The 144,179-nt window shown below is 37.0% G+C and overlaps 7 protein-coding genes and 1 long non-coding RNA gene across 11 annotated transcripts; 3 read left to right on the top strand and 5 right to left on the bottom strand.

Moving 5' to 3' along the window:
- Positions 1-14,494: 14,494 nt before the first annotated feature.
- Positions 14,495-17,919, bottom strand: LOC107792765 (uncharacterized). Its single transcript, XM_016614994.2, has 2 exons — positions 17,721-17,919; positions 14,495-15,606 (listed from the first exon to the last, which is right to left on the bottom strand). Exons 1-2 carry the CDS (start codon positions 17,917-17,919, stop codon positions 14,636-14,638), a joined length of 1,170 nt encoding a protein of 389 aa, XP_016470480.1. The 3' UTR covers positions 14,495-14,635.
- LOC107792764 (uncharacterized) lies at positions 17,811-27,929 on the top strand. Of its 2 annotated transcripts, XR_012701548.1 has the most exons (3): positions 17,811-17,947; positions 25,967-26,137; positions 26,857-27,929. It is a non-coding gene; the product is annotated as an uncharacterized LOC107792764 (long non-coding RNA). The 2 variants fall into 2 exon arrangements; XR_012701547.1 differs by lacking the exon at positions 17,811-17,947 and having other exon boundaries at positions 25,404-26,137.
- A 22,144-nt stretch (positions 27,930-50,073) lies between these two features.
- Positions 50,074-50,643, top strand: LOC142161920 (uncharacterized). Its single transcript, XM_075218019.1, has one exon. The coding sequence runs from the start codon at positions 50,074-50,076 to the stop codon at positions 50,641-50,643; it is 570 nt and encodes a 189-aa protein (XP_075074120.1).
- Positions 50,644-68,138: 17,495 nt separating this feature from the next.
- LOC142178416 (uncharacterized) lies at positions 68,139-70,017 on the bottom strand. The gene is made up of 2 exons (XM_075247914.1): positions 69,778-70,017; positions 68,139-69,160 (listed from the first exon to the last, which is right to left on the bottom strand). The coding sequence occupies exons 1-2, from the start codon at positions 69,905-69,907 to the stop codon at positions 68,298-68,300; spliced, it is 993 nt and encodes a 330-aa protein (XP_075104015.1). The 5' UTR covers positions 69,908-70,017; the 3' UTR covers positions 68,139-68,297.
- Positions 70,018-71,549: 1,532 nt separating this feature from the next.
- LOC107763178 (lysine-specific demethylase JMJ17-like) lies at positions 71,550-92,417 on the bottom strand. 2 transcript variants are annotated; one of them, XM_075235509.1, is made up of 25 exons: positions 92,201-92,417; positions 90,708-92,087; positions 88,773-88,830; positions 87,771-87,893; positions 85,921-85,978; positions 85,656-85,792; positions 85,160-85,318; positions 84,984-85,070; positions 84,253-84,429; positions 83,167-83,319; positions 82,886-83,077; positions 82,723-82,794; positions 82,030-82,125; positions 81,279-81,362; positions 81,071-81,187; positions 80,780-80,987; positions 80,632-80,696; positions 80,320-80,378; positions 80,102-80,233; positions 79,843-79,996; positions 79,438-79,770; positions 74,856-75,035; positions 74,663-74,730; positions 73,833-73,911; positions 71,550-72,993 (listed from the first exon to the last, which is right to left on the bottom strand). In XM_075235509.1, the coding sequence occupies exons 2-25, from the start codon at positions 92,030-92,032 to the stop codon at positions 71,602-71,604; spliced, it is 5,508 nt and encodes a 1,835-aa protein (XP_075091610.1). In that variant the 5' UTR covers positions 92,033-92,087; positions 92,201-92,417; the 3' UTR covers positions 71,550-71,601. The 2 variants fall into 2 exon arrangements, with proteins under 2 accessions (XP_075091610.1, XP_075091642.1); XM_075235541.1 differs by having other exon boundaries at positions 74,663-74,724.
- Positions 92,418-95,135: 2,718 nt separating this feature from the next.
- On the bottom strand, positions 95,136-103,036 carry LOC107799938 (glutamate--cysteine ligase, chloroplastic). The gene is given in 16 exon segments (NM_001325681.1): positions 95,136-95,506; positions 95,684-95,753; positions 95,836-95,916; positions 96,132-96,224; positions 96,728-96,808; positions 96,898-96,987; positions 97,058-97,151; positions 98,189-98,257; positions 98,341-98,411; positions 98,487-98,555; positions 98,757-98,840; positions 99,717-99,809; positions 100,115-100,222; positions 100,432-100,582; positions 101,167-101,501; positions 102,807-103,036. Coding segments are annotated over 15 exon segments (1,569 nt in total). The 5' UTR covers positions 101,493-101,501; positions 102,807-103,036; the 3' UTR covers positions 95,136-95,417.
- Positions 103,037-122,097: 19,061 nt separating this feature from the next.
- On the bottom strand, positions 122,098-124,099 carry LOC107818467 (5-amino-6-(5-phospho-D-ribitylamino)uracil phosphatase, chloroplastic-like). The gene has a single exon (XM_016644491.2). It carries the CDS (start codon positions 123,399-123,401, stop codon positions 122,259-122,261), a length of 1,143 nt encoding a protein of 380 aa, XP_016499977.1. The 5' UTR covers positions 123,402-124,099; the 3' UTR covers positions 122,098-122,258.
- A 7,219-nt stretch (positions 124,100-131,318) lies between these two features.
- On the top strand, positions 131,319-142,949 carry LOC107824277 (uncharacterized). Of its 2 annotated transcripts, XM_075235409.1 has the most exons (3): positions 131,656-131,795; positions 141,737-141,869; positions 142,134-142,949. In XM_075235409.1, exons 2-3 carry the CDS (start codon positions 141,856-141,858, stop codon positions 142,873-142,875), a joined length of 756 nt encoding a protein of 251 aa, XP_075091510.1. In that variant the 5' UTR covers positions 131,656-131,795; positions 141,737-141,855; the 3' UTR covers positions 142,876-142,949. The 2 variants fall into 2 exon arrangements, with proteins under 2 accessions (XP_075091478.1, XP_075091510.1); XM_075235377.1 differs by lacking the exon at positions 141,737-141,869 and having other exon boundaries at positions 131,319-131,795.
- The last annotated feature ends 1,230 nt before the right edge of the window (positions 142,950-144,179 follow it).

Genomic DNA, 144,179 nt, shown 5'->3' with positions numbered 1-144,179 from the left:
TCTAAAAGTGATGACCTTTTGGGTCATCACACTATCTCGACCAAAGAATGAAATCGGGTGGCCCCAATTTCTATTGTATCCACAAATGTAAATAGTTTCTGACGCAGATTAAAAGTGATAATCCCAAAATAAAATCTAGTAGAGAGAAAGATAAAGATATTTAATACGCACTTCTAAAAGTTCTTCAAATGTATCAAACTTTAGTCTTCCCTTTACCTGTTGTACTAATCACCGTGCACTAATTTATATTTTAACTGTATGGAATGAATTTTAAGATGCAAAGTGTACTTGTTTTTCTAACAACATCACCAACTTCTTGGTTAGGATTCTAATTTTTTATATTGAAAAGATTACATAAAACATGGAAATACTAAAAAATTTATATAAATAAAAAATAATTTAATAGGATAAAGGAACAATTACACTTTATATCACCCGACCCAGTTCTATAACCATAAAGAGCCCATATTTTGGGATTTTACACGCTGAGACCCATATTGTATATAGGGATAATTGCACAAAAGTACAGTCAGCGTAGGTGCTTTTTATTCGCATAGCCATCATTTTAAGTTTTCATCCGTATAGCCCATGAAAGTCTTACAATATGACATCATCGTCTGGATATAACTTTACATATCTATATGTGATTTTTTATTCTTTGCACACAACCAACTTAAATCGATCATATACATTCTTATTGCAATTACAACAATGCAAACCAACTATAATGCAACTTGAAAAAAATTTAAATTTTCTTCTATCCCAAGTTCTAAATAGCAAAAACAAAAGAAATAAAAAATAAAAATTGAAAAACATTCCTACAAATTCGCAATTTGGAGAGAAATCAACAAAAAATTGACTTTATCCATCGATTGTTCGAGAAAAAGTAAGAACAAATTTAATATCAGTTTTAAGTCCACATATATCGTACATCTATACTATATTTAAAACACGAAGACCTTTAGCAAAATATCGTTTGTCTTTTTTACCCTTTAGAAATAGATCTCATACTAGACAAAATAGTCATTTGATTATTTCTCTAATATTAGTAATAGTCATTTAATATTTTTCTAAATATTTAGGAATTCGGGATTAACTAGATTTTGTGTATAATATTCTTCCTTATTTAAACTATGTAACATAGTAAACTTGTAAAAGAAAGATCTAAATATTTTGTAAAATGTTCCAAAAAAGTCGTTTACATAAACTTTGAAGCACTCTTACGTATTGGGGATACTTTTGTTTGTCACATTTCAGCAATTAATTCTTTAATTTTTTTTTAGGTAATCTAGGTAAGAGTTTTGAGTAATTTCAGTTTCTTTTAGGTTTAAGAGTTTTTTTCCTTTCGTTATAAGTTATTAAAAATTGAGGGTTTGACGTAGGTTTAGGAATATATTTTTTTTTAGAAAAAACTAACCAATTAATTCTTTAGAAGAAAAAGATTAATTCTTTGTAATTATGTTAGGTAAAAGAATTATCAATACTTTATAAATATTTTAGGTAAACTTTTTGTGCACTTGGACCTCCTTTTAGGTTTAGGAATTAATTTTTTTTGGTAAAATTCTCAAGCACTTGTACCTCCTTTTAAGTTTAGGAGTATGTGTTTATGTATAATTCTTAATATTAAGGACTATAATTTCTTACATCTTTTGTTCATAATTCTTTTCTTTTTGGTACTTACGAGATACAAAAGAATTGTGATTGAATCCTAGAGGCATACCCTTCCCTGTTTTTAGGATTTGTTTTTCTTTTTAAAGGAATTTATCTTTCTTCATTAAATTTTTGAGATCTTTATTTGTATTGTGTAAACACAGAAAGTAAATTAATATTCAAGCTTCTTTTTTTTCAACAGATTCAAGCTTAAATTTTACAACTTATAAAAACTTGTCTTTTGGGTAGAAAATTGAATTTGGGCATGAATCAAGACTGTACAAGAAGTATTATTCATAAAAATAACTGCAATTTCTCCTCTTTGTTAATGGAAAGGAATCTCTCCCTCTCTCTTCTTGTTAATCTCACATTCATAAATTCATGCTAAAAAAAATTGTAATATGAAATGTTGTGTACTTTGCCTAATAGAGGAGTTAGAAATCAATTAAAATTTTAATGATTTGTTGGATAAACTTTGTCCTTTTTTTATTGCATTCAGACTATATGAATTATATTTATTCCCGGATCACTATTTGTAGGCTCAAAACCAATGATTGTGGTAAGTTATGCTAGAGTGCAACTTTGTCTTTCAGGTTTGCTTTGTTAAGCGTGCATACTGTGTTCGACAATTCTGAAAAAAGTTTGATCTTTCTTATGTTTCTAAATTCTAATATTCAAACTAATGTTTGAATTAACTAAATGTATATATTGTTTTTATTTTATATTTTCTATTAATATTTTGTTCTTGAATTTTATACTATTAGTATTTGCATTATATGCCTACATGTTCACAAGTTTGATTGCATATAGTTCATTGAAGTTAGTATGTTCTTCATTCAGATTTTTTATTTTCGATAAATTTACTCTTTTGAATCTTTTGTTCTATTTACAACTTTAAATCGATTGTTATAATTAAATACGTTGATTAACTTAAGAAATAGTTTTCACGGTTTTTTTAATTAAATGTTTTACTTAGTAAGTTGTTATTATTATTCTAAAGTAAATGCATCAATGATTAAATGATAGAGAATCATTTTTTTGTTTTAAATGATTTGGCTTTTTAGGACCAACAATATCGTCTATGAAAGAGAAGTTAGATTAGATCCTTTGATATACTAACATATTATTATCTCATACAATAAAATATCTATAATTAACTTAACTGAATTATTTATTTTTGTAAGCTCAAAAAAATCTAATTACTACATTTATGTAATCACATTTATTTTTGTTGTTAAATGATTCTTATTTTAATGACATTTGCTATTTTACATAATCAATTGTTCTTGTATACAAGTTTTAATTGATTGACGTTGTATACACGTACAACGCACGTACACTAAAACTAGTGTATAAAAATGTATAACTTAGTATAAACTCGTATATGGAATGTATAATAATGTATTCTAGTATTTCAGCAACAATAGAAAAGCAAAATTAGCTTTAGCTGCACATGTGAAAGAGAAACTTACTTCAAAGAGAAAGACCACTGCACCAAAGTCGAATAGAAATCGCGAATAGAAAGAGTAATGTTGTATAACACTATTTACACACCTAATATGCAATATTATATAATATTATACACTTATTATAATTTTGTATAATGCTGTATAATATTGTATAATGATGTATAATGTTGTGTACGAAAACTGAATTTCACCTTCAATTTCCTTTTTCAACTGATATGATTCTCAAAACCAATGTTAATCATGCTTAATCAACCCAGTACTCTAGATTCAAGTTACTAAAAGCTTTTTCAATATTTTTAGCTTCACCCAAATAATTTCACCGATATTAATCAACACCCATTTGATTTTTCCACCAAAATACATCTTCCTCAGGTCTATTAAAAAAACTCATAAATTGGAATAGGCTTAAAATCTCAGTCTAGAACTTCGATCTTGAAGAAATTTCAACAAAAATCAAGAACCCAGATCGGCTTTTTCAGTCCAGAATTTCAAATCTTGAAGAAATTTCAACAAAAATCAAGAATCCGGTTCTTTTCCCAATTTTACCTCACCAAATTTCTTGGAATTTTGCAACTAATAAAATTGTCAAATAGATTATGTTATTTGTCATGTTGAGTTTAAGCGTCATATATACGAGTCCCATATCTTATATTTTAAATTAAAAGTTTAATCCCACCAAATATTTGTGAAAAGAAAATTCAAGACCCCAAAACAAAAGACAATTACATGTTGTAAAAGAGGAGAAAACTGTGCATTTGAAATATCAAATAAAAAAGCTAGCTAATAGAACGTATGTTAACAAGCAAATGCTGCGTTTTACTCCTAATAAGCTTTCAGAAATTTGCAATTTTTTTTTGTGTGCGTAACCATCATATCTGATACCAATATAACCAACTAATTCGGATTCGCGTCAGCCATCAAGTATGATTTATTGAGCGGGTAGTGCTCCCTATTAGAAGTTTCTCTATTTACAAAGCTTGAATCCTAATATTTTGCTAACTTTAAACCAAGCATGCTTTTGGTGATGTATAAAAAGAGCACCATTGAATCTCAAATTATTAGCGTGGAAAATCATACTTTCTCTTTTTCAATTTATGTGACATATTCCGTGCATTTAGACATAAAATTTTTAAATTTTTGAAAATAAAATTTACATATTTAAATACTATATAAAAAAACACTACAAGTGACAATATAATTCAAAATATTTAAAAGACATAAAAACTTTACAGTCAAAATATAATCCGTATGACTCTTCAAATCCGAATATCATCACATAAATTGAGAATGTAATTTTATAACTGTAATTTTATATAGCTTCGAGTAAGATGGACAAGTAAATTCCAACAGTTGAAACTTTTTTTTAAAAAGGGTCTGCAGGTTTCTACTTTTTGTGATAATTAAATGAAGAAAACTACAACACTAAATTATGAAATTGTTTGACAACTTGCATTCTTCTCAGTCTTTTCAAGCTGGCCATGCTAGAAAAGTACACCATTTTTTTTTACTTTGATAGATATGGGTAATCATAGAATCTTCTACTTGATTCCTTTAGCTTGCCCCGTACTAAATTAATCTTATTTTGAAAAAGCGAACCGAAATAAACAAAGAAAAAAGAATAACTAACTAGGTGATTTCTATTCAACCATTTAAACTTTAAAAATTATACTTGTTTCGGTGTGACGCATGAGGTACCCGATGAAATATTTAAAGTGCGTACATGCTCACTCGAATACTGTCATAAAAACGAGTAAACGACAACAACAAAAAAAAAAAGAAGAAGAAGAGAAGATACACTTGAAATCAAATGGCAGAAAGTTGTAGTAAATGACCTGCAATCTCTTAGAATCAATTACAAAATACTAGTATTTAGCTAAGAACAAAACAAAATGGAAGAAGGACTTCATTTTGTTTTGGCACTTGGTTGTTTATTTTTTGGATAGGTTAATCTAATTTTGGACCCTACCTAATTTTGCACCTCCTCCTCCTCCAATTTTCACACCTCCTTCTCCTCTCAATATGAAGCTTTATTGGTGAAAGGATCCAGAAGTATGTGCACTTGTGAGTGCAGTCATACATTGTTACAAGCCTAGGTCTATTGTCTTGGTTGTAGATAAAGGATGTTCTCTTATTTGTCTTATATTATTTTGCAATTCAACATTTAATTTAGTTTTATGTGACTTCGCAAATTGGGAATATGTATGTGCACCTCGAAAATACTAGTAACAATTAAATTTGATTTGTAGTTTTAAAGATATGTCATTTAGTTCAATACCAATTAATAATCAAGAAATATAAAATAGAAATGAATGAGACAAGTGAATCAAACCAGTGTTACTCAATAGCAGTGACCTCGAGCTTAGTGACCTCGAGGTGAGCTTAGAACAGTAAGAATAATTAAGTAAGAAAATAAAGCAAGAACAGTAGAGCTAAGGACAATTCTGATGAACAATAGGCAAAAAGTAGAGAGTATATTCTTTGCTCAATGATTAGATCCTCTTATAAAATAGTTGGGGTCCCCTTTATATAATAGGGGAACCCTAAATAAGACATATTTCTATTTACAGTAAGGAATATTCTTGATACAACTGTCTAACCGCCTAGTACGGAATCGTACAATCCTATTCCGGAATTTGCGCCATGTTCTTGGGGACGTGGCAGGAATCTAGCTCATTCTGTTATAAATCCGCATCGGTACTATTTCGGGGTCGAGGATACTCGGCTTCGATATTCCTCATACTCCTATCTCCGGGCATCGCATTCTGTATTCGAGCTCGAGTATGGTCCATCGGGCTCGAACTCGCCCTCGCCCTCGAGCCTATAAATCGGGTAGCTCCGATTTTTCCCTTATACAGATAGTCCCTATAAATCGGGTAGCTCCGATTTCTACCTTATACAGATAGTCTCTGTGTTTCTTAGAGTGTAACGACAAGAAACGAATTGAGTCCTTGATTTTTATCCCGATTTGCCACGGCATCATCATCGTGACGCAAACGACTGAAACAAAAGCTTGGAAGCTGGCTTTTTCGAGGAAAACTTCAAGAACCTTCAGCGAGTCCGACGGCGGGAAGATTCTGAGGTCAAAGGCACTTCTGCCAACAAGGACCGTGCTACTTAGGTTTCATTCTTCTTAGTAATTTGAGGTTGATCGGCCCTTGCAAGAAACTTTCGATTGTGACCTATAACTTCTTGTAAAGAGGTTTATACAAAGCCTTCTTTTCCTTCCATGGCTTCCGAATCTGTTACCCTTTTGAGCGAGTAAAAACGCCTTAGCACAAAACTCTCTTTGAATGTCCAAAGTTTAAGATGGTAATGACCGATAATAAGTTTTGCCCTCGAACGTTTCTGATCAATGGTCCCTGAGTGACCTTTCGAACTTGAACTTAAGTAGCTCTTAGGCTCAACAGAATGTGATGCCCGGAGATAGGAGCATAAGAAATATCGAAGCCGAGTTTTCTCGACCCCGAAATAGTAACGTTGCGTATTTGTAACAGAATGAGCTAGATTCCTGCCACGTTCCCAAGATCATGGCGCAAATTCCGGAATAGGATTGTACAATTCCGTACTAGTCGGTTAGACAGCTGTATCAAGAATATTCCTTACTGTTAATAGAAATATGCCTTATTTAAGGTTCCCCTATTATATAAAGAGGACCTCAACTATTTTGTAAGAGGATCTAATCATTGAGCAAAGAATATACTCTCGAAAATGAAATGAAAATAGCCCTTAGACCTTATGGCCAGTTGAGGATTTGCTCGAACTCGAAGTAAAGTTAGCCCATAGGCTTTATGGATAGTCCCCGAGTTAGGGTTTGCTCGAACTCGGGTTAAGATAGCCCTTGGGCTTTTATGATCGAGTGAGGACTTGCTCGAACTTGAAATAATGTTAGCCCTTAGGCTTCATAGATAGTCCCCGAGTGAGAATTTTCTCAAACTCGGGTAGCCCTCGGGCTTAGTAGTCGAGTGAGGATTTGCTCGAACTCGAAGTAAAGTTAGCCCTTAGGCTTTTTTACATTGGCCCTTAGGCTCTTTTATATTGGCCCTTAGGCTCTTTTAGGTGGGCGCTCTTTAAGTCGGGCCAATTCTACCTCTAAGACGACTATAATTTTTCCCTCTTTTTGGCTAAAAGACTTAGTGACTTTTTATGCCTTAGCATGTGTTTTTTGTATCCATTGGGTTTTTTGAAGGTTCAATCAACCAGGACCCATTTGTGTTAATTCCTTTTGAGGCTTTTTTCGAAGGCTGATGTTATCGAAGCCTTTAAATTATTCAAGGACTGATTTTATCAAAGCCCTTTTTGCTTTTGCCTAGGGTAGCCGGGTTTAATCGTTTTTTCGAAGTATTTGAAGGCCTTTTAATTTATGGCAGAAGTCGGACGTCTCCGAGCCGCATTATTTTGGCCGTAGCCTTTTACATGACCGTAGTCTTTAATATGGCCGTAGCCTTCGGGTATGTCTCTTGGAATTGTTTCCCGATAGCCTCCCGAACTTATTTGAAAGGTTAGTCCCCGAATATGATGGCCTTGGCCTATATATCCGGGGTGGGGGTGGGGGTGGGGTGGGGTGGGGTGTGTGTGTGCCTCTTTGAGGTCTTATAATTTCGAACTTGGATAACTCGAGTAGGTATATCCCCGAGTGTTCGAGGTATGCTCGCACTTGGGTTAAGATAGCCCGTGGGCTTTTATGATCGAGTGAGGATTTGCTCGAACTCGAAGTAAAGTTAGTCCTTAGGCTTCGTAGATAGTCCTCGAATGAGAATTGCTCGAACTCGGGTTAAGATGTCCCTTGGGCTTTTGTATTCGTTACGGATTTCGGACGCCCCCGATTCGCATTAACTTGGTCATAGCCTTTGTAGTTTGGAACTTGCCTTTTGGGCTTATCTTCTGTTTCACTTCGAGCTTGACCGAAGAGTCAGTCCCTGAGTGGGGTGGTCCTGGCCCGTAAAATCGAGGATCGCCCTTAAGGTCTTATGGTCTCGAAATGTTGGCAATTTGAACTTCTGTTGTGATCGTCCCTTAAGCCTATTTACATAATAAATCAAGGGTATGAAATAGAAATTTTTTCTAGAAGCATGAGATATCGGCAAGGAAAAATACTACTCTCAATGGACGATTATATATGCGCATATGTTTGACGTTATGGCTCGAGTAACCTATATGGGCACGCCTCAACTGACCGTTTGACCCTTACAATATTTTCCTATCGAGGCCCTGTTTTCATGGAGTAATTTCCTTGCAACAAAGTGGACATTCAAGGGTAATGCCTCCCAGATCTCGAGGCTTATCTCAGGGAACATCGGGTACCTTTGAACTGTCCTAAGCCAGCACGAACAATGGTTGCCTCATTAAAAACCTTGTCGAAAAAACTCATTTGGGACAAAAACCGGTCCAAGGGAAAAAGAGTGCAACGCGTGCTCTAAGATTCAAAGCTTGCGGATCCTTGTCAATAGCCTACAAGTGTTAGTCGAAAAAATAGAGAGAATCGGAATGCTGTCTTACCTTTATTCGAATTTTGGAGGTTTAATGTGATCAGGCCCTCGTGAATTTTGACCTCAACCATTTCTCTTCTCACTTTGTGCGAAACCCAGACCCGTTGCATCCATGGTCCCCATTGTACGGTTGATATTGATCTCTATTCGACCTTGGCTCTCGATCGACGTCCCCTTTGATCCTACCCATAGGCATGGTAGGATAAACGGACCCTGAAGGAGTCCCTAGTTGATCATCTTCGATTCTAATCTTTGACTGGTACCGATTAAGTACGTCGGCCCAAGTAACAGCCGAGTACTCGAGCAAATTTTGCTTCAGCTGACGTGAAGCTATAGAACTCCGAGTGTTGAGACCTTGAGCGAAATCTTGAACGGCCCAGTCATAGGTGACCGGAGGCAAATCCGTTCTCTCTACTTGGAACCGAGATACAAATTCCCTGAGCATCTCGTTTTCTTTCTGCCTTACCTTAAAAAGGTTTGACTTCCTCATTGCAATTTTAATGGCTCCGACGTGTGCTTTTACAAAAGAATCTGCAAGCATAGCAAACGAATCAATAGAATTAGGGGGTAAGTTATGATACCATATCAAGACACCCTTGGACAGAGTCTCCCCGAACTTCTTCAGTAGTACGGATTCAATTTCGTCATCTTCCAAGTCGTTTCCTTTGATAGCGCACGTATACGAGGTAACGTGTTCATTTGGATCGGTCATCCCGTTATATTTGGGAATCTCGGGCATCTAGAACTTCTTGGGAATTGGCTTCGGAGCCGCACTAGAGGGGAATGGTCTTTGCACGAACCTTTTAGAGTCTAGTCCTTCTAAGATCGGGGGTGCCCCCGATATTTGATCAACACGGGTGTTATAAGTCTCCATTTTTTTGTCATTATCATCGATCTTCTTCTCCCCGGACTCGATTCTCTTGATGAGTTCCTCGAGCATCCTCATAATCGTGGGGTCAGTCCCCGAGCCACTTTCACCTGGCTTTTCTAGCGGCGGTTCAGTACGCCGAGTATTTACTAGTTCAGCTGTATTTGGAGTCTTATTCTGACTCTAAAATTGAGCGATGACGATTTGCTAAGCTTGTATCATCTTGAATATCACTTGGAGGCTGACTCCCCTATCTCCTATTCCTGGTGCTCTTTGGCCACCAGATCGGGGCTTCCTTGCATGCATTCCCCCGGGGTCTGTGCCTAAATCCGTGTTTACAGAAATGTGTGAACTAACATCAACTGGTTCCATAATTGGCACTTCCCCTGGGTTCATCGGTGGTACACCAACCCCTGCATTGCCGTTTTCTCCAAGATCTTCATTGTCATGAACAAGTATATTTTGTGAGCTAGACATGTTTCAGCTTGAGAATCAAAAAATCTTGACAAGAAAAAGTGTAAAAACTACATGTGTAATGAGAATTGGTAAAGAATAATCACTATTATCTTTAGCCCCACGGTGGGCACCAAACTATTTACCTCGAAAATATGAGTAACAATTAAACTTGATTTGTGGTTTTAAAGATATGTGATTTAGTTCAATACCAATTAATAATCAAGAAATATGAAGTAGAAATGAATGAGATAGGTGAATCAAACCAGTATTACTCAAAAGCAGTGACCTCGAGCTTAGTAACCTCGAAGCGGGCTTGGAACAGTAAGAACAATTAAGTAAGAAAATAAAGTAAGAACAATTGAGCTAAAGACAATTCTGACAAACAATAGACCAAAAAGTAGAGAGTATATTCTTTGCTCAGTGATTAGATCCTCTTACAAAATGGTTGGGGTCCTATTTATATAATAGGGGAACCCTAAATAAGGTATATTTCTATTTACAGTAAGGAATATTCTTGATACAACTATCTAACCACCTAGTACAGAATCGTACAATCCTATTCTGGGATTTGCACCATGATTTTGGGGACGTGGCAGGAATCTAGCTCATTCTGTTACAAATACGCAACGTTACTATTTCGGGGTCGAGGAAACTCGGCTTCGATATTCCTCATGCTCCTATATCCGGGCATCACATTCTGTCTTTGAGCTCGAGTCTGGTCCATCGGGCTCGACCTCGACCTCGCCCTCGCCCTCGAGCCTATAAATCGGGTAGCCCCGTTTTCTACCGTATACAATGTGAGTAGATGCCGATTTGGTATTCCAAATTCGATTGTGGCCGAATTTTGCGGATAAAGAAATGGAGTTCTTCAATATATTGAGGTTGTAGAGGGAGTAATGGCATTTGGCTTCGTTAGTGAAGAAGACGACGGATAACAACGCCCAGAAAAACCAAAACTTGGTTTCTACAATGAAGAAGATGATATTGAGGATTGTTGATATTTTCAAATTTATTGCTCAAAAACTTGTTTTGAATACAAAAATGTGAACAAGAAAGAAGGAACAAAATTAGAAATAAACGGTGGAGAATGAAAAAAAGATTTTATTTTGAGTTGAAAAGTTTCTGTCAATTAGTATGAGAAGATATTAAACCTTTAAAGCTTTAGGATTCCTCCATCGCTGCTGCTGTGTTGCAATTTCAGGTGAAGAATAAGGGAAGTTAGGTTGGGCGAGCGTGCGGGGAAGGGTTCAGATGTTTTTTTGTGTTTTAATCAAAATGATACGTGTCACTTTTTAATTGGTTCATTAGGTAAGTTTAATTCGCGCATATGGTATGCTGCACTAGGTTATTTACTTGATATAATTAATAGTTACTTGAAGTGCCAAAATGATAAATTGGCCAGTTGAGGTATAGCCGTCAAAATGGCTTGGCTCGTGAGGCCAACCCAACCCTGCCCGCTACTTAGGTAGGATTGGGCTAGGAATTTTTGAGCCCATATAAGACTGAGGCTTATAAGCTCGGCCCAAGTCAGCCCGCTGGCTCTTGAGGCATGACCGAGGCTGGGCCTGAGCCGGCCCGTGGGCTAAAAATTAATTAAATTCAAATTAATTGGTTATTAAATATTTAATATTTTAAAAAAGTAAAAACTAAAAAAAACTATTAACTATAATCCTCGTTCCCCATCTTTAGACTAGAATTTAGATTTTTGACATGTATATGATATGACAAAATTAATTTTTCTTTTGCTTAATTAATAACGAACTCAAAAAGTTTTAGTTGGCCAATAATTATATTTTTTCGAAAGCAAATATTACTTTAAGTGGCCAATGATCAGTTTGTACTTTAATATATTATTAATATTTAAACTGCTCTTCAGTATAGAAAAAGATAAATTTTAAATACACATTAAAAAAATTAACCACTAGCAAATTTCAGGAATTTTAAAAAATTTATGGACTATAATGATGAAATCAACAAATGATATTAATCCTATATTAAAAAACCTCAGTATAGGGGTGTTCATGGTTCGGTTTGGATCGGTTTTTCCCTTAAAAGAAACCAAACCAAGTAAGTCTGTTTTTCAAATATTAAAACCAAACCAAACCAATTAAGTCGGTTTTTTCTCGATTCGGTTTATGTCGGTTTTTCGGTTTTTTCGGTTATTTGTTGGGTTTTTGTTAAATATAAGACATGCACTACCAAACACATATTTCAGCGACCACATTTCAACGTAACACTATCAAATCAATTGCCCTTTAAGAAATCTGTTATTTACCAAGATATATTGATGATAATTGAATTAAATAGTGATGAATAATTTAAAGACTTAATTAAAAATATATTATTTTTAACACGAAATGGATTCTTACACTTAACAAAAAATAATTATCAATCAAATTAGAATATATATATATATATATATATATATATATATATATATATATATATATATATATATATATATATATATATATATATATATATATATATATATATATATATATATATATATATATATATATATATATATATATATATATATATATATATGTGTGTGTGTGTGTGTGTGTGTGTGTGTGTGTGTGTGTGTGTGTGTGTGTGTGTGTGTGTGTGTGTGTGTGTAGCTACTCTTATAGTCGGTTTGGTTCGGATTTTTTTTTCGGTTTTTTTCTGATTAAAACCAAAACCAAACCAAATTTGATCGATTTTTAAAATTCAAAACCAAAACCAAACTAAACCAAAAAATATCATTTTTTTTGGTCGGTTTTGGTTTTCGGTTTGGTTCGACTTTTCGGGTTTTTATGAACACCCCTATATGGCGAGATGAAGCAATTTCTGAATTTGAAAATATTAAGAAAATATTCATGTAACTTTAAAAAAGAAGAGCTAGAAATATAAAGAATTTGCATTTCAATTACGAGATTCCTCGTCAAATATCAAACTTTTTTTACGCTCTAAGCAAACAGAAGTTGTTTATATGATTAATCAACTATGTCACAAAAAAAATATTTAAGGATTTAAAGAAATTCTTTTTTCTAAAAAAAATTAAAGGGTCGGCCCGTCCTAGCCCGCGACCCTCTTACGGCTGTGTTGGGCCGGACATTTTAAGGCCTATTCATATGGCGGGCTAGCCCATCCTAGCCTACCAAATTTAAAAGCCCGCGAGGCTTGGGCTGGGCTGGGTAAGCCCGTTTTGACACTTGTTGAGGTGTTTAGTTGATCGTTGAGGACAAATTAAAGGGGTGCTTTATGTATTTCGCCTTTTTTTTTTTGGTAAAACATGAAACATGATTTATATCCACAAATTCTAAAAACTATCACAAATACCCAACAATACCTTTATCAATAATACTCATTATATTATCGCAAATCATAATCCTGAATATAAATAAATTTGGTACAAAATTATCATTTTTATAATGAACTACATAATACACTATCAGATGACCAAGAAGACGAAGCAGCATTACAAAATAATAAAGGTCGGGCTCTTTTATAAGATATAAAAGTTTAGGACAATTTTAAAAAAATGCAATAGTGATATTTTGGACCATAACCAGCTTTTGGGATTTGGATTTTAGGTTTGGGAATTTACCAAAATATAGATAAAATCTATGACCAAACATGTATTTGCAAAAAAAACCAAATATATTTTGCTAAAATCTATGGCCAAACGAGTCCAAAGTGTTGGCATCATCCTGTTGTACCACAGACAACTCCTATGTCTTCCTTTAAGCTCAAACATTTCAAAAGGAAGTAGCCACACCATTTCATGAGACACAGAAAGCCAATAAAAATTGCAGTTCCGCTCATAAAAAGTTGAATTAGTAACCTTGAAAATAATGCCAAGTATCTGTTGCATGTGAAAATATACTGATCAAGCGAAAATTCTCTATACCGTTAATGGTTAAAAATTAACAATCAACAAGATACTAATTATCTCCACCCCCCCCCCCCCCCCCAAAGCCCCGCCAATGAGGACAAATGGAGTATTGACGAAGATGCTTGAGACCAAACACATCCCCTTTACTTAGTAGGGCTTTGGAACGATGTTGACAAATAATTGTTGAATATAGTTACTAGCCTCACAACCCAATTTCCTCGGTGCGGTGTATATCGGCACTTATCAAAATGTGCTAATACCACTTATCAAAAAATATTTACTGCTAAGGCATGCGTATGCAGCATGACAGCCATAATACCATTAGTCAGAGAAGAAAAAGAGGAATTTGAAAGCACGTGGTAGCAAAAATGCTTATATTTCCCCGTTGGACATTTTGCTGTATCCGACACAAAATTCTCGCACCAACTAATGAGATGTGAGAGTTGAATTCGATGAGCTATTTGAACCATAACAACAACAATAATTACCCTCAGTCCTTATTTCCAAACAAGTTGGGGAGATATCTGAACCATAACTAAAAATAAAAAAAATCACCCTTAACATGTAGGTATGAATGAGCTAGAGGGGAAATCTAAGAGCCTAAGAATAGACAGGGGTGGAGGGAGAGCATTAGCGGCAGGCAAACCCAGTAACTTTTACTTAAAACTTGTATTTGTATTAGAAAATTCATAAAATATGTATAAATATTAAATTGTAAATCCAGTAACTAAGATAAACTATGAGTTCGACATGAATTCAGAATCCATAAACTTCAAACTTTACATCCGCTTCTGAGAGTAGAGAACATTTTGACACATTAGAACTATTGAAATGCCTCCATCAAGGGCATGTTTTGAAGCTGCTGAATTTCGAGTGCCCGATTACTAATCATACCGCTTAGCTCTTGATTCACCAGTGTTTCCACATTAAGCTGACTTTCCTTTGTTGCAATTTCAACCTTAAGGTTCTCCAATTCAGTTTTCATAAATACCAGATTCCTTTTCTCATTTTCAATCAGTTCCGCAAGCCTATTCTTCTCATCGTTGAGATTTTTTGTCTCGACAATAGAATTTACTGCATCTTTAATCTCATCAAGCCGAGCTCGTAACCAGTTGACATTCACCTTCATTTTCTCAGCATCCTTGACTACCAAGTAATAGGAGTTCAAGAGATTACAATCAACATCAGTCAAATGTTTCTTTTGGAGTTCTTGGACAACTTTACATATAACTGCTAAAACAGAACTCAGCATTTGGCCTGACTCCAGAGGACAATCCTTTGTAATGTCACCGTGTTTTTCTCGGATGGCAAGAAAAGTTGGTTCAAGACTTGGATTCAAGCTAATTGTTTCTTTCACCAATGTTGTGCTTTCTTCTTGGTTTGCTTTTACTTCTTTAAAAGCAACCACTACTTGTTGAAGGAAATTCACATCAATGCTGCAGGTTGGCTGATTACTTAAATCAGCTTCTTTCTTTGTTTTGTGATCCAACTGAGCACCATTAGTCGTGCGCAGTTCTTCTTGTATCGAGGGACTAACAATTGTCCCTTGAATGCCAGTAGTACGAGGAGGAGGACCTTCACCATTACCGCCTTGAATACTATCAGGTGCAACATCTTCAATTTCCGCCTTTACTTCTGTCGTTAATCCTGGTTGTGGCTGCATAGCTGGTGAAGTATTAATTTGCCCCGACTGACTTTTTTCCACCGGACTTCTCTTGCATACTTTGGCTTTGGTTGATGTTTCGGGCTGATGAATTGATGATCTTAATGATGTTGGATGATCTTGAACACCAGCTGCATGAGGTTAACACATGTAAAGGACCAAATTAAGAGTAACCTAATCACTAAACAAACGAGTTGAAACAAGAACAGCGGACTCGTTAAAAGAGGAGGTCCTCATACGAAGTAACATCGCAAATTATACCCATACCAACATATATCTTTGATTATGCGCATTAGTTATATGTGGATCTACCTCCTCTAAATACTTCAAAAGAATGTATCTACATACACGCCACTAGATGTACATGCTTGATTGTGCTTGGGGTGACAAATAGCAGCAGGACTCAGAGCCCCGAACGGAATCCATATTATAGTTTCAGCTGAGGAAGCTTATTATACCATGTTCTATGATTGGTGATGCAGAAAACAAGGAACTTACAAAACTGCAACACCAAATGTTACTTTCTTCTTTTTGGTTCTTTCTTTCTTTCTTACACCAAGTGTTACTTGACAAGGAAATTATATACTGCCAAATTTCAGGCAATACAAGAAAGAACTAGCAAAATAATTCTGTAACACACAGTTAAAAGTTTACAAAACAACTAGCGCGACTGATACTTAAAAGCTATTGCAATGAACTAAAGCAGAATATGATTGTTCTTTCAAGTTCTTTAGTTTCAAGTTTATAGTTTTCTTTCTTACAGGCTTGGTTACAAAGAACGGGTAATCCAGGATTTCGAGGTAACAAGTGCAACCATTGCTTTAGCGACCGGTCACATAGTTTAAGTAACGTATATATCCAGTTGAATCCACGATATGGGATAATACTGAGTATATTGTTGTTGTTGTATATATCCAGTCGAATGTGGATTTAAACAGTTCAATTTTCCATTAGTAACTAGACAAAATGAACTCCAACAAAGTATTCTTAAGAATCTGTTATTAGAGTAAGTGATAACATAGATTGATAATTTCAGAGCTTAAATCATACTTAAACATCATATTACATTCTCTCTCATCTCATCTTCTATATTTTTTTTTCAGTATTATTTCACAATTTCATACTCTTTTCAACTAAGATCTCCACCCCTGCTCTTCTCTTCCACGAGTGGCTTTACATGCTAACCAGTTTTTTATGGCATTACTTTTAATATTATTTTGTACAATAAAAGAAAATCCAGCCTCCATGCCCTGTATTAAGGGTGTTCAAATTGATTAAAAAGCCTGATTAGGTTTGGTATTGAGTAAAAAAATTCGAACCAAACCGACATATAAATATATAATTATTATACATACTTTTAAGACTTTATATAAAAAAAAATTTAAAAAAATATCTAGAAATATTTGTGATCCTCTCATGGATGTAATATTTAATAAAACTATGAAGTGAATCTATTTTTGTTTACTTTAAATAATGATTTGGATGATCACTTTCTCATTAAGTGTTATTGAAATGAGTCACTCCTTTGTTCTTCTATATTTATATTTCAAGATCTATTAAACTCTTGTATCTTTTGCGAATTTGAGATGATATCTTATCGGTAATTTTAAAATTAAACATAATATATCATTATTTAGGTTTCATATATTCGAATAACCTTGAAAGCGTATATCAACAAATAATTATTGTTAGACGACTAAGAAAATAATTACCATGTGTTACTAAAAAAATTCTCCAATAAGAATATTTTAATAGATCATATGTTTGTCAGTTTTTTTTTATTTTACTAAACATATATTCACTCATCAAAACTTTATCTATAATTTTAACAAAGTAAGACTGAAATAATATTGATATCACAAAAAATCCGGGAAACCCGAAAAACCCGACAAAATCGAACCAATTCAAATCGATATAATTAATTTTGTTTGATTTTAATAAAACCGAATTAACTCGGCTCATGTCTTTATAACCTTCCAACCCTGTCAAATGATGTCAAATAGTAATAAACAAAATGAAGTCATGAAGTCAAACTTTGACTAAAACATTGTCATTTTGAAAATAAAACTTTTTTTTTTATAAGGGTGGTGTTCGAGTCAGATTATTTTGCCAGATACCAAGTCATATTAAAATACTTCAGTAGACATTAAATAGTAAAAAATAATTAAAAGAACTAAAACCTTTAAATGGTAAAAAGTGGGATGGGGGTGGCGTGGGGGGGGGGGGGGGTTAAAGGGTTGCTCACCCGATGCTGAAGTTGGTCTCGGTTTCTGTGAAGAACCACGATGAGGAACATGGGTCGGGTCGGGTGAAGGTCTTTTCCTTGACCCACCACCCGGAAGTTCAGCAGAGGTGACAGAAGACATTGGAGGTGACGAAGTGGTGGTGGCGGCGATAGCGGCGGCGCGTGAGATACTTTGAGGAGTCTTTGGAGGTATCCTCATGATGAACAAAAGGCGTAAAACTCAGTTGGTAAATGCAGTGTTTGTATTCTTAGACACTTTTCATTTCTGAAAGTTCTAACGTAATTTATAGCAAAATTTCTTACACAATTTTCACTTTCACTTACTAAGGTACTAAAATGCTTACCATAAATCAAAATTTTGACACAATCTCTATCAAATTACTTTTTCAACCAGTAATTCATTATTTTAATATTCTTATTATATTATCATTCAAAAACAGGATATCTGAAGATCACATCCTAAGAGTATAATCAAGGTTATGACCTGGATCACCTTCTACGTGGGATAAGTAATACTAAGATTTTTGGTATAAAAATAATAATATTAATTTTAGCTAATACCTCCAACCAAACACGGGAAATAAATATAATTCTAAATTTTATACCGAGATAATCTACTTAATCTCTTGAACCGATGGCCCATGATGATATATAGTGTTATAAAAGGCATGGGCAAGAGGCAAGGCGTTTATCCAACACGGGCGGCGCAAAAACCATGAGGCGCAAGGCGTAACATGGGTATTTAATTTTAAACATTTTATAAATTAAAAAATAAATATTTAAATTAAAATATACATTAAAAGTGTAATACATTCAAGAAAATTATAAAATTGGTAGAAAAAAATGTATATATCTATTTTAAACATGCTAAGATGTGCATGGACCATATAAAAGATTTTTTTTTTACTTAAAAAGGTGAAAGACGTAAAGATGCTTTACACCTATAATTAACATGACAATGATAGGACATACTAATTAGAGTTATAAAAATGATATTCTAGTTCCTAATAATTCAAAGAATAAAAATAAAAATAATATAAAGTTATTGTTTAAAAATCTAAAACTAGATAATAAATCACAAATCATTGAATAATATAAATAGCCATAATAGAGTCATCAAAATAATATATAAACTAGAACGATACCAAAAGAAACTCTTATTTAAAACTAACATGAAAAAAATAAATTTAAAAAAAAAAACTTAAAGAAAATGAAGCATAAAGAAGAAAAATTCAAGCGTGAAAGCAAAATAAGAATTGGAGAACAAAACTTGTTGCTTTTTAGCATGCACTTTGCCAACAAAGGTTTAAAGTGTATTTATTACTCCGTTGTAAACGATAAAGATAAAGATTATGAAATTGGGATAAACAATTAGAAAAAACCTTTCGCTTTTGAGAATTTTAGTTTGAAAATTTAGTATGAGTTAATTTTTGGTTGTTTAAGTTAAACAAAAAAGATTTATTAAGCAACTTTCGCTCAAATTTGGAAAAGTTCTCGGGGCTTACGCCCCAAATGAATGCCTAGAACGTTGGGGTTTACGCCTAGGCGACACCCAAAATGTCAGGGCTTACACACCACTATATGGGTCAAAATCGGACTGAAATCAGGCGTGGGAAGGTCGTTAAGTGAGAAGAGGTCGACTTTGGGCGGCAAAGCCGAGGTTGATCGAAACCCAACAACGAGCAATCACTGAGCAAGCCGTTGAAGCTGAGGTCGAATAGCGAGGAATAGGAATTACGGCTAGTGCTGTCTCGGGACTAGATATGGGAATATTCCCTTTGTTGTACTTTTTAGGGTTTTTAGAGAACATCCCATGTAAATAGAAAAAAAGAGAGAGGAAGGAGGCACGTGAGATTCATTCTGAAAAAACCATTGTAAGAAGTTGACCCTTGAAAGAAAATACAAAGTTCACCTTTCCATAGTGATTGATTTTATCGATTATTCTTCCTTTCCACTCACATAATCCAAGAAAGCATTGTTCATATTCTTGTTTACTGTCACATTTCGTTATCAGAAGGAAGAATTTTCCACATCATTTGATATTTTGGTGAATTGTTCTTCCTATTTACATTTATTGTCATTTCCCATATTTATTGCTCATCATTCATTCTTCATTTATTCTCCAAAGTGCGCATTTAATGATTGAATAGACAACTCTGAGCACTAGGTAAACGCTATCACTTAAACTCTTAGCTAGATCTAAGAATTATTGGTCACGACCTAATCAAGAAAGACATTAGCCTTACGTCAGAGGCACTCTCGTGCCGCCTCCACGTCACGACGAAGGTCCATCCAGGCCACGAACGGGAATCCACCGAAATGAAAGAGGTATGCCCCCTTATTATCAGTTCACATTTTTTGTGTTTCCCCTTCAAAAATAGTCTAAGCATTGGAAAAACTCGGCCCAAAGGTAAAATGGCCATAGAAGATGAAGTCCAACCCAAGCACTAGAAAGTCAAACGCCCTTTGCAAATTTCACCAGGAACAGGGTCACAAGACCGAGGACAGCATCACCCTTAGACAGGAGGTCGTGAACATGCTTCACTAAGGGCACCTAAAAGAGTTGATGAGCGATCGAGGGAGGGCCAACTTTGCCCGAGGGCGAGAACAGCATCAGGGGCCCCCCAAACCACCTTCCCCGGTTCGGACCATTCAAATGATTATTGGAGGAGGCGACGACGCATCCATCAACAACGTGAAGTTCACCACTACTCACAAGCTCAAGCGGTCAATCACCCACGACCGGTATGACGAACTCAAAGAAAGTATCATCTTCGATAAGCCGGATACCCACGGTTTGGTATTTCCTCACTATGACTCCCTTGTCATTACTTTACGTATTCTTGATACTGATGTAAGACGTATCAGGGTCGATGATGGAAGCGGCGCAAACATCATCCATCCTTAAGTTCTCACCTAAATGAAGCTCGAGGACAGGATAATGCCACGTTGCATCACACTAACAGGTTTTAACAATGCAGTTGAGCGGACATCTGGAGAAATCACACTATCTGTCTTGGCCGGCGACGTCACCTTGGAGAACACATTCCACATCATGGACCAGGATACAATATACAACCCCATCATAGGCCGACCATGGATACACGCCATGAAAGCCATCCCTTCTAGCTTGTACCAGATCATTAAATTTCCCACCCTTTGGGGAAAATTCTGTATTCGAGGAGAGCAATGCACGGCCCGAGAATGCTACCGCATCGCCCAAGACTGCATGTACACCCAACTGTTGAAAGGATAAGTCGAGGAAGCATATCAATTAACAAAATCGAGGTCGGACGGATATGAAAAGGACGTCATCAGCGACCCTGAAATCATAGAAGCCACGGGGTCAACCGTAGAGGACCTTGACCTCGTCCAATTAGACTGATGACCACAACAAGAAAGCTTTCATTGACCATAAACTCCAAGATCCAGGTAAATTTCATCAATTCTTAAAAAATAACGTAGACCTATTTGCTTTTTCACATGCAGACATGCCAGGTATCCCGAAGGAAATAGCAACTCACAAGTTCAACGTCAACCCGTTTTACCCACAATAAGGCAAATCAGACGAAAGCTCAACTCTGCAATAAACGACACAGTTCGTAAAGAGGTTAAGAAATTGTTAGTGAACGGTTCTATTAGAGAATCGAAATACCCTCAGTGGGTCGCCAATGTAGTCATGGTGAAAAAGAAGAACGATAAGTGGAGAATGTGCGTGGACTTCACAGATCTGAACAAAGCCTGCCCAAAAGACTCATTCCCACTACCCCATATCGACCAATTCATCGACGCCACAACCGGGAACGAACTACTGAGTTTCTTTGATGCCTAATCAGGCTACAACCAAATCCTCATGGAGGAGGAGGATCAGGAAAAAACCACTTTCATAACCCATTAGGGGACGTAGTGCTACAGAGTGATACCGTTCGGGTTAAAAATGCGGGGGCAACATACCAGAGGCTGGTGACCAAAATGTTCAAAGATCAACTCGGTAAGATCATGGAAGTATATATAAACGACATGTTGGTCAAGTCAAAGAGAAAGGAAGACTATATCGACCACATGAGGGAAGCCTTCGACATACTCAGAAGGTACAACATGAAATTAAACCCCGGGAAATGTGCTTTCGGCATGACATCGGGAAAATTCCTCAACTTCTTGGTATCACAACGAGGCATCGAGGTCAATCCTGACCAAATCAAGGCCATAGAAGGGATCCCAAAAAAACTGACCAGCAAAAAGCAAGTGCAAAAGCTGACCGACCGGATAGCCTCCCTATCGAGATTCATCTCGCGATCCTCCGGTAGATGCCACAAATTTTTTGGCGTACTCAAAAAGGATAACAGACTCCAATGGAATTCCGAATGCGTCAACGCCCTAAAAGAATTAAAGGCCTACCTGTCTTCGCCGTTGTTGCTAGCTAAGGCAGAACCCGAAGAGCGCCTCCTCGTCTACCTTGTTGTGTCCGACATCGCAGTAAGTGCCGTCCTAGTACGAGAAAATAAAGGTACGCAATCTTCGATCTATTACATTAGCAAAACTTTGGTCGACGCTGAAATGAGGTACCCCCACCTCTACAAGTTAGCTCTGACCATGGTCGTAGCTTCGCGGAAGCTTAGACCTTATTTTTAATGCCACCCCATCTCGGTGGTCACGACTTTTCCTTTAAGGAGTATCTTGCACAAACCCGAATTGTCGGGTAGATTGGCCAAGTGGGCCATAGAGCTGAGCGAACACGAGTCGCGAACAACGATAAAGCCGCAAGTTCTTGCTGACTTCGTTGCCGACTTCAGTGCGAAGATAATGTCCGCGGTCGAAAGGGAAACCGCCATCACCTTTACCAAAGTACACGACCAATGGGTTTTATACACCGATAACGCTTCTAACGCATCAGGATTTGGACTGGGACTCGTAGTCGAGGTCCCAACAGGCGAAATGGTTCGCCAATCCATACGATGCCCTGATATGACTAACAACGAGGCTGAGTATGAGACCTTGATTACAGGGTTAAAATTAGCACTCAAGTACGAAGCAAGGTGAGTCATCCTTCGATGCGACTCGCAACTCTTCGTCAATCAGGTCACAAGGAATTTCCAAATTAAGGATCCATGGTTACAGATATATCAGGCCGAAGTTTGCAAACTATTACCCGAGTTCGACGAATGCCAGCTCGATCAAATACCCCCGAGCGTAGAACATCGAAGCAGACAGCCTCGCCAAACTTGAAGCGGCCACCAAAAGCATAACCGGAGAGGGAGACATGGTCACTCTCCTCCATTCACCACTAGACCAAATCGAGGTACGATCTATAAATCTAACTTGGGACTGACGCAATTGTATTACCTCATACTTGCAGGACGAAGTGCTCCTACTTGACAAAAAAGAAGCCAAGAAACTTCGAATGCAGGCGACCAGGTACAACATCGTTGATAACAACTTGTGCAAAATAATATTTGGTGGTCCCCTAGAAAAGTGCTTAGGACCAAATCAAACACGGCGCGTCCTCGAAGAAGTACACGAGGGCCACTGCGGAGCTCATACCAGCAACTGAGCTCTCTTCAGATGCCTCATACGAGCAGACTACTATTGGCCCACGATGAAAAAGGAAGTCGCCGACTTCGTCAAAAGGTGCGAGCAATGCCAAATATACGCCCCCATAATTCACCAAGCGGTTTAACACCTTCATTCAGTCACCTCGCACTGGCCTTGCATCAAATAGAGAATGGACATTTTCGGACCCCTCCCGGCGGGACGAGGTAATGTACGATTTCTTTTAGTTTTAATTGACTATTTATCTAAGTGGGTAGAAGCAGGTGCATTCACCCAAATACGCGAGCATGAAGTAATCACCTTCATATAAAGAAATATCATATGCTGCTTCGACATCCCCAAAGAAATCAGCTGCGACAACAGTCCCCAGTTCACCGGGAAAAAGACCGCCGAGTTCTTCGAAAAATGGCACATCAAAGAATACTCTCCACGCCATATCACCCCGTAGGTAACGGTCAGGCGGAATCCTCTAACAAAACAATATTGAACATCGTGAAAAATAAGCTCGAGAACGCCAAGGGACTGTGGCCGGAACTACTGCCGAAAGTGCTATGGGCATATCGCACTACGGCAAAAACGAGCACAGGAGAAACACCATATTCATTAGTCTATGAGAGTGATGCAGTAATACCGGTTGAAGTCGGGGAACCAAGCCTAAGGTACTCAAACGAGAGCGGGCCAAGCAACGATGAAAAATGAAGTCAAGACCTCGACGAAGCCGAAGAGCGGAGAGACATGGCCTACATAAAAATGATAGCCCAAAAACAACAAGCAGAATGATACTGCAACAAAAAAGCCAAAATCAGGCCACTCAAAGTCGGGGACTACATACTTAAAACCAAAACACAAGCGTGTAAAGGCCCACGAGAAGGCAAACTAGGAACGAATTGGGATGTCACATACAAAATCACGGCGGCAGTAAGCAAAGGGTCATTCCAACTGGAAACAATGGAAGGAAAATTACTAGCAAACAATTGGAACGTCGCCCACCTCAAATACTTCAACTTCTAAGGACAGTCGTCCCCCGAATCGTACTCTTTTTTCCCTTACCCGAGTTTTGTCCTAATTGGGTTTTCTTAGGGAGGTTTTTAACGAGGCGACGAAGGGAGCGTCTCGAAGTTTTAGGTAAAAGTTCATCGCTCAACCTATCAACTACTTTTCCAGGCCGACCAATGAAGGGACTAGATGGACTGAGACTTTTGTAAACTTGTCCAATGTATGCATGAACAGAGCAAAAACATGTAAACTTCCCCAATGAATGTATAGACAAAGCAAAAATCGCAAACACATGAGTTTTTTAATCTCTGCCAAGTTCATACATTACGCCAAGTTAAGAGTCAAACATTCGACCTCGCTCGAATCGACCCATATTCGAACTCGCTCGAATTTATTTACATTTGACCTCGTTCGAATCACTTGAGTCAAATATTCGACGGCGCTCGAATCGACTCACATTCGACCTCGCTCGAATTTATTCACATTTGACCTCGCTCGAATTTATTTACATTCGACCTCGTTCAAATCACTTAAGAGTCAAACATTCGACCTCGCTCGAATCGACTCACATTCGACCTCGTTCGAATCACTTAAGAGTCAAACATTCGACCTTGCTTGAATCGACTCACATTCGACCTCGCTCAAATAGATTCATGTGAACATGATTGTAACTTCACTCATTTGCATGAGATCTTTTAGGTGCATTAGTTAAATGATTATGGGGCTGATAATTTTTGGTGAAAGATTGTTCTACATATAAAGTAGATGAAAATGGGGAGCCCATGGGCAAGGGCTCGGAGTGCACAGATGCCGAAGCACGCCAGAGGTGCGCGCTGCCTACCACAATCAAGGAGATGGCATTTCACGAGCGTATCAAAGCCTGGGCTTTGGACGCCTCCTAGTCTATGCTAGTTCATGCCCTAAGTCTATCGATGTACCGGCTCAACACCGTTCCACATCCAATCGGGGCGCATCGTCGATCCCCATCCACCTCCCTTGGTGACGTAGTGGAATAGTAAAAAAAAAGGCTGTAACATTGTATAGACTAGGGGTGTACATGGATCGGGTTGGTTCGATTTTCATCAACTCAATATCAAACCACATCAAACCAAACCTACTTGAGTTTTTAATCGGTTTGGTGCAATTTTTTGGTTTGGTCTGTACACACCCCTAGTATAGACCACAACTCGGGGGTCTTTTTGAAGAATCTTATGACGTCTTGAGCACATTTTATTTTCAGCTACTTACAAATGTAGCTACCATTTCTAGTTTCAGTTCAATCTCCTTATAGCTTTTCTGTAGAGCTCAATTGAGGAAATATGAAAACTTACCACTTGATATGATCACAGCCGTTGAATAAATCCTTACAAGGCTAAAGAAAAATCAGATATGAAAGCTCTGAGAATTTCCATTTGTTTTGTATCATTATCCAAAGGAATTCAGTACACGCACGCTGACACAAGCTTCTTTCTGAAATATGAACAAAACAAATTCTATGTTATATGAAGTACATTTTCCAATTCGAGCTTTAGGCCTTGTTTGTCCACAATTTATTTTTTTATTTTTTTCAAAAATGTTTTTGTCCATGAAATTTTGTAAGTTCTTGAAAAAAAATTCAAAAATGAGTTTTTCAAAAATCAAAAAGTGTTTCAAAATCCACTACTTATTTCTGAGATAATATACTAAATTTTTTTCTCTAGGAAGAAAGAGAGAATTAGAGGTTTGAAGAAGTGGTTGAAAAATGGTGGTGACAAGGTTAAGCTTGGCTCGAAGAAGGTCTCTCCAAAATAGTAGCACTAGCTCATCATCTCCAAAACTCAAACGTTGTTACAAGAAAAAAAGGATTTCCATGAAAGTCTGTGGGCTTAGCAGTAAGTTTTCTTTACTTACTTTTATGTTTTTCAGTTTTCTTGAAGAGTGTATTTAGCTTTTTGTACTAGCTGTTATAGCACAAACCTTAGGTGCCCTTTTCTTTCTTGTTTCTTCAGTAAAACATAAAAATTGGTTCTTTATCCTTCGTTAATTTCACAGACTACTGAGAACTTAGGAGTTAAGTTTTCTTTCTTAGATAAAGTGTTGGATGAAGAAAATTAATTATCCTAAGATTTAAGCAAATTCTTGGTTGTAATAGGCAGGACAATGATAAGCTGATATTTGGAAAAGGAAATTCTTGGTTGAGGCGATAACTTTTCCTCTTTGTTGTTGACAGTATACTCATGTCCACTACTTAATCTAAATACATTGTAAATTTGTAACAGAAATGGAGATCCATAAAACTTTGGGAACAATAATGAACAAGAAAGAGACTTCACATAGCAAAATATTGTGATACTTTGGAATAAATTTTGCAGAAACAGGTCATGAAAATCTGAATAAAGTTAAATATTGAAGCACAATATTTACTGCTAAAGCAAAATATTATCTTGTTAGTGCAAACTAATCAAGAGATTCATCCCTGCATACATTTCTTTGAAATCATCAACCTGCATACACAAATTCTGTGTCTTGCATTTTTTGTATTATTACTACAGTCTCATCTGATTCATTATTTCTTTCAATATCTTAAACTAAACTTTTCTTAATGTTAAAGCGCCCAGGAAAACTCTAGCAGTTGCCTCACCTCATGTCCCACCAGTGGGATCAAATGGAGATACTCCTTTGCAGAAACTTTCGCCGCGCATTCATATTGCTCCAAAGATAGTTCCCTCACTTCCTGTGCCACCATTGGGTTCAAATGGAGATCATACTCCTTTGCAAAAAGTTTCGACGAGCTCTATTGGGCTCAACCATAGATGCCCCTGTGCCAATTCCTTGTGATGAAGAGGACGAACAAAGAGAGACAAATTTAAAGCTGAATCCTTTATCGAGACTGAAGAAACCGCCAAAGACAAATTATACAGCCCAGATCATTGATGAAGAATGTAATTATCAAAGTCGAGTCTTTGTTAGTGAACGAGCTGCTTACTTCTTGGAATGTTGATCACATACCTTTACCTATTTGAATGGGCTTCGTGTTGATTATGTCTCTTGTTATAGAGATATCACTGGATATATTTCGTCTCGCTACAATATGCAAATTGCAGAAAGAGAAGAAAGCATGCTGTCTTTATCAATATTAGTGAAAAATCATGAAAATGCTGTACTTAATGCAATTGATCGTGTCAAATATATTGGTCACGCTAAAAAAGAACCCGAGAAGGCTAAGGAGAAAAAGGAAAGTTTGGACAGGTAAATAGAAGATCTGAAGCTAGAACTAGCATATATCAAACATGACGTTCTACGTCTGAAACAGATTGAAATAAAATGTAAAGAAGCTCATGAAGTTGCAAAAGCCAAGGAGCAAGAACTTGGAATTCAGTTGGAGGCAGCTCAAGCAAAGCAAAAGAGAATTGAGGAGCGCAAGAATGAAGCTCGTCGAGGAATTAAATCACCAGCCTAAGCCTACAAGTCTATAAATCTTGATGATTTCTGTTAGTTGGATTTTTGGAATTTCATTTTTTTCTAACAGCAAACAGGTTGTTTCTTTGTTCAGTTATTGCATGTTGTATATCCTCCTCAAGTTTTCAGGGACTTTAATTATCTTTAGATTCTCCTTGGGGTTCGTTTGGTATGATGGATGAACAAAATTTCGGGATAAAAATTTAGTACTACTGCCTTATATCTTGTTTGGTTTCTAATCCAGGGATAAGTTATCCCAGAATTAAAAAAAATACCTCAGGATAAGTCCTCCCAGGATAAAATAATAAAATTGATAATCTCACAATTAATACAACATACCAAACAATCAATAAGAAATAATACAAGAATACCTAATCTCAGTATAATGAATCTGATGGGTTTTCAATGTCTTCGTCTTATGTTTTGATGATCTAACAAACTTACTGTCAAGAACCAGATGGGGAACCTGACACACTTGGTACACATTACAAATGAACGGATTCCAGCCAGGACTCCAGCTAATGTGAACTGCTGCAAGTGTAGAAAATAGAGAAACAAGTCAAAGACCTGATCCCTTGTGTTTGCCTGACAACAGTACGAAAGTCAACTGTGCACCGCTGGAAAGTGACTGCCATAGAAACAGTGCACACAGTGCAACAGTTCTGCAGTCACTTTCCCTTGGCCTACCAAGTGCTTACATCATTCAAGTGATGTCATCAAGGGTGCATTAACAAGAGCATTATAACAAAACATCACTTGAACATTTGAGAATTCACTTCAAGCTTTCAAGTCTTTGGCAAACAATGAACTTAATTCTCAAGAGCTTGAAGAACAAAGTTAAACGCGACTGCGGACCAATTCCTAAATCGAGTATCTGTTGTCCTTAGTTGAGTTGTAACTTTGTGATTGTTCTTATTGTAATTCCTAAATTGCTTAGCTAGAAGCGCTACTTAGGAACTCCTTTGTAAAATCATAAACTTTCTGAGTTTGTGTTGTGACTAGAGTTAGTCATAAGTTAAAGTATTTGTAACTAGTGAGTGACAAAGTGGCTTGTGGTAAGTGTATCACAAGTTAGTTGAGTTGAAATCTTTGTAATAGGGTTATTACAAAGTGGCTTGTAATAGAGTATTTACAAGTTAGTGAAGTTGAAAGCCTACAAGTATAGGTCGTGGTTTTTGTCTCCTTGAGTGAGATTTTTTCACGTAAAAATCTCGTGTCTTATTTACTTACTATTTCATTAGTATTCTCAGTTGAAACTCATAGAGGAACAAGTATTCTATAGTTTGGTGGACTCATATAAACTAACAATTGGTATCAGAGCGGGTTCCTCCTATCAAGTTAACACCTATGAAGGATCTGTATGGCTGCTCCACCAAATTTCGAAGGAGGTCAATCTACGTATAGACCACCCAGGTTCAATGGGCAATACTATGGGTGGTGGAAGATAAGAATGCATGATTTTATTATGGCTGAAGATTCTGAATTGTGGGATGTCATATGTGACGGTCCTTACATCCCAACAAAGGCTCTTACAGAACTTCCATTCTCAATGCCAAAAACCAGAAAAGAATACACCGACGCAGATAGGAAAGCTGTGGAGAAATATTTTTGTGCCAAGAAAATTTTGGTATGTAGAATAGGACCTGATAAATACAATAAAATTTCTAGTTGTGATACTGCAAAGGAGATATGGGAAGCTCTGCAAACAGCACATGAGGGAACCACGCAAGTAAAGAAATCCAAGATTGATATGCTCACCACCGAGTATGAACTATTTAAGATGAAGGATGATGAATCTATTCAAGATATGCACACAAGATTCACCTCTATCATAAATGAGTTACACTCACTTGGTGAAATTATTCCCAGAAACAAGCTAGTGAGAAAAATTCTCAGTATCCTGCCCAATTCCTGGGAAAGCAAGGTGAATGCTATTACTGAAGCAAGGGACCTGCAGGAGCTGACCATAGACGAGCTGGTTGGAAATCTGAAGACCTACGAGATGAAGATGAAGATAGACAATGCAAGAAGAGAACCAAAGAAAGAAAAGAACCTAATACTCAAAGCTGAAAGTAATGACTCGAGTGAGGAAGACAGTGACATGGCTTACTTAACCAAAATATTTCAGAAGATGATCAAAAGGAATGGAGGAATACTAAGAAGGGGCAACTCCAGCAAACCAAAGAACTATAATCTCTACCATAAGTGTGGAAAGTCTGGACACTTCATCAAAGACTTTCCTTTCCTGAAGCAAGAGTACTCCAAGTACAACCCCGAGAAAGTAGACAAGAGGAACCCGGTTCCTGACAAGGACTTCAAGAGGAAGAGATCTGCTGACAATGTGGTGAAATAGGCTCTTGCAGCATGAGGACACTCCTCTAGTGAGTCTGAAGATGAAACTGATGCATGTGATAACTCCATGATGGTAGTTGAAAGTGAGAAAAATGAATATGATTCAATATTTTCTTTGATGGTCCAATCAGATGATGATGAAGACGATGACAAAAGTGAGGTAAATTTCAAGGATATTCAGAGAAATTTGAAATCCTACTCTCGTAAGAAACTCATGTCTTTAGCTAGTGTATTGATTGATGCCTATCATAGTCTTGTGGAGGATAAGGATGCCTTGACCTTAGAGCTAGGAGAAGCTGAACAAATTATAGATGATCTGGTAGTGTGCGTAGTTGATCTAAAGGAAACTATTTGTGAGCTGGAGAAAGAAAAACTTATTTTAACCAAAAAAATTGCTAACATAGACATGAAAGAGATGACTTAGTGGTTGTAGTTGTTGACCATAAGGAAACCATTGAAAACTTCAGAAAAGAAAGAGAAGCCTTTATGAAGAGAGTGACTTAGATTGAGGAAGAAAGAGATGATCTCTTGGTAGTATTTGCAGACCTAAGGGAAACAATAGAGGGACTAGGGACTGAGTCAAAACCTGGAAACTTTGGAAAAGGAAAAGAGGTAGCCAGTGAGGAACACATTAGGCTTGAAAATGAGTTGAAGGCTGTGAGAACTAGTCTCTGTGTTGAATCTAAGAAAAACAAGCATCTCCAGACTAAATTGGAAAGAGTAAAAAATGATCTTGAAAAGTCCCTAAAGTGGACCTGGTCCTTAGAAGCTATCACTGCCATATACGTTAATAATGGTGGAAACAGGCAGGGAATAGGGTTCCAAAGGGAGAAAACCCCTTACAACCTCCATAGCAAGTACATTACTGTACCAGATAACTGGCTGTGTACCCACTGTGGGAACAATGGGCATTTCAAGAAAAATTGCCAAGCAAAGGTTCAGTCCGTTCAGAAAAACAAAGTGTTTGCTGAAAATGTAACTACTAAAAGGGACCAGGTTCCACCCACAAAAAACACATATTACCTGCATGGACTAAGAGAGCTCTTATTCATCCTCTTGTCTACTACAAAGGACCCAAACTTACTTGGGTTACTAAAACTAACTCTTGATCTCATTGTGTAGGGAACAGTGAAAAGAAGCAGTCAACAATGGTTCATGGATAGTGGATGTTCAAAACACATGACTGGGAACACAATGGACTTTCTTTCACTAAAATCCCTGCAAGGAGGGAGTGTATCCTTTGGAAATGAGAAAAAGGGGTACATTCTTGGAGCTAGAAAAGTCGGGAAATCACTCACTCACTCTATTGAGAATATGTACTATGTCAATGGTCTTAAGTACAGTCTCTTGAGTGTCTCTCAAATTTATGATAAAGGAAACAAGGTAAAGTCCTTGTCCAAGATATGTATAGTTACTAATCTAGTAACTGGTGAAGTGGTACTTGTGGCCAAGAGATACAAGAACATCTATGTCACTGATTTCGAGTTCATACAAAGTGGTGATCTGAGTTGTCTGAAAGTTGTTGATGATGATGCTGAACTCTGGCACAGAAGATTGGGGCACACAAGCTTCTCTCTTCTGAACAAACTAATTCAGAAGGACCTGGTCCATGGTCTGCCCATGTCAAAGTTCAAAGTACAGAAAGTATGTGATGCATGTGCTAGAGGAAAGCATGTAAAGTCCTCTTTTAAGTCTACAAAGGATGTAATCACCTCAAAGCCTCTTGATCTTCTGCATATGGATTTATGTGGCCCTATAAGAGTGCAAAGCAGGGGAGGAAAAAGATACATTTTTGTGATAGCGGATGGCTACTCCAGATTCACATGGACTCTGTTTCTTAGAACAAAAGATGAAACCTTTGAAGTGTTTGTGGCTTTTGTGAAGAAAATCCAAGTGGAGATGAAGTCTAGAGTCGCATGTATTAGATCAGATCATGGAACAGAATATGACAATGCCAAATTTGATGGGTTCTACAATGAAAATAGCATTACTCACAACTTATCAGCTCCAAGAACTCCCCAGCAAAATGGAGTAGTGGAAAGGAAGAATAGAACTCTTGAAGAAATGGCAAGAACAATGTTGATCGACAGTGGGATTGCAAAGAACTTATAGGCTGAAAATGTCAACACTGCATGCTACTTGGTGAACAGGTGCATGATCAGATCTCTCCTGAACAAAACCCCCTATGAGTTGCTGAATGGAAGGAAACTCAAGCTGTCTCACCTAAGAACATTTGGGTGCAAATGCTATGTTCTCAACAATGGAAAGGATCAGCTTGGCAAATTTGATGCCAAAAGTGATGAAGGAATCTTTCTGGGATATTTTTTTCCAAGCAAAGCTTACAAGATATACAACAAGCAGACTCAATGTGTTGAGGAAAGTGTTCATGTTATCTTTGATGAGTCATATCCTTTTTGTGAGAAAAATGCTAAAGATGATTAAGATGGAGAGCCCTTACTGGTTCCTGGTGAAGTCATTGGCATGACAAATGGAAAGGCAGATATGATGAGCCAAGTGAATGAGCTAAGTGGAGAGAATGTTGCATCTTCTTCAATGGAACCATGTACCTCAATTACCACCACTGAAGCTGAAGAAAGAGTGGTTGATGCCGTACAGAGTACTCCACCAGTACCTGAGAGAAGAACACAAGAGAACCAGTTGAATATACCCAGATCCTCTACAAATGATCCTCAAATGCCCAACTGGAAACACAAAAGCTCTCATCCTCTTGACAACATAATTACTCCTCTAGATTCTGGAGTACGAACCAGGTCAAAAGCCAGAAATTCACTTGCTTTCTCAGCCTTTCTCTCTCAAATAGAACCCAAAAATATCAAGGAAGCCCTAAAAGATGCAGATTGGATTACAGCCATGCAAGATGAGCTGCATCAGTTTGAAAGGAACAATGTCTGGCACCTGGTACCTAGACCCCCAGATCGAACTATTATAGGAACCAGGTGGGTATTCAGGAACAAGCTTGATGAACATGGAAATACTACAATAAACAAGGTCAGACTAGTGGTTCAAGGCTACAATCAGGAGGAAAGGATTGATTATGATGAAACATTTGCTACGGTCGCTCACGTGGAAGCTATTAGAATCCTAATCGCTTTTGCATCTCATATGGAATTCACCTTGTTCCAAATGGATGTTAAAAGTGCATTTTTGAATGGACTTCTTAAGGAAGAAGTCTATGTGAAGCAACCTCCAGGATTTGAATGTCATGAATACCCTGAATATGTGTTTAAACTGGACAAAACATTTTATGGGTTGAAGCAGGCTCCTCGAGCTTACTATGAAAGGCTGTCAAAGTTCCTTCTAGAAAATGGTTTTACAAAAGGAAAAATTGACAACACCTTGTTCCTAAAGAAATGGGGAAGGAACCTGCTCATTGTTCAGGTCTATGTTGATGATATCATTTTTGGGGCAACAACTGATTCTCTGTGTGAAGAATTTGCAAAACTAATGGGAAGTGAGTTTGAAATGAGCATGATGGAGGAGCTGAATTTCTTCTTGGGTCTTCAAGTAAAACGGTCCACAAAGGGTACATTCATTTGTCAGCAGAAATACATCAAGAAGCTCTTGAAAAGGTTTGATATGGAAGCATCAAAAGTGATAGACACTCTCATTGCAACGGCCACTCGACTGGACATGGATGAAATCGGATCTTCTGTGAATCAAACTATGTATAGAGGCATTATTGGGTCTCTTCTCTATCTTACTGCCAGCAGACCCGATATTGTTTTCAGTATGGGGCTATGTGCCAGGTTTCAATCAAATTCCAAGGAATCTCATTTGAAGGCTGCCAAAAGAATTTTGAGATACCTTAAGGGAACACATGACCTGGTCCTGTATTACCCCTCAGGAGATAGTTTTAATCTCATTGGGTATGCTAATGCTGATTATGCAGGCTATCTTGTGGATAGGAAAAGCACTTCTAGAATGGCTCACTTTCTAGGATCATGTCTCATCTCTTAGGGCACAAGAAAGCAAAACTCAATGGCTCTTTCAACAGCTGAAGCAGAATATGTAGTTGTAGCATCCTGCTGTGATCAACTCCTATGGATTAAGCAGTAACTAGAAGACTTTAGGGTAGTTAATGGGTGTGTGTGTCTTCTATGTGATAACACCAGTGCACTCAACATGGCTAAGAATCCAGTTCAACACAAAAGAACCAAGCACATTGATGTGAGACATTATTTTCTGAGGGACAATGTGGAGAAAAGGCTGATCTATATGAAGTTCTGCAGTACAGAAGACCAAATTGCAGATATCTTCACCAAAGCATTGAGTGGGGAACATTTTGAAAGAAACAGAGTGAAACTGGGGCTATTGAAGCCCAATTAAGAACCTGATTCCTCTTCAATTGGCTATGAAAATCATCTTCAGGTAAAACTAGCTAAAGTATTTTCTGGCCAAGTCTAACTCACTTCAATACCGTTAGAGGTAAATACGCATGATGAGTATAGAAGCTGCAGATGCATTGCATGGATAATAAAAGAAGATTGAAATTTTCAATAACAGGTCAAAAACTTGGTCCTTGTACCAAAGGTTAGTAGTTTTGTACATTCTTTAATACACGTCTTGAAAATATACAAATATCAACTGCTATGTCATCTACCTTTTCAGACCCTGCTGTTACGTCCCTTCACTTCAAATCGTTCCATCTCCCTCTGTAACGTTGCATCTCTCCAATGCACAACCGCCGTTTCAGAACCAGTTCATATCTCTCTCTTCATAATTATCCTCTCTCATTAAAAACCCTTCTCCCCTCTTCGCATACCATAGTCCTCCATTAGAACCTCTCCAAAACCTTTCTTTCTATCTCTTCAATGACTGACACCAACTCCAAAACTCCTATCTCAGTCGTCTTTAACACTGAAGAACTTATTGAGCCCTCCGCCCTCAATGAGTCTTTTGTGACCATTCCTGTTCTCATCACTAAAATTAATCCTAACCCATATTTCTCGTTTCCCTCCAATTCTAAGACAACTATCTCCGAAACCCCTAAAATTGTTGATCCTTCTTTTCTATCTTCTGAGGTTCCCATTGATCAAGGGGAAAGTGGAGAACTGGGTAAGAATCCTGAGGTCGCAAAGGTTTCCGCCATTATTGTTTCAGATTATGTGGTGGACACGGAGCCTATTGAGGAAGAAAAGGTTGTGACTATCTTTGTGGTATCTGCTGACGGTGTCCTACATTAGATAATCTCTTAGAAGAATGAGATACAGGGTATGAGGGGAAAAAGAGCCATGGTAACTGTTGAGGGGTCTGCACTAGCAGAAACTACTGGGCCCTCTTGTGAGGAATCTAAACCCTCTCAGGAGGAAACAGGTCAGGGTTCTCACTCCCAGTCCAGTTCTGCTCCTGCATTTGCTGTTGCACCCTTGGATATTTAAGTCCCTGGGATGAGGTCTAGTGATGAGGAGGATCTAGACAACCTTGCTCTTGACGCTTTCATAGTCAAGCGAAGGGTGGTGTCCACTCCTGAGTCTTCTACTAAGCGACCTAATACCAAGTTGCAAGCAAAGGTAGCCTATGACTCTTCCCTTCAAAAGAGCAGGAAAAGTAGTAAGAAGAAAAAGAGGATATTGGTGAAAGACAATATTGTCGTGTATGATAAGGATGTTCCAGTGGTGGAGGTTGAAGAAGAAACAACTGAGGAACCCAGTTCCCTAGTGAGAAGGTCCCAGAAGAAGAAGAAGGAATCTCCTTCCATGGAGAATGTTACAAACCCTAGTTCCAAGTTGAAAGATGTTGTGAGTGAGCTCTGCGCTTCTGATGAGGATGAGTTAGTCAAGTATAAGGGAAAAGCAAAATCAAGTGGAGTGAAGTCTGGCAAACGAAAGTCTGAAACCGTTAAGGAACCTGGTTCTGTGAAAAAGTTGAGGAGTGAAAGTAGTTCTGCTTCAGAACGTCTAAGGCACCAAAAGGTTCTGTTGGGTCGTACTTTTGACCCAACAATCTTTGATATGGCTAGTATGCGTCAAGTTCTTGCAATGGTTGAGTTTCAACAATGAGGGCATCTGTTTCACATGGATGTACCCAAAGTGTATGAGGATGAGATTCAAAGCTTTTATGCCAGCCTCTTTCCCGTTGATACCGACTATATCAGTGCCTTGGTGAATAATGTGGACATTGAATTTGATGTAAGTTTGCTTGGGGATATTCTAAAAGTCCCTACGGAAGGTGTGTCTAGTGTGAAAGATACGTGTTAGTATAATTTTCGGAATGTTGTGGTAAAGGATAATGAGAACCAAAAGAGGGACCAGATCCATAAGAAGGCATTACTCCCTATTTATCAACTGCTCTTCGAGTTGGTGAACAAAGTTTTGTTGCCTCGTGCTGAGAGGAGGTCCATGACCTCTAAAGCTGATCTATTTTTAATGGAGAAACTAGATGGTTTTAACCATGTCAACCTGCCTGCTATCATGATCGAACACATGCAAAAAGTGGAAACCTTCAAGGACGGTAATCATGGTCTTCCATATAGGTTTCTGCTTACGCAAGTGTTTAAGTTCTTTAAGGTGTTGCTGGGTCAAGGCAAGGTGGGAACTAAGAAACAGACCTTCTCACACACAACATTGGAAGAATGTATATGCATAGAGAAGAACGGGGGGTTAGATATTACATCAACCATCTCACAACTCATTAATGCTCAAAATAGTGCAACTAAGGAGATTCGAAGTTTGAAGGATAGGAATGCTATCCTGGAAGGTCAGCAGGCCCAAGGGGCTCCGGAGTCAAATGAGGAAGTGGCTCGTTTGACAAAAGAGAATGCTGATCTCAGGGCACACGTGGAGAACCTAAAAGCAGAACTGCTCGATGAGCAAAAGTCGGCCAATGCCCGAATAGACCTAGTTCTCCAAACTCTTGCTGCAGCTTCCAAGCCCTCTACTCCTAGTGCCCCCTAAGTAACCCTTTCAGTGACCAATTTCTGGATTGTTTTTTTGTTTTATGACTTGGCAGATGTTTTTGTTTTTTTGCTATGATGTGGTTGAGATGTATCATTACTGCTCCCATTTTTAACAGTCTAATTTTGCCTTTGCTTTTTTAAGCAAAGGCATATGTTTAATATATATAATCAATCCTCTTTTGTTATCTAAATGCTTGTGTTCTCTGTTTTCTCTTCTCTATCATGTTGTGTGCACATAAGTGGCATGAGTTAGCTAGGCAATACTTCTTTATCTTGTTTGACTGCTTGTGTATTTCTAATGATGCCAAAAAGGGGAAGTCTAATTGAAAACATGGATCTGATTAAGGGGGAAGCATCAAGCCAGGGGGAACTTGTGAAGTTCCTGTTACTCCATCTTGTTATTTCTGCTTTAAATACATGTTCTCAATGTCTAAGTTTGTCATCATCAAAAAGGGAAAAATTGATGGGTTTTCAATGTCTTCGTTTGCAATCACTTTCCCTTTGACCTACCAAGTGCTTACATCATTCAAGTGATGTCATCAAGGGTGCATTAACAAGAGCATTATAACAAAACATCACTTGAACATTTGAGAATTCACTTCAAGCTTTCAAGTCTTTGGCAAATAGTGAATTTAATTCTCAAGAGCTTGAAGAACAAAGTTAAATGCGACTGCGGACCAGTTCCTAAATCGAGTATTTTGTTGTCCTTAGTTGAGTTGTAACTTTGTGATTGTTCTTATTGTAATTCCTAAATTGCTTAGCTAGAAGCGCTACTTAGGAACCCCTTTGTAAAACCATAAACTTTCTGATGAGTATCCTTCCAATTATGCATTGAATGATTTTCTTTCCGTGTCTGACAACTTGAGTTGAATAGTGTAAGAATCTTGATTACAATTGCTTCCTTAATTCTTTTTATAACTTTGGACATTATGCCTTCCAAGTCTCCGGTGCATAATCACGTTCCTTTGCTTAAAGATTCTTCCACAAAATATTCCTCAATTTCTTCCAATAAGTCATTGTAAAAGTTCTTCCTTTTTATATGGGAAATATTCCTTGATCTTGGAAAATAATCTCTTTCCATAAGATAGATTTTACTACACCATAATATATTTTCTTTCCATAGAAAATATATTCTTCATTGGCCTTGTAATATCTTTCTTCTATAAAATAATAGATCTTCTCCATAATTTTAGCAACTTTCCTTTCAGGATATTGAAAAACTTTTCTTCCATAATTTCCGTAGATTCTTCTTCCAATATTGTAATAAGTCATTCAATATTTGAAACTTGACTTTCAAATATTATTCCTTCAATGATGCTTGGAGATTAACTCTCTCAAAATAATCTTCCTTGATAAATTCTTCACAACTCTTTCCCGTATTTGTCTGGATCTTTACCAGCATCTTCTTTTATGAATAAACCTGTGCAAAAATAAGATTACCACAAGTAAGTGTTCTTTGATTAATAATTATATTGGGTTGTTATCATCAAAATTAATACATGAAACCTTGAAGCTAACCGTTCTTGTTCAGTTATTCAATCTTCAGTAGGTACAATTTGGACTTGTAGAATCAGATTGCTATCTTTTACTTTATCAACTTTTTATTCTAGCATGATTATGATTCTCTTAAAATGTCTTTTGTTTCAAGGACATATTCTGAACTTGAATGAACTATCAGTAAACTGTATTTCAGTATAAAGTTTTTTTGTTGTTGCTTTATTTTTTTTGATTTTCCACCCGGTGTCCGGTACCCACATTGGAGCCCGACTATATCTGGATTCACGCCGCGTAGGGCCCCATTTGGGGAACTGTTGTTGCTTTGTTAATCAACCTTTTCTTCATAATTTTTAGGTTGTTCTTTAGAGAAAGCTTTTTAAATTGTTGATGTAAAAGAAAAAAGAGATTAAAAAAAGAAAAGAAATGATGGTAAGACTTGGAGCTCAGTTGCAATACTTTTTGGTGTTAACAATAATCTTGACCAAATTTTTGAAAATGGAGTTAACAATGATTGCTTTGTTTTGAATGGAAAAATGATCAAATCAGTTTTGCTAGGTTTGTTTTGTTGCTAATGAGATTATAATATAAGATTAATGAAAGATATTAATTGATAAGTTTAAATCATCTTGTGTTATTGAGAATCATGTTAATAAGATACTAGTATGGGTCTTTACTAGTACTTCATTCTTTATGGCCTAATATATATGAAAAGTTAATTTTTAGAAAATTTACGAACTAAGAAATTCTAAGATTTAATTTTAAAAAAATATTGTATATTTTTATCTAACAGAAGTGTTATATACTTGTATAAACTTGCTATTAAGGTAATGTGGAGTCCACATGTCAGAAATTCTTCGAGAAAAAAAAAATTTGAATTTACCTTTCAGCTTTTGATGATGATTTAAAATTATCCTCAAGTTGAGTTGCATTAGAGCTCAAAATCAAAATAAAAGGAAAAAAAAATCGAACGAGGGGGATAAGTTATACCAAAAATCTAACGGAGGACAAAATTGCTTAATTTTCAATGACATAGGAGCAAATTTGACCATTTTTCCAATATAAGTGTAGGCATATATATTTTATTGGAATTAAAGTCGTAAAGTAATTTGGACAATATATTAAATTCAAGATATATTAGTTCAAATAAATTTATTGGACTAATATAACTGGATTAGTAATAAGTCCAACATATATGAATAAGGCTTAATCCATTGGGCTTGTCCATTTAGTTGGGCTACACATAATGAGCCCACTTTATTAGGCCCAATATGCCATCTTCTTAGAGGCCCAAGTTTGGTGCCACGTGTCAAATGACGTGGCACGCCAAGTCAAATGAAAGAGCTAATAAGACCATGTCACGTGTCAAAATGACAAGGCATGCCAAGTCACATTAAAAGGCTAATGAAATCGCGCCACGTGTGCAAGTGACATGTTCTGGCAAATCAAATGCAGTCATGTCACACTTCAATTTGATTTGTCGGAAAGAGTTTGTTTTTATCACAACTTCTCCCTTCCACGACTATAAATAGGGGTCTTAATAACTCAGAAAAGACACCAGAAGTTATAACAAGAAGCAAGAGAAAACTCGTGGATCAAACGCCACAAATTTTTCTACAAGTTTCAAGCTTCAAGCAACCAAGTTCAAGTTCAAGAACGAAGAACGAATCAAGTATTCAAGATCAAGAATGAAGAACGAATCAAATTCAAGCTCAAGAACGAAGAACAATTCAAGTATTCAAGATCAAGAACGAAGTCAAATCAAATACAAGGCGTTCAAGATCAAGGCTACTTGTTCGTGATAAAATTCGTGGCAACAATCGAAGTGTTCGCGACGGTTAAATCAAATTCAAATTTCAAGATCAAGCTGAAAGGCCCTTGAATTTATACTAGAAAAGTAGAATCAGAGGAATCATAGAGATTGTAACACTCAAATATTCAGAATAATATACTATAATTGTTGCGATATTTTTCGGTCTTGTTTTTATTTTCTTGACGCAATTTATTGTCTACAATAATATCACATGTGATTTGATGTGGGTGTCCAAAATAAATAAGATATGGATGGACTATAGATGGGATTAGGGAGTTGTAAGATTATATTTTGTTTAGCTGGGAAATTTGTAGAATTTGAGAAGTTGTAGTTTGTATTATTGAGTGATAAATTGGGTTTTTCACTTCGTTCACTCCATGAGCAGTCAATCATTATATCATACTATATTATAAGCATTAAGATCAAAAGTTGAATATGAAAGGCCAAAATAATCCAAGAAACTTAAGTGACTATGATACCCTTCAAAAAATTATACCTTCGTAAATAAGTACAAAACCTTTTGGTTCCCTCACCCTTTTGCAATTAATATTTCAAAATTCTTGTATAATTTTGCATAACTATGGGGGAAAAAATTCTTTTTGTTATATTTCTATTATGGTCAGTCGCTTCTTACTTAACCGTACACAAAATTTTACAAACATTTAATTCTTCCATTCTTTAAAAAAGCAGATAAGTATTAGTTTCTCTTTTTATTTATTGTACAGATCATTTCACTGAAACAGTAAAATGGAACAACTTCAAGAACAATATCTACAAAGAAATACTAGGTGGTGACATATACGGTCATATTATATGTTTGTAACTCATAACAACTAAGTTTATGTAATTATAAAATACACTTGTCTCATTAAATATAATTATTGATCTTCGCAAAGCTATCTAGTCAATTTGAGTTCAACAGTATATCTCTAAAACTTTATTATTTTTAGCTTGTATTTTTATTTTATTTTTTTGAAATTTTGGTGTAATATTTCACATGTAACATATGCAGCGCACGTATCAAGACACTATAAAAGCTAAAGATGTTCCTTCAATTTCCTTCCCAATTTTGAATATACTTCCTCTGCACCTTTAATTGGTCTGTCTCTGTCCTTTTCACACTTTTATTTACTCTTTGCTGCTGCATATTTCTTGTATTTCTGCACTACCAAAATGATCAATTGAAACAAATTGTTTTCATTATCTCCACCTGTCTACTATCTTTCTATCTTGAGGCATTTTGCAGTCCAAAACTCATTTTCAGTAATTCTTTGTCTTTATTTACCAACTTTTACTCCATATTTTCCCTCCACAAAGAACCATTTTAAGCCATATTTAAATCTAGGGACGATAATAATTCTATTAATGACTCATGCAGTTTTTCAATTTGTCAAAATACAAATTATTAAATTATTCGTAGCATTTCAGAAAGATAAGGATCAATTAGTTTTGTGGCTCTTTAGAAATTTATTTTTAGTTTTTTGACCCTACCTCACATATATAGAAACTAGAACATTATTGAAGTTTTTGAAGTTCACTCTCCCCCTCTTCACACATACAATAACAACAATAACAGACTCAGCTTAATCTTATACGTGGGGTCGTAGTGTGTACGCAACTTTGCCCCTATCCTATAAAGGCAGAGAGACTGTTTCTGATAGACCTTCCGCTAAAGAAACAGTAAAAATAAAGCAACAAGCAATAACAACAGTAATATAATCAGTAATGGAAGCGAGTAACGTAATAAAGTAATAAAGAACTAAGAATAAATGAACACAAGAATAGTACAACTAGTATACTGGTAAACTCACAACTAGGGGTGTTCACAAAAATTCGAAAACTCGAACCAAACCGAAAACCAAATCGAACCGACCAAAAAAACCGATACGTTTTGGTTTGGTTTAGTTTTGGTTTTGAAATTTAAAAACCGATCAAATTTGGTTTGGTTTTAATAAAAAAATAAAACCAAACCAAACCAAATATAGGATTAGCTATTTTAAATTTATTATTATACCTATATATATGTATACTTTTATACAAAGTTTCAAAATTTTTATAGTAAATGTTAATCGTTTGCACTTTTAGTACAGTTCTTTACCTTTACATTCTAGTTTGATTGGTACTTTTCTTTTGTTAAGTGTAAGAATCTATTTCATGTTAAAAATAATATATTTTTAATTGAGTCCTTAAATTATTCATCAATATTCGATTCAATTATCATCAATATATCTTGGTAAATAATAGATTTCTCAAAGGGCAATTGATTTGATAGTATTACATTGAAAATATGGTCGCCAAAATATGTGTTTGGTAATGTATGTCTTATATTTACGAAAAAAATCGACAAATAAACGAAAAAACAGAAAAACCGACATAAACCAAATCGAGAAAAAACTGACTTAATTGGTTTGGTTTGGTTCTAATATATAAAAAAACCAACTTACTTGGTTTGGTTCTAATATATAAAAACCAACTTACTTGGTTTGGTTTCTTTTTAGGAAAAACTCGATCCAAACCGAACCATGAACACTTCTACTCACAACTACGTGTCAACCCACCACCCCTTTTCACACATAGAATTAAGAAAGAAAGAAGGCATTAGAGTTTTTTTTTCTTTATTTTTTTTTAAGAAAAAAGAACTTCTATGAAAGCCTGTGGTCTTTGCACTAAGTTTTCTTTGCTACTACTTCCAATGTAGTATATATGCAAAAGTATGAACTTTCAATTTTAGTGGAAGTATTTTTAATTCATTTTGAGAAAGAAACTGAAAAAAAAAGGGAACCACAATTGGTTCTTTATCCTTCAATTCATAGATTACTGAGAACTCAGGAAAAAAAAAGCTTAAAACCCAGAAAAAGAAAAAGATATATTTGGAGGATTAGGACCCTAAAAAAAAGCAAAATTTCACCTAAAAACTTTAGAGAAACAACAATAAACTAGACCCCAAAAGAATAAAAATATAACAGCCTAACCCACTAGTGATATTGTTCTTTGGCCCTAGGCTGAGGTTTGCCCCCACCATCATTCAAGATTGTACGCGGAGTGACTTTCATACCATATGTAACAGCCCAGCCTACTAATGATATTGTCTGTTTTAGGCCTAGGCCCGCACGGCTTTAAAACGCATCGCTAGAGTCTAAGGCTTGTCTACTTATATACCCAGCATCTCTCCCGTATTTTGTCGATGTGAGATTTGCCTAGGGTGTCATAAAGAATTAGTAACTCTTCAACAGAGGCAGACCCAGGATTTGAGCGCGACGGGGACACCACTGTATGCTAATCACCAGCGATAAAATTCTAAAGAAGAAAAAAATACCATATATATATATGAGTAACAGAGATTTCTTCGCAACTATTGTGTATTAGTACTAAACTATAAATGAAATAAAAAAAAGAAGAAGATAAAAGTAAAAAAAATAATTTACTATTAAATATAAATTATATTATAATCAAAGAACTAAAATATTAATAAAGTTAACTATTATATATTAGTACTAAATTATAATTGAATTAAAAAAAAAAAGATAAAAGTAAAAGATAAAGCAATTTGCTATTAAATATAAATTATATTGTACTCGATTCTCAGAAAATGTCATAATAGAATCTTGCCTTAATTGGCAAAAGACAGCCTTTTCTCCAGCAGCTTTGTTTCAGTCCTCACATATATAGAAACCATAACATTATTGAAGTTTTTGAAGTTCACTCTCCCCCTCTTCACACATGCAATAACAACAATAACAAATCCAGCTTAATCCCATACGTGGGGTCTGGGAGGGTAGTGTGTACGCAACCTTACCCCTACCCTATAAAGGCAGAGAGGTTATTTCCGATAGACCCTCCGCTAAAAAACGGTAAGAATAAAGCAATAACAGCAGTAATATAATCAGTAATGGAAATGTTGTACTTAATGCAGTTGATCGTGTCAAGGATATTGGTCGCACTAAAAAAGAATGCGAGAAGGCTAAGGGGAAAAAGGAAAGTTTGGAGAGGCAAATAGAAGATCTGAAGCAAAAGCTAGCATATATCAAACATGACGTTCTACGTCTGAAATAGATTGAAATAAAATGTAAAGAAGATTATGAAGTTGCAAAAGCCAAGGAGCAAGAACTTGGATTTCAGTTGGAGTCAGCCCAAGCAAAGCAAAAGAGAATTGAGCAGCGCAAGAATGAAGCTCGTCGAGGAATTAATCCACCAGCCTACGCCTACAAGTCTATAAATCTTGATGATTTCAGTTAGTTGGATTTTTGGAATTTTGGTTTTTTCTAGCAGCAAACAGGTTGTTTCTTGGCCCTTTCCCGGACCCCGTATAGGGAGAGTGTTATTTGTGGCTTGAATTATTTCCTTGTATTTTTAGAAAACCTATAGTCCCTATAGGTTTAGGAAAACCCATTGTCCTAATAGATTTGGAAAAGAAAAACCTATAGTCCTTGTCAAATTGGGAAACCTTTCTCATATATGTTTGGGACCTTTTGGGATCTATATATAGGGGTTGTAATTGGAGATTCTATAGATTGTATTGTGCTTCTTTTCTCATTCATAGTGGAAAACTCTCTCTGCTTTTGCCCCGAGGATTAGGCTTGGCCGAACCTCGTTAAATCCTTGTGTTGATTTTTCTTCTCTATTTGCTTTGTGTGTGATTGTGTGCTAGTTAACCCAGGATATTCCGCAACAATTGGTATCAGAGCAAGGTTCGGATTTCTACACATAATTTAGGGTTAAGATGTCTTCATCATCTTCAACAAAGTACGAAGTAGAGAAATTTGACGGAGGTTCTAGTTTCAGTCTATGGAAGATTATGATGAAATCGTCTCTGGTGTTACATGGATTATGGAAAGCAATTGATGAGGATTTTCCTGAAGATATGAAAGAGACAGAGAAGGAAGACCTGAAGGAGAGGGCTTTGAGTGCGATCTTCATGAGCGTTACAGATAGCGTTCTTCGGGAAATTGCTGAAGAAACTTCTGCAGCAACGGCATGGAAGAAGCTGGAAGATCTGTATTCTAAGAAATCGATGACAAACCGCCTCTACCTGAAAAATAGGTTATACAATCTCCGTATGAACGAAGGTACACCTGTTAAAACTCACCTTGATGAGTTTAATTCAATTATAATGGACCTGAAGAATGTGGATATCAAAATTGAGAGTGAGGATCAGGCCTTGATTGTGTTATGTTCTTTACCATAATCTTATGATACTTTTGCCGATACACTGCTATATGGGAAAGATAGCATTTCACTAGAAGATGTTAGTAAAGCACTAAAATCTAAAGAGTTGAAAAAGAGCTTTCCAGACAACAGAATTGAAGGCGAGGGTCTTGTGATTATAGGAAGAACACAACAAAAGGACTTTAACAGGAAAAAGTCAACCGCAAGATCAAAATCTAGAGCAAGGAAGCAAAACTGTTATGAGTGCGGGGAGCAAGGTCACTACAAGAGAGATTGTCCTAAGCTGAAGGAGAAAAGAGGGAAGCAGAAAATAGATAATTCGGCAAATATTGTTGACACTGGCAATAATTCTGATGATAGTGATTATGTAGGGAAAGTTTGTGCTGTGAGTTCTAGTCATGGGCAAAATTCTTGGGTTCTTGATTCTGGTGCTACTTTCCACATGAGTCCACACAAGAATTGGTTTGCAACTTACAAACAAATGAGTGGGACTGTCTATATGGGAGATGATAATCCATTACCAGTAGAGGGGGTTGGTAACATCAAATTGAGAATGTTCGACGGAATCATCAGAAACATTGAGTGTTGGCATGTTCCTCGGATAAAGAGAAATTTGATTTCTCTTTCGACTTTGGATGATCAAGGGTATAAATTTCACTCCGAGAATGGAATACTTAAAGTGTGTAAAGGCTCCATGGTACTCATGAAGGGTAAACTACATTCTAAATTGTATCATCTTCAGGCCAGTGTAGTTGAAGGGGAAGCTACTGTAGATTCTGGGAAAAGTGATCTAAATCAGTCTCAATTGTGGCACTTGCGACTTGGCCATATGAGTAATAATGGATTGTCTTTGTTGAGTAAGCAGAATTTGCTGAATGGAACCAAAAATCAAGTTTTGAATTTTTGTGAGCATTGTGTGTTTGGTAAACAGACAAGGGTAAAGTTCATCAAGAAGGCCGAGCACAAGACCAGAGACAAGTTAGATTATATACACTCTGACTTGTGGGGTCCAAATAGAGTTCCCTCCAAGAGTGGTGCCAGGTATTTTATGACTTTGATTGAAGATTACTCAAGGATGGTGTGGGTGTATTTTCTAAAAACAAAAGATGAGGCATTTTCGACATTTGTTAAATGGAAGACGATGGTTGAGAGGCAGACGGAAAGAAAAGTTAAGCGTCTTCGAACTGACAATGGGTTGGAATTCTGCAATTCTGAGTTCGATAATTTCTGCAGCAGGGAGGGCATAGTGAGACACCGCACTTGTGTCGGAATACCACAATAAAATGGTGTTGCAGAACGTATGAATAGAATGTTTTGTGATAGGGCACGAAGCATGCTTTCACACTCATGTGTTAGCAAAGATTTTTGGGCTGAAGCAATCAATACAGCTTGTTATTTGGTCAATAGATCTCCATCCACAGCTATTGAGTTCAAAACTCCTTTTGAGGTATGGTCCGGTTCGCCTGCTGATTATTCAAATTTAAGTATATTTGGTTGTCCTGCTTATGCTCATGTGAGGGATGGAAAACTTGAGCTGAGGGCAAAGAAGTGCATATTTCTAGGGTATGCAACTAGAGTGAAAGGTTATAAGTTGTGGTGCACAGATCAAAAGATTCCAGGGCTAATTATCAGTAGGGATGTAACATTCAATGAATCTGCCTCACTGGACTGTCAGAGGGAGAAGGCAATAGCAGAAATAGATCATGGTGTCAGTGACCGCATAGAGCTAGAAATTGAATCTCCACAAGCTCAGCCCAGTAGTTCTAAAGTAGAGAAAGTGGATGAGGTGCAAAATATTGATCAAGACGATAATGTTGATGCACCTGCGCAACAACAACCATATAGCATTGCAACAGACAGGGAGAAGAGAGTGATCAACCGATCTCAAAGGTTTGCAAACGTAGTTGATGGGAATCTTCTTGGATATACGAATCCAGTGGGATTTGCTTTGGCAGTTGCAGAGATCGTTGATGCATTTGAGTGTTATAGCTATCTAGAAGCTATTCCGAGTATAGAACCAAATCGACGGATCAGTGCTATGAGTAAAGAGATTGAGTCTTAACAAGTTTAGGTGTTTCCTAGACTTGGTTGATACGTGCGAAAATGGATAGAGCCCTTGCAAGGGCTGAGGGCAAGGTAGAGAGACGTTGTTCCTGTTGATGAAGAGAATTCAAGCCAAGGGAAAGATTTGTTATTTGTGGCTTGAATTATTTCCTTGTATTTTTAGGAAACCCATATTCCCTATAGGTTTAGGAAAACTCATTGTCCTTATAGATTTGGGAAAGGAAAACTTTTAGTCCTTGTCAAATTGAAAAACCTTTCTCATATATGTTTGGGACCTTTTGGGATCTATATAATGGGGTTGTAGTTGGGGATTCTACAGATTGTATTGTGCTTTTCTTCTCATTCATAGTGGAAAACTCTCTCTGCTTTTGCCCCGAGGATTAGGCTTGGCCGAACCTCGTTAAATCCTTGTGTTGATTTTTCTTCTCTATTTGCTTTGTGTGAATCTGTGCTAGTTAACCCACGATATTCCGCAACAGTAATATTAACTCCCCACTCCCACTCCCACCAACAAGAAAAGAATACAGAAAACAAACTCCGAACCAAAACAGAATGTAAACTAAAAGAAGGCAGTGGGTGAAGAGGAAGCTCACCTTCTACTGAAACTGGTGTTTGTTTCCGAGGGCGACCTACCACTTCAACACCAATTTCTGGTCAAAGTGAGAAATGCAATATGCATGATCATTGCCAAGGTGATACTACTTTTTCTGTTTCCGAGGACGACCAGGGTTCACAGAAAAAATAGTTTCACCTTGGCACTGATCAGAGGCGGACCCAGAATTTGGAGGTGACAGGGCACTATTATTTTTGTCATAATCCTGATTCATGCGAATTATTAGCTACAAAGTTTGACGTGCAACTCTCTTAAGACTTTGATGATTATGATAAGTTCTAAGCTTCAATTTTTAATATAGAGAAGAGTTTGGGATTTTTTGAGGGAGAGGTTTAATCATAAGAAAGGGGGGTTTGGGCGAAAACTAAAGAAAAAATAAAAAAAGAACCTGAAACAAAAAAAATAAAAAAGGACCTAAAACTAAAGGAAAAAAGACAAAAAAAGAAATCTGGGCTTATAGATCCTTCAAGTGATAAAATCGAAGTAACTGTAACCCGAGTCATCCACGCATAAGAGCAACAATAAGTTGCAGATGCGACCAGTGCCCCACACTGGCTTTTGAGACTGAGGGTGCCTAATAAAATATACAACCGTTTCTCAAGGTATACAGCCTACATATACATATAGATACAGGTTTTCTCCCAAGCTTAACGGGTGCCGATGACCCCTCTACCTTCCACGTAGGTCCGCCCCTGACACTGATCATGCATATTGCATTTCTCACTCTGACCAGAAATTGGTGTTGAAGTGGTAGCAGCAGTAGTAACTACAGTTGCAGTACCTTTGAAACAAGGAGGATTAATATTTCTAGGCACAGTCTTGGCCAAAGGTGTAGCAAAACCAGGTGGGAGTTTTGAATCAGAGTTTTTTCCCATCATTTTTTATTTCCATAGCTGCAAAGATTACTTAAAAGGGTTCTTTTTAAGAACAAAAAAGTACTAAAAATGAATTTTTTTTTTCTTGGTAGAAAAGATGATGGAAATGACAAGAATGGTAAAATTTATTCTACTGTTCTTTGTGCAAGAAAACTATAAATAGCCAGGGAAGTAATTAAGTGTGGGAAAAGGACAGGAAACAGACCAAGAAAAAAGAAGAGGTGTGATTATTTTTTAGTGCAAGACATTTGACTGCTCCTAATTTCTACCGCAGAAAATTAAAAAGAAAAGAGAAAAAGAAGAGGTGTGATTATTTTTTACTGTAAGACATTTGACTGCTCCTAATTCCTACCTTAGAAAAATTAAAAAAAAAAAGTGTTATGAATAGAATTCTATTTAGAGTGAATATCTATATTGTAGAGAGTTTTACTTTGTGGCTAAGTCATTTTTCCCCTATAAATAGAGGGGTCTTACCCCATTGTAAATCATCCCAAAATTCAATAAGAATTTTCTCTCTCTTTCTCTGCAATATTGTTCTTCTACTTTTATTGTTTTATAACACGTTATCAGCACGAGACTCTACCATCTCAAGAAGATTAAGGTACAACTTTTCTCCTCTTTTAATTATGACTGATATTATGAAAAGAAAGTTCGTTGCCCTTGAAATTTCGAGCAAGTACTATATGACATGGGTGTTGGATGTTGAAATCCATTTAGATGCAATGGGTCTTGGAGACGTCATTAAAGACAAAACTAAAGCATCCACCCAAGACTATGCTAAGGCCTTGATTTTCTTGCGCCATCACCTTGATGAAGGGTTGAAAATAGAATATCTCACAGTCAAAGATCCACTTATTTTGTGGAATGGTTTAAAGGAAAGATATGACAACTTAAAGTTGGTCACTCTTCCACAAGCACAATATGATTGGGCTCATCTGTGGCTCCAAGACTTTAAGTCTGTTTCTGAATATAATTCTGCGATGTTCAGAATTACTTCTAAATTGAAACTCTGTGGAGATACTATCACTGATTATGATATGCTTGAAAAAACGTTTACAACGTTTCATGCCTCCAATATGGTCCTGCAACAGCAGTACAAAGAGAAACGTTTCAAGAAGTACTCTGAGTTGATTTCTCTTCTCCTTGTGGCTGAACGAAACAACGAATTGCTCATGAGAAATCACGAAAATCGACCCACTGGGTCTGCACCATTGCCTGAAGTGGATGAGATGTATTCTCATTATGCTAAGCGTGGAAAAGGCCGTGGCCCTATTCGTGGTCGTGGTCGTGGTCATGGCCGTGGCCGTGGCAGTGGACAAGGAAGAAATTCTCCTAGTGTTAATCACCCCCCAAAGAAAAATAACCACCAAAAGTGGAAAGGGAAAGATGAGAAAGCAAAAGCAAATGGTTCAGAAACTGAATGCTATCGTTGTGGTGGAAAAGGGCATTGGGCAAATATTTGTCGTATACCAAGACATTTGATTGAGTTTTATCAAGCATCTCTAAAGAATAAAGGCCCTGAAGCTAATCTTGTCTATGACAATAAATTTGACATCATCCACTTGGATGTGGCAGATTTTTTTGAGCACCCCGATGGAAAAATAGACCACTTGATCGGTGATGGATCCGTGGTTAAAGATGATTGAGTAGTTTAATTTTTATTTTTCCTATTCGTAGTAACTAGTGAATAAATATCATGTAATCATAATTTTTTTTTACATGAGTAGTAGTCATTAGTATTATTTATTTTATAAAATAGTGTTAGTTCATTTTGATTAAATATAATTTTATGGGATAGTATTAGTTCGCTTTAAAATAATGTTTCGGCTTGCTTAGTCTTCTCAAAACAAAGTATCCAAATTGATCAGTTTGCTTAATATCCGTTTTAAAATAATGTATGTTAAATCACGTTACATGTAAAACTTACATTATTCATACTTCATTACATAATCTGTTATGATCCCTTGTTACTTTATCCTTACGTGTTCGTACTTCCGAGAACATACAGTTATGGTTTACGAATGTTTATATTTTATACATTTATTATAACAACAAAATGATACTTCAAGTTACTATTTTGTACCAACAATTAAAGAAAAAAATGTATTGCTATTCGTACTAATGTTTATCATACATTTTTTTTTGTATGTCAAACAATGGGAAGCAAATATGGATATCTCACAAAACAAACTTGGATCAAAGTTCAACTGTAAAAATATTTGTTTAATTGATTCATGTACGACACATACAATATTCAAAGAGAAGAAATATTTCTCTCATTTAAATATGTGTAAGGCAGATGTTACTACAATTTCTGGAAGTAGTAAATTAATTGAAGGCTCTGGAAGAGCTACTATAACTCTGCCTAAGGGAACAATACTTATCATAGAGAATGTAATGTTCTCCTCCAAGTCCAAGAGGAACTTGTTGAGTTTTAAAGATATCCGTCGAAATGGATATCATATTGAGACAATAGATGAGAATAATCTTGAATATCTCATCATTACCAAGAATGTCTCTGCTCAAAAGAGGGTTATTGAGAAGTTCCCATCTTTATCTTGTGGCCTGTATTGGACAAGAATTAGTGCAATTGAGGCACATTCTACCGTAAACCAAAAGGTTACTGATTCCAATACTTTTGTACTTTGGCATGATCGATTGGGACACCCTGGATCAATTATGATGAGACGAATTATAGAAAACTCAAATGGGCATCCATTAAAGAATTTAAAGATTCTTTTAAATGATGAATTTTCTTGCACTTCTTGTTATCAAGGCAAGTTAATTATTAGACCATCACCAACAAAGGTTGGAATTGAGTCCCCTGCGTTTTTGGAACGTATACAAGGGGACATTTGTGGACCTATTCACCCACCTAGTGGGTCGTTTAGATATTTTATGGTCTTAATAGATGCATCTTCTAGATGGTCTCATGTGTGCCTATTGTCATCTCGCAACCTCGCGTTTGCAAAATTAATGGCACAAATAGTTTGATTACGGGCACAATTTTTCGATAATCCAATTAAGTCTATTAGACTTTATAATGCTGTTGAGTTTTCATCCCAAGCATTTAATGATTATTGCTTATCAATTGGGATAAAAGTGGAACATCTTGTAGCTCATGTTCACACTCAAAATGGTGTTGCAGAGTCTTTAATTAAACGTCTGCAATTGATAGCAAGACCGTTACTCATGAAAATGAGGTTGCCCACTTCTGTTTGGGGTCATGCCATTTTGCATGCAGCAATGCTAGTTCGTCTCAGACCGACAAATTATCATAAATATTCCCCGTTGCAACTAGTTTTGGGTCATGAACCTAATATATCCCATTTAAGAATTTTTGGATGCGCAGTATATGTGCCTGTAGCACCGCCATATCGAATCAAAATGGGTCCGCAAAGAAGGTTAGGAATATATGTTGGGTTTGAATCTCCCTCCATCATTCGCTACCTAGAAACATTGATGGGGGATTTGTTTACTGCACGATTTGCAGACTGTCGATTCGATGAGACACTTTTCCCAAAATTAGGGGGAGACGTTGGTGAAACCAAACGGAAAATTTTGTGGAAAAATTCATCATTATCTCATCTTGATCCACGTGCCTCTATTTGTGAAAAAAAGGTGCAAAAGATTATCCATTTGCAAAGAATCGCAAATCAAATGCCAGACGCATTTAGGGATTTGAAAAGGATAACAAAATCACATATCCCTACAGAGAATGTTCCAATCTGTAATGATGTCCCTGTTGGACAATCTTCTAGTGTCATAGCTAATGAGTCAAAAGCACGCCTAAAACGTGGTAGACCATTAGGTTCTAAGGATCGAAATCCTAGAAAAAGGAAAACAAATGATCAAAATGACACTACGAAAGAATCTCATGAAGAAATCCACAATTTAATAAATTCTGAGATTCATGAGGAATCCACTGAGCCCGAGACTCAAGAAAATAAGGAAATATCAATAAATCCAATCGATATTGAGACAAAGTTGAATCGAGTGGATATAGTGGTGGATTATGTCTTTGCATATAATGTTGCATCTAGCATTATGCAAGAAAGTGAGGATCTTGAACCTCAATCTATTGGAGAATGTCGACAAAGACTTGATTGGCCAAAATGGCAAGAAGCAATCCAATCAGAGTTGGACTCACTTGCAAAACGTGAAGTTTTTGGGCATGTAGTCCAAACACCTAATGGTGTTAAGCCTGTTGGCTATAAATGGGTCTTTGTACGTAAGAGAAATGAGAAAAACGAGGTACAAAGATATAAGGCATGCCTTGTTGCACAAGGATTTTCACAAAAGTCTGGTGTCGATTATGAAAAGACATATTCACCTGTTATGGATGTTATAACTTTCCGTTATCTCATTAGTTTTGTTGTCCATGAAAAGCTTGACATGCATTTAATGGATGTGGTTACCGCCTACCTTTATGGCTCACTTGATAATGGGATATACATGAAAATTTTCAATGGATTTTAAAATACCAAACGCAAATAATTCAAAGTCCTGGGAAATATTTTCAATCAAATTGCAAAGATCATTGTATGGTCTAAAGCAATCAGGACGAATGTGGTATAATCATCTTAGTGAGTATTTATTAAAGGAAGGCTATATAAATGATGTCATTTGCCCATGTGTTTTTATAAAGAAAACAACATCGGAATTTGTTGTACTTGCCGTATATGTTGATGACATAAACCTTATTGGAACTCCTATAGAACTCCAAAAGGCAATTGATTATTTAAAGAAGAAATTCGAGATGAAAGATCTCGGAAAGACAAAATTATGTCTTGGTTTGCAAATTGAACATTTGGCAAACAGAACTTTTGTTCATCAATCTACCTACATAGAAAAGGTATTGAAACGGTTTTACATGGATGGAGCACATCCATTAAGTACTCCGATGGTTGTTCGATCACTTGATGTGAATAAGGATCCATTCCGGCCTCAAGAAGAGAATGAAGAGCTACTTGGTCCTGAAGTACCATATCTTAGTGCAATTGGTGCACTAATGTATCTTGCTAATACTACAAGGCCTGACATAACTTTTTCAGTTAATGTCTTAGCAAGATATAGCTCTGCTCCTACAAGGAGACATTGGAATGGAATCAAACACATATTGCGGTATCTAAAAAGGACTACCGATATGGGCTTATTTTATGACAATAATTACAGTCCCGATCTGGTTGGTTATGCTGATGCTGGGTATTTATCTGACCCACACAAGGCTCGATCTCAAACAGGTTATGTGTTTACCTGTGGAGGCACTGTCATATCTTGGCGATCGACTAAGCAATCAATTGTGGCTACTTCATCTAATTATGCTGAGATAATTGCTATTCATGAAGCAAGTCGAGAGTGTGTGTGGTTGAGGTCTATAATACATCTTATTCGAGACAAATGTGGTTTGAAATGTGACAAGTTACCCACAATTTTGTATGAAGATAATGCAGCATGCATAGCTCAATTGAAGGGAGGATTCATAAAAGGAGATAGAACAAAGCACATTTCACCAAAGTTATTTTTCACACATGATCTTTAAAAGAATGGTGATATCAATGTGCAACAGATTCGTTCAAGTGATAATATGGCTGATTTATTCACAAAATCTCTACCGACATCAACCTTCAAGAAACTAGTGCACAAGATTGGGATGCGAAGGCTCAAGGATGTGAATTAATGCTCTCATCAGGGGGAGTTAATGCGCGTTGCACTCTTTTTTCCTTACAAGGTTTTGTCCCACTGGGTTTTCCTTGCAAGGTTTTTAACGAGACAATCAAAAGGCGTATTGTTAGATATGTGTACTCTTTTTCCTTTACTAGATTTTTTTCCCATTGGGTCTTATTTTAGTTAAGGTTTTAACGAGACACATTACTTATCGAGTAGACATTCAAGGGGAAGTGTTATGAATAGAATTCTATTTAGAGTGAATGTCTATCTTGTAGAGAGTTTTACTTTGTGGCTAAGTCATTTTTCCCCTAAAAATAGAGGGGTCTTACCCCATTGTAAATCATCCCAAAATTCAATAAGAATTTTCTCTTTCTTTCTCTGCAATATTGTTCTTCTGCTTTTATTGTTTTATAACAAAAAAAAAAGAGGTGTGATTATTTTTTAGTGTAAGACATTTGACTGCTCCTAATTCCTACCGCAGAAAAGTTAAAAAAAAACAAATAGCAAATGTAGCAAATATTGTCAAAATTTCTCAATGTTATTATATAATTTTATTATAGTTTTACACGAGCTATGTAAAAAAAAAAGGGGGGGGGGGGGTGGGGGGAAGATACAAATCTGCATTACAGTACACAGTATCAAAATGTAGCTCAAATTGGAAAAGAAAAAGTTAAAACTCAGACTGTGACAAATGATAAAACAGGAAATTATCAGAATAATTATCAACAACTGTGATCATAGCAATGGTCAAGTTTTCAGATTTCGTCAACTGAGCTCTGTAGAAAGCTGTAAGAAGATTTGAACTGAAACTAAAAATGGTAGCTACATTTTGTTTGGTTATAGGGGCTAGAAAAATAATTCGGATATAAAATTAGAGATTATTTTATCCGGCATTTGAATAGGATTTCATTTTCGAAAACATAACAAAGACCCATTTGTCCATAAAATTTTATCCTTTTTTTCCGTCCGATTTTAAGGAATTCATTGGATCCTGAAGTTGCTTCACACCGGGCTGCTGGCCATATCGAGGGAATGAAAATGAACTTGTCCCTAAAAAAAAAGAGAAAAAGCCTGGAATGGGAGAGGATGTTCATTGAGAAAGATGCCTTAACAGGTTGGTCATCTGTCAGGACGAGAATGTGAGTTCTTCTTATTATAAGTGAGCCGCTGCCCCTCATACTCTTCTTTCCGTTTTTGGGGTCGCTCTTCTTATCTGCCGTACCCCCAATCCTCCTTCATACGAAGGCATCGTAACATATACATCAAATCAAGATCAAATAAAAGATTCTCCATCCCTTCTTTATACTCGTCTATCCCTCGATCAACTATTATTGATTGTTTGGTATGTTGTATTGATCCTGAGATTATCAATTTTATTGTTTTATCATGGGATAACTTATCCTGAGATTATTATTTCACCCTCTGACAGGTATAAGTTATCTCGATACTATTTTTCTGGGATAAATTATCCCAAGATTAGTAACCAAACAAGAGATAAGGCAATACTAAATTTTTGTCCTGAAATTTTGTTTATCCATCATACCAAATGACCCCTAAGGAGAATCTAAAGATAAAGTCCCTGAAAACTTGGGGAGGATATACAACATGCCAATAACTGAAGAAGAAACAACCTGTTTAAAAAAAATATTCTGATGCACTAAGCTTCCTGTGGGCTTTTGAGGAGCGGGAGAAATTGGTTGAATCGTGTAAAACCATTTCATAGAAGTTCATTGATAGTTTCTTTTTATAAAGCAAATCGACTTCGATTCTTGAATAATCCACATCACTTCTGCTTCTATTGGAACACAAGATTCCTATTTTCCCTTTGATTCCAGATCAAAGATTAATTTCATCATTAATTTCTATCTAGATTATATATCTTTATGAAGATCTCATTCTATTCCGGAAGCTCGTAGCATTGGTCCCGATAAGCCCCAACTTAATGCTTCGTCTCCCCCAATAATGCCTGCACATTCAACTTGTTCCAAAAAAAAAAAGGATTCCTGGTAAAATAATTAATTTTCTTCATCCAACACTTCATCTGAGAAAGAAAGCTTAACTCCTCCTAGTAACATGATTTCAAAATGAGATCTTTTTGCAATCAGTCTAAATCTTTTGCATCACTAAGTGAACGTTTTATTACTAATGAATTTTTGTTCCCTTACTTTCAGAGTTTCCCTTCAGAAGTTCAAATAGCTTATTACTAATTCTTTATGACACCCTAGGCAAATCTCACTTCGACAAAATACGGGAGAGATGTTGGGTATATAAGTAGACAGACCTTAGATTCTAGTGATGCGTTTTAAAGTCGTGCAGGCCTAGGCCCAAAGCAGACAATATCATTAGTGGGTTGGGCTGTTACATATGGTATCAGAGTCACTCCGTGTGCAACCTTAAATGATGGTGGGACAAACCTCATCCTAGGGCTAAAGCGGACAATATTACTAGTGGGTTGGGCTGTTATATTTTTATTCTTTTGGGATCTAGTTTATTGTTGTTTCTCTAAAGTTTTTAGGTGAAATCTTGGTTTTTTTTAAGGTCCTAATCCTCCAACTATATCTTGTTCTTTTTCTGGGTTTTAAGCTTTTTTTTCCTGAGTTGTCGGTAATCTACGAAATGAAGGATAAAGAACCAATTTTGGTTCCCTTTTTTTTCAGTTTCTTTCTCAAAATGAATTACAAAGAACTGATTTTTACTTCCACTAAAATTGAAAGTTCATACTTTTGCTTATATACTACAATGGAAGTAGTAGCAAAGAAAACTTAGTGCAAAGACCACAAAGCTTTCATAGAAGTCCTTTTTTCTTCAAAAAAAAAAACTCTAATGCCTTCTTTCTTTCTTAATTCTATGTATAAAAAGGGGTGGTGGGTTGACACGTAGTTGTGAGTTTACCGGTATACTAGTAGTACTATTCTTGTATTCTTAGTTCTTTATTATTTTATTATATTATTCGCTTCCATTACTGATTATATTATACTAATAAAAAATATTTGTTTACCGACGCAACAGTACCGACAAACTTTTTTCCGTCGGTATTCCGAAGGACTTTCTGACGGAGTCTCTCGGTACTTTTGAACTTTTTAATTTAAACGATATCAATGTATCGTACTCAATTGTAAGTGGCAACTTAACATAAGATTGTGGAAATAAACTATAGCTTACTGAGTTATTCGTCACCACAACCTCACCCCCAATATAATGAAACCTTAATTCTTCGCTCTTTAGACATTATGACAAAATGCAAAACAACTTAACAAAGAAAATTTTCACAAGACTTGAGAATATTTCTGAAAAGATTTTTACAAAATCCTTAACGTCTTTAAATAAGGCAAAAACCAGTCCAGGAGGTCAATTATTTGAGGTATAGTGTCTTAGCTTAACACGCGATGCCTAGTTAAATTATTGTTATGTTAGTAAAGCCCAGAAGAATTATTTGTGGGCCCACTGAAAATGAGTTTTGGACTGCAAAATGCCTCAAGATAGAAAGATAGTAGACAGGTGGAGATAATGAAAACAATTTGTTTCAATTGATCATTTTGGTAGTGCAGAAATACAAGAAATATGCAGCAGCAAAGAGTAAATAAAAGTGTGAAAAGGACAGAGACAGACCAATTAAAGGTGCAGAGGAAGTATATTCAAAATTGGGAAGGAAATTGAAGGAACATCTTTAGCTTTTATAGTGTCTTGATACGTGCGCTGCATATGTTACATGTGAAATATTACACCAAAATTTTCCCTATTTTTAAGTGTGTCAAGTAGTTGAAAATAATTGAATTTGTTCGTGATATTTATTTCTTGATCAAGTAGTTCACAATATAAACTTAATCAGTTAACTAGAATTTGGATATCAAGTACCAACTAGGAGATACTGAACTGAATTTGCCTCTAGCCATAGATTTTGTCAAAATAAATTTAGGTTTTATTTGGCAAACACATATTTGGCTATAGATTTTGCCTATATTTTGGCAAAACACCAAATCCCAAAACCAGTTCAATAGCTGGTTATGGGCCAAATCTCTAATAATACACATATTTTTCCAAAATAAATTTGGAAAATATGTTTTGAAAACGTACGTCCAAACGTATTTTCATCTTCAAACCAAATTTCACCCAAATATGATTTTTCAAAATAAATTTGGGAATATATGGCCAAACGCTAGCTAACCACCGGTTAACCATTACAAGAAATCTTCAATCTAATTAGAGCAAAAACAAATCTACCAGAACAGACTTGATCAGGTCCTTTTTTTTTTCATTTTAACAGAGCAAACATTATAATCTCAATTTTTAAGAACTTGATCAAGATTTTCATAAACCAGGAAAAGTACTGCAAGTGAGTTTCATTTCATTTTTTTCATCAAACTAGTTATAAATTTCTACAGTTTAAAATAAATCCCAAAAGCTTCATAATAGTCTCTAATTTGATCAACATGCATCAATGAGGACTTTCCTCTCTACTCCATCGGGTAGGAGTAAAGTCTATATACACACTATCCTCCTCAAATCCCACTATTAGAATTTTACTGGATCGTTGTTGTTGAGAATTGAGATCATCAATCATAAAAGGTACATCCAAAATGCTATTAACATTAGAGTATGGCGCGTCGAGTGGTCAAATAAGTCAAAAGCTCTTTTGCATCAAATGTCACAAGTGGAAAAAACTAAAAATAAAATAAAAAGAATGTTGCTCACACCGAACATTTCTAAGATGACTAATTGATTTCTTAATCAGATTGATCGTTCAGAGCATCATTTGACCTAAACATATGATATTTTGATAAATGATGGTAAAAACTTTATTGAATTAAGAATCCAAATTAACTCATTTGATCACTAAAAGGCTGAACCAATTAGAATAGTTTGACGTATTAGAAAACTGTTTGTTTCAATTAAAATGGAAGTCCATCAGGAAAAACCCTCAAGCACCCTCTGCTCTTTTGGTACATAGTGCAAAAGCTCTGCAACCGAACACCTTCAGATGCGAGTAAGACACCTTCTTGTTGGTCCAAACTCTCTCTGGGATGTCAAACGCCAACGGAACTGATGGACTCCTATTGATCAGGTAACAGGCTGTCTGAATTGCTTCACCCCATAATGACTTAGGCAGTTTAGCCATTCTAAGCATGTTTCTCACCTTCTCCACAATGGTGCGGTTCATCCTCTCGGCTACGCCATTGTGCTGTGGAGTTCCAGGAACTGTCTTTTCATGTCTGATCTCATGACTTAAACAATACTCTTCAAATTCCCTTGAAGTGTACTCACCTCCATTGTCACTTCGGAGACGCTTTAGCTTTCGACCCGTCCCCCTTTCTACTAGAACATGAAACTTCTGGAAAACTTGAAACACTGATCTTTGGTTTTCAAAATATAAACCCATAATTTTCGTGAAGCATCATCAATAAAAGTAACAAAATATTTGTTACCACCCATTGATTCAATTTCCATTGGGCCACAAACATCAGAATATACTAAATCAAGTATATTCAATTTTCTTTTAGACGATGTCTAAAATGAGACTCTATGTTGCTTACCAAATAAACAGTAGTCACAAGGTTTTACCGTTGTACCTTTGGCATAAGAAATGAGTGATCTCTTGGCAAGAATATGCAATCCCTTCTCGCTCATATGACCCATTCTTTTGTGCTACAAATCTGCAGAAATCTCATCTTGTGCCGTGTTCAATTCACCTTGGCATATTTCTGCATTTGTCCTGTACAACGTGCCACGAGCAATTCCCTTTGCAATCACCAACAATCCCTTTGTGAATCTCCATTTTTGATTTGCAAAATAGTTCTCGTATCCATCTCGGTCTAAAGTAATTCCCGAGATCAAGTTCATCCGCAAATCAGGTACATGCCGCACATCCTTTAGAACCAATGTGCATCCGACATTTGTCTTGATACAAATGTCACCAATCCCCGCAATCTTTAAGTAACTTGTGTTATTCATTCTCACTGTATCGAAATCACCTACTACATATCTGCAAAAAATATCTCTTACATGTGTGGCATGGTAAGATGTCGTTGTGTCAACCACCTATTCCGACTCTGGACCTGATAGGTGCATGCATTCCTCTTCCTCATTTATAAAGAGGACAACATTATCATTATTTTGCACCATGGCGGTTGTGTTCTCGTCATTCTTCTGGCCACTGGTTTCACCTTTGCCCTTCCTTAGATTTGGGCAATCTCTTTTGAAGTGACCTGGTTGATCACAGTTGTAGAAATTTCTGGCTCTTGATTTGAATCGGTTCTTTGACTTTCCATGAGCTCCGGATCTATCATAGTTGCTCAAACTCCTTTGATAACTCCTGCCTCTACCTTCTTTGATGAGAGTCTATCCTTGATTTTCAAACTTCTTTCTCATCTTCTCATTGAGCAGAAGAGCCGATGTGACATCTTTCAACTCAATAGTAGTCTTACCGTGCAGAATGGTTGTTGCTAAATTATCGTACGAAGATGGCAATGAGTTCAATAACAAGATGACTTTATCTTCTTCCTCGATTCTCACTTTGAGGTTGGCAAGCTGTGTGATTAGTCCGTTAAACACATTTAAATGTGACAAAAAATCCGTACCTTCACCCATGTGTATGGCGTATAACTCAGGTATAATTTATTTGTCAGCATTTTGGACATGTATAGGCTTTCCAACCTTGTCCAAATTCTACGTGCAGTGTCTTCATCAATGATGTTATTTATCACATCATCTAATAAGTGCAACATGATTGCACTAGCAGCTCTTTCATCTAAGTCAACCCAATCCTCAGCTTCCATGGTATCGGGCTTTTTGGCATCAGCATCTAGTACCTTGTGCAATCCTTGTTGGATAAGTAGATCTCCCATCCTTCTTTGCCATGTTGAGAAATTGTTATCTCCGTTGAATTTTTCTACCTCGTACTTTACTCCGGACATTTTTATTTTTTACCGAGTATAGTACTACCGACAGTGAATAGTATTTCAATGGACGAGCAGAACCTGTGCTCTGATACCAGTTGTTGGGAATAAACCCCCTACAAAAATAGTATTCACGGTAATAAAAGCGGAATAAGAACGTAGCACCGATATACGATAATTAACAAGAATAAAAGAGTAACAACGACACCAAGATTTTTACGTGGAAAACCCTTTTGAATATGAGAAAAACCACGGCCCTGAGAAGAGCAACTGATATCACTATAGCAAGGAATTTTACACTTTGTAAGTCCGAGTAAAATACTCAAAAGACCACTAAAACACTCAAAAGAAATAACCCTCTTTTGATATTGTCACCTCACTACAATATAACTCACTCTCTGTTTTTCTCACAAACTATTTTCTTATACTCTATCTGTGAAACCTCACTCTTTCTTTCTAACTCTCAGATATATTTTTCCTCTGAGATTGGTGTGTCAAAAATGAGAGTCGAAACTCTCCTTTAATAGGCAGAGCCTCACCTACTACATTTAACATTTCCTTCTGCACGCCTACCGAATTTGACACAAAAAAAGAAAGAAACGTGGGCTGCTAATCAAGGAAGAAAATTTTCTTCCTTGATTTATGGGATGGACCCCACAGTCTATAGATAGAACAATTGAAATCACAAAAGCTTCATAATAGTCTCTAATTTGATCAACATGCCTCAATGAGGACTTTCCTCTGTACTCTCTCGGGGTAAGGGTAAGGTCTGCGTACACATTACCCTTCCCAAATCCCATTAGTGGAATTTTACTAGGTCGTCGTTATTACTTGAACGAGAACTTTCTCCAACTAATTGAGATCATCAATCATAAAAGGTACACCCAAAATGCTATTAAGATTAGCGTATGGTGCGTCGAGTGGTCGACTCAATCCCTGTGAGAGTTGCATTCTTGAGATGCTCAATGTCCATCTGCACTACTTTAACTACATCCATTTGGGCACCAAGTTTTCTCACCTCATCTTCTGCTATCTCATGTGTTGCTTTTGATATGGTGTTCATCTCATTCAAATGATTTGGTAGTCAATCTTATTGACTTGGTTTGGTTTGGTAGTCAACCTTGTTGAATTAGTATAATTTGGTAGCCAATTTTATTGACTTGGTTTGGTTTGGTAGCCAACCTTGTTGAAATTTTGAAAAGGGTGTATAAATTGTCAAATATTGTAGGCTTTAGAGAGTGAGTTTTTGGCTATTAAAGGAGAGTTTCAACTCTCATTTCATTACACCAACAAAGAGAGATAAGAGAGAAAGAGAGCAAGGTATTCCATAGACTATAAGAAAATAGTCTGTGAAGAAAAATAGAGTGTGAGATATTGTAGTGAGGTGAAAAAAAGAAGCAAAAGAGTGTTTATTTCTTTTGAGGGTGTAGTGGTCTTAGGAGTATTTTTACTCGTTACTACACAGTGTAAAATTCCTCGCTATAGTGATATCAGTTGCTCTTCTTGTCCGTGGTTTTCCCCTTATTCAGAAGGGTTTCCACGTAAAATCTTGGTGTTATTATTGCTGCATTTCTATTTTTGCTAATTTAACCATAACTTAGTGTTCTGTATTTATCACTAATACCGTGAATATTATTTGTACGGGATTTTTTTCCAACAAGTGGTATCAGAGCCAAGGTTCTGTCTGAGTATGCTCTGTGGTTGCAGCACAGTCTGAACTTCCACAACAGAAAAGAATTACTTTGGTCTTCTAATAAATAGTATTTATATTTGTGATAAACGATGGAAGCCAACACTAGTAGAATGGTTACTTTAAATGGCACAAATTATGTCATTTGGAAGGGCAAAATGGAAGATTTGTTCTATGTCAAGAATTTCATCAGCCTGTCTTCACCACTATAAATCCTGATAATAAATCAGATGAAGAGTGGAATTTATTAAATAGGCAGGTTTACGGCTTTATTAGACAGTGGGTTGACGATAATGTTTTGAACCATATTTTTGGGGAGACATATACTCGGACCCTATGGGAGTACCTTGAAAGTCTGTATGCTCGGAAAACTAGAAACAACAAGATGTTTCTGATAAAGCAGATGTTGGGTTTAAAATACCACGATGGTTCCGCGATGACAGATCATCTGAATAATTTTCAGGGGATCATGAACCAGTTATCTGCTATGGGCATTAAATTTGTTGAAGAAATTCAAGGCTTGTTTCTACTTGGTTCCCTACCAGATTCTTGAAAAATTCTTAGAACTTCATTATCAAATTCTGCTCCGGATGGTGTGATCTCTATAGATCTTGCCAAGAGCAGCCTTCTAAATGAAGAGATGAGAAGAAAATCTCAGGGTTCCTCCTCATCAGATGTCTTGGTGACTGACTCTAGGGGAGAAGCAAGAATCGGGGTTCTCAAAATAGAGAACATAATAGAAGCAAATCCAGAAGCAGACTTAAAGATATTGAGTGCTATCATTGCGAGAAGAAAGGGCACGCAAAGAAGTTCTGCCGGATTTTGAAAAAGGAGAATAGAGACAAGGAAGAACAAAAAGAAGATGGCAATCGTGTAGCCACCGTCACTATAGAAGATCTTGTTACTATCCTTGATGCGGATCTGATAAATATTGCTTGTGATGAGTCAAGCTGGGTTGTGGACAGTGGTGCCGCATCTCATGTGACATCAAGGAAGGAATTTTTCTCATCCTATACTCAGGGTGACTTTGGAACTTTGAGTATGGGTAATGAGACTGTATCTAGGGTTGCTGGTGTTGGAACGATTTGTTTGGAAACTAGTATTGGAACTAAACTAGTTTTAAACAATGTAAAGCATGCACTTGATGTTCGTTTGCACTTGATCTCTATTCATGTTTTGGATGATGAGGGATATGTCAGTACCAATGGTGCTAGAAAGTGGAAGCTCACTAAGGGTTCCATGATTGTAGCTCGTGGGGAAAAGCGTCATGGTCTATACTGGAGCCTCTACCAATGTTGATATGGTGAATGCCGTTGAGAGCAATAGCTCTTCAACGTTATGGCATAAGAGGCTTAGCCACATTAGCGACAAAGGACTAAATGTTCTGGCCAAGATGAAACTGTTGTCAAATTTTGAAAGTGCAAAATTAGAAAAATGTGAGAACTACTTTGCTGGAAAACAAAAAAGAGTTTCTTTCCAATCTCATCCTCCTTCAAGAAAGACAGAGTTGCTTGAGTTAGTGCATTCAGATTTATGTGGTCCAATGAAGACAAGAACTTTGGGTGGTGCACTTTATTTTGCTACTTTTATTGATGATTGTTCAAGAAAACTTTGGGTCTACATCTTGAAGACTAAAGACCAAGTGTTGGGTGTCTTTAAGCAGTTTCAGGCTTCAGTTGAAAGAGAAACTGGAAAGAAGCTAAAGTGTATTCGTACTGATAATGTGGTGAATATTGTGGACCGTTTGACGAATATTGCAAACAACAGGGTATCAGACACCAGAAGACTCCTCCTAAGACTCCTCAGCTTAATGGTTTAGTAGAAAGGATGGATAGGACCTTGATGGAAAGAGTCAGACTTTGCTTTCTGAAGCAAAGTTGCTGAATTCCTTTTGGGGTGAGGCTTTATTGACCGTCGCACATGTTATTAATCTATCCCCTGCGATTGATTTGCAAGGTGATGTTCCAAACAAAGTTTGGTATGGCAAGGATGTTTCTTATGACCAATTGAAAGTGTTTGGTTGCAAAGCTTTTGTACATGTGCCTAAAGATGAGAGATCAAAATTAACTGCCAGGACAAGGCAGTGCATCTTCATTGGTTATGGCATTGATGAGTTTGATTACAGGCTACATGATCCCATTGAGAAGAAGGTCGTGAGAAACCGTGATGTTATCTTCATGGAGGATCAAACCATTGAATATATTAACAAAGCGGAGAAGCTAAAATCTCCAAGTTCTGAAGGTTTAGTTAATCTTGATGAAGTTCCTTATACAAATGCGGATAGCGTTGGTGGGATCAATAATGATGGTGATGCCCAGAACCATATTCCAGGTCAACATATTGATGTTGATGGTGATAACAATGCTAATGTTGATGAGGTAGATGCTCATACTCACGAAGTTGTGGACGAGTTAGATATTCCACTCAGGATGTCTTCTAGACCTCGTACTCCTTCCTCCCGTTATTCACCCAATGAGTATGTATTACTCACTGATGGGGGAGAACCTGAATGTTATACGGAGGCCATAGAAGATGAGCACAAGGATCAATGGATTGAAGCCAGGCAAGATGAGATGAAATCTCTACATGAGAACCATACTTATGAGTTTGTGAAATTGCCTAAGGGCATGAGAGCTTTGAAGAACACGTGGGTGTTCAAAGTTAAAGCTGAAGAACATAGTTTGAAGCCCAGATACAAAGCTAGATTGGTTGTCAAGGGATTTGGTCAAAGGAAATGTATTGACTTTGACAAAATATTTTCTCCTGTCGTGAAAATGTCCTCCATTCGGACAGTTCTTGGTTTGACTACCAGTCTTGATTTGGAGATTGAGCAGATGGATGTGAAGACTGATTTTCTTTACGGTGACTTAGAAGAGGAGATTTATATGGAACAACCTGAAGGCTTCAAGGCAAAAGGTAAAGAAAATCTTGTATGCAAACTTAAGAAGAGTCTATATGGATTGAAGCAAGCTCCCAGACAGTGGTACAAGAAGTTTGAGTCTGTTATGGGGGAGCTAGGCTACAAGAAGACTTCTTCAGATCATTGTATGTTTGTACAAAGATTTTCTGATGACGATTTTATCATCCTCTTGCTATATGTGGATAATATGTTGATTGTAGGCAGGAATGCTTCCAAGATTGACAAGTTGAAGAAACAGTTCAATAAGTTTTTTGTAATGAAAGACTTGGGTCATGCTAAGAAGATTTTGGGCATGAGAATTACTCATTTGAGAAACGAAAGGAAGCTTTACTTGTCATAGGAGAAGTACATAGAACATGTACTGGAGCGTTTCAATATGAAAAGTGCTAAATTGGTTCGCACACCCCTTCCTGGTCATCTGAATTTGAGCAAGAAGATGTGTCCAACAACAACGGAGGAAAAAGAGAGAATGGCCAAGATTCCTTATTCCTCTGCCGTCGGAAGTTTGATGTATGCAATGGTATGCACTCGACCAGATATTGCTCATGCAGTCGGTGTTGTTAGCAGATTTTTCGAAAATCCAGGAAAAGAGCATTGGGAAGCTCTAAAGTGGATACTCAGGTATCTAAGAGGAAGCTCACATGAATGCTTATGTTTTGGAGGATCAAATCCAATTTTGAAGGGCTATACAGTTTCTGATATGGCAGGTGACCTTGATAACAAAAAATCCACTTTTTCAGGGGGATACTGGATATTTGTTTACTTTTTCAGGGGGAGCTATATCATGGCAGTCGAAGTTGCAGTAGTGTGTCGCACTATCTACAACTGAAGCGGAGTATATTGCGGCTACTGAAGCTGGCAAAGAGATGATATGTCTCAAGAGATTTCTTCAAGAACTTGGATTGCGACAGATGGAGTATGTTGTCTATTGCGACAGTCACAGTGCAATAGACCTGAGCAAAAACTCCATGTACCATGCAAGAACAAAATACATTGACGTCAGATATCATTGGATTCGTGAGCAAGTGGAGAACGAATCACTTCAAGTCAAAAAAATTCACACGAGTGAAAATCCTGCAGATATGTTGACCAAGGTGGTACCAAGAGACAAGTTCGAGCTATGCAAAGAACTTGTCGGCATGCACTCAAACTAGAAGATAGTGTTACCTCCTCTAGATGAATGAGACTGGATGGGGAGATTGATATGGTGTCCATCTCATTCAAATGATTTGGTAGCCAATCTTGTTGACTTGGTTTGGTTTGGTAGCCAACCTTGTTGAATTAGTATAATTTGGTAGCCAATTTTATTGACTTGGTTTGGTTTGGTTTGGTAGCCAACCTTGTTGAAATTGTGAAAAGGGTGTGTAAATTGTCAAATATTGTAGGCTTTAGAGAGTGAGTTTTTGGCTATAAAAGGAGAGTTTCAACTCTCATTTCATCACACCAACAAAAAGAGAAAAGAGAGAGAGCAAGGTATTCCATAGACTATAAGAAAATAGTCTGTGAAGAAAAATAGAGTGTGAGAGATATTGTAGTGAGGTGAAAAAAAAAGCAAAAGAGTGTTTATTTCTTTTGAGGGTGTAGTGGTCTTAGGAGTATTTTTACTCGTTACTACACAGTGTAAAATTCCTCGCTATAGTGATATCAGTTGCTCTTCTTGGCCGTGGTTTTTCCCTTATTCAGAAGGGTTTCCACGTAAAATCTTGGTGTCATTATTGCTACATTTCTATTCTTGTTGATTTAACCATAACTTAGTATTCTGCGTTTATTACTAATACCGTGAATATTATTTTTACTGGGTTTATTCCCAACAGCTTTTTCACAATTTTTTGAACTTCTAATCTTATATCAGTATCTTAACAAATACTAACATTATTATCAATCTTTAATAAGTTTCATTAAAATACTAATCCATTTACATAAATACTGAAGAACTGAACAAGAAATTTAAATAGAATCCTACTACATACAGATAGTTATATGAACACACAATCTGACTGTTGCCAGTGCAACTGAAATCTTAAAACAATTCAAAATAGTCTTTACTTTGATCAACAGATATGAATCAGAACTTTCTCCAACTAATGGAAATCATCAATCATAAAAGGTATATAAATCCTATTAAGATCAGTTCATACACTGTAGGCGTCGAGTGATGGATTCAATCTGTTTGCGAGCTGCATCCTTGCGCCGCTCAACTTCCTTCTTCACTGCTTTAGCTGCCTCTACTTGTGTACCAAGTTTTTCTACCTCAGCCTGTGCAGCTTCATGCTCTTTTTTATATTTTTGTTCGTCGCATTTCAAATGCTCTACACGATCTTTAATTTCAGCAACCATTTGTTTCAATCTCTGGATCAGTTCTTCTGCCTTCTCGATTCCTCTCTTCACATGTTCCGTTTCCTCGTTAGCCATTTTCAACTTTGCTTGAGTATTAATAATCGCCTCTGCAATATCATCAGCACGAATAACTACCTCTTCATATGTCCTCTCCAATTCCAAAAAAGTCAAGATATTGCCTTTCTTCTCTTCAATTTGCAATTCATATTTATTAGAAATCAATTCCTTCACATCTCTGTAGAAACAATCATAATCAGCACCGAGCCAATTCAACGTGTTGAAAACACCGTTGGCAAAATCAACCATGTCCTCGACATTAGTAATCGTCACAGAAGTAAGCTCGGACACCAACATAGACTTGACTTGAGCGATCATCATCTTCGATTTCTCAAGCATCTCGGGTTTATGATTAGTTCTTGGAGGTTGCTTCAGTCTTGATAAAGGATTTAGCTTAAACTTTGTCTCTCTCAGTTCTTGCTCTTGATCACAAGGAATTAGCAAAGGCCTATCACTGGTTGATCTCAATGGTACCATAGGAGGTGAAGGAACTTGTTTCGGAGCAATTGTGCTCGTCGAAAATTGGAGAAGAGTATTGCCATTTGACTCCTTTGGTGGCACAGGAGGTGAAGGAACTGCTGGAGCTTTTCTGGGAGCTGTCACATAAACAACATAGGCACTTTAAAGATAATGAAAAAACCAAACAAGGAATATCAATATAATGTATTTGAAGAAAAACTTACTTTAAAAGTTTCTGGAACAAGGTATAAAAATAAAGAAGAATTAATATAAATAGTTTCCCACCCAATCGCTTAATTTAAAAGTAATCAGCAGATGTATAACACTTGTATAATATATGTATAACCAGTGTATAATCTATGTATACCGACTATGAAAAGTAAACAGTGAACCCAACCGGCTATTTGTATAAAGATCCATACATAAACACTAGACAATTCTCCTATTTTCTATGACTTATGGCAATAAACATTATTGGTTTAAGGCTGAATGTGCTAGGGAAAACTGTGTTAATAATATTCTGAAATGGAATGAACTTTGTCCTTTTGCAATCTAACACTTGTTGTTAGCTAGAAATGGTAATACTTTCAACAGAATAAATGGACATGCTTCTTTAGGTGTAGTATTACTAGGGCCATTGAATTAAAATACTTTTAATATAGTATCTTTTCTACCAAAAAAAAAAAAAATTACTGCAAGTTATAGAGACTTTCAAACAGGGGACAAAGATGTATGTATTGGAAGGAAAACTTACTGCAAATCACACTGACTTTCTTGTTGTACTTCCTTTTTTTCTTATTATAACCTTTGACTGTTGAAAATGAGGTAGCTGCTAGTTGTTGTGGGAGAATTCTTGGAGCTAAACTTGATCTTGTTGCCACCATGTTTCTTCTTTTTCTTCAAATTGAGATAAAGTTGTAGGGTGGTGGCTGGAGAAAAAGTTTTGTTTAATTTGCCAATTAAGGCAAGATATATAGTAACTCAGAAAGTTGGATGAGAATCAAGAAATGTTAGCACACAATTTGTGTTTTATGTACAATTCCTCAGATATATAACTTGTGAGTTTGGAACTTTTAATAGCAGTTTAGCACCCTTTTCATGCATGGGAAGTACAAAGAAGAAAAGGATGACAGAAATGAAAAGGAAAAACAAGGTGGCATGACAAATTATAGGTACTAAAAAAGTTTATTAGTTGAAGAAAATATTTTATGAAATTTATCTCATTCAGTGTAAAATATTCATAAGGTGGAGGTCGAGAATTAGGGTGGAAGGTTAGTAGGCAGTTGAGCATTTTCCTTTTCTTTCCTAGATCGGTAGTATTAGTGTTAGCATGGTATCTCTTTATTCTTGGATAGCTGGTACTTCTTACGGTTTGAGTACTTTTTTCGCTTTGGTTTTCTTAATATATTTGCTATTGTTATAAATTTTGTCGCTGCTTCTTCATCTTGTCTTAGTCGAGGGTCTATCGGAAATAGTCCCTCTGCCCTCTTAGGGGAGGGGTAAGGTCTGCGTACACACTATCCTCCTCATACCACACTTGTGGGAACTCACTGAATTTGTTGTCATTGTTGTTGAAGTGTCCCGCATAGTTGAATTAATTATAATACATCATTTTGTGATATTTGGTTTTGACAAGTATTTCAAAGTTTAGATATAAGCTCAATAAGTAAACAATAAAATGTGCAAATACAACAACAACATACCCAATAAAATCTCATTAGTGGGGTCTGGAGAGGGTAGAATGTACGCAGACCTTACCCCTGCCCAGTAAAACGTGCAAATGCAAATGTGTTAAAATAAGAAAATACACAAGGATATTAGAGTCATTAATTTTGTCGGGTGTACAATGTTTACGAACCATTTCTTTGTTCTGTCTCTATTTTCTTTTTATTTCACTTAATAATGCAGAGAAATTAAGATATAGAATTTGTTATATGAAACAGGAAATAAAGGATAATTTCTTAACGAATTATTATCATTAAATACAATCTTCCAGTCCTCCTTTTTCTTCTCACTACGATTTATACACCATAGTTTTTGTTTATTGTGTTATGTAACAATTTTTCCTCATTCATTTATTGAGAGAATAGTTTAATTTATATTTGATAATTAAACTGCATGAGCAATTAAATAGTTAATATCACTCCCTTGTTGAAAGGAAAGATTACACTTAATGATATATTAGACATTTCTTAGACGACAAACTAGAGAACTAACGTGGCCATCAAACAATAAAATTTATCCGCACTCTGTATTTATACTAATCCAATGAATACATGACACGTGTTTTCACACTTTTATCGCTAAACCATAGTAGTAAAATACACATTTTCACCTTTATGCTTAACCTTTAGTATGATTTGATGTAAACATAGTGTTGCGCGAACTCTCCAATGTTGTCGCACCTGTGTCGGATCTTCCAAAAATACATTACTTTTGGAAAAATCCAGCATGCATCCGACAATATTTTAAAAAAGTCCGAGCAACATAGCCGATAAGTATTTAAGTGAGGGGAAAAGCTCAAAATTGAGAATCAATTGAATAAATAAAATAGAGGGAAAAGAGTATCTACACATAATCAAGTATTTTGTACAAAAATGAAGGGAGACAAGCTATCATAATGTTCTCGCCTACGAGCTACTCGTCTGTAAGGTTTCCTATTTTCCCAAAACAAGTGTTCAATGTTACAATTTCTTGATATATCCACAGCTACCACTCTCTCCCATTTGTGTTTTCTTGATTTCCTTCTTCCTTCTCTGTGTCGCGGAGAAGGCGTTTGAGGTATCTCGTGTTTGCCACCAACAACCTTCTCTTCGCCGCTTGTTGATATTGATGCACAATCCTCTCCTTCCATGCAACATGCAGGGCAGATGTAGATCTTCGGCAGTGAGGATAACTTGATACAATCAAAATGATACCATTCATCGCATTTATCACAAGCGATCATCGGTCTCTGATCATAGGGTCTCCGACAAATGCAATAAAGCATACTTCGATCCCTTAGCAACTTAAGCTCCTTTTCACACGATACAGGTAAATTTTCACCCTCGGTAATGAGCTCGAAGACCTTTTCCAATCCAAGCGCGCCCCCATCTGTTGAAACCTTCTTTGCCATATCAGCCCACTGCAAACCTATGTGCTTCGTTTCTGCTAGCCTCTGTCTAAAATAATCTTCTGAAGGAATGCCGACAGCTAGTCCCTCTTTTAAATGCCGTTGAAGCACTTGAATCAAGGGTTTTTGAGAACCGTCTAATAATCTCTGAGCTCTGATTTTCCAAGAAGTTCTTGCTAATGCCAACTCAAGTTTGCTGTTTGCCTCACAATCATATGCACCAACAATATGTACAGCCTTCAAAGCAACACACAACTCTTTAGCAATTATGCTAAGGTCTTTATCTGGATAAGCTAAAACAAACTCGACAATTTCTTCTATCCGAGCTTTGAAATCAAGAGCTTTCTGAGCAATTTGATGAAGTACAGCTCTTTCCTGAATCCATAAACATAGATCTTCAGCATCTGATAAGAGCTCAACGAGCTTGTGCAACTTGAGATTCTTCCGTCCAATATTCAGAGGATCACTTCCATTTCTTGATATTTTTCCACTGTTCATAAATTGACAATAAGGGCAAACAAAAATTTCTGAATCGTTGGCACCCCCGGTTGACAATCCAATGCACTGCAAGTGGAAGCAGTCCTTGCAAGTAGAACACGTTAAAAGCTTCTGGTTCGCACCATCAAGTGAGCAGCATATACATAAAGCCCTTGCATTGGAGTAATTAGATTTCTCACAAATACTGATTGATCTCTCAAGTGAGTTTTCAGTCTGTAGAAGCGCACTAAGCAAGTCAGCGTCTCCAACTGAAGGCTGTAAGACTCCCATACAACGGCACTTCCACTCTTCTATCGTGTGAACCTCAGAGAAAACCATATCTAGTTCTGTGCAACTGAAGGCATCATTACTCCCTTGTTCCTGAAAGTGTTCAAATTACTAGACAGTAAGTAACCATGAAACTCATTGAATATTACATGTATATACCACTACATGGCATGAGAAAATGCGCGCTAAAGCTTCAAAGTATAAAACCATGCATTTGACCCTATATCAACTAGCTAGTGAGGTAAAGAGTAACTTTCGGGCCATTTCCATGATAATTCCCAAATGTGGACAATAAGCCAGATGATAATCACCCAGTCACATCCACGAGAACTTTCTCATTATCATATTTCATAAAGTTTCTCAACTAGTGCTTTTCTGTGTTTCTTTGCACTTCCTCAGTTTCCAGAAATCGTAGTAGGATGAAATTTTCCAGACAAACTATCCTGCCGAATCAATCTCCTAAGGTTAATTGACAGCACGAATTTGAATCAGAAGTGAGAAAACAATGACTCCAGTTAAATGGGTTTTGAGGGAAAGAGAAGGAGGATTTAGACTGCTATTACAATATGAGCCACCTGAGAAAAAAGGACTATAAAACATTTTACTTATCAAAAAAGAAGGATTACTTAGGAAAGAGGAAAATATAGTAAGAAGAATCACAGAGGTTAGCCCTCCATTTGTAGAACAGTGCCTTTCCTGCTCTTATTTAGTGGGGAGAAATTTCAATTGACAAAGTAAACTCTTTATAAGAAGTTCCAAAGAGATCAGTGATGAAATTCTCGAAAGATGCAACATTAAACTAATTTTCCATCTTCTAGTATAATAAAAACTCAAAATAGAAATGCAATGCAACAAAATAACAAACTTTCCAGAGAAATAAAAGCTACAACTTGTAGGAAGGAAAAGAAAACACAGCAAACCAAATATATTACCTTAAGCTGCAGCAATAGATCCCACGATCGATCCCTAAAGTTGAGGGCGAAAAATAAATGCACGTGATCCAGCCATGACCTGCCAAAATTAAATTGTAAGTGATACAAACTAATAAAAAATTGCAGAAAAGCAACAAAAAAATAGAAAATAGATATGGCAATATGGCCAGAAAGTTTTCAGATGTGTGCATGTCAAATAACTCCTACCAGACATAATTTCATCTGCTATATTCCTTTCCCCTTATTACTTTGCAAGTTCCTTCACGATTATCTTCCCAGTTATCCTTTCAATCCCTTGTCATTGCTTTCTATTACTTGACTTCTTTCTATAGTTGCTTTTAAGGCAGGGTACAAAATGGTTTGTATAGGGATAATAGTGCAGTGGAATCATGCCAAATTGTACCAACAGAACGACCTTTCAGTAGAGACGGGACAATTGTAATAACTATTGTCATTATAATTATTAAATCAAAAATAACAACAGTAACTTCAGGAGAAATAGTGAAAAATGTGGGAAGAATGTAGAGATTAGTATGGGATAAGCTACACAGTCTTTCAAAGAGAGTGATAGGTTCTCAAAAGCTACCTTGATATTTACATGCATTCACCAGAGGAAACCAAGAAAAGAAACTGAATAAACATAAAGAATATAAGATATTTGACCTATCATATGAGATGATCTCAAAATAGCAAGTCTCTAGAATTCCACACTTCTGATAATAACTTATTGCTGAAGGAACTATTATTGGACATCATGCAAATGTGACGACAAGTGGATAGACGCCACATACACGCGTAAAAGGAAATTCTGCATCAAGTGCGGAACTTACATGTGTTTCTCGATAGCCGTCTCAAGCTGACTGATCATTACAGGAGATGAGACATGAATGTTCTGCAGCTTGAAGGAGCAAACACACAGTAAAAAATTCACACACGTAACGATGCAACTAGGAGAAGTTCAGATAAAAGAAGCATCAAAATACCGACCCCAACAAAGGCTATAGAAGATGGATGAAAAAGTACCTGATACTGCATGAGAACTTCTTCAGCATCACTTAAATTGGATCTTCTACGAGTAGATTGGATGGAGACTTCCAAAGCTCTCTCTAGCCAATTTACCCAATCAATTAAGGCACTACACAAACTGCAAGTGGTATACACCATAGGAAGGTGGCTTGCAATTTCCACATTTGTCTTGACTTCCTACAGCAATATTAACAAATAGACCTAAGAGCATGCAACCATCATTCTGGGAGGTACAGACAAGCCGCAAAAAAATGTCTCAATCCATGTAGCACAACAAAAGCAACAAAGCCACTACACAGGGAGGTAAGACAAACAATAGAATTAAAAGGCTTACATGTGGACACACATTCAAATGTCTTGTTCTATTCTAAGGCTCGGACGTGGAGCTGGCTCTATTAATCGATAAGCAGCGGTTGCTTACCCACAGACACCTAAGCCTTCTAGGCAAGTGCATAAAGAGAGAGGGGAGGTAGCTTCCAGAAAGATAGAGTAATCACACAAAGGCGAAATGACTAAGATCTTGCTTAACCAGAAGATAGAATCCTATTGTTGAACTGGGGAGGCAGAAGGAAAGACATTCAGGGCTGAAAGAATGGAACTCGCTCTAAGGGACCCCAATTGGATAGGAATTTTCTGCCTATGGGGAGTCAACTGGCGCCTTCTTAAAGCACCTGCCCGGCTTTCTTCCTTTGCCTTCCCTAACTCTTCTGAGAAGAAAGGGGATCCTGCGCAAAGAAAGCCTCTAACAAGAGGATGCAGAGGATGCTAACTCTAAAAGATTTGCTATCGAATACTTTCAAAAAAGGCTGCATTGCATAAGCATAAAAAGATGCCAGAGAGAAAAGGCTAGAACTTATGCTTTGACTTGATTGATAGCTCTTTTCTCTCATACCTATTCCAAGCTGATAGAATGCGCATAGTAGTCCAACTCCGTTCGCCATTCCCACCCGGGAATCACTTCACTCCAGCGCCTCGTCAGTCTTCTTGCATCTTTTCCAGCTTTGAAAATCGACTAAGCGTTGTGCCAAGCCTACTTGTGAAGAGAAGAGTCGTCGGGCTATTGCAGAGTGAAGGAAGGTGTTTTGTCTTGGCCTAGGCCTACTTGTGTCAACACCCATAAAGTGCGGAATATCGTATATAATGAGATTATTGTATATATTGATTTTTTTGAATAAAAAGTATATGTACTTTATTTAGTATTTAATCAGGAGGTTTCTCTTTTTCCTCAGGGAAAAGGATATCCCTTTGCCATTTCCTTGTGCTAGCTATCCACTCCTCTTTTCACTTTTTATCATCATCATTTCAATTTTTTTTTTTGTTCTAATTCGAATTCCAGCTTTGGAATCTCTCTTCCTTCTTTGGCTCTCTTTTCTTTATTAATTATCTAATAGACTTCTCTCTTTAGATAGATTTTTCTTTTCATAATGTTTCCTTATGATTTTTCTTTTTTTCTAAAGCGGCATTCTCCCTTCTATCTATCTTGAATTGAATTATGGAACTTTCTCCCCGAGCTGCGGAACTAACGAGTCTGATCAATAGAGTCCGTCATTTTTTCTATTCCTTCCTACTTCTTCTTCCTCTATTATGTGCTTTTATTATATTTGCCTGAAACTCGATAAAATAGAGTTGTTTGAGACCAAATGTTATAGAGTTGGGGGCTCTCTGGGGAGGCACACCTTCACTTCCTTCTTAATGAAGGGGTTCCCCGGGAGTCTGACCTTGTCCTTTCTTTTAATTGTCGGGGCCGTCATGAGTGCCGAAACCGATTTCGGTAAGATGATTATGGCTCCTTCGGGCGCATCAAGCTCTGAAGATCCAAACTGGACGGAAGCCCTGAGATCTTCTAAAGGGCAGGGAGAGACTTCAGAAAGGGAAAGCACAGGCACATCGTCGTCCATCAACCTACAAAAAGAAAGAGCACGTCCGGCGCCTGCCCCAAATGAAGTAGCTTCCCCTGCCCCTGTCGTCCCCTTTCCATATCAAGAAGATGAGATCATAGGGGGCGACAGTGTAGAAAGCATCCAACAGCGGCCTTTGAGTTTGAGGAGAAAAACCCCTCCTTCTGCCGAGGTCATACATCATACAACAGGCCCGAATTGAAGCCGAAGACCTATTCGAGGTCAAGGTCGATATTTTCAGGGTCATGTCTGGCCTTGATCCAGAAGGAGATTGGCTGGGACGGGGAGCTCGGGCCCTCGAGAATCCGCGTACCGCCACGGGAGAGCATTCCTTGGAGAAACTCCATACCCTTCTTTCGGATCTCGAATCGAGGGGAGTAAATTCCGAGTCCTTCTCTCAATTAAAAGGGAAGGTACCCCTGCGAAGGGGTGGGGACGAACACTCTACCACATAGTGGAGTGGATAGCTAGGACTACTAAAATGGAGATCGCGTACAACAACAATCCTATATTTGATGTCGATTCATCCACACTTCCATTCCTTGTAGAGGAAGGCTAACTGCTTGCTGGTTGGGAGCTGTATGAGTGGTAACGTCCACGTACGGCTCCGTGAGAAGGGCGGTGGACAGAAATGGTCTTGTTGTACCTCACTCTCGTCTTCAATGGGGTCTGCTCTTTCTTTTTTGGGAGAGTATGCCAATATGATCTTAATGAGGTGCGGGGCTTTGCATCTGACATTCGTTGGGCTTCTCTCTTCGGGAGCCTGCGCCCCGGCGTTTTTCTGCAATAAACCCCTCCGGCCGAAGACTAGTGGTAGGTGGTCTTGCGGAGCTTTCGGAAAAGGGTAGCCTTGTGTGTAAGCACAGCAATGAACCGCGGCGAACCCTCAGACGACCTATCTAAGATTAGGGGGGATCCTCAGTAGTGGTGACCCTTTCACTCTTCCACGGACTGATACATGTACCGAATGCTCATACGGGAAAGTTGACTCCTGGGTCTGGAACCTGGGGGGTTGCTCCGAGAAATCCTTTCTTTCTCGTCCACTCAGGGGGTGCGAACACACCTGCGCGGATTACAGGTGACAATTACAAGAATGGCGGGGAAGTTAACAGTACCCGACGACATTCAGGGATGGATGTAGACCCATCGGGCAGGGATAATCATTCCGGTCCTGGGAGAAGTGGCGACCATTCTCAAGAACCAAAAAGACTGAGCTGAGGGAAGCCCTATGAGTCACTGAAACGACGGCAGGAGTGCCCTTTTTCTATCAATAGAGGGAGCAAAAAACGGGCTTTGCTCCCCTTTACAATATGAAGAAAGAAATAAGGGTCGAAGTTTAGACCGCTCACAGTAGTTCTACCTATAGAAAGGATCATGAAAGAGGCGATCAGAATGGTACTCGAATCCATTTACGATCTCGAGTTTCCAGACACATCGCACTTCCGCTCGGGTCGAGGCTTCCACTCCGTCCTAAGACGGATCAAAGAAGAGTGGGGAACCTCTCGCTGGTCTTTGGAATTCGACATCAGGAAGTGTTTTCACACCATCGACCGACATCGACTCATCCCAATCTTTAAGGAAGAGATCGACGATCCCAAGTTCTTTTACCCCATTCAGAAAGTCTTTTCCACCGGACGACTCATAGGAGGTGAGAAGGGCCCTTACTCCGTCCCACACAGTGTATTACTATCGGCCCTACCAGGCAACATCTACCTACACAAGCTTGATCAGGAGATAGGGAGGATCCGACAGAAGTACGAAATTCCGATTGTTCAGAGAATAAGATCGGTTCTATCAAGAACAGGTCGTATTGATGACCAAGAAAAGTCTTCCGAAGAAGCAAGCTTCAACGCTCCCCAAGACAACAGAGCCATCATTGTGGGGAGGTTAAAGAGCATCCAACGCAAAGCGGCCTTTCATTCCCTTGTTTCGTCGTGGCACACCCCCCCCCACACACACACACAAGCACCCCCCGGCTCAGAAACCAAAATTTCTATGCAATCGCAAAGGAAAAAGAAAGCCCGATATGCCAAATTTGGGGCTAAAGAAGGAAACCAGCTGATAACCCAAAAAAAGAAGACAAGAACAGTGCTAAGGTCCTAACAACACAGTAGTTGGCTAACATATGAAGAAGACAGGGAGGAAGAAGGGTGTAGGGTGTCATGCGCAGTCACACTACTGATATCCTCGAACAAGGAGTCACTTTATTAAGTGACCATCTTCAGGTCAGCAACACCATATTCTGTTTACATTTTGCCATTATACAAAAAAGAAGAGGAGAACCAGGTATGGTGCTGCAACTATACTACCACCTGTAGTTCCAAATGAAGCGAATAGATATACCATGTACCTCTGCAAAATGGCTATAAGAGAATTGTGCTCCAACTGAATAACCATCAATAATCAAATTCTCACTGTTGACGACAGACTAAAAGATATTAGAGCTTCTGATCCTCAAATGCAGACAACACCAGCGGGCAGGAAACAGGACAAGAAACAATAATTTACAATGGCTACCAAAAGAAGCCAAAGCAAACGGTTAACCTAACATCTATTTACCCAAATAACAAGGAGTGCACTAATTCACAGCCATATTGAGAAGAAGCGGAAACAAAATATCAATGTCCAGACCGTATCTCTCTTTAGGTGGAAAAGAAGACTGACATGTGACAATTAATTACCTCAAGTGTTGGAATTGCAGTAGCAAAAGATAGAGCCTTAAAGCACCAACGAAGTGTATAACAAGCATCTTGAAGTTTAGGAACCAAATCAAACTTGAAACCAAGACCTTGACCTGCTTCTACAACCGAGTCTATGGCTTGTATTTGCTTTTCAATTTTTCCATGTCTGGTGAATATTTCATCACCTATATTTTCGACATTCAACAGACACTCTGTATCATACAACACAGAGCAGGCATCCTGTTCCCACCTGGTGCAAGTATCAAGCAATGTTTGAATCATCAGTTGTTCTCTCAAAGATAGCTTCAAAAGCTTAGAGTCTGATACCAATTCCTGCAAAAATTACAACAAAGGATGTAAGAGCTTCGTTATATTTCGCAAGTGCAGAGTTTGCAAATGATTAACCTTCAAAGTCTCTACTTCAAGAGGACTTGAACCAAGTGCCATGGAGTCACGTGATAAAAAGGGCTGTGACCTAGATAACCAAGACTTCGCAATTGATACCGCATCCTTGACTTCATCAAGAGAAGGAAGAATCACAAATATCTCCTCGGAAGCCCTAAATATTTTGCAAAATTCAAATAATACTCAGGAAGAAGAATAAATACACAAACACAGAAGCAAGAATATGAAGCAATAACTAAATCAGGGAAAGAGGCAACACCTTATAACATCCTCAAATTCAGATATTTGTTCCTTGCTTACAAGGACGCGCCTGGCACTTTCCTCCCAAGCTACAGCATTCGCTTTTACCTCAGAAACATCAGCAAACAACTTCTCTTTCTCAATCTGCAATCTGGAGATATATTCACATGTCAGATGGGATGATCAATAGGTTTTTCAAGATAATCATTATTAGTAAAGCGAAAATTGTAATAATACATGCTAGCCTCCATCAACAGCTGCTCAATATAATCCATGGACATTTTGCAACGAAGTGCCTGTAGGAAAGAATTTCAGAAAATTCAGATAGAGGAGTGAACTAAAGATTTACGAGTACCGAAATATTGCCATGAAGGATGAATTACTTTAGACAGCGTAAGTGATAAGATGTCAAAGCAGTCATGAACCATAAAAAGAATCAGATAGCCAAAAAAGAAAAATGAAAAAGACGGATAGCACATGATAAGAATGTTGAAAATGTAACTTAACGATCGGCAGAAAGTGATAGGAGAAGAATGACACACTAGTTACCTTCAGAGCTTTTACCCTACAACCAGCCTTCTTTAGCTCAACATCCAAACAAGGCAGCTCCTCCACTATGTCAGAAGTGTGAAAAATATAATAGCTATTAGCATTACACCACTACTAGTAAACAAAAGATTAAATGAGGTCTCCAAACCTTTAACTCTAAGCAACGACGCATCCTTTAGAAGGCAAGTTAACTCGTCAAATACAGTTTCTTGATCCTCCCTTTCGCTGATGCCCAACAGTGCACGATTAGCACGCGCTATCCAAGACACAGCATCTTTATGATATTGTCTTAGAAGTTCAAGCTCTGTAATATTAACCGCCAAACCATCCCATCTGTTGAGAAGCAATTCAAGTTCCTGTACAACATAAAATGTGGCATTTACGCGAAGTTCTATTTCCATCAACGCTTTTCACGAAAATATGATAAGGTAGGAACAACCTTGAGACTGAGAGAACCTTCCAACATCTCACGGCACTGAGATTGACAACATTCAACTTGTCTAATTAAATCTAGGAGCATTTCACCTTCAGGAAGTTGCACTTGAAGGCTTAAACTCTGAAAATGAAAAAAGAAGTAATAGAAGAATCACAAAACAAATAATCCCAAAAAATGACAGCATCACAGAAAGCAAAGATGACTAGATCACCTCCTTCTCTAATTTGTAGACAATATCTGCCTCAACTCTTGCAGAAGTCTCAGACAAGCATTTCCTTACTCTTTCAGCCCAAGCCTGAAGAAGCTCAATATGTAAGATTATAAAGCATCACTCATTCCATTTTTTAATATTGAAGCGGTAAGCAGTTTCCAATATTCACTGACAAGCATTTATCAATTTTTTCACGTCATGAGATCTTATAATTTCTCCAGCGGTAAACAGTTTCCAATATTATCACAGAGAACAACAAAGACAATAAGTCAAAGAAAAAGAGGAAATCATAAGGGGGCAGGAATCTGAGGAAAAGTAACTATAGACCAGTTGAACACAACGGACGATCATAAATTTGCTGATCCTCTTTTCTACAGTCAATCGCATCTACAATGAGTAGGCTTCAGAAATTTCATGATATTGGAACATGCCCCAACAAAAGCAAACAGGACTTTTTGGGGATAAGAACCAAACTTCAGGAGTTTTGTATTCTTTTTTATATTTTTTTATATATTATTGGTTCTGAACCTAAAAGATTTTGTTGAGAAAAAGGGTTGTTTCTTCTATTTTCTCTTTCTCTTCTCCTAATCTTCACTTCATTAGTTTGACTCAATGTTTTCTCTCAAGGAGAACACAACGAGACATTATAATGTACCACTTGTTACTAAAACATAAAGAGTGGCAATGTCAGCCTGGTAACCTTTCCTAAACAGTGTATAAGACAGAAAACTTACAAAATAATAAGGTATACCTTAACTGACGACAACTTGTTCAACAATTCTTCACTTTTTTCGATGTAGATGGGGCAATCTACAGTCTTGGAGTACAAGGCCTCCAAATCAGATACCTGAAAAGGCAATGCGGAAATAGTTAACAAACATAAGAGAACAGAATAAGCAACACCTTTTCAGAATGAGCAACACTTCCTAACCTCAAAGGAAAGAAGAAGAAACATTTCCAGATGATCCAAGAACGAAAAGACTATGAATGATATCAAAGGCAGATAAAAGGTTCAGAAATTAGACAGTTTTTTTTTTTTTTTTTTTTGGGGGGGGGGGGGGGGGCGGATATGCTATTGTAAAGAATTGGACCTAGGGCCTAACTCAACCCCAAAAAGCGCTTATGAGGGGAGGATTGCCAAAGACCATATAAGGAGACTATAACCCATTCCCTCAACCACTGTGGGACTTAACAACTGTATTAGCCAAAATTTTCATAACAAAAACCTGAAATTATACCCTAACATTTTTTTTTTTGATAAGGAAAATTATACCCTAACATGAACTACCATTCTCGATGAACAGTATTAACACCTGTCAAACTGTTCGGTAATACCGCAGAAACATAAACTGACAAATATATGGGGTAACATAGATTCATAGAATATCAAACCACACTAATATGCACTTAGACAACTATCAACAAGGTGAATGAACTGGCTTACAAGAATATTTGAGCATGATGAAAGAACAGAATCAATCTCCAGAGTCAGCTCGCTCGCTTCTTTCTGGAAATCCTGTACATGAAGCATACTCGGGTGGTCAGAACCAGTGCAAAATAAAAGAGCAGAATAAAAGAGGTAAAATCAGAAACAAAATGCATTTCACCTTCAATCTGAGATGTGCAGGTTCATTACACGGTACAGGGTTTAAACTGAGCAAACTGTTAACAACTTCCATCTGCACCTTCATTACATCACTACTGCGATCAGACATCCAAGATTTTACTTTAGAGAGACAGTCCTCAGCATTTTGAGCCCAGCTCTGAGCTTCAATCAACTTCTTCACCAACTCTCTTACCTAAACCCCATTTGACAGATATTTAGTTGAAGAGAGGAATAAAATCTAGGACTAAGGAGATATAGAAAATAATATGGCTGAAATCTCACTGGATCCATTTCGTGACCAGCCCACATAAACTGTTCGGCTTCCTTTATTGCACGATGATAAGCATCTAAAGAATAAGGATCCTGGAAAAGCTTACTGAACTTCATCAGCCATTTTTCAGCAAGCTGCACGTGTGTGATACATCCACCTTTTACCTACATTTGGCCATTGATTAGAGCCCATAAAATTTAGAAGCTAATACTTTTTATGTTTGCACGAGCCACATTATTAGCAAAAACTATTTTTTCTCTTTAGATTATATAACACGTTATTTGTATCACGAATCTGCAAGAAATACTGCAGATGTCACATCTCAAAGTATCAACCGATTCAGAAAATGTGGAGCAGCTCACTGAGGTATCAGCCTATCAAAGACCAGAACTTCCCAAATAGAGCAGAAAAGGTTCGAGAAGCATGTATCTGAAGACCGTTAGTATCATTCAGATAGTTAAGCTTCTTGACCACCAGTATCGTTAAGATAGTTAAGCTTCTCGACTAAGTCATAGGATTGGGTGTGCGATAGCGAGAAAGTTAGACGTGGTAACGGAAAGTGCGAGAGTAGGAAGGGATTTCTCACCAGTCATTGACACAGATTATGAAGGAAAATTAGTAGTATTAACATTTCAGATATAAAAGATCAAAGCACAAATGATTAAACACTGGTAAAGAATCATTGAGCTTTTTCTTCCATCTCCTATGAATATCAATACCAAGAAATATACTTCTGGTCTACTTCCTCCAAGCAACAGAATGGAAGCAAGAACCTTACTCCTCCCCCCCCCCCCCCCAAAAAAAAAAAAACCTCTTTGGACAAAAGCCTATTACTACAGGTCTGCTGAAAACTAGAGTATAGAAATCTCTACTTAAGTGGTTAAACGGGAATCTACAAGTAATTAGAAAAGCTAGCAACGAAATGCAGAACACTGTATGGTGCCCAAGAGAGGGTCCAAAGAGAAACTTTTAATCTTCACTAGGCCAGAAAACAAGGGAACAAAATTGGAATCCCTTTGAGCATCAAATGGAACAAGAAAAGCAAGACACTTCACCCAAAAAATGTTCTCATATGGAATGGAAGTAATGATCAGAACCTTTTTTGACAAAGCAGGTGGATCGTTGGAAGATAGAAGTTGCTTTCTGAAGTTTTTTGCAGCCTCTTCATGATTACCCTTATCAGTAGTAAGCACCAAATCATTCAATTCAGCCAGCGTATGACGATAAAGGAGTCGACGCTTTTGTGGCTTACATTCACACAAATGTTCCCAGTGCTACAAGCAAAACTCATGGTTAGTCAAGAAAACAGATACAACAACCAAAATTGATGACTAAGTATGACAAAGATTACATAGAATGCCAATGGCAGTACTGTAGAGCATTCAGCTGTTTAATCACTAATCCCCCCCCCCCCCCGCAAAAAAAAAGAAAAAAGAAAAAAAATCCCAAAAGCAATAAGAACAAAATAGTTCACCACAGGCTCTAGAATTGATAAATCAAAACTCAAGCTGCATGATGATGGGAACGTCCTATCTGTTGTCATATTAGAAATTTGGAACTCTATATTGTGTTAGTTTACATTCAAAATATATTGATACTGGAGGAAGAACAATGCTGAGAATGTCCTAGCCCCCAAGATGCTAGAATGAACAACCTACAAGGAAAATATGATTTTATGCTTCTACAAACAGCTAAGTTAAGCTTGAATTTGGCCAGAGTAACATTGTATAGACAGAATAGAACTCATAGAAGCATATCACATATAGGAACTAGCGAGGCAAGAAAAACAACTTATTGTTGACTCCTTGCACAAATAAAAAGTGCTTACCTCAAGACAAACAAAAGATGATGGTGCACAGCTGCATACTACAGCAGAAAGATACAAATATTGCTGGCATATGATGCATGTAGGATCCTTCGAAGAAGATACGGTGAAATTTGTCAATACACTTCAGAACACACTCATAGTCAAAAAATCAAGAAGCAACATCAAAGTTAAAGTACCTCCTCCGTGCCCACATATTCAGGCTTCAGACGAGGCCGCATGGCAGAAGAATTAACAATGCCATTTTTCCAAAGCCGCTCTCTCCAAGACTTTTCTCTAGAATAGACCCTGGCCAGTTCTGTTTTTAAGTAAGGTGCTGCCTTGCTGTCAAATTCACTCTGCAAGGTGATGAAAATTGTTAAATTGGGATGACTAAATTTAAAGGTAAATAGAAGCATGGGAAAGTTATCTACAAAAATACCAAGCAATGAAAGTATGACAACAATAGTTCTTCAGAAGAAGCATCAATTAGCATAAGTTTGGTCAGAAACTTAGAAAATACTGTAGGCAGAGCAGTCCAACAGCTACTTCAAAAAATTTAGTGCACCAATAGGTAATCCCAACCACAGAAAGCATGTAAAGAGCCAGCTTTTACATCCATGGGCAAAGAACGAATAAAGAAAGCATTGGCCACAGCAGGCCATGGAAAATGGCGAATGGGACTAGGATACAGACCCTGGCTACTGCACAGAGCAGTTCTTCATGAGACAAAACAGCAGGTTTGCGATAAAGCTGGTAAAGATCTGCTCCAAATCCACCATGAGGTAACCAGTCGGCAGGGGCAAAATTGACAGCCTCAGCACAATTTAAGCCTGCAATTCCAAGATGCAGGTAAGATTACAGGAGAGAGCTGCATCATGCATGACTAGCATTTGAATAAGAACGAACTCTTCGAACTTTTTGCAAACCAAAGATAAAATAGCAAAAATGCATGGCTCACCGAAGTTGAAGCCTCCGTGATACGATCTGGGAAAGGTAATAATGAAGTCCCCAGGCTCCTGCCATAAAGTAAAAACAAGCAAACACAAGCCACATAAATGAAAAGCGGAAAATGAGAAAAGCTTTAAAACAGGTTCCTCTCTACACTGGAAAGTCTGTCATGAAGGGGATATTGCTAAGTACTGTTAAGGGGATATTGCTCATTGAGTTACAGCTTGCTACTAAAGCCAAATAAAAATATATATTTATAATTTGTTGAATATCTTTGGTCATTAGATTGCGAGCTTCTTCAGAATTATCATTATTTTCTACACAGTATACTCCATTGTCCGAAATCCCCAATCCTACTTTGCTTAATATTAGGAATTTAAGTTTTCTCCGCATTTTTGTTTAATAGCCGAGAAGTCCCTAAGGGCCAATGGCAAACGGTTCCAAACTCGAAGGATAACAGGCCCGCCCCTCTACCCTTCTCCACTTAAATCCAATTCCATGCTTTTGTCTATAGCAAGGTTCGAACTCATGACGTGCGCCTAACCATACATCACACCCTGCGCTCTTACCACTAGATCAAAGCTCTGGGGGCACATTTCTCCCACATATTAGTACTATAGACAGGAAAAGGAAAAGGCCTCGTGTTGCTTAAATTCTTCAAGTAATCTCTGGTCCCAAATGCATGACCATGGTAAAGAATTAGGCCCCTGCAATATAGATCATTTAATTTGCATCCTTGTTGTATAACATAAAGTTTAGGCAGCCCCAAGGCTCACGAAATTCTAATGGGTTTGAGAGAAAACATATACCTTTGATAATGAAGCTTGGAGGCCAAATGACAAAATACAAAACTAAAAGAAGAGAAGAAGTGTGGAAGAATTTTACCAATAACATGGAGGACAAAATATAAAGAGAAAACAAGTTTCAAAGGATGATGCCAAAAATCGTTCTGAAACATATATTAAACGTAACGTGTAGTGAAGAAGTAAAGACAAAATGCCAGCTGTTTATCAGCTGCTTATCGCTCACCGTTTTTACAATCATCGGATTCTATCCAACTACAGAGATTCAGAATACCAGCAGACTCCTGAAAGCTCACCCTACCTTTGACATGTAGCCTTAGAAAGAGATATTGTTAAGTCAAACTATTTTTCAATGTGTTTTGCGTGATACCCCTCATAAATCCTGATTTTTTACTGCATCTGTTGTGGGCGGCATATGAGTGCTGACACGCTTATTTTTTTATTTTCCTAATTTATACATTTGGGCTACGGAAAAATAATAGTATCCTCCATCAATATCAAAACATACTGAATGTGAATCAAACAGCCAATAGTAGTTTAAAGGACCCCTTAAACACCAATATGCAACGACATACAACTGGCATAATCAATACTTCAGGCACCGAACAAAACATCCTGCCGAATCTTAGGGACCATAAAATATCTGTATTCTCTATTTATTCCTACAGGTTTTATATTCAATAGAAGTACCATTTTCAATTGAATTGGAAAAACTGTTTTCCTAGTTTCTCAACTAAAACTTAAGCTAAAATATCTATAGAAAGAAAATCCTCCTATCTCCTGGCCATATAATAGTTGAACATAAGTTTGGAAGCGGAAAAAAAAAGGTTTGGCTCCACAAAACAGTAAAAATTCTTATGTAAAGCTCTCCCTTTTTTTTCACTCTCCGGACAGTTTCTCCTTATTTTCATGCTCTTCTATTTACGAAGAAAAAGACGCAAATGCAGTATCATGACATCGTTCATGAATTTTGGCAGGAACTACCAGAAAACTACAAAGGAAAAAGACAGAGCAGGACACAAGGAGAAACATCTTAGTATTAAGTCCTGCAACAAACCTGTACTACATTATAAACAGGAACCCCATTTTCTTGCAACACACGTGGATTCAGCATGGTTACAAGCTGAAATAGCAGATCTGGTTGCGCATCAAACAGATCGGGAAGGCTATTACGCATTACCTGCACATAATTTGCTAGTTACAGGACAGTAAGAAAAGGTCGAAATTTTGAAATTTATGAGGGAAAGCTGCATGTAAAAATCATTTATAAACACTGATACAAGTTAATTGTCAACAGCAATCAAGTATTCCTTTATCACTTCTCAAGCAGCTAAAATAGGAAAATAACTAGCATCAATGCAATGTATCAAGGAACATGAAAAAGGTAATCTCTCTATGCCAAAACATAATGAAAGAATATGCAACAGCACTTCTAACACTAACTAGACACTAAACTAATACAGATAAGACACCACAACCAATGATATCCAAGCCCCTAACGAATAGGGATTATTTACATCTTCCAAAGCACCTCCTGGTAAAGCCCTGAATGTTGGTTACTCATGTTATTATATATAGCCATCGGTTACCTGTGGGTTTAGCAGGACTCCAGCTATCCTGTACATCTATCAAGTTAACATGCCAGAATAACCGGTCATGAACTCATTCATTTATACATGGAAGTACAAGGTAAAATAGATTATGATTTACTTCTCATATGAGATGATTCAAATCAATAAAACTGAAGAACTAAATAGTATGAAGAACTGAAGAACCAAATAGTATGAAGAACAAGAAAATTTCCCATGACCTTAAACTTGCCTCATTTCGGTTCAACCGTCTCCATAAAACCATTTTAAGACGAAGGACAAAGCTCACATTAAACTAAAATCTCATGAAAGCCAACATTCAAATATCAAGAACTTGGATCAACATGTATTTGCATCAAATTTTATTCACAGTAGAAGAGATATGTTTTAACTTTACTAGCCAACAATTTGTAAATACTCAAAAGCAAAAGCTATGACACTAATGTAGGATAGGACGTGTTCAGAATAACCTTCTCAAAAGCTTGGGCTTCATTTCCAGGAACACTATACCAACATTTCGGCTCTCCCCTGAAAGGATGCAAGAAGAACTAATTAACTGATAAATTTATCAAGATTCAATCAATGATTATCAGGATAATGGTCATGCACAAAATCAAAGACATCAAAACAATGATATCATGAGCTTAATCAACCTGATTGCAGAAAAGATATCAGCGGGAAATGTAAATGCACCGGTCCAATATGAAACTATGATAATTGGAAGTGTTAAAAAGGGACAAATTAGATCTAAAATCGCATATCAAAGCAATCGGGAAAGGCCTACAACCTCTTGAAATCCACATGGAGTTAGTTAGGTGTAGAACATAATGGAAAGTTGGAAACAATGTGTCCATACAGGAGATACCAACTAGTTAGAGACGAAGGTTTAGTCGTTGGTGATATCATTCAGTTGGTTATAGATTATATGCACAATATGGATTACCGTGAGAAAGAACCCCTAGTATTAGAGACCTAATTTGTCCTAAGAGACATGTGTTTTAAGAGGAACAAATGAAGCATAATGGTCATTGAGGTTTCACATAGCCGGACTCAACTATTTAGGGATTGAGGTGTAGTTGTTGTAATCAAGCTTCAATAACCAATTAACTATGAAATGCATGGAGAGACAGAAGAGAAAAAGGAAGCTCCACTCAGTTGCAAGGAAGTGGTCACATCGCCACAGATATAAGCCACGGGTACTTCATGGTGCATGTTAGGCAATTGTAAAGGGCGTTCACTGATAAACAGAACTTACTTATGAAGAAATAGTTAACAGAAAGGAGCAACGCTATATCCCTTGTTCCCCTTTTCTCATACTTTATTTGGATTTAGAGGCTTTTTTTTTTTTTTTTGGGGGGGGGGGGGGTAGATTGGTTAGTGGGTGATGAAAAGAGGATATGAAGCCAATGGACATCTAATAGATGCACCAACATTTTAAAGGAGTAATTTCGAATATGTATTCTCCTTGGACAGATAGGCTAGCTCCAAGTTAAGGAGTAGACTATGCTTTTCATAATTTAGGGACCACCTAATCTGGGCAAAAAATGAGATAAGCTTCATGCCGTTAGCCATTAGGTACTACATTTCAGCAGAAGAGAAGTCAAAGGAGGATACGCTAAACAAGTGAAGAAGCTACCGGCGAGCTAGCAACCTAAGCAAGACCATTAAATCATATCAGCCAAAAACAGTTGAACGGGACCTAGTGAAAGCACAACCTGTATATTGTAAAAACCCAATAAACGCTATGTGGATTCTACAAAGTTAATTTGTAGATTCGCACAGATTTACCAACATGCCAAATTTTTAACCTTATTAGGAAACGCATGTCACATCACATTAGGCAATAATGCAAAGAAATTAATATCAAGATCAGCTGTAATAAAGTATCTGCAAGAAGTTTCATAGCAACGCAACTAAAATAACTTACTTATCTTGTATTGCATACACATTTAAATAAGATGAAACTACTGGTTAGATAGAGGTCTCTGACATTTCTATGAGCAATTATAGGTTGTTTAATAAATCGAACTTATTGTTTTCATCAATAACAAACCTTTTAAAGTGGATCTTCTTCTACTTTTGGTATACTTCTTGTATACGGGAGTTCTCTCCCTTTTGATTAATATAATTTACCTTATCAAAAAAAAAAGTGGATCTTCTTCTTTTGTTTGTTTGGTATGAAATTTATTCTTTTTACTAACATGTTGACTATCAGCATAAATGAAAAAGAGCTTTTTGTATAAAGTAACTAATTCTTTTAATATTATACAAGCCGTACACAAAAAAAAAGTAGAGAAAAAACACAATAATATGGTTCTCATCTAATCAAACTTGTCATATGGTAACCTATTTCATAGGAATAAAAGAAATGGACTTAAAATACGAATAATAATTGGCACTCATACCAGTGAAGATAATTCATGGAGTAAAAGCAGTGGTCTTCAAAATGCCAGCAGAATGAAGAGAATAGCATTCCAATATACAGCCAAGGCACCATAACACCAGCAATGCTATGATGTACAGCTCGAAGCATCGAACCTGGCAACTTGGGTAAGTTATTGAGATTCCATGGGCTAGCACTATATTCATCCCATGTACCTTGTTCAACTGATGATAGTTTTTCGTCGGTTACACGTGGAAATCCACTACCATAGATGGAAGTATCCAAGTCACTGCCATACTTCACTTCAACCTCCCCAGCTGATCCCTCCACAATTTCCCAGAACTTCTTTTCTAATTCCGCTTGTGTAATAGATGCGGAGCCAAACCATTTTTTCCTGGCACGATCAGCAATGCGCCTAAATGCGTCCAATGTTAAGTCTCTACCGGGTGCAAAGCCGAAGCTATCCTTTTCAGAATTCAAGCATTGCAAGCAATACCAGTTCCCAGGTGGAATTTGTTTCAGAGGTGGTGATAAACAGTAAATATGCCACCCTTTATTGCACCGATCACAAAGAAGCATCACCTCCCCGTGCAATCCACTTTTGCACTGTTCACATATTTGATCGTGTTCTTCCTCCTTCGTCTTACACGTTTCAGTTAGATCACACTCACCATTCTTTCTCCTTCTCTTAGAACTCGAGAATTGGGAGTCTGACTCCCTTTTTCTCTCACTTCCATTTCCTCTCCTGTAACTTTTATTTCTCATCTTATTTAACTTATTATAGTACTCTTCATAATCACACAAATGTTCCAGGTACAACTGACATAATACATGCTTGGCGCACTCCGAAATCTTCCCAGCAGGCCGTACGAACCTAAAAACCTCTCCCCACTTCTTTTCCTTGGCTACTTTATCGTACCCTCCGAGCCGCTTGACGGAATTAAACAACTTACACAGATTAAGCTCCTCCCCCTCAAACACAACACGTTTCTTCGCCGCCTTCTTCCCGCAATGCTCCTCTAGGAACCTATAGTACTCTAATTCAAAGGTCTTCGGATCGCAAGATGCACACCGAGCCTGTAACTGATGAATCGCTTGCGTTTTCGTCGGAAATGTGAAGGCATTCAAATCCAATGCAAAAGGGGGTTTCCAACTCTTGGGTGGGATGATTTTACAAATGCCATATTTCTCAGCCTCTGGCCTGATCTTGTAAATAAACTCTAAAGGGTCCTTAAATTCTTCCTCAGTTGGATAATACACTGGCCCAGGTGGTATATTCAATAACCCAATTGGGGATGCACTTGTATTTTGCCCTAATTCTACAGCCCTAGGCCTCCCTCGCCCCATTATTAATGCAAGTACTAACTATATCGTCCAGATAATCAATACCCAATTACAAAATCTGCATGCAAGATTCATATAAACATTCAAAATATGTCTCAAATCACTATAAATTCTAGAATCTTGAAATTTAAAGGAACATTTTAACTATTAAAAATGAAATCTTTAACGTACCTTTGTGGAATAATAAAGGACATAAAAACCAAGGCTTGATAGATTCTTGTCCCTCAATATATGTCTGCAAACATGTGTGTGTTTTTTGTGTTTAGATATCTCTTCTTTGGTTTTTAGTTGTAAAAGAAACGGTGTTTCTCGTTAGTCTTCTTTTAGCTTTTTTCTTTTTCTTTTTTCCTTTTTCTTTTTCTTCTCTTTTTTAAAGGTTAGTTCGTTTGCAGGTTTAATGAGAACTGAGATTTTATATAAAAAGGTCTCTAAACCAGAAAATTTACGACAATGTTAAGGAATCTCTTGGATTTGAGGAATCTAAAGCGCGTGTGATGTCACGTGATTTGATTGTGCGGAATAACGCTAGTGTAAAAATCTTATCGTTATCACATATTTATCTCCTAAGTACATCTCGAATAGTGCATTATTTTTTGCACGAAATCCAAATTTAGTATTTTTTTTACTCCAATAGAATATCAAATCTTGCACTATTATAGTGCGTGAATAGTAATTTGGTGCGACATTATTCATCAACGCCAAATTTGATTTATTATTATTTCATCTTTTTATTTTTTTGGACTTTTAATTTATCATATATTATATATATAATTAATTATATTAAGATCTTTATAATTTAAATTTTATATCATATTCTTTTGATATATTATTTTTTGTATATATTATATTTATATAAAATTATAAGTTAATTTTATTATTATTATAATTGTATAAAGAGAAATATAACCATTATTTAAAATGAAAAATGCAAATGCAAGATAACTAATGTTGCTAATGATGGAATTATATATGATGAATATGGAAAAAAGGTAGAATTTGTTTGAAGGAAATAAAAAATGAAATTTAAATAGAAGATAATAATATAATATAAAAGAGAGAGAAGAAATATTCTTTTTTGGTGTAAAAAATGGTGCAATGGTTGGAGTAAATTTAGTGTTACACCATTTTGGTGTGAAATTTAATGTTAGGGTCGGAGATGGTCTAAGTATAATTAAGCGATATGGTCTACATGGTTCAATTTAAATTATTTAATTATAAAATGCCTAATAATTATGTTAATTTGCTAAATTACTAACCTAAAGCAAGCCATTATAAGTTTATAACATTGATCTGTTGCCATTTTTAATTTTTTTTTTGTTCCTCAAGTATGTTAATATATCAATGTAGACATTATCTATACATTTAAATTGAAACCATTTTCTCACATTGGATGTAGTTGAATTAAGTTAATCGTTTAATATTTCTCGCTAAATTATTCTATGTCAACATAAAGATAAAGCGATGTATCTTATTTTTCTTTTAAATATTAAACTATATCACCTTTTTATTTCCATCTTGGTAATCTACTAATTCTAATAGTTTGTTATACACGATTCAATCCAAATTATCTACGATTCAAGTCATTTGTATAAACATAAATAAAATATGTTTTTAACTTAATTTTCACTATTAAAATCAAGATTATTATGAAGTTGCTCACACCCTGGAGAATAACATAATTACTAATGTGATGTAATGTAAACGTAGGTTAGTCAAACTTCTAAGAGCGCTTTAGTGGTTTCTTAGTTTGAGCACATATATTTTTTTTTCATTTACAATAAGTTATTAATGATTTATATCTTTAATTGTTACATACATTATTTTGCATAAATAATTAGTAAAAATACTATTGATCACATTTTCGATTCATGTCGTTTTACGTATATAACTTTTTTTTAGTTATAATCAGTATAACTTTTTTCTATATATAATTTATATGTTTAGTTCGATTTCCGTTTTAATTTTTTGTTAACCACCAAATAAAATCAAATATTACTTCATTTTTCATCACCACTTGTTCAAGTCAAGTCAAAACCACAAATTGATCATTTGTTGGTTTGTAGTCTACCCTTAAGTCAATGGGACAAGATTTTGGCGTGTCAACACGCTCTTGATAGGTGCGTGTAGTAGTTATGATTGCAGTGTAATTGTGGAAACTGTCTAGGGCTTTTCGCTGATTGGCCCGTGGTTTTCTTGACCTAGAAGGAAAACAGTGGGCTAATAAAAATCAAGTTTCTCTGGAATGTGACCCGGCCCATATGAAGTTTCTAGACTTATGAGCCCTTTTGGGCCCAAGCATATGCACTGACTGCAGTTCCATCAAGTTCTGAACTATATGCATCCACTGGCTGTGGGAAACCATTCAACAACATTTTTTATAATCCACGTCAGCTTGCGTACATCTCGATTGATAATATTGTCCATCAAACAGAGGCGAATTCAAAATTTAAATTTAAATGAGTTTAACTTTTAAGATTTTTAGCATTAAACTCAATGTACTGTTAAAATTATGGGTTCATTTATAAGATTTGTTGAGATTTTAGTAACATCAACAACAAAAAACCCAATACAATCCACAAATGGGATATGGGGAAGGTAATGTGTATGCAGTCCTTACCTTTAAAAAAGATAGAGAGATATTTTCAGTAGACCCTCGGCCCTGAGATTTTGCTAAGGTTTTACATATTTATCTATACTCTGTGTCGATTGTTATAGGTTCAGATGTATCCGTAGCCGGCAGAATACATCCACCCCTACCATCAAGACAGATGAAAAGAAATCACATAGTATTATGGCCTCCTATGGCATTTGAACCATTGTTCTTAATGCACTACATTGACCACAAAACTACACATTAGGGTGCACCATTCAATGACATTATGCAACTTTCAATCAGAACCTGAAGCAGTATTTTGCAGCCTCTGCTTTATTTTGTCTCTTGTATATCACATATAGTGATTGTTTATTTGAAGAGGGGTCATCTTTTCAAGAATTTAACTCAGAAATGCTCGCCGGTGTATGTGTGTGTGCGCGCGCTGTGTGGGAGAGCGAGAGAGAGAGAGAGAGGGAGAGCCTAAGCAAAAACAAGTAATGCTGGTGATTGTGGTCAGCCAAAGTTCATTTATTTCATTTTGCATGGCTATGTTACTCTTCTGGGAAAAACGTATGTCCCAGTGTATAAAAATGCTATTTGGAAGCAGATTGATAAGATCCAAGGTGAGAGCTACATATGACGTTTCATGCCATATGATACATGTAACAGATCTTAATCTAGCTAGATTATTTGTCTCATCATAGACAAAATTCGCAGATATAACTCTCAAAAAGAAATTGAGAAATCATTTACAACATAGGAAATGACTGGATTGAAATGCACTCTCAAATAACTTCAGTAGAGAAGCTCCTCAAAGACTGGATCCACGCTTCGTCCCCACTTCCCATGGTACAATTCCAGGAGCTTCTCAGCTGGTGTTACACCTATTAGTAGTAAATGATACATGTCAAGTACAGCGAACAGTTCGATTAGAATTCCAAATAAAGAAAGTAGTATCATTTTGACATTGTGTTGTATCCAGAGAACAAGCAAAGAGATACTAACACAAGTTCAAAAGGATAATGTCTCAACTAGATTAAGTTGTTAAAGAAGTTACTTACCTGTTCTGACTACCTCGGTTACTTCGTTCAAAAATCCTGTTTCCTTATAGCCTCTTCTCTCCAAGCCTTCCTGAAGATCAGAAATCAATTAATAAGTTAGTAAACATGTAGATATATGGCGAGCAGTGGAACATTAGAAGCTTTAACCCCACCTTTGCCAACTTGACAACATCTTGAGCAACATGCTTAAGCAATCCATCTCGAAATGGTGTCTTCAAACCGCTGGTTGGCACCTACCAAAACGGGTGATATTAATCATCTCTAATACTCTGTATAAGTTCTTAAACGACATATTCTGAAGAACTGCAAATTATAACTTGATGAAAAACAAATGTGTGCTTTTCAGATGAAGAGTCCATGATACATTACCCCTCTTTGTTTTCGAATGATTTTGCTTGTCCAAATGTTCATGCTTGAGAAAAGAGAGAACTGTAATAGGATATATTACCTTATTCCTCAACATCTCTCTTTCTTCTGCAGTCCAATCAGACGTCATATCCAAAACGGTTTGCAAAGACACCTCATCGTAGAGTATACCCACCTTGAAATTAAACCAAAAAAAAGATTAACTAAGCTATCGGGCTCAAAGTAGCCCATAAGAAACGTTGAACAGTCCCAACAAACAGGAGAAGTTCCTCTCAGTGCGAGGGGAGGTGAGCACAACCAGAGGCAGATCTGGGATTTCAACTTTATGGGCTCTTGATTTAGAACGACAACTTCAAGTGCTAATAATGGGGTTCTAAATTTAATATTTGTACATATTTAATGAAATTTTTAACATAAATATAGTATTTGAGCAAAACCTATTGGGTTCAGCCGAACCCATATACGAACTTCTAGCTCCGCCCTGAGCACAACCATATCTTATTCTCCCTTTCTCCGTTATTTTCCCATTGTTGGAAGTGGATGCGGTTAGGCAAACCCTTGCTGCAACTACTATTGTTTCTATCTCTAAGGTCACAATATAATACTAGCTTTCATTCTTTTCTTTCTTGTTTTTTCCAAAAATCAACATCATGATCCCTAGAGAAACAGATTTCATACCCAGAATGCAGGCAATGCACACAACCTTCTCCAAGGTCCTCCATCGGCACCTCGCATTTCCAGATATCTTTTGAGTCTCACCTGATAAAGTTAACCCAAGTTAATATTTTCATAAACTATACATAGACAAACCAGCGGTAAGGACATTTTCTCGGATGAAGCTTGCACACCTCAGGAAATATTGTTGTGAGGTGATTCTCCCAATCATTAAGAGTAGGGTAGTCGCCGGGAATAGGGGAAAGTTTTCCATTCATGAAGTCCTGCAGCAACGTTGTTAAATAAGCACAAGCGAATGACATACAAATCTGTACTGTTCACAAAATAACTTACCCGGAAAGACATTCCAGCACAATCAATATACTTCTTCTTCCGATAGACAAAATACATAGGGACGTCAAGTGCATAATCCACATACTGCTCAAACCTGTGCCCATTAGAACAGAAAGTGTTTGCTTTGACAATGAAGTCTAACCATGGAAGTTTTGGAGATGTCAAGGAATGAATTCATTAACATTAAATACAAATCTTCATTTGATTCCTAACACATCATGTAACCCTGCTGAACAGTTCTCAAAGCAGGTTCGGACAACACATTTCGAACTCCAATAAATTTAATCCATTTTCCTTACCCAGCTCGACTATATAACGTAGGACAAGGTCATTCATAGTGAAATACATTTAACAAAAGGACCATGGGCTTAAGAGTACAAGGGTAAACATGCTTTCTTCTGACAAATCAAGAAGCCTTTTGAAAGATGACTATCCCACAGCAGCCTTAGGTAACAACTAAGATGAATGCACAATTCCACCTAAAAATCATAATATGAAGGCATACATGCATTTACTGAACTCAATTCAGCATGTGAAAAAGTGAAGTCTATTGCTAGTAAACAGAAATGCCGCCTTCAAGTGGTCTCAAGAACAAAATAGTTGTGCACCAGCACAACATACGAGATTAAATTTACAAGGCTCTTTTGCAAGAGGTCTCTGACCTCCATACAGTGCTATATTCTTAAACTTCAGGGCCACTGCTAGGAGAAGGTGTCAAACATTTTTACATGATTACCAGCTGAGAGGTTAATTTTTATTAAGTCATTACCTGTTCGCGCTTTTACTTCTTAGAACTCTCAAAAACTAATAGTAGAAATCATGAGGCAGCTTAAAATTTGAGGCAATCCATTGAAAGAAACATTTATAATCGGAACTGACCATTCAAATGCATCGGAACGTAGAAGTATAAGTTGAATTAACTTTTTTTACAAGTCAAAAGGTTGAATTACTTTTTTTTTAAAAGACAAGGGATTCATCTTAAAAATACTAAAAGAGAAAGGAAATGTTAATATGGTTCCTAATGCCCCTACAAGTTGCACTCCTACTCTATCAAAAAAAATAATCTCGACTGAAGACAGAAAGTAATATGTCATGACTCAAGAAACTTTAAGTATTTGAAGAGAAACTTACCCAAAAGAGTCATCAAAGACGAAGGGAAGCATCCCGGCACGGTTATTATCTGTATCGGTCCAAATGTGGCTGGTGAAACAAACAAAGATTTGTTATGTACAAGTCTGATTATATTCCTCAGAGCAACAAGAACAGTATTTTAATACACATACCTTCTCATGCTGAGATAACCATTAGGTTTTCCTTCAGTGAAAGGTGAATTAGCAAAGAGAGCTGTAGCAATCTGTTTCATTAAATAGTTTAATTAAAGTAACTACATAACTTCCATGTAGAAAGAGAAAGGACAAAGGTTCCATACAGGCTGCAAGGCAAGACCAGCACGAAACTTTCTGATCATGTCAGCTTCAGAACTGAAGTCCAGATTTACCTGTTCAACAACAAATTCATAGATACCGGTTCAGCTTACAAATGCATGTTACCATGCAGGGCATGCGCAAAAAGAAAAGAGTTAAAAATAGCTTTTGAATATTGCACAGTGGTACACAGTCCAATAGCCAAGGGGTAATGACATCCCATCAAAATGAAAAGAGCAAAAAAACGAAGAGAAAAATAGAACCATTTAGCATACCTGAACAGTGCATGTTCTAAACATCATATCTAGCCCAAGTGAGCCAACTTTGGGCATGTAATTTCTCATAATCTCGTATCTCCCCTGAGTCAAAGTGCTTTGTCAGTGAAAAAACCAGCTGATTGCAGATCTCAGTGGTCAAATTATACTTGAAAAAAGAAGCCATAACTAGATATATCTTTCAGAGCTAAAAGACCAGACACAAGACACATAGCATTGATGTGTGAGAAGCACAAGATGTTGTATAGAATATGAATAGCACTATTTTTTAAATTACAGCTGCAAATCAAAATAAAATATCATAGTTCTGGCTTTGTTAAAGTAAATAACTAAAGAAAACAGAACATAAAAGAAGCTAGTGGGGGAAGTCTAGTTGCATTTCTAAATTGTGAAGACTGTGCAGGATAAAATCGTAGGCAAGATCTCTTGATAATTTCCAATTATTGGAAAACACTTACTAGATCTGGTCCTGGAATCGGGTTTACTATTGAGTGCTTTGCTATTAATCTAAATTTGCCTAATGGAGATGACGATGAATGATCAGCTCAAATGGCACTAATTACAGTTTTACACCTTTATATACTTGTCCTCTGCAGCTTCTAAAGGATAAGATGTGGACAAGCAACATCTGAAACGTCAATCTGACTAAGTAATCATTGGAACAATATTTCATCTGTCTCTCCTGACCTCCTAGAGATATCAATGTTGATGAGATACTAGAAGACGTATTCCTCGTTTTCATAATTAGAAGGAGGCGCAAAAAAGAGATCTCTCTTCAAATTGCAATAGAAACAGGCTTCTACTGCACTTGACATGCTGAACAAATGTGAAATGGTCATGTACAAACTTGTGAACATCTTTTCACTGTTAAAGTAGCAGTCTCAAAGGGATAAGATGCTAAGGTACCAGCACGCTGGACAAATTTTTTGGTTACAACATAGATCAGAATATTGTTTTTACCTTCGGCATTACTGGTATATCTTTCAGCCCCCACTTTGGCTGGAATCCAGTTCCTAAGAATCCAATTCCCATTTCCTCTGCAACAGCTTTAACCTGTCAGCGAAAACTTTTACAAATCAGCAAAACTTAAAGTTCATCTGTGCAGCTTTTTCCTGGGGTGGTGGGGGGGGAGTACGTGCTTCAGCAAGCATACTAGCAGGCACACACTGAGAAAATTCCGGTACCAAAATAAGTCATCAACCGCTTCCTGGAAGCAAAAACTGGCCAACACATTCGGAGGATTTCTCCAACTCAAAAGAATAAGATTCCCTTTCGTTCCAATCCCCTTAGTTCAATCGATCTTTAATTGCCCAATATTTCACTAGAAAAGAAACTGACGGAGTTTCAAAAGTACGAACCTGGTAAAGATGTGAATTAACCTCTGCACAAGTTTGATGCAGTGTTTCAAGTGGTGCACCACTAAGCTCAAACTGACCACCAGGTTCCAGTGATATGCTTTGCTTTCCCTGTTCGAACGCGGTGCAAATTTATCCACCAATTATGTTAAAGTAAAGTCAGAACAGTTACTACAGTACACTTAGAAGAAAAAAAATGAATCAGGAATGGTGCTTCTATTCATGCTAAGTTACAGAATACATTGTATAGAGCCATGATGAATACATCCTATAATAACTTAGACCAAAGTTTGCATAAAAACACCAAGTTCATGTTCTACCTGTTTCAAGCCAATAATGTTGTCACCCTCCATTACTTTTTCCCAATCAAATCGCTCGGCAATACCATTTAGTAATTCAGCTATTTGTTCATACTTCATGGGTCGCAGAGTTCCAAACTCGAAACCAAACTTTTCATGTTCAGTGCCTATCCTGCTCATGGAGTTTTCAGAGAACAAGAAAGGTTGAACTGATTAATATGGTCTAAATACACAGTCAAGTAATATGAAATATTCAAATTACTCGTGAAGCAGAAACCTTATCACCAAATCTATGCAAAAATACATGATCCATGAAAAGTGGATCCCAAATGATACAACTTGTTAGTTCGGTGTAGAAATACTGTGATCAAGTCTTAATTCCCTGGTACCCACATTTGGCAAATGCATGACAGTGAGAACGGTTACAATAATTTATTTATTTATTTTTATGGAAAGTGAAAATTTACCCACATGATCAAAAAAAATAATGACATGCAAAAGGTGTAAAATATATTTACCATATCATAGACTACAATAGAAGGTCAAGAAAGAATTTTGGCACAACAAATGAGTCGTATAACAAAAATACGTAAGTGATGAAAAAATCCATAAATTACTCAACATGCTTGGCATATATGTGATGAATGAACTAACTAATCTACTTATAATGGACAAATGAGAAAATGATTATTCATCTTTTTGGCAAACTATATGCAACTGAAATTTAAGCACACTAAGAAAAGCTAAACTTTGAACCTCCATTTTTCTTTGGATTTGCATCCAGAAGCAAGATAAGCTACAAGGTCTTCTTTTGTTAATGGCTCTGCTGCAACAACGGCATCCTCTGTTGGAGGACTTGCAGCAACAATTGCCAAGCGTCCTCGCCTACGTTCCACCCCAACGCGGTCCAAGTAAATCCCTTGCATTGGTTTTGAGGAATTCCGTGAAGAAATATTGCCAAAGCATATGTCCTTCATTTTGAGCATCTCCATATTGCTCGTGATGCTGCTGTGTCCACTTATACATTTCATCTTTTCAGAGTAAATGCAATGTGAAGAACCTGCCTGAGACATCAAGGCCATTCTTTGTGCCTGAAAATCACAGGAGAAACTGATGTTCAACCACTTTTAACAAGAAGCATGTACTCCCTCCATCTCTTCTCACGTCATACCATTTGAGTTCAAAAGGCTGAGCCAGGATTTTCACTAGGGGGGTCAAAATATAAAGAAGCAAATCCACGAATAAGCCAAAGAAAATTACTTAGCCACACATTCTAATTTTCGGACGAAGGGTGTCAACTACATGTGGTTCCGCCACCGGTTCAAATTATATTTTGACTTGTGGATTACATGAGTGGTTGTACAAGAGTATTAATATAATAATTAAGAGTAACTATTATTAGTCAAATAATTTGAATTCTTGAAACCAGTACAAATTTAATAATAAAATTACCAGTGAAATAGTGTCAAGCCTTTCAGGACGTCTTAAGATAAAAATAGTTTGGTCAAATTCAGAATGACCGTCAAATTGAACACAATACTTTAGTTCCTCAGGAAGACAAAGCATAACATTTCTCTGCGATACATGGTAGGATAAACTTCTCACCTCTTAGTTAAGCAGGAACATAGTTGTATACAATTGGATAGAGCCAAACCAACTACCCACCAACAAGCTCAGATCGGGATGAATATAAGCTGATATATACTATAGAAACAACATTAACATTTGAAATCACAGTACTTCAGAAATTTACATACCGTAGATTAGCCTTTCTACCAAACATTCCCCCCTTCTCATTCCATATGGATTATGTGGACACAACAAATTCCATGTGTCGTGATATTTCTGTCTTGCATTAAGTATACTAAAATCCCATATCGACGAATGCAATCTTACACAATGCAATTTAACTTGGCACTTAAATTACTTGAGGAACTAGAAAAAAACTGAAACTAGTATAGCAGTCTACTCTAGGACACAAGTACCGACCACATTACTAAAGCACTTATTAACAAGTACTATAAATTTTGAATCTTTCATCAATACCATCAACACCCATGAGCAATTAACAATCATTACTACAAAACTAGCAAGAGAACAAAAAAACAACCATTAAAAAATCATGGGGTTTGCAGAAAAACTGAATCTTGATTAACAACACCAACTCAAAGAGGGGAAAAAACACTAAACAGAACATGCAACAATAACAGGGGGGAAAACATGGGTATTGCAGAAAAGTTGAATCTTGATTAACAAAACCAACTTAAAGAGGGGGGGGGGGGATTCAACATAACATGCAACTATAACAGAGAAAAAAATCATGGGTACTGCATAAAAATTGAATCTTGATTAAAAAACTAACTGAAACCAGCATAAAAGTGAAGAAAAGCTGATACCTTGGCTCAGTAAAAAGAAACAGACAATTTGTAGGGTTTGGACTGGAAATTGAGGGAAGTTTTTCAAGATATATATAGTAATTGGGTGTCACAAAAATAATTTTTTGGCGTGCTGGGGCGGCTACAACTCTTTGATTGCCATGTCTTTAATTTCTTTGCTTTTTTTTTTTTACCTTTCTTTTATTCTGTTGAGCTTTGGGAGTGAGTACTGAAGCAGATTGAAAGAAAAAGAATGGCTAATGCGGCACGGGGAACTAAAAGGTGCGGCACTATCCTTAGTTTTTTGTCTGTGGTTCCCACAACAATAGTTCGGTTTGTTCGGTTATTTTATAAAATTTGTATCATACCAATTTTTTGGTTATTTTATTATGTATAACCAAAATTAGACTTTTCAAAACCGTCTCAATCATGTTAGTTTCTCTTCGGTATCGGTACGGTTCGGTTAATTTTCGGTATTTTTTTAATATCATGTGAAATTCACCAGTAGAAGTAGAATTACATTAGCAAAACTCTCTAGACATTTTTACTGTTTAAAGAGTGATGAATTAAAAAAAAAAAGAAATATGGCTAGAATATAGATCCATCAACTATTCTACAACAGCGTAAAAAAAATCAAACAAAGACAAAGAAAATATTAATCACACGAGTTGAAAGATATACCAAGCTGGGACTCAAGAATAAAGTCTATAGAATATTAAATATTCAAAAAGATAAATCTAAATTATATGAAAGGAAACATATTCAATACATTGTAGTTTGCTACTCATAATTGCATAAAGATACTTGAAATAACTTAGTTTAAGTAGAAGTAGCATAATAGGTTTTAGGAATTAGTATTTTGAGTTTAATTACTTGTTGGTTTGTAATAGTTTTCATAATTCCAAGGCCCAAAGAAAATTTAATGCATTATTATTTTTAAACTTACTAAATAAATATATTTTTTACATATAAAATTTATTCGGTACGGTTCGGGTTTTTTTCGGTTTATTTTTATAAAATAAAAAACTTACCCTAATTATCGGTGCGGTTATATATTTATATAAAAACCTACGGTTTCTTAAAAAGAAACCTAAAAATCGGTTCGGTGAGGTACGATACAGTCGATTTAGTCGGTTTTCGAATATCCATTGAACTTCTAGTTCCTACTTGCTTTCTGCTGACAAGTCAGCTTATCATATAGATTCGCAACAATGATGTTTTTTATGACAATTTTTCTCCTAATAAGTCATTTAACATTTATTCTTCATTATTTATAAAATACTCTCGTTCACTTTTACTTGATACGTTTTGATTTTTTACGCCCCTTAAAATATAATAAATAAAGTATATAATTTATCATGATACTCATTTTAATTAATGCATATTTTATTGGATTTGAAAAATGACTTAAAATGAGTAATAAATACTGTGAGTATAACATAAAAAAAAATTGTATTCTCTTGATATGAGTAAAGTGACAAGTAAAAATGAAAATCTATTTTTAGTATGCATGTCAAGTAGAATTGAACGGAGAAAGTACTACTTATTAAATAATATTATATATAAATATTTTTTTAAGCAACATAATTGTACAAGTATTAGTTTATCTTATTAAGTGTATAAAACTTTAATTTTATTTATTGTACAATAATTTTGTTCATCAAATTATTTCTTCTTTTTAAGTTTGTTTTAATGGTTATAAAAGTAAACAAATGAGTAATTACTATTGTACGGATAGTACTTATCTTACCAAGGCAAGTCATCTAATTGTTGTAATCTGAATTTTATACTCAAACACCTAATTGATGAAGTCGTGATCCTTGTAATCTAAATTCAATTTGTGCCATCAATTGACGAAATTTGTAATGGTTCGCATAGGCGGACTCAAGATTCAGTGATCGCGGAGCACCATGATCGCGGAGCACCATGACATTCAATATAAATTTATCACTGCTTACAAAGATTGATATGGGGGCCTAAGCTAATATTTGACTATTTCTTAAAGACATTTACAAATATATACATATGAATTTTTTGCGAAAGTTATCGAGTGCCGGTTACCTCTCTTGCTAAAGTGTGCGTCTGCCTCTGAATTGGTTCGTCCTCTTTGTTTAAATAGAAGTGGCACTGTTTTGTATTATTATTTTTTCATCCATAGATTTCTAATCAATGATCCCAGAGATAATCCTCAACTTGAGAAACAAAATTTTAAAAAAAAATGTTTTTTTGCTTGATTTGTTTCTCTTATTTAACTAACTAGCGACTTACCGATTGATGATGTATTTCACTAATTGAGACAGACGCATTTCGTCCTTTTCTACTTTTTTTTTTCGTCCTTTTCTACTTAAATATACAAAAAAATTACGAAAACTTCCTTGGTCAAAGTTAGATTCTTGTAATCTCGAAAGATCATGGACCATGAATGTATAATGCTATTGCATAGGACTTGTTTGACTCAAAAGATATTGTAACCCTTTTGAACAAATCAATTAAAAAAGATAAAGGGTTAAATCTTAGCTAAGTATAATAATCTCTAGAACGAAAGTTATACAAGGTGAACACAGTAGATAATATTTCTTGATCTCATGAAGATGAATGATCGAACATTAAAGATACTAATTGATCGTGTAGGCGAATATTATAGTTAGTGTTCTTAGCTGGAAAAGCAAAAAATGAGAGAGTTTTAAAAGATTGTTTTTCCGCTATATACAAGGCACAAATCCCTTCTAAGCCCTAAAAGACAAATCATAGGGAATATTCGAAAGAATATTCCTAATGCCCCCTAATGGACCTCTATTTCTGTAAAAGTCGTGCAGTCTCTGCTCGCTTGTCCGTCATCCTCCACAGGACGTCGAGCTACGAGGATCTCGTCGTTTGTCGTATTCATCAACGATCGTGGTCGTCCAAATTTGGATCCATACATGACTATTGTTTAATGCAATTATTGTTATTTAACCAAATGTTACAATATGAAAAAGTGAACCACAAGTAAAAGGAAAAAAATGACATTGTACAGTTACTTTCAAAATAATAGTCGAAAATTATATATGTTCTTTAAATATATGCATTTATTTATGTTATATACAAAAATATATAAATTTTGTACATTTTTACGACTACCGAATATAAATTGTTTCGGTCACGGATAAAAGTAATCTTTGCCCTAAATAAAACAAACACATAGTTGTATTTTGTCTCAAGGAAATGAATAATGAGTTGTACCATGTTCAATAGGAATTGATTCTGAAAGAGGCACGAAAGGTCAAGTTGTTTTTGTGTTCAATTACAGTACATGAATATTTTGTTCTCAACCACGGAAAGAATAAAAAAATAAAAAAAAAGATTGCCTTGAATTGTACGTATGGTATTGTTAATCTTAGGTGATTAAACTTTTAGATATTTTCTGAAGGACAATGATATCGTCAGAATTTTTTTTTTCTTTTTATTATAGTATAGTATAAATATATTCTTTCACATGGATTATATATTTGTTTTCTAATAATATTAACTTTATCAGTTATAATGAAACTTGACTTGGCCTATCCGTTTTTCACATAGAGAATAACAATTAAAATACATAATCACCAATTAGGAAAAAAAAAAAGTTACATGAGATACAATTCAAAGTTAAAACTTGAATCTCTAATTTTGATAGACATTGCAACATATCTTCTTGTTGAAAAGAGTGATCTAAAATATTTTAACACAAATAACCGGCAAGATACGTTGTTTATTTTTCTAATTAATTATACATAATTATATATATATATATATATATTTATATATATATATATATATATATATATATATATATATATATATATATATTATACATATGCGGGCTATTTTTAATTTACACAATTAAAAGAGCCACAATTTGGGTTAATTCTTAAAAAAAAATAGAAAAGGAGAAACCTTTTGATTGAACGGTCTATATTCATTAGGACCACTTTCCATTTGTAGTCAATATTTTATTATCTTTCCCGAAAAGTAATGTGTCATAATACCACAAAAGCCACTGATTTACAGATAAGAATGCCAAAAAAAAAAAAAAAAAAAAAAAAACTTTCTTCAATTCCAAATCCAAAAAATAAAAAAAATAAAAAATAATAATAATAATAATAATAATAATACAGCAACATTGATCGCGGTTCGAGCTTCAATCCTATTAAGTATTAATAAAGTAGTCATTAAATATCATTATGAATTTGTCTAATTTATAAAGATGACTTATCTATAGGAAAATATTTTCCTATAAAAGGTTCGTACCATATACTTATGCCAATTCCATGTGATAGGAGCTATTAAACTAAATTGGGACTGAATGTCACTTTTATCAATTTAAAGATAGATTTTTAAACTTTGGAAACTCAAATTACAAATAGATAAGATTAGACCGAATGATAGCTAATAACTACATTACATGTTTTGATATTAATAAACAACATGAGCTTTCCTACTTTTTAATATTGTAAAAGTAAATTAGATCTTTAATTGTGTTGTGAGTTGTAGATCTAAAAAATAAGTTTATTGGGTTTTGAATATATTATTTACATATATTAAATAAAAATTTAACACATATATGAAGTATGAGCCAAAGTTAAAACGGTAACTCCCGCCATGTTACATAAAGTGTTGAAAAACATTAGTTCTTATATCATTGATAAAATTTTGAATGTCTTTGGAAGAAGAATTTTGAAGCAATGGTAAAGTTGTTTTCACGTGACCTATAAATCACGGGTTCGAGTCATAGAATCAACCACTGATTCTTGTATTAGGATAAATTGTCTATATTATATCTCTTTGTGTGATGACCCAAAAGGTCATCATTTATTTTAGAAATGAATTCTGCATTCCGAGGCCTTAAAAACCTCTTTTCGTCCTACCTGGATTTATGTGCGCAGTCCGTGCGCGTAGCCGGAAAGCCAATATATGAAAATCTGTGAAAAATGATGAATTTTGACTTTAAAAAGGATTTAAGTTGACTTCGGTCAATATTTTGGGTAAACGGATCCAGATCCGTGATTTGACGGTCTCGGAGGGTCCGTAGGAAAATATGGGACTTGGGCGTATGCCCGGAATCGAATTCTGAGGCCCAAGCCCGAGAAATGAATTTTTGAAGAAAATTACTTTCTGGAATATTTATGAGTTTTTGAAAGTGAAATGTGTTTAGAGTTTGATGGTATCGGGCCCGTATTTTGGTTTCGGAGCCCGGTACAGGTCTTATATATGACTTGAGTTGAACCTGTGAAATTTGGTAAGGAACTGACTTGAAATAATATGAATCGGACCTTATTTGAGGAAATTGGGAAATTTGATGTTCTCAAGAAATTTCATGATTTTGATGCTAAATTCATAGTTGTTGATGTTCTTTTGGTAATTTGAATGCACGAGCAAGTCCGTATGATTTTTTAGGTTGGTGTGCATGTTTGGTTTGGAGCCCCGAGAGCTCGGGTGAGTTTTGGATAGGCCACCGGGTGGATTTTAGACTTGGGAAATTGCAGGTTTCAACTGTTCTATTGTTGGCTCAAAAATGCGAGGGCTGAGTCGCAAATGCGAAATAGCCCGGGCCAGCCCTTCCTCGCAAATGTGAGATTTTTCTTCGCAAATGCGATAGCTCCCCATTTGGGCCTGTCTTCGGGATGTTCGCAAATCCGACTTCGCAAATGCGAGCTTAGCAGAGTCTGGGTTTGCAATTGCGATACCTGCAACCTGTAAATTCATAACTTAGACGCATTTCAACCATTTTTCACACTCTTTCAAAACCAAAACTCTCTAGGGCGATTTTTCAAAGGCAACTTCTCTTCCTAATCGATTGTAAGTGATTTTTAACTAGTTTTCTTCAATCTGTAACATCTTTTCACATGATTTCAACTCAAAATCAATGATTTTCATGGGGAAAATTGGGTGTTTTGGGTAGAACCTAGGTTTTTCAAAATTGGGGAATTGGACCTCGATTTGAGGTCTGATTTCAAAATAAATTATATATTTGGGTTCGTGGGGGAATGGGTAATCGGGTTCGAACCTCGGGTTTGACCATGTGGGCCCGGGGCGATTTTTGACTTTTTGGGTAAAACTTTGGAAAACTTATTTTCATGCATTAGAATTGATTCATTTAGCATTTATTGACGTAACTAAGTAACTTGTGGCTAGATACGAATGAATTGGTGGTGGAATCAAGAGGTAAAGCGATAATTGAGACTTGAATTGTGTTCGTGGCATCGAGGTAAGTGTTTAGTCTAACCTTAGCTTGAGGGATTATGAGTCGTGTCTTAAGTGGAGTACGACGTATAGGCATGGTGACGAGTATCTATATGTCGGTGTCAAGCATGCATGTGAGTCTTGTATTGTAATTGTTATGACTCTGTTGTGGTTTATTGCGCTTCACATATTATTATTATTATTGTTCTCTTGCCGGGATATTATTACCATTATTGTTACCTTGCCGGGATGTTATTGTCATATTATTGTTCCCTTGCCAGGATGTTTGTTTGATATTATTGATCCCTTGTCGGACCCTTCTTTTTGATTGGTGTTGACAAAAGAAATGGGAGCGGGTTGCACGCTTGCAACGGTAATATGTGAAATAGGAGCGGATTGCACGCCTGCAACGGTAATATATAAAATGGGAGCGGGTTGTATGCCTGCAACGGTAATATGTGAAATAGGAGCGAGTTGCACGCCTGCTAACGGTAATATGTGAAATGGGAGCGGGTTGTACGCCTACAACGGTAATATGTGAAATGGGAGCGGGTTGCACACCTGCAACGGTAATAAATGAAATGGGATCGGGTTGCACGCCTGCAACGGTATTACGTGTGTGCCTGTTTCTTCTATTTCCTTATTTTTGCTGGTAATGGATTTATGACATTCCTTATCTCTCTCTACTGTCGTTCTGTTGTTACCTGTTACTCCCCTAAGCATGTTTCCCCCACCCAATTTTAATTGTCATTATCTACTTTTGTTTTCGATGTATACGATTTAACTGCACAGGTTTATTTGGTAGTCTGGTCCTAGTCTCGTCACTACTTCGTCGAGGTTAGGCTAGACACTTACCAGCACATGTGGTCGGTTGTGCTGATACTACACTCTGCACTCTTTTGTGTAGATCCCTGTGTTGTAGACTTCGGACCGCAGTGAAATTATTGTTTCTTGTTCACCAGGGATTCGAGGTAGTCCTGCAGGCGTCCGCAGGCCTTGGCGTCTCCTTCTATCTACTATTCATGTTTCTTTCATGTATTTCCAGAGACAGTGTTGTATTTAATTCATTCAGACCTTTATTTGTAGTACTCCTAAACAGTCTGTGAAGCTGTGACACCAGTTATGGGTAGTCGTTCTTCAAACAGTTGTATTGGATGTATATTCAAATAGTTTTATTGCTTTTCTTCCGCTTGTTATAAATTCCGCTACCTACACATTATTGCTTCATAATTGTTAAAGGACTAAAAATGGAAACAAGGTAAATAGTTTAGTTGGTTGGCTTACCTAGCTTTCACTAGTAGGCACCATCACGACTCCCGAGGGTAGGAAATTCGGGTCGTGACAAGTTGGTATCAGAGCTCTAGGTTACATGGGTCTCATAGTTCACATACAAGCTTAGTAGAGTCTGAGGGATCGGTACGGAGACGTCTGTATTTATCCCCAGAGTCTACAGAGTTAGGAAAAAACTTCACATTTATTCCTTCATGTCGTGCGGTTTGGTTTCTCGATGCTAATTGAATTTCTACTCTGTTCTTTCGCAGATGGCGAGAACACGTGCTTCCGCATCAACCGACCAGCAGCCCGAGCCCTAAGTAGTAGCTCTCACGAGGGGCATAGGGCTAGGGCGAGGCCGTGCTAGGGGCCAAGGTATGGGCAGAGCTTAGCCTAGAACAGCGGCACCAGCGGCGGAGCCTCAGGTTGACTTTAATGACGAAGTTCCGGCCCAGACAATTCTGGTAGGCCCAGCTCAGGTACCAGAGGGGTTTATTGCTACCCCAGTACTCCAGGATGCTCTGGTCCGCCTAGTGGGACTTATGGAGAGTGTTACCCGAGCAGATTTACTCCCTGTAGCACCAACCGTCTCTCGGGTTGGAGGAAGAGCCCAGACTCCTGCTACTCACACTCCGGAGCAGATGGCTCCCCAGTTTCAGACTCCAGCAGCTTAACCAATTGGAGCAGTTCAGCCGGGTGTGGTAGCTCAGACCGGTGATGTAGCAGTTATGTCTGCCGATGCTTTGTAGAGATTGGACAGATTCACCAAGCTCTTCACTACTACTTTCAGCGGTGCATCTTCTGAGGATCCCTAGCATTATCTAGACAGTTGTCATGAGTTTCTTAGGAACATGGGGATAAAGGAGACCAATGGGGTCGATTTTGCTACTTTTCGCTTATCTGGGTCCACCAAGACTTGGTGGAGAGACTATTGTTTGGCTAGACCAGTCGGATCACCAGCTTTGATTTGGAAGCAGTTTACTCAGCTATTTCTGGAGAAGTTTCTCCCCATCACTTAGATAGAGGCCTATTAGAGGCAGTTTGAGCGTCTCCAGTAGGGTTTTATGATCGTTACTCAGTATGAGACCAGATTCATTGACTTGGCTCATCATGCTCTTATCATACTTCCCACCGAGAGAGAGAGAGAGGGGGTGATGAGGTCCATTGAGGGACTTATCCAGCCTATTCGACTTCAGATGGCCAAGGAGATGGGGAGTGAGATTTCCTTTCAGGAGGCGACCAATGTAGCCAGGACAGTTGAGATGGTTCTATCGCAGGGAAGTGGTCAGGGGTCTGACAAGAGGCCTCGTTATTCAGGCAGATTCAGTGGTACCTCGTTGGGAGGCAGGAATTCGTATGGTAGAGGCCATCCTTCTAGACCTTTTCAGTCAACACTTTAGGTTTCTCACGGTGCTTCAGGTGGTCGTGGTTCTCATATGCAGTATTCTAATCAGCAGTCCTATAGTGCACCACCAGCTCCTATCAGTGCACCACCACTTCAAAGTTTCCAGGGTCGTCAGCCCCAGCAGCCGAGGGCTTGTTTTACTTATGCGACACGAGGCACATTGCTAGATATTGCCCTCGAGCACCGAGCAGTTCTCAGCAGTAGGGTTTTCATGCTATGGTTCAGGCACCAGGTGTTCCACTGCCCACTCCGCCAGCTAGGGTGGGGGTAGAGGTGCTAGAGGTGGAGGTAGAGATATTAGAGGTGAAGGTCAGGCAGCTAGAGACGGAGGCCATCCAGTAGCAGGCCGTCCCAGAGATGTGGTTCAGGGTGGTGGGGCCCTGTCCCGATGTTATGCTCTTCCAGCCAGGCTCGAGGCTGACGCTTCTGATGCAGTTATCACAGGTACTATTCTGGTTTGTAGCAGAGATGCTTTAGTTTTGTTTGATTCAGGATCTACATACTCATATGTGTCGTCTTATTTTACACCGTATCTGGTCATGCCTAGTGATTCTCTGAGTGCTCATGTTTATGTGTCTACACCGGTGGGTAATTCTATTGTAGTAGATCGAGTCCATCATTCATGTATAGTTGTGATTAGGGGTCTTGAGACTCGTGTAGATTTGCTTCTACTGGACATGGTTGATTTTGATGTCATATTGGGGATGGACTGGTTATCACCTTACCACGCTATCTTGGACTGTCATGCCAAGACTGTGACCTTAGCCTTACCGAGTTTACCTCGTTTAGAGTGGAGAGAGACTCATGGTTATTCTACCCTTAGTGTTATCTCTTATATGAAGGCTCGGCATATGGTCAAAAAGGGGTGTTTGGCTTATTTGGCATATGTTCGTGATTCTAGTGTTGAGGTTCCTTCTATTAATTTCGTGCCTGTTGTTCGTGAGTTTCCTAAGGTATTTCATTCAGACCTGCGGGGTATGACACCCGACAGGGATATTGACTTCTACATTGATTTGGCTCCGGGCACTCAACCCATTTCTATCCCGCCATATCGTATAGCCCCGCCTGAGTTGAAAGAGTTGAAGGAGCAGTTGCAAGACTTGCTTGAAAAATGTTTCATTTGACCTAGTGTTCGCCTTGGGGTGCGCCAATGTTGTTTGTTAAAAAGAAGGACAGATCGATGAGAATGTGCCGAGGATTGATGATTTGTTTGATCAGTTTCAGGGTGCTAAGATATTTTTGAAGATTGACTTGAGATCTGGCTACCATCAGTTGAGGACTAGGGCATCTGATGTCCCTAAGACAACTTTCTGCACTCGGTACGGGCATTATAAGTTCCTGGTGATGTCATTCGGATTGACAAATGACCCAACAACTTTTATGGATTTGATAAACCGAGTGTCCAAGCCTTACTTGGATTCATTCGTAATAGTCTTCATTGATGATATTTTGATCTATTCCCGTAGCTGGGAGGAGCATGAGCAGCATCTTAGTGTGGTTCTTCAGACTTTGAGGGATAGTTAATTGTATGCCAAGTTTTCGAAGTATAAGTTCTGGTTGAGTCCAGTTGCATTCCTGGGTCATATTGTATCAGCAGAGGGTATTCGGGTTGATCCGAAGAAGATCGAGGCAATCAAGAACTGGCCTAGACCAGCATCAGCTACAGAGATCCGGAGTTTCTTGGGATTGGCGGGCTACTATCGTCAGCTTGTAGAGGGGTTTTCATTTTTTGCAGCCCCAATGACCAGGTTGACCCAGAAGGGTGCCCAGTTCAGGTGGTTGGACGAGTGTGAGGCGAGCTTTCAGAAGCTCAAGACAGCTTTAACTACGACACCAGTGTTGGTTTTGCTCACAGGTTCAGGGCCTTATACAGTTTATTGTGATGCATCTCGTATTGGACTTGGTGCAGTGTTGATGCAGGATGGCAAGGTCATTGCATATGATTCACGGCAGTTGAAGATTCATGAGAAAAACTATCCGGTTCATGATTTGAAGTTGACAGCCATTGTTCACACGTTGAAGATTTGAGGTATTATCTGTATGGCATGGCATGTGAGGTGTTCACGGATCACAAAAATCTACATTATTTGTTCAAGCAAAAGGAGCTAACTTTGAGTCAGAGAAGGTGGTTGGAGTTATTAAAGGACTATGATATCACTATCTTATCCGGGAAAGGCCAATGTGGTGGCCGATGCTTTGAGTAGGAAGTCAGCCAGTATGGGCAGTCTTGCTTATATTCCGGTCGGTGAGAGACCGCTTGCTTTGGATGTTCAGGCTTTGGCCAATCAGCTCGTGAGGTTGGATATTTCTGAGCCCAGCCGTGTGTTAACTTGCACAGTCACTCGTTCTTCTTTACTGGAGCGTATTCGAGATCGGCAGTATGATGATCCCCATTTGTATGTCCTTAGAGACACGGTGCAGTACGGAGGTGCCAAGCAGGTTACCTTAGGGGATGATGGAGTTTTGAGATTGCAGGGTCGAGTTTGTGTGCCTAATGTAGATGGACTACGAGAGTTGATTTTAGAGGAGGTCCATAGTTCCCGATACTCTATTCATTCGGATGTCGCGAAGATGTATCAGGATCTGCGATAGCATTATTGGTAGAGAAGAATGAAGAAGGATATCGTTGCATATGTGGCTCGGTGTTTGAATTGTCAACAAGTTAAGTACGAGCATCAGAGGCCCGGTGGTTTGTTTCAGAGGATTGAGCTTCCCGAGTGGAAGTGGGAGCGGATCACTATGAATTTCGTTGTTGGACTCCCACAGACTCAGAGGAAGTTCGACGCAGTATGGGTCATTGTTGATAGGCTTACCAAGTCAGCACATTATATTCCAGTGGCAGCCTCCTATTCATCCGAGAGGTTAGCTAAGATCTATATCCGGGAGATTGTTCGTCTTCATGGTATGCCCATGTATATCATTTCGGACCGAGGTATGCAGTTTACCTCACGTTTTTTAGGGCAGTTCAGCGAGAGTTGGGCACACAGGTTGAGTTGAGCACAACGTTTCATCCTTAGACGGACGGGCAGTCCGAGCGGACTATTCAGATTTTGAGGGATATGCTCCGAGCTTGTTTCATTGACTTTGGAGGCTCGTGGGATCAGTTTTTGCCTTTAGCAGAGTTTGCTTACAACAACAGCCACCCGTCGAGTATCCAGATGGCTCCTTATTAGGCTTTGTATGGTAGGTGGTGTCAGTCGCCGGTTGGATGGTTCGAGATACGGGAGGCTCGGTTGTTGGGTACGGATCTGGTTCAGGATGCCTTGGACAAGGTCAGGATTATTCAGGATAGGCTTTGTACAACTTAGTCCAGGCAAAAGAGTTATGCCGACCGCGAGGTTCGTGATTTGGCTTTCATGGCCGGTGAGCGGGTGTTGCTTCGAGTGTCGCCTATGAAGGGCGTGATGAGATTTGGGAAGAAGGGAAAACTTAGCCCTAGGTTCATTGGCCCGTTTGAGATTCTTGATCGAGTGGGAGAGGTGACTTACAGACTTGCGTTGCCGCCGAGTTTATCAGTCGTGCATCCAGTGTTTCATGTGTCCATGCTTCGGAAGTATCACGGTGATCCATCCCACGTGTTAGATTTCAGCATTGTCCAGTTGGACAAGGACTTGTCCTATGAGGAGGAACCGGTAGCTATTCTAGACCGGCAGGTTCGTTAGTTGAGATCGAAGAGTTTCCCTTTTGTTCGTGTTCAGTGGAGAGGTCAGCCTGCTGAGGTATCGACCTGGGAGTCCGAGTCCGATATGCGGAGCCGTTATCCCCATTTTTTCCCCTACTCATGTACTTCCTTCTTATGTTCGTTCGAGGACGAACAGTTGTTTTAGAGGTGAAAATTGTACTTGTGTTAGAAATGAATTATGCATTCCGAGGCCTTGAAAATCTCTTTCTATCCTACCTCAATTTGCGTGCGCAGTCCGGCTTCGTAGCCGGAAAGTCAATATGTGAAAATCTGTGGAAAATGATGAATTTTGACTTTAAAATGGATTTAAGTTGACTTCGGTTAATATTTTGGTTAAACGGATCCGGACCCGTGATTTGACGTTCCCGAAGAGTCCGTAGTAAAATATGGGACTTGGGCGTATGCCCCGAATCGAATTCCGATGTCCCAAGCTCGAGAAATGAATTTTTGAAAAAAAATTATTTTTTAGAATATTTATGAGTTTTTGAAAGTGAAATGTGTTTAAAGTTTGATGGTATCGGGCCCGTATTTTGGTTTTGGAGCCCGGTATAGGTCTTATATATGATTTGAGTCAGACCTATGAAATTTGGTAAGGAACGGACTTGAAATGATATGAATCGGACCTTATTTGAGGAAATTGGGAAATTTGATGTTTTTAAGAAATTTCATGATTTTGATGCTAAATTTATAGTTGTTGATGTTCTTTTGGTGATTTGAATGCACGAACAAGTCTGTATGATGTTTTTAGGTTGGTGTGCATGTTTGGTTTGGAGCCCTGAGGGTTCTGGTGAGTTTTGGATAGGCCACAGGGCGGATTTTAGACTTGGGAAATTGCAGGATTCATCTGTTCTATTGCAGATTTGCGAAGCCTGACTCGCGAATGCGAAACAGCCGAGGCCAGGCTGGCCAGCCCTTTCTCACAAATGCGAGATTTTTCTTCGCAAATGCGATAGCTCCCCATTTGGGTATGTCTTCGCAAATACGACATGATGTTCGCAAATGCGAGCTTAGCAGAGTCTGGGTTCGCAATTGTGATACCTGCAACCTGTAAATTCATAACTTAGACGCATTTCAACCATTTTCACTCTCTTTCAAAACCAAAACTCTCTAGGGCGATTTTTCAAAGGCAACTTCTCTTCCTAATCGATTGTAAGTGATTTCTAACTAGTTTTTTTTTTCAATCTTTAACATCTTTTCACATGATTTCAACTCAAAATCAATGATTTTCATGGGGGAAATTGGGTGTTTTGGGTAGAACCTAGGTTTTCCAAAATTGGGGAATTGAACCTCGATTTGAGGTCCGATTTCAAAATAAATTATATATTTGGGTTCGTGGGGGAATGAGTAATCGGGTTTTGGTTCGAACCTCTGGTTTTGACCATGTGAGTCCGGGGGCGATTTTTGACTTTTTGGGTAAATCTTGGGAAAACTTATTTTCATGCATTAGAATTGATTCATTTAGCATTTATTGACGTAATTAAGTAACTTGTGGCTAGATACGAGCGAATTGGTGGTGGAATCAAGAGGTAAAGCGATAATTGAGACTTGAATTGTGTTCGTGGCATCGAGGTAAGTGTTTGGTCTAACCTTAGCTTGAGGGATTAGGAGTCGTATCTTATTTGCTACGTGTTAACTGTGGAGTACGACGTATAGTCATGGTGACGAGTATCTATACGTCGGTGTCAAGCATGCCTGTGAGTCTTGTATTGTAATTGTGATGACTACCTTGTGGTTTATTACACTTCACATGTTATTATCATTATTGTTCCCTTGCCGGAATATTATTATCATTATTGTTCCCTTGTCGGTATGTTATTGTCATATTATTGTTCCCTTGCCGGGATGTTTGTTTGATATTATTGATCCCTTGCCGGAACCCTTCTTTTTGATTGGTGTTGACAAAAGAAATGGGAGCGGGTTGCACGCCTGCAAAGGTAACATGTGAAATCGGAGCGGGTTGCACGCCTGCAACGGTAATATATGAAATGGGATCGGGTTGCACTCCTGCAACGGTATTACGTGTGTGCCTGTTTTCTCTATTTCATTATTTTTGTTGGTAATTGATTTATGGCATTCCTTATCTCTCTCTACTGTCGTTCTGTTGTTACTTGTTACTCCCCGAAGCATGTTTCCCCTGCCCAATTTTAATTGTAACTATCTGCTTCTATTTTTGTTGTATACGATTTAACTGCACAAGTTTATTTGGTAGTCTGGTCCTAGCCTCGTCACTACTTCGCCGAGGTTAGGCTAGGCCTTACCAGCACATGGGGTCGGTTGTGCTGATACTACACTCTGCACTCTTTTGTGCAGATCCCTGTGCTAGACTTCGGACCGCAGTGAGATTGTTGTTTCTTGTTCACCAGGCGACCCGAGGTAGTCCTGCAGGCGTCCGCAGGACTTGGCGTCTCCTTCTATCTACTATTCATGTATTTCCAGAGATAATGTTGTATTTAATTCATTTAGGCCTTTATTTGTAGCACTCCTAGACAGTATGTGAAGCTGTGACAACAGTTCTGGGTAGTCGTTCAAACAGTTGTTTTTGATGTATATTCAGATAGTTTTATTGATTTTCTTCCGTTTGTTATAAATTCCACTACCTACACATTTTTGCTTCATAATTGTTAAAGGACTAAAAATGGAAATAAAGTAAATAGTTCAGTCGGTTGGCTTGCCTAACTTTCACTAGTAGGCGCCATCACGACTCACGAAGGTGGGAAATTCAGATCGTGACATTTTGATATGCGATTCTCTTCGAAATCCTGCTTGAATATGGGGTACTTTGTTCACCGATCTGCCTTTTTGATTTTATTGCAGGAAACAACATTGCGTAAATGAAAAATGTGGATAATGATGTTTGTATTACCTCAGTGCATATGTAATGCTATGTCTCTATCCAAATAGGAAGTTGGAAGATTTGAATTAGAACAAATCTGTTGATGACGCAAAGCTCAGACAGCATAGGATTCAAATGTGGTAGACCAAAATTTTATATTAAAAAGAGATACCAACTACTATGTTTTAAAGAAAAGCATGACCAAATGCAAAGCATGATAATTCATTTATAATAGCAATCATTAACTATAGATTCTCCTTATAAAAAGCATAATTATTTTAAACAACAACAACAGTAATAATAATAAATGTAGACGAACTAAGAACACTATTTAATTTATTTAATTAGAAGAATATGAAACTAACACAAGGTTTGCTTCTCTAAGAAATATCCTTCACGATTTTTCTTATTTGTCATTCAATGTTCGGTATTCGCATTGAAATCCTGATTAATTTGGATTCATATCGTATAGTGCCCGTTAAAGAGAAAAATGCTTCTTATCACGATTTTTTTAATTCTCACAATTCGCGTTGAAATCCCGATTAATTTGGCTAAGCTTTTGAAAAATTAAAAAAACACCTATTTTGGTGAGTTAAAGTGCCTAACCAAGTTCCAAAGAAAAGGAGGGATTATAAATAGTAGTAGAATTAACATTGCTTAATATGGTTTGCCCGTTTTTATGAAATGAATATTTATATGTCATTTTTCATACTTAGACGCTCGAAAACACCTTGCGAAGAGATTGCCCAAATACTATTTTTCTAATACTAAGAAATACGCTTCTCAAATGACAAACGTTTTTATTTGTTTATAATTATTTGGTATTCGAAACTTACTGGCCTGATTAATTTGAATTCGCGTCATGTAAGGCTCATAAAGGAGGAAACGCTCCCTGATTCTTAGGATCCGAACCCCAAACCTCCACAAGGATAGAAGAATTCTATCAATCCGAATACACTCTTTGGTGGTGACCGATCAAACGCACAAAATTACCCTCCCAAATATGTAGTCTAAAATTTCATTCCATTAAAAAGAAGCCACTTCTAAATAACAAATGACAAATATTGACAGTTTGGCTTAACGGGCCTAAGTCAGTGAACCAGGTGCCGTAAAATTAGCACGGGTATAGCTAGTTTTTTGACTGGTCATTCAAAAATATCCAGCGTTTATTAAGTCAATGAAAAATAGCCACTATTTTGCTGTAACAGAGACCGGTCCAACATAATATACTGGAGTTCGATGCACATGTGTATGAACTTCCAGCATATTATGCTGGACCGGTATATTTTGCTGGCTCCAGTATAATATACTGGAGACTGGAGCACCGGTGCTCCAAACTCCAGTATATTATACTGGACTGGTATATTATACTGGAGTATTTTTTCGGATTTTGAACAATATTTTCGTTCAGATTTATCTTTACGTGAAAAATGGCTAAATTTCGATTACTTCGATTACTATTTTCTTATAAATGCAATCATCATTTAAAGCGTTTTACTATCCATTTACAAATGACATAATTTTTTTAATTTTGACATGAGGTACACGCGCAACATGCCTGTCCGAGGACTAGTAAAAGATAAATAAGTAAAAGAACTTATTGGAGATAGCTCGATAACGAATACACCACACACACTTTTTATATTTCTGGTCTTGTTCGATTCACGTGAATTTTCTATTTTGACCACCAAATGGCTTTAACTCTTAAGTCTTAACCATTTGGTTATGGTTGAAAAATCGACATCGACCTATATTCGATACGTTGAAGTTTCAATGTTGTTCTCCTGGAGAGTTTATTTTGTCCTCACATTTGCTTTAACTCTTTCACTTGTTTCTTCTATTGTAATTTCCCTAGTTCTAGCTTTTCAAACAGTCTGTACTACTCAAAAATCAAAATGCAACATATAATATTAGATCAATTCCAGAAAATAAGTACATAAATTACCTAGTTTGATAGAGATAATCACGAGTTCACATGCACCATAAATTGGACAGTAAATCCGCCCTCATCAAGAACATATCTAAGTAGCGCAAAGCGATGAGCGTAGGCTTATGGCTCGAAAAACAAAAAGCTACAAAGTGTATTTATACTCCCCAAGCAGCCTTGTAGCACCAGGTTCATCTAAACTTAGCGGGAGAAATTCAAAAATAGCCTGATTTATAAGTGGTCATTCAAAAATAACCACAGTTTCAAAAGTAATCGAAATTTAACCATTTTTCATGTAAAGATAAATCTGAACAAAAACACTGTTCAAAATCCGGAAAAACACTCCAACATAATATACTGGAGTTCCAGTATAATATACAGGTCCAGCATAATATACTGGAGTTTGGAGCACCGGTGCTCCAGTATATTATATTGGAGCCAGCAAAGTATATCGGTTCAGTATAATATGCCGGAAGTTCATACACAGGTGCACCGAACTCCAGTATATTATGCTGGACCAGTCTCTGTTGCAGCAAAATAGTGGCTATTTTTCAATGACTTGGCAAACGCTGACTATTTTTGAATGACAAGTCCGAAAACTGACTAGACCGTGCTATTTTAACAAACTTAGCAGTATCTTAAATTACAACAAATAATAGGTCTGTGCCAGGTCCAATGCTAAAAGCCATGTTTTGAACACAGAATAGATCTTAAATCCACCTGTGTATGTTCCTTTCCAGAAAATCTACAAAATTACTTATAGTATCTGATCGTTGTGACTCACAACTTGTGAGTTTGTCAAGCCAGCCTTCTAATATCCATTCGTGCATGCAGCCCATACTTGATTCATACTAGATCTCACTAAAGGATACAGCTTAAGGGCTTTCTAATTCTAAGGTCAACATGTTTCACATTTGTCCTAACCAAAAAACAAAAAACAAAAAACAGTTAATAACAGAAAATAAAAACTCTAAAGAGTGTTCTATATAAAGAATAGCAGTTCTTTATATAGTGCTACAGAAGTTTTTAGTAATATTAAAGATCAAGATCTACAGTCCTACACTTACCATCTTTAGCTACAATAAAACAATGTAGTTACCAACATAGCCAAATATGCAGATCAAGATCTTACATTTCAAGCAGGTAAGATTTCAAACAAAATAGCCAACACCCCAAAATAAGGCATTAAACGAAATAGGGTAATCTGCCTCTTGATTTCTATTTTTATAACCAAAGCACAGAATGTCAGCATGAGGAAAGGTAGCTCAAAACAGAATTGCTTTCCAGCCAAAGTAGAACAAATTCTGAACTGTTCCACTGTTATTCCCTTCACTGTGCCGAGGCACCTCTCCAAACATAAACCATCAAAATATATGCCACTTTATCACTAACATCAATTCATGATCTGTTTGAAGTGTGCAGGATACTTATCCTTTTTTCCCCCTCAAGGATTGGATGGGAAGACAAAAAAGTAGTTTCTTGATGACAATCAAGCTGCGAACAAATGAATTGCAAATAACACGATGAACTTACTGCTGATCGAACATGAACCACAAGAAAAACATATTCCCCCTGACCACGAGGCTTTAAATAAAACGAAGCATAGTCATTATTGCAACGATTGGAAATCAGGAGTAAACAACTCACATACAGCACAATTCTCTAAGAGATATTTTATGAAGTAACCTTTCATTACTCGAGGACTTCCACTATTTTCAGTCCAGCAGAAATCATGGACATAGCCAGAGAAAACCAGGAAACAGTAATGAGGTAACAAGCTAAGTATAAGCATCTGCAGTACATTCACAGTTACAACTAAAAAAGATAAATACGATTTTGTCTGAGGCAACTACAAAGCAGTGCTTGTGTTGCAAGTCCTTTTCTCCACTGAGGAAGCCTTCAGCCATTCATATGCACCTTATTCTCATTATTATTTCTGTCCCAACCTTTTAAAACACTACAAGTTATACCTCAGAATCTAAAAGCAAGTAGTGACTGTCACAATATACATATAATACAAATATCACATACAAAGTCACATAAATGGCAGCCCAATGTAGACCACCTTTTGATACACTTGCATATTAGTTTACATTTTTCTATATCCTATTTGAATGTAATATTAAGCACAACTACTGTACATTGCAGAGATGTTACCAGAAACCATCATCAACGGCCACAGTGGATGGAGGATAAGGATCATCCTCTTCCTCCATTTCCAACTCTGGTTCGGCAGATCCAAATTCAGACAATTCAACAGCAGCAAGGTTCTTTAGGTCAATAATCGAGAGCTCGTCAAGGTGCCTAACAACCAAATCAGCAGCGCCAAGCTCGTACACCGGATGTTTGCTTGCAACAGCAACACACTTCATCTGAGCATCATGTGCAGCCTCCACAGTTTGATTTGAGTTCCCAAACACTATACACCTCTCCGGTATGTATTGTAGAAGCTGCGATGCATAGACAAACATCTCCGGATCAGGCTTCCCTCTATGAACATCCTCTGCAGCTACAATGACACTAAAAATCCCTTCAATGCCAATGGTACCAATTGCATTCTCAACATATTTTCTCGGACGTGTAGACACTAAAGCCATTGGCACCTTGTAGTGCATCAGGGTATTGACAAACTCCTGCGATCCAGGTCGGAAGCTATAAATACCCCCTTGCAAGGCTTGATAAATCTCCTCCTTCCGCGAAGCCATTCTCCTCACTTGAACAGGATCTCTTGACCAGCACAAAACTTCCGATATTGCTTGCTCATTCTTCATTCCTTCAATTCTTTTCAAGATGAAACCGGGAGGAGGTGATTTTCCTTCTTCTTGAGATAGAGCTAACCATGCCTGCTTCTCAAGATCAGGATTGTCTTCAGTTAACACACCTTCCCATTCAAATATAGCTGCTAACCATCCACAACCCATCCTTTCTTGTCTAAGCAATGGATTATGAAGAGCTGGATTATCAGCCTTATTCTTTGGTGGCCATAATCCCGGTTTTCTATCTACATCAGTGTCAATCCGATACCTGAAATCCTTAGGCATCTTCTCCTCCTCTCTATATGAATATGCCTCTTTGGTCAATTCCATTGCTTGGCCTCTTATTGAGGAAATCCTTACGCAATCAGCTCTTAATCTTTCCAAATTAGAACCACAAACAAGCTTTTTGCCAAGAAAATCAGCACAAGGCAACCGACATACATCGATTGGCTTCCGTTTACTCGACATATCTTTGCTACAATAACCTCCCAATACTGGCACACGCCCTAAAAGCGATGTTGCACCAATTGATTCAACCATCTTTACTAACTAATCTTCCACCCCACCAAATCTTTAACTTCAAAGACTCAAACTTTTCACCACAAAACCACTCAAATCAACTAAACTGAACACAATATCAATGAATCCAACAACCCCAGCTGAAATTTTTCACTTTCCCAAATCACCACACAAGTTAAGGTACAAAAGGGAACAGTAAAGCAACCCTTTTCTACAATAAAGATCGAAACTTTATTCCATAACCCTAATTTAATTATACAATATAATTCCAATTTTGTGTACAACACGCCAAACCCAAGATTCAACTCTCACGTCAACAGCTCATAAAAGCCTAATTATTCAACGTCATAAGTAGATTACTTAATGAATAAGGAAAGATAGCAATTTACCCAAATAGGTATGTACAGAAATGAAAAACAGAATTTTTTAGATAATTAAACAGCAAATAAACCCTATAGACTTATCCTATTATAAAATTTTGAAATTTGTGAGCAATATTATGCACTAAAAAACTAGAGAGTTGGTTTTTATTTTTTTTACAGAAATATTTACAAAGAGATAAAGATAGGAGGAACCTGAGGTGAATTATAGAAGAAAGCAAAATACAGAGAAGATTTTTTTTTGTTATTATGATTTACGAATAGTAGTGGTATTTGGAATGCGTGTATGTGTGGTTTATAGGAGAAGAAGAAATTGAGGGCGGTTTTTTTTGGGAGTTTTTCCGATTTGGTGAACCGGGTTGTTGCTGGCCAATATTGAACCGCGTCAACAAAAGGACACGTATCGGTTTAGTGACGTGTTGCCGACCTTTATTTGCTTTCACTTTTGCCCTTGCATTTGCGTTAATTTGACTTTGTACCCCTTATAATGTTGGATTATAAAGTTGAACCCCTGTAGGCTAGGGTTGTGCATTATTTGGGTCAACCTGAATATTCGAATCAATCCGTTATTTAAATTGATTTGGTTCGGTTTCGGATCTTGAATTTTATTATTTTAAATATCGAATTGTATATGATTTAGCTCAATTTAAATCCGAACCGATTCGAAACCCAAAATATATATTTTACCTTTAAAAGATAACGGTGCCCTTTTAAAAAATTTAAGGCTTCTTTGTTCTCTCTTTGTTTGTGCCTTTTCTTTCTTTCAATATTAAATGTGAAAAATATGAAAATCAATCAATTTTGCTATTGAAAGTGGTAGGAGATAGCATCTTATAATTATTTATTTTAGGATCTTAATAAGGCGTACAATTCCAACCAAACATTAAAATCTGATCCAATTTGAAATTAATTCGGTTCTAATTCAGATTGTAATTTATAAAATCTAAAATTATAATTCGAAAAGTGCTACATTCGATCCGATCTGATTCATAAGCAGGCCTATTGTAGGCTATAAGTATATTAAAACTTGATTTTCTCACTTGCATATTTTTCTTCCTAAGATTTTCTATCACGCTCTTTGATTTTGCTGTGAACTGATAGAGATTTATTTACAAAATTAAAGTGGGAAATAAATACATACAGTAGCTTGATATGAATATGTAGTTTGTCTTACCCTAGAATATCGTTGACTTTATTATTATTATTATTATTATTATTATTATTATACTACAAGATTTAAAGAAAAGAAAAGGGGGACACTGAAAATTAATTGCATAAATTCTCATTGATATTATTAGACTATAAACTTTGGTGATCAATTATTTATTTGCATGCATCTTGTTGATATCGATAATCCAAAGCAGTATTCTAATAGGTCGGTAAACAATTTTTAATTCGAATTTTTATAGTTTTTATATTTTAATAAATACACCACTGTTTTATCAGAAAATCAGTCATATGATTTCTACAATTAAGAATATATTTTAATAACACTTAATATGCATTTGGGGGTAGTATAAAAGAAAAAAATATAATCATTTACCCCCACCCCACAAATATCTCTCTCTCTAGTGGGAGCTAAGACAAGAGGAGTTGCTCTGATGGTAAACAACCCTCACTTCCAATCGAGAGGTTGTGAGTTCGAGTCTCCCCAAGAGCAAGGTGGTAAGTTCTTGGAGGGAAGGATGTCGGAGGTCTATTTGGAAACAGTCTCTCTACCCTAAGGTAAGGGTAAGATCTGCGTACACACTACCCTCCCAGACCCCACTAAGTGGGATTATACTGGGTTGTTGTTGTTGTTGTCTCTATTAAGAGCATATATATATATATATATATATATATATATATATATATATATATATATATATATATATATACTAGAGTTAGGCATCATACCTAACCATGAAAATGGGAATCCCAAAAAGAGGAAAATAAACATTTCGTTAAAATATGATATAAACAATTTGGTGCTCTTAATTTTTATGACTTTAAAATGGTCCCTTTTCAAGCTTTAAGTTAAGCTATGTATCCATGATAAGAATGTGAGAAAATGTCCCACTCAATCCAATCATACACGCTATTCCATTTTTATTTTGCACCGAATTTAATATAGATCTAATTAAGAAATATAATAGTAGCTATTAATTTATACATCATATTGCAAATGTTCCAGAAAGTCGTGGTACAAAGTTACTGATTTTTCCAGATGAATTAGAAATTGGGGATCGTGTGTACCGGCTAGAAAAAGTAAACAATCAATCTTGCCGGCTATTTGAATAACAATCCCAAATTTGAATATTATATTGAGTGTTGGGACACGTTTTAAAAGGCGTTTTCTGGGCAAGCCCTAGAGTGAGGCGCATCAAAAATGCCCCAAGGCAATAATGTGGGGTGAAAGTCACAAGAGGCGTATGCCCAGCAATTCAGGGCGTACACCCGGGCGTTTGAGGCGCGTTTTTTGTAGTGAGGCGTAAGCCTCGGAGACTTTTTTAAATTAAAACACATTTTCTTGAATAAGTCCTTCATATAATACTCAAATTCTCAAAAGTCAGTTTGTAATTACTCAAAAATTTTAAAACGAAACTGAAATATATTAAATTTAAAAGTCAAGACTTTTTTTAATTGATTGAAGCCCTAATTTATGGTCTTTCCTAATTCTTTTTCTTGTCCGCTAGTTTGCTGCTATCTCCCAAATGAAACGAATAATAATTTTTTTTTATAAAAAAAATACAAAGAGAACTCCATTTTCCTTTATAGCAACAAGTTCAAAATTCAAATTGCAGGTTACTCGTCCTTTTTATTCCTCTATGTAGAAAATTTTATTCTTTTCGACTCAAGTTACTTGTGCTTGTAAGTAACGTATAATAGATTGTTTTGATTAATGTTTTTTGGGGATGGAGCACATCTATATATATATTTCACATATATATAATTTTCATCAATTTTTATGCAATTTTACCTATTTATAAATATTTACTATAATTATATTATTTATAAAATATTAAAAATTAAATATTCATAGAACTTACGTCCTATGTCTTGAGGCTTATGTCTCGCTAAAGCATATGCAAAACGCCTCGCCTTACGTCCACGCCTTTTAAAATAATGGTGCTTGGCACTGAGGATGATACTCAAGATATAAACACGCTATTAGCGTTCGGTTCGAGTTACATCAATGACCAAAGAGGGTTCTGATAATTGTTTGATTGTGCCATAATTGCTAGCGCTAATGTTTTAGCTCGACAATGTTTTTTTATGTAATCATATGATATTCGAAATTTATTATCTCACTTGATTTAAATTCATGATATGTAAGACTCATTAGAAGGGTAAACATTTCATATTATGAGTTTCTTTATTTTAAAAATTAATTTCGAGAACTCTGATCAAGGGCGTAGTGATATCCATCACAGAATTAGAGGATTTACAGAGGATTCATGAATGAGGAATCTCCCCATCAAACTCTTCATTTTCAGTGAAAACATGGATTTTCAAACGAGAAAAATGAGTGAAATTGGAAAAATCTCATCCTAACTATGAGGAAAAAAAACAACAACTTGGGGACTTGGTGTGACAGATTTGACTAGCACTAGGTCAAAAAAAAAAAATACTAAAAAATAAAATTTTAAAAAATCCAAAAATTAGATAAGTCTACCAGTAGAATTGCATAGATCATTCCACGCTAATAATAAATTTTGCATGTCTATTTCAATTTCCCCACAAAAATCAAGATTTTTCTATTTGTTTACTTGTTGCAAATAAATCCAATTGGACAACATATTCTTAAGAACCACCTGTTGCCACGTTAACACATGCAACGTGTCAAATTTGTACTCCTTATCATATGTTAAATATATATTTATTGAAGGGTAAAATAACTTATGCATTCATTTTTATCAAAATATTTTGACACCTTTTAAAAAAAACTAGACGTTAAATCGGTCAACCAATCGAGAGCGAGTTATTTGACTAATGTATCAGTCTTACTTTTTTATTTTTTACTTTGTTAAAAAAGAAGTTTTTGTATTATAAATTCTTAATTCTAGTATTCGTTTCACATTTAAGGGTGTGGAAATAACATCAAACTAAATCAACGAGATATAAATGCTATTTTGGGCAGTATTATAATATATTTTTAGTTTAAAATCACAATACTCGGAATTATTCTTTATATTCTAAAACTTTTTGTCAGGAAATGACGTATTATTTAATCCTTTTCTTCACATTAATAATTTATATCTTGACCAAGTCTGGAATCGTTTATTGACAATGATGTACAATGAATCTTGCTAATATTGTGGCCAGCTGAATGAGAACAAACATGTGTCTGCTAAAGGCTAAATTTATGTAATGAAATTGGAAAGAAAAAAAAAAGGTAAAGAGGAAGCATTAAAATAAGAAAGATCTTTGCACAACTAGTCATTCGAATTTATTATTTATTTTTCATAATCGATATACATAAATTATACATTAGTTTTATGTGATTATATAATACTCTACATAAATTATACGTATATCATATATCTGTTGATTATTTTTAATTAAAACGGTTAGGTGGGCAGCTACATAGGTTAATTCTTCAATTAAAAAAAATAATCCAAATAGTTGCCCACCTCATCTCCTAAATTAAAAAAAGCCGGTAAATAGATAATATGCGTAAAATTTATGTATAATATATGTATAATTATGTATACTTAATTTATTATCTATATATACCGGATTAAAAAAATAAACATTATTTACTATTTACTTCTTCAAAGGTCGGAGGTTCAAGCCCTCCTTCTAGCGTTATTATATTTTTTTATCTTTTTGCTTAGATGGCCTAAATCTAGCCATTAAAATGGCCATACGCTCTCTTTTTTAGCGTAGTTCTCTTTTTTATGGGACATTTGCATCTATACCCATTTTTTGTGTCATGTTTTAACTTGTGCCCGCTTTACAAAAAGAATTGCAAGCATACCCACTTTTTCGCATAACTTCAGCATACGGGGCTGAAGTAGCAAAAGTAATCACGCAAAACTTTAGCATTCTAGTAGCCGGGCCTGAAGTTCAGCTCTAGAACTGAAGTTTTTGTTTTTGTAACTGGCGAACTTCAGCTCTGAAGTTTTTGTTTTGTAACTGGCAAACTTCAACTCTAGAACTGAAGTTTTTGTTTGTAACTGGCAAACTTCAGCTCTAGAGCTGAAGTTTTTGTTTTGTAACCAAAGTTTTTATTTTGTAACTGGCGAACCTCAGCTCTAGAGCTGAAGCACCACAATTAGCAGTGATTTTTTAAGAAAAATAATGTACATCTTCTCAGCTCAAACACAAATAAACATACAAAAACTCCAAAATTTTACAGTTCATCCTACTGGTAACTTAAACTTTTTCCTAAGACTAATTTGCTGTAAATTTGAAACAGAAGTACAACTGTTGAACTGTTCAATTAAAAAAAATTGACCTTATAACTAAAGCAACGTTGCTTCTGGAGATAAATGTCAATTTGTTTTGTAACTTGAAAAAGAAAATGAAGGAGGAGAATGAGAAGGAGAAAGGGGGCTGAAGTTATTTAAAAAGTGGGTACAAGTTATTTTTTTAAAAAAAATGAGTATAGGTTAAATGGGGGCGACCAAATAGGGTGCCTGTGCAATTTTTACATTAGTAGACGGCTAATCGGCTTAATTCTTCATTTTGTGGGGAGAAATTCAAAAATAGCCAGATTTACAACTGGTCGTTCAAAAATAACCCAGTTTCAATAATCGAAATTTAGCCACTTTTCATGTAAAGATAAATCTGAGCGAAAATACTGTTCAAAATTAGGAAAATATGCTATTATATTATACCGGAGTTCCAGCATAAGTATGCTTGAACTCCAGCATATTATACTGGAGTTCCAAGATAAGTATGCTGGAACTCCAGCATAATATGATGGAGTTCCAGCATAAGTACACTAGAACTCCAGCATAATATACTGGAGTTCCAGCAAGTATAATTGTCCAGTATAATATACTGGAGTTTGGAGCACCGGTGCTCCAGTCTCCAGTATATTATACTGGAGTCAGCAAAGTATACTGGTCCAGCATAATATGCTGGAGTTCATACACAGGTGCACCGAACTCCAGTATATTATGCTAGACAGGTCTCTGTTGTAGCAAAATAGTGGCTATTTTTCATTGACTTCGTAAACGCTGGCTATTTTTGAAGGACCAGTTCGAAAACTGGCTATACCGTGCTATTTTTACCATTTTCTGTTAGGGATTTTTTCCTATCTATACCATATATGAAACCTTATTACTAAAAATGTGCATATTTCCATTATTACCCTCCATGTTTATATTTTTCCTACAAAATTTATACCATTCATTAAATACCCAATATTAAGAGTTGATTCCTTCCAAATCATGAGCCTACAAATCTGGGATAAAAATTTGAATAGCTTATTCTTTCCAAATTAGGCGCCTAAAAATTTGGGACTAAATATTTTTTCATATTCACATTAGATTTGTTTCCTCCTTTTTCTCGAGGCTTCTCTTTCCTCATTTTTCACGTATTTCTGTTTCTATAAGTATATACCAGTCTTCCCTTTCTAAAGCTCAGGGTCTTTTTGATTTGGTTCTCCTCTTTTTTCTTTTAGGAATGACTGAGCATATTTAAATATGCAAGGCTTTGTTTTCGTCAACTATTCGAAGGGAAGAGCTCTTGTTCTTTACGGGAGTGAGCTGATGCGCTTGGGTCAACAAATTTTCTAAAAAAAATCTACAAATAAACTACAAATCAGTTTTAAGTATGTATAAAACAATATTGTTTTAATGGTATCTACAAATTACTATATTTATACTACAATTAAACTGCAATTTATATTGAAAAAAAATGTTGACTACAAAATTTTCTCCTAATCTACAAATTTTCTACAAAAAATCTACAAAGAAACTACAAATCAGTTTACGTATGTATAAAGCAGTATTGTTTTGAAGGGTATCTACAAAATTACTATATTTATAGTACAATTACACTACAATCTATGTTGAAAAAAAATGTTGACTACAAAATTTTCTCTTTATCTACAAAATTTCTACAAATAAACTACAAATCAATTTTTCCAGGATTGATGAAGAACAAAACAGCAGAAGATGCAGAAGATGGGCCACCGGAGTTACTCTTTATTCATGGTGGCCATACAAGTAAAATTTCTGACTTCTCATGGAACCCATGTGAAGACTGGGTCGTCGCTAGTGTTGTTGAAGACAATATACTACAAATCTGGCAGATGGCGAAAAACATCTACCACGATGAAGATGATATACTCAATGGGTCTCGTATCTGTATTTTTTGAGAAAAAGAAGGAATGGAGAAGAGAAAGAAATGGGAGGGGGAAAACGAATATGGTCAGATCTTAGGAATTAAGGGGAGAGAGAAACGTGAGATATATGAATACCTTTAATTAAGGAGTAAAAACTGCCCATTAATTAGACCCTTAATTAAGTATGGTATAAGATTGATAATTTGATATACAGGTTTATAATTAAATCAAACCTTAAACATTGAGGGTAATAAAGTTTCATATATATACACAGCAAACCCATCTAACACATCTTGGGCCGATAAAATAACATGGGTTTGAGCATGGTCTCAACTAAAGTCAGCCCAACCAAACTATATCGGCTTCACAAGTCTGTTACTCCCCACCAATTCCGGTGGTGGCGACGGTGACGGCGCGGCGGCAGTTTTATCAGTTTGGAGGTTCCCCCTATTCAGTTACTGTTGAAAAGACTGAAACTTTGTAGTAGAAAATAATGGGCAAGGGAAGAACAAAAAAGAAAGGAGGTGGTACAACATCTGGGTCAATTACATTGAGAGAAGAGCTAAGTGGGAAGAAGAAACAAAATCATGTAAATGCAAAATCAATGCTGAAATTGGAACATGTGAAGAATCTTGCTACCTGGGTCAGCGGTGAAACTTCCATACATTCACTTGGTGCATTCTTTGGTCAGAGATTAGCTGCTTCAGCTGAGTCCTTGGGCGTTCATCCTGACCCCTCTTTGTTTACTTGTCAAAGGTTTGCTCTTTAATTTTTTTAATACCTTTTTTTCACCTCTTTAACTTCACTGCATACACATTACCCTCCCCAGACCCAAAGGTGGGATTACACTTAGTTTTGATGTTGTTGTTTTTACCTCTTTAAGCATTCTTGAATTGTTTTACCTAGTTAAGAGACTTGTTTTGATTTGGTGACGGCTTAAAAGTTGGACCTTGTTCACTGTGATGAAAGTGTTATTTGAACTGCGTTAAGTTATATCTTGTTTAATTTGAATTGGGAATTAGCATGGACTAGCTCTGCTTAATTGAGCTCAGCATAGCTGGTTCCAAACCAACAACAACAGCCTAGTATAATCACACAAGTGGAGTTGGGGAGGTTAGATAGTGGGCGACCTTACCCCTAAAGTGAATGAAGAGAGGTTGTTTCCAGTAGAGGGCCCTCTGCACGAGTAAAAATGAGAAAAGATCAGTAGCAACATAGCTGGTTCCAAACCTAATGAAAAAAAAAACAAGGTTGCAGTAGGTTGACGGCTAGTGGGAAGATAGTCTTTAGTATGATGATCTATAGATATTGAATTAGCCTGAATAAAGAAAATTAGATAGGAGATTGAGATTCATACAACGGACTCCGTCTAGTTTGGTATTGAGGCATAGTTGATTGATGTTGAATTAAATAGATTAGTAACTGACCTCGATTGCTGTTTGTTATTGTAGTAACTATCTTCTCAATCAGAGAGATAATCAGTTTGATTTTTGACTTTACAAGTAACGATTTGGCTTTTCCTGTGAAGAGTTGGTTATAAATATTTCAAATATGTTAGTTTCGGGACTTGCTATTCTGGTTGATTTATTTGTTGGCTGTTTGGTGTCCCTGATGATACTTTAGAGTCCCTTTATCTTCTCTCAAAAGGGTCACTTGACAAGGTACCTATGGGGTCTAGACCCATACCAGTTGTCGAAACATTTCTAAATATAAGGAACGTGCTGTGTTGCAGAAATGTCCTGATTCCTGAAGTCTAGAACTATTTGGTTCCGTTTAATATATCTGGTTATTGAACTTCAGCTTGGTACTTGTAGTTATGTGACAAAATACATAGATAAGTGATTCTTTCATGTCAGTCACATCTTTCTCCAGAGATTGCTCTTGTATGGCTTGAAACAGGATTGTCGATTCTTTCAACAAAGGTTTCAAAGAAAGTGAAAGAAGCAAAGTGGAATAAAGTAGGAACTGACTGTAATAACCCAAGATTTTTAATAAATGTACCTTTAAGTTAACTTCTTAAGTTTATTGTGTTTTACTTTGGATGTTCATGTAGTGGAAGTAAACTTTAGAAGGAAAAAAAAAAGTTTCTAAAAAAGTTGCCCGTCACTCATACGCTTCTCTAGGAGTTAGGTCAACAATGAGATCGACCTATACTCTCCTTTTCTTTTATCTTGCACTTTCAGTGTAGGATATATACGTGGATGAATGTTGATAACCTGTTTAAAATTGGAGTCTGGATGATAAATCGATAGGATTTGCTTCATCGTTGACAAGTTTTCCCTAACTTGTATTCTTTCACACATTTCAATTTACTTCAGTGTCGAATTTTCTGTATAATCTCAACAATACATAACGTTTCATGAAAATTTGAATATATATGTTTTAGTTTGTTCACGTTTCATTGAATTTTAGCTTGCAATCGAGCCATAAGGACGTCTATGTATTTTCTTCCCACATGCATGCTGATATTTATGTTGGGCTTTTGATTCAAGGACAGATTGATTGATGATGAGGCTTAATTGTTTAGTAATTTGTGTAGTTGTGTTAGTAACCCGTGAAACTATGATTATGTTGCTCGAATTCTTCAAAAATGCCATCTGGGTGTGTGTCTGATTTATACAAATGAGGAGTAATCAGTCAGGGAACTTCTGAATATTATAATATAAATGGAAAGGAAGTATAGAAGAAAAATAAAGGAAATGATGAAGTAATGACCTTCATTGTTAATGTCGTGTCCTTTTTGGGTAGGTACAGGTACTATATATTATATTAGAATTGTGAGAAGGCACGGGAGAAAATATGATATATTGATATTGTGTGTGATGCAATACAAGAGGTGCTATTTATAGCTACTCTATACAAAGGGGATACTACTCCTATTCCAATGTGGGACAATTACATAGCTATCTCTAACACTCCCCCTAAAGCCGGAGCATATAAATCATATGTACCGAGCTTGAAACATATATAATCAATGCAAGGACTAGTGAGGGACTTGGTGAAAATATCTGCAAGTTGATCATTCGATCTCACAAACTTCGTAGTAATATCTCCTGAGAGTATCTTTTCTCTGACGAAGTGACAATCAATCTCAATGTGTTTAGTTCTCTCATGAAACACCGGATTTGATGCAATATGAAGTGTAGCTTGATTATCGCACACAAGTTCCATCCGACTGATTTCACCAAATTTCAACTCCTTGAGCAATTGTTTGGTCCAGACTAGTTCACATGTTGCCATAGCCATTGCTCGGTATTCTGCTTCTGCACTAGACCGAGCAACTACATTCTGTTTCTTACTTTTCCAGGATACCAAATTTCCTCCTACTAAAACACAATATCCAGACGTAGAACGTCTATTAGAAGGTGATCTTGCCCAATCAGCATCCGAGTACCCAACGATCTGCTCATGACCTCGATCCTCAAACAGTAATCCTTTACCTGGAGCCGATTTTATATACCGGATAATGCGGACAACTGCATCCCAATGACTATCACAGGGATAATTCATAAACTGACTTACAACACTCACATGATAAGAAATGTCGGGCCTAGTCACTGTGAGATAATTTAATTTACCAACCAGCCGCCTATAGCTTGCAGGATCGCTAAGCGGCTCCCCCTGTCCAGACAGAAGTTTAGAATTCGGATCCATCGGCATGTCAACAGGCCTGCAACCTGTCATCCCTGTTTCCTCAAGAATGTCTAACACATATTTCCTTTGAGAAATAACAATACCTGAGCTAGATTGAGCAACCTCAATACCTAGAAAGTACTTCAATCTGCCTAGATCCTTAGTTTGAAAGTGCTGGAAGAGATGCTGCTTCAGATTAGTAATACCATCCTGATCATTGCCCGTAATAACAATATCATCAACATAGACTACCAGATAAATACATAGACTTGAAGCAGAGTGGCAATAAAACACAGAGTGATCAGCTTCACTACGAGTCATGCCAAACTCTTGGATAACCGTGCTGAACTTACCAAACCAGGCTCGAGGAGACTGCTTTAGACTATAAAGTGACCGACGCAAGCGACATACAAGTCCACGAGACTCCCCCTGAGCAATAAAACCAGGTGGTTGCTCCATATAAACCTCATCCTCAAGATCACCATGAAGAAAGACATTCTTAATGTCCAACTGATAGAGGGGCCAATGACGAACTGCAGCTATGGATAGAAAAAGGCGAACTGATGCCACTTTAGCCACTGGAGAGAAGGTATCACTGTAATCTAGCCCAAATATTTGAGTGTATCCTTTGGCAACAAGACGTGCCTTAAGTCGATCAATCTGGCAATCGGGACCAACTTTGACTGCATAAATCCAACGACAACCAACGGTAGATTTACCTGAAGGAAGAGGAACAAGCTCCCATGTACCACTTGTATGTAAAGCAGACATCTCGTCACTCATAGCCTGTCGCCATCCTGGATGAGACAATGCTTCACCTGTAGACTTAGGGATGGAAACCGAGGACAATGAAGATATAAAAGCATAATGGGGAGATGACAGACGATGATAACTCAAACCAACATAATGATGATTAAGGTTTAGTGTGGTCCGTATACCTTTTCAAAGTGCAATCGGTGTACTAGGAGCAGGATCCGCAGTAGGAGCCGTGTCAGGTGCAGGACGAGAACCAGATGGGCCTGATGTAGGGCGCGAACGACGATGATAAGTCAAGAGTGGTGTTCCTGTGGCTGGGGAACTAGGAGGGATAACACTGGACTCCTCAAAAGTTGGTATGGGTGAAACCTCTGTGGTTGAAGGTGGAGGAGGATTACTAAACTCCTCAAAAGTCGGTATAGGTAAGACCTCAGATATGTCATGGTGGTCAGCAGAAGTGACATCAGTTGTGAAGAAAGGTTTAGACTCGAAAAATGTGACGTCAGCTGACATAAGGTACCTATGAAGATCAGTGAATAACAACGATATCCCTTCTGAACACGAGAATAACCAAGGAAGACACACTTGAGAGCACGAGAAGCTAACTTATCTTTCCCCGGGGCTAAGTTATGAACAAAACATGTGCTCCCAAAAACCCGAGGTGGAAGAGGGTATAAGGCTGACTTGGGAAACAATATTGAATGTGGAATCTGACCCTTGATGGGAGATGAAGGCATCCTATTAATCAAATAACAAGCTGTGAGAACTGCATCGCCCCAAAAACGCAGCGGAACACGAGACTCAATTAGAAGTGTGCGAGCAGTCTCAATAAGGTGCCTATTCTTTCTTTCTGCAACCCCATTTTGCTGAGGGGTATAAGGACAAGATGTCTGATGAATAATTCCATGAGAAGACATAAACTGCTGAAACTGAGAAGATACATATTCTAAGGCATTATCACTGCGAAAAATGCGGATAGAGACACCAAATTGGTTTTTGATTTCAGCACAAAAACTCTGGAATATAGAGAATAACTCAGAACGATCTTTCATTAAGAAAAGCCAAGTACATCTTGAGTAATCATCAATAAAGCTAACAAAATAACGAAATCCCAAGGTTGAACTGACTCTACTAGGACCCCATATATCAGAATGAACCAAGGAGAAAACAGACTCTGCATGACTCTCAACACTACGCGTAAAGGAAGCTCGGGTATGTTTCCCAAGCTGACACGACTCACAATCTAATCTAGACAAACTGGATAAACTAGACACCATCTTTTGAAGTTTGGATAAACTCGGATGTCCTAAACGTCTGTGGATTAGATCTGGAGGATCTGTAACTAGACATGTTGTGGAAGGACTGAGCGAGTTAAGGTAGTAAAGACCTTCTGATTCACGACCTGTACCAATTGTTCGTCCTGTACTGCGGTCCTGCATAATAAAAGAATCATCAATAAAATATATACCACAATTGAGGGCACGAGTCAAACAACTAACAGATGCAAGACTAAAAGGACAACCAGGAACATAAAGAACGGAATCTAGGGTGATAGAAGACAATGGGTTGGCTTGTCCAACTCCTTGTGCCTTAGTTTGACTTCCATTGGCTAAAGTAACAGTAGGAAGAGACTGTGAATATACAATATTCGACAAAAGTGATTTATTACCAGAGATATGATCAGAAGCGCCTGAGTCCATGACCCATGGTCCAAGAGTACTAGACTGAGAAACACAAGCAAAAGAATTACCAGCAATAGGAGTGTCAGTCTGGGAAACTGAGGCTACTTGTGGAGATGTTTGCTTACTTGCTCGATACTGAAGGAGCTCATTATATTCTTCTTTAGATACAGAAAAGCCCTGGTTACCTGTAGTCTCGCTCTGAGCAACGTAGACATTTTTGGGTGGACGGCCATTTAAGGAATAACACATTTCGCGAGTGTGTCCAAGTTTGTAACAATAAGAACACTTGAGTCTAGATCTCCCAAAACGACCGCCTCCTCGTCTATTCTCCATAGCTTGAGATGCCCGAACATCCACTGTCTGGGATGCAAGAACAGAGGAATCAAGTATCTGTGATGAAATCACTGGGTGACTTGGTGCTGCAGCAAGGCGAAGTAATCGAGAGAATAATTCATCAACTGTAGGGACAGTCGGACTCGCCAAAATCTGGTCTCGTACTGAATCAAGATCACGAGGAAGTCCAACGAGTGTAAGAACTAGAAACATTTTCTGTCGTTGCTTTTGTTGTTTTGACACACTAGCAGAAAATGGCATCAATGTCTCAAATTCCTCCATGACTGCCTGTACCTGACCCAAGTAAGTAGACATATCTAATTCTTGCTTCTTTAAGTTTGTCATCCGTGATATCACATCATAGAAGCGAGATATATCATTAGTGTATAACGTACGAGCCTTTGCCCAAACCAAATAACATGTCTGGAATGGCCGAAACAAAGGCATCAACTTAGAATCAATAGAACGCCACAAGATGCTACATAATTGAGCATCAATTTTTGCCCAAAGCGCTATCGCCTTTTCATCTCCTTCGCTAGACTGTTTAATCAGATGATCTTGCACACCTTGACCTTTACACCACAACTCGACAGATGAAGCCCAAGCTAAGTAGTTTGAACCTCCCATTAAAGGTTCCGAGGTAATCATAACATTAGAGTTTCCAGAACTCATGCTTTTAGACCCAAAAACATCAATTCCCAAAGACATCTTGTAAATTATTACTAAATAAGAGAAATAATCAACTGTAATCCACTGAAAATAGAGTAAGGAACACTGAACCAGAATAGTAAACTACTGTAGCAGTTGGAAAGTTACTGTTGCAGCCGGAAAATATTCAAAGTGGTCGGAATGAAATAAAAATAGTAGGGGCAGGATCGGAATTACCAGAAGACCCAACTGTTCTGAAGGAACTTTTTCAAAAAATGGCCGGAAGTTAACTTTTTGAAATCACTATTCACGCCGGAAAAATAAAAAAGTGGTCGGAATTTGGTGTAACCTGTATGGGTAGGCTCGGAATTGCAAGAGAAACAATCTGTCCTGAAGAGTCGTCGCCAAAAAATGGCCGGAAGGTGGCCCACGCAACGTTGGAACTTCGCCGGAAAATTTTCTTTGGACAGCTACAGTACCACCGGAGATTTTCACTGGGATTTGGTCGCCGGACAGTGACTACTCTTGTGGTAGTGTTGGATTTTGTGCACAACACTGACCGAGACAAAGCAGACGCAAAACAACTTTAAAAGTCGCCGGAAAAAAAGGGTTCCGGTGACTGATTTTACTTCCCGGAATCGCTGGAATTTATGCACAGCGATAAATCTCTCACGATAGTTCTGATACCATGTGAGAAAGCACGAGAGAAAATATGATATATTGATATTGTGTGTGATGCAATACAAGAGGTGCTATTTATAGCTACTCTATACAAAGAGGATACTACTCATATTCCAATGTGGGACAATTACATAGCTATCTCTAACATTTACATAGCTATCTCTAACAAGAATATGAAGTATGATGATATGTCCCTTAGAAGAACTTTTATGGGAATGATGAGTGATTTGTGAGATTGTGTAAATTGTTACCTTATTTTGTTTATCATGTACCATCCTTTATATTATTAGATGCCTTTGCCATGGAGGTCCAAACATTGTTGAGGGGAATCTTCTAGAGTCGTCTCAATTGACAAGGGTCCCTCTTACGTCTGCCATACCCCTGTTTTCATGTATTATATTCTACAACATGTACTCCTGCACTAATTGTTGAACCTGCGCGTTCTTGCAAGCCACTGAGTCTTGTTAAAACTTAAACCTAGAGCGCCAGGAAATGATAAGTGAGGTATGATGAATTAACAGAGTTGTACTTATTTTATTAAGCCTGTTCGAGTGAATAATAAGTGTTTGAATTAGATATAATCCAAGTGTTTCTTATCTTCTTGGGAAGTGGCAATCTCTTTATTTGAGATAGGGGTTGGAGGAGGGGTTAATTTAGGACCTCTAAGATGATAATTGAGCCTTTAGCTTGGAACCTACCTTTTGAGTGCTTCTGCATTGAACGTTATGTTAAATTGGATTGGAACTAGTAGCTAATTTTTCAGTTGTTGCACAAATCCTAATGGTAGATTTATACTAGTAATTTCAGGAACTTTCTGACTTCAATTTATCTGTATCATTTAGGAGGAGCCTTGACTTTCTGGTTTCATATGAATTCCATAGTACTGCGGGAGAGCCTTAACTTGAATGTTATTCACTTTCTACTTCTCAGAATCAGTAATAGTGCAATTGACTGGTTATATTTCCTTCGCAGAGGATCTTAATAATCAAGCGTCTATAGCTTTTGGGAGAACAACTCGAACAAGTGCCTTTCACATTCTGTGTGTCTTAACTCAGATTGCTCAATAAGCCAGCCATATTTACTACACTGCCAAAATGTCAATCTCTGTACATGGTCAACATATGCAGCACACGAACACTAGGCCATTAATCCTAACATGTACAGTTATGGACTTGTTATGAGGTTCCTGTATTAGTTACTACCCTGAATGAACATTCAGAAGTGATGATCAATGGTCGCAAATATTTAACATTTTTGCTGAGTCAAGCTAGTGAAAGCTCATGCTTGGTCAGTTCCTTAGTTTCTAGATACCTTTGGTGCTTGAAGCCTCAACCTTCTAGTGGATCCTATTGTTGAGGTGAGCCGCCGCATTATTCGTGGAGGCTGCCGTTTCAGCTCTACCTATCTTATATCTATTATTTCTTTCGGGTTTGCATGCCCGTCACTTAAACTTCTATTACTCCGTTAGATGCTCCACGGTCTTAGTATGGAATCTGGATTAGAGACTTATTATTTGAGTGTTCTTTAGATTTATAAATAAATTATGATTTTAGTCGAATAATTATTTCCTATTTCTCTCGGTGCTTATATAAAAGGTTAAGAGTACAGGAATTGGTTCGCCTGGCGAGTGGTATTAGTTGGGTGCCAGTCACGTCTTGGGGATAGTTTGGGATGTGACATTGACTTCCTATATTATTTTTCTTGAGGAGGAAACAATCAATTTTATTAATGACAAAGACCAAGTCCAAGATAATGCTAGGATGATAAAGAAGATATGAGTGCTTTCCCGAGCCGAGGGTCTCTCCGAATCAGCCTCTCTACTTGCACAAGGTGGTAAGGTCTGCGTACTCACTACCCTCCCCAAACCTCACTTGTGGGAATGGGGTATGTCGCTGTCGTTGTTGATAAAGAAGATATACCAATGTCATCCCCTGTCTATTCTTGTAAAGATGATAGGAATTGTATCTATGTATGTGTTCCATATTCTAGATATTCTTGTAGCTAATTGACTTTCTATGTCATTTGGTTATTCTATGATTGAGCTTAAAGTGTAATAAAATGTATGGACCAACTTTTCTGCATATTTTCCCATTAGATTTCTGCATATTCATATGATGGCTAACATTAAGCTTATCCAGAAAATCAAAAAAGAAAAAAACAAGCTCAGCATTCTGTTGACCTTCTCTATCTGTGAACTGATTTAAGAATTTTACACGGGTTTGGGAAACAGAGAAATAATCAGATTTTTTTGAAAAATAAAAAATAAAAAATAAATCTGATTATTTCTCTGTTTACCAGATTCCCACTGAATCCTTGATTGTTACTCATGTCTTGGCCTTTAATGACTTGTATCCTCTTCTACAAAGGTGGCATAATTGAGACACATTAGAATGATAGTTTGGACTAGTTTTGTTCATCCAGATCCTTAACTGGTTTGTGCATATGCTCTCTCACTTTGCTCAATAACTTTTCTTTTATCACTGTATGTTTAAATTCTTGCCACACTTTGACATCGTTTTTTTAATGTAGTTTGACATCATTAATTATAATATTATGTTCTTTTATCTAATATGGATGGAGACTTGTTAATTCTCAAGATGCTGCGAGAATGTGTAAACAAAATTTAGAAGAGCTAGAAATTTTATTTGTTATGCCTTTTAATTTCTGGGATAGGACAAGAATTGATGGATGAGGAAGAATACAAATGCGGTGGACATCTCCCAACAGTAATAAGTTTTTATGTTACACTATATCCTGTCAGGCAGTTTATTGGACTATATAATTCCGTCTATCCACGGTGTAAACACTGATAGTAACTGCATACCTTATAGCAATGCCTTTCTGTAATCCCTTTGCATGAATCATCTTGTTACTTTATAATCCATTTTGGTAAAGCAAGTGTTTGCTAATAGATACTGTGGCGTGGTATCAATCCCTTTCTATCAAAATAACTTTTTTGTTTAGTACCTAGGAGTGTCGCCAAGCGGTTAATGAAGTGAGCAAAACCAATGGAGACAAAAGACACTAGGTGATTTCTTCACATCTGCCTGAGTCTTGGTGGCCAAGGTCAACCGCTTGTACAGATGGGAGGTAGCAGGTACCTGGTGAAATAATCAAGATACGCAAAAGCTGGCCCTGACACCATTTTTATAATTATTTTTGTTTTGATTTCTCTAAAAGTTGGTTATGTTTGAGTTCAAGATGCAATATGGGCATTTTTTTACGATAACTGTCTGCATCATATACTTGTTTAAGGGACAATGTTCCCAATTGTCATGTTTGAATGAGCCATTGCCGACCACCCCCTTTTGTTATGAGAAAATTGAGGCTTGCATACTAACTTGTATTTGCTCTTCTACAGGTGTGAATCTATCCTTCAGTCTGGCTATAATTGTTCAGTACGGATCGAGAAGAACAAAAGAAAGGGACGAAATAGACGCAAGAAACCTGGTATTCCCCAGAAGAACTATGTTGTCTATGAGTGCCATTTCTGCTCACATCGTAATCTTAAGAGAGGAACCCCAAGTGGCTATATGAAAGACCTATATCCTGCCAAAACAACAACTTCAAGAGTAGACCCTACTAAATCAGCAACCCGAAAGTCTGAACAGTTGGATACAGTAGTATCTAGTATCGATAAGGCAAGAGTTGACCCTACTGAATCAGCAACGCAAAAATCTGAACAGTTGGATACGTTAGAGGCTAATATCGATGAGACAAGAGTTGACCTTACTGAATCAGCAACCCAAAAGTCTGAACAGTTTGTTACTTCAGTGGCTAGTACCAATAGAGATAATTATAATGCAGATGTAACGGTTTCATCTGAAATAGTTGGAGATGATCCTACCGCTAGTCCTGCAACTCCATTGTCGACAGTAACAGTTACTTCTTTGTTGGATTCTAAGAGGAAGAAAAGAAACAGAACAGGGTTCAAGAAGAAAGTTGAACCTCAGGTTGGTTCGTCTGCGACAGATGCTGAGAAAACTGTCTCAATATCCAGTAAGCGAAAGAGGAAGTCTTGGACTAGTTTGAAGGAAATTTCTGAAAATGAGGGTAGCAGTAGCAGAAAGTTCTCCAACATATCTGTACCATTTGTTCTTTGATTGTAATAACTATATTACTGTTTCTTGAGAACCCCTTTGGTGTTGATATATTAAAGTTTCAACTCTTCTTTTAAGTTTTAAGTAACCCGATATATCTATTTTAATTGACATGCATAAATTTCCATTTCTTTTTTTCACGAAGCTGAGTACTTTTCTGCTATTTCTTATAATTTCACATTTTTAACATGCTAAAGTTTTTAGGGACTTGAAGCTAATGCCTCATTAACTTTGTTTGGCCTTCAACTGCCCTTGCACAAATTTTTATCTTCACATTCACCAACAACTTGCTGGGCGAGGGTAAAAAAATAAAGAAATAGTTAAAGCAAAACCAATATAATAGAGAACATTATAGCCATCAAGTTGTAATAAAAGGATCCATCCTTGTTGTGTGACGGGCGAAATCCCTTGGCAACTGAGCCATATCAAAGGGTGTACTATCAGCCATTAAAATTTCAAGAATCAACAGAATGTGTGATAGATACATCACAACTCACTCCTTTAAGGTTAAGGCACTGACTGCACTAGGACTTTTACATGATAGATGTTGGTGTCTGATAAGCGATCAGCAATAAAGGGGTAATTAATTGAATGCAAGAATCTGATCGATGATGACACTTAATTCAAGCTCAAAGACCTCAACCAACTCAGTTTATGGATACAAAGGTGTTAATATATTATTACTAAGGTTTGTCCAGAATTTAGTTCTGGATTCACTTTTCTTCATCATTAATAAATTGGAAGTAGATTCCTTTTAGGACAACAGGCTCAAGGGAATCAAATTACTAACTATTGTACTAAGCAATCCTGCTTTGGCCAGCATATATAAGACTATGCACTCAGGTAGGTAAAGAAGTTTACAGACGTATATTCTTCCTTCACTTTATATCCTTTAATTAATTAATATTACAAACCGTGGAAGACTGTTTATCATAAAACTAAAGATATCTTGCGACTGAATTTTGAAGCTTAATGCTCAAACACATTAACCTCTGTTTATGCTTGAGACTTTAGCTAATCAAATTTATTTATATGACATTCCATTGAGGCTGACATCGATCGACACAATCAGTGCTACTGCTCGTGTGTTTCTATATATGCACTTTGTTGGGAATAAACCCCTTACCAAAATAATATTCACGGTAATAAAGCGGAATAATAATGTAGCACCGAGATACGGTAATTAACAAGAATAAAAGAGTAACAATGACACCAAGATTTTTACGTGGAAAACCCTTCTGAATAAGGGAAAAAACCACGACCCCGAGAGGAGCAACTGATATCACTATAGTAAGGAATTTTACACT

The sequence above is a fragment of the Nicotiana tabacum genome, chromosome 1 (genome assembly GCF_000715075.1).
Source record: "Nicotiana tabacum cultivar K326 chromosome 1, ASM71507v2, whole genome shotgun sequence".
NCBI lineage: Eukaryota > Viridiplantae > Streptophyta > Magnoliopsida > Solanales > Solanaceae > Nicotiana > Nicotiana tabacum.
This window is presented reverse-complemented; position numbering and strand designations above follow the sequence as displayed.

What these genes read in the sequence shown, in the direction of transcription:
- LOC142178416 (XM_075247914.1), bottom strand. Translation starts at nt 69,907, where the DNA reads ATGGTGGCAACAAGATCAAGTTTAGCTCCAAGAATTCTCCCACAACAA. An exon ending in GAAAGTCAGTGTGATTTGCA is followed by an intron (nt 69,161 to 69,777) that starts GTAAGTTTTCCT and finishes TTTATGTGACAG; the next exon opens with CTCCCAGAAAAGCTCCAGCA.
- LOC107792765 (XM_016614994.2), bottom strand. Translation starts at nt 17,919, where the DNA reads ATGAGGATACCTCCAAAGACTCCTCAAAGTATCTCACGCGCCGCCGCT. An exon ending in GAGACCAACTTCAGCATCGG is followed by an intron (nt 15,607 to 17,720) that starts GTGAGCAACCCT and finishes AACCTCATGCAG; the next exon opens with CTGGTGTTCAAGATCATCCA.
- LOC142161920 (XM_075218019.1), top strand. Translation starts at nt 50,074, where the DNA reads ATGGTCCTGCAACAGCAGTACAAAGAGAAACGTTTCAAGAAGTACTCT.
- LOC107818467 (XM_016644491.2), bottom strand. Translation starts at nt 123,401, where the DNA reads ATGGTTGAATCAATTGGTGCAACATCGCTTTTAGGGCGTGTGCCAGTA.
- LOC107824277 (XM_075235377.1), top strand. Translation starts at nt 131,533, where the DNA reads ATGGGCAAGGGAAGAACAAAAAAGAAAGGAGGTGGTACAACATCTGGG. An exon ending in TCTTTGTTTACTTGTCAAAG is followed by an intron (nt 131,796 to 142,133) that starts GTTTGCTCTTTA and finishes GCTCTTCTACAG; the next exon opens with GTGTGAATCTATCCTTCAGT.
- LOC107763178 (XM_075235509.1), bottom strand. Translation starts at nt 92,032, where the DNA reads ATGGGGCGAGGGAGGCCTAGGGCTGTAGAATTAGGGCAAAATACAAGT. An exon ending in CTGTTTATAATGTAGTACAG is followed by an intron (nt 85,979 to 87,770) that starts GTTTGTTGCAGG and finishes ACTTTATGGCAG; the next exon opens with GAGCCTGGGGACTTCATTAT. An exon ending in ACAAGTTGTCGTCAGTTAAG is followed by an intron (nt 81,363 to 82,029) that starts GTATACCTTATT and finishes GAGCTTCTTCAG; the next exon opens with GCTTGGGCTGAAAGAGTAAG.